Source organism: Lepus europaeus, chromosome 16 (genome assembly GCF_033115175.1).
Source record: "Lepus europaeus isolate LE1 chromosome 16, mLepTim1.pri, whole genome shotgun sequence".
Taxonomy (NCBI): Eukaryota; Metazoa; Chordata; class Mammalia; order Lagomorpha; family Leporidae; genus Lepus; species Lepus europaeus.
The window spans coordinates 60,402,245-60,518,429 of record NC_084842.1 but is presented as its reverse complement, the minus strand read 5'-3'; the positions used below and the strand labels follow the sequence as shown (position 1 = coordinate 60,518,429).

Below are 116,185 nucleotides of genomic sequence, written 5' to 3'. Positions count from 1 at the left end.
ATTTTTAACCCCACTGAAATAAATTGGGTTTCCTATCTTCCAAGACCCATGATCTGGGAATAACTTATATACCAATATAAACATGAACACACTTTGAAAATTAATTGTGGTATTTTCACTCCAGCATGCATCATCAGATTTTTCTGTATTTTTATGAGCTTCACCCCACCCTGGGGTGTCTGCTTGGCATCCAACTGATTTGTACAAAATGCAGATTACACTTTGTACAGACACGTGGAAAGCTTGGTTTCCGTGTACCAATGTGACAGGTTGTCTGACACTGATAAATATCAACAGTACCTCTGACTTTATCCCAACTTTTAACAGTTGAGGATAACTTGGGCTCCTGCATACTCAGGCTCAGAGCACTGGTTCCAAGACTAGAATATGTGTCACTTGTTAAAACATTTTTCAACCTTCCTGTCCCCCCACTATTTCTGAATCAGTATATCTGGGATGGAGCCCAAGAATATTCTTTTTTACCGAATTCCCTTAGAAGACACTAATTCTGCTGGTGTAGGACCACACTTTAGAACTCAAATACAAATCTTTTTTGGACAAAATAACCTAACTGATAAAGATACCAATATCCCATAGACATTAAAGTCTTGTCTAGAAATTGGACACAAGCTTCACTTAGGGCAACAAAAGGATTTTTTAAGATCAGAAAATGACATAAAATATATAACTTCCCTCGCATATCTACCATTTTATGTGGCACAAGCCGTGTGAAAGTAGCTGGCGTAACCAAAGGGTAGTGGGTCCACGTTCCAAAGCTTCCCGGTGCTGTGGTCTCTCCAAGTGCTGCTCTCTCAGCCCTCCCAGGATGAGCAGAGGGGAAAGGGAGAAGGGAAGCTAGGTGGCGCAGCGGATTAGCGCATCTCGCTAGCAAGTCCAGTAATTTGTTTTGGAGTGCAGTTGAAAAAGTCGTCCCAATAGCTGATGGTATTTTTCCAGACAGCCTGGATACTAGAAGGCTGGCAGTAACTACGGGTGGGGAGCTCAGCAGGTTGGATGGAGAGCTGCAGCCAAAGTCCTCTCACCCCAGCCAAAGACAGAGAAGGGGAGGGATGGATGGGGAACCACGGTTTCCCTGAACCCCGGCTCCTAAAGGCAGGAGACAGGGCGCGCAGCGGGTCCCAGCAGCTCAGTTCAATGCCGAGGGGGAAGTAGGAAAAACGCAAGTGCACAGGGAAGAGGCGCACAAACCCATTGGCCGGACGGTGCGTTTATTTCTCTCCCCCACTTAAGCCGCAATCCTGGGACACTGCCTTCTCCCTACAGCACAACAGGAAAAGCAGGTCCCCCACACATTTGCCAGCACGGCGGGCTCTCAGAGGTCGGTGCTCAGCGCGCCCCGGAGAGCCAGCGCCGCACGCTCCGCTGCGGGGCGCGCAGGTAAAGGGTTACGCGTGCCGCCGGGGCTCGCCCGCGGGCCGGCCACGTGATGCGCGGGCCCAATGACAGCGCCGGGGCGGCCCGGGCGAGCACCGCGGGCTCCGGGCGCCCCTCAGCCGCCCGCGTTTCCCCGCGCTGCCGTCCGACGTCGGCGAAGCCATGGGCGCCGCGACCCCGCCGCCGCCCGGCCCCAGGTAGGGACGGCCCCGCGCCGTGCGCGTGGTGCCCGCCGCGGGAGGAGAAGGGCGCGCCTGCCGCGGAACCGGGCGTTGGGGCACGACGACCCCGATTTCTCTCGCGGGTCGCTCTTACTTCTGCATGTCCCTTTGCTCTGCAGTAGTGCCAATTCATGACTAACACATAGGAGGGGAGAGGCGGTTCTGCCTGGTGAGTTGGACCACAGTCGCGCCATTCAACAAAGGCGCCGTCAGAGAAGGGAATTGGGGCGCGCGGGAGAGGAGACTTTTACAAATTCTCCAAACCAGAGAGCGAGACGTTCGGGAGGCTGGGCTCTAGCTGGTTGTGTGGGACTCTTACTGTTTTTCTTTTAAATCCCCCAACTAATGAACTTTGGGGGTACCTGAGAACTTAAACTGGAAAACAGAGATATTGTCTCGTGGGTAGACCCCTATGTCCGTCCCCCCCCCCCCCCCCCCCCCGCTCAAGCATCTGAGTGTTTTGGATAAAACGGAAATGGAAGGTGACCTCCGCAGTTTCTTTGAAATGTCCTTGGGTCCCAGGATTTGCCTCCCCAGCTCACACCGCCTGGTGCCTGCGCCCTCGGGGGCAGAGCTGGAGGGAGGAGAGGCTGCGCAGAGCGTGCCAGGTGCGCGCAGCTAGGCGGTCACTAAATATTTAGTAATTAGGCAAGCATCTCCCAGGTCGATTGACCTTCCTAACCCTGATGAGGTGAGATTTGCACAAAGGGCCACGGAAGAATTTTTCCAGTGACGGGAGGAAGAAATCAATTTTTTTTTCCCCTCTCGCACCATAATGGACCTTGAAAAGAAAACAGAAAACCCTTCCTGTGTGACTTAGCACGGTTTGTTTTCCATCACAGAGTAGGTGTTTATCCTGTGACTTTGGAGCAAGTCAGGTCTTCCATGAGGTGGCTCAAGTCATTTTTCAAAAATATATGGCGATTATTTTCTTCCTTGTCACTCTCTGGGGGGAGAGAATTCCTCGTGCTGCTTCTCACCCTAGCTGCTGGGAGTCCTCAGTGGTTGCAACCAAGCTGCTGTGAGGAGGACTCGCCGGGGCAGAGAACTGAATGAGAAAGTCAGTGAAAGTGGGCCCTGTTTTTACGGCTGTTACGTTCCTTACTGGCTGCTCCCCCTCTGTTGAATCCTGCAGTGAATGCTCATTTAACAGGACAACCCAGGTGTTACAGCCTTGTGACTCTTAAACACCAGTGCCTAGAGATCAGCTTTCTGGTTCCTTCTGTAAAAACACTGTCGTTGAAACAGTCATTCAAAGCTCTAACAGTAAAGTTCTTGGGTGACTCACTTTTCTCTGCAATGTGAAGATTTCCTTAAGAGCAAGCTGCTGTAGACACTGAGAAGTGAGACAGATGCTGCAGGCAGGCAGGGGTGTGCCTTACCTCTCTTCTCTTTCTGTTTGTCCCTCCTCTGACCCTGCCCTCCCTTGGCTCAGCAAGTCATGGCACGTGCCCCAGGGTGAGGTCCTGAAGACTGATAGTGAGTGGTCTCTTAAAAAAAAAAAAAAAAAAGCCCCCCCCCCCCCACCGTTAGTTGTCATTCATTCTGTTCTGCTCACTGGACTTGATTGGTCCCAGATAGACTTCCTAGGTATCTAGAAAAGAACAATTGGGAAGAGTTGATTGGTTCATCCTAGACCCATTTGTGAGTCAGATCGGTCACCCAATTGTAGCTTTTCTTAATGCCTGCTCTCACCTGGGTCATCCTGCCTCCCTAGTTGTAAACCTTTCTTACTCTGGTTATGCCTTGAATGCTTCTTAAGAGGATAAAGTGAGGATTAAATCTTTCATTTTCTCACACCCTTTTCACCGCTGAATGCCGTGGCCCAGCAAGGGTTGGGATCTTCAGAAGATGATCCTGTCCTAAAACCCCATACTGATGGGTGTGCACGATGCGAGCCAGATTGTGGAGAACAGCGTCGTCAGGCACGCTGCTGGGCTACAGTGACCACTGCTCACATAAGACGTTCTCAAACTATGCTGTGAGCACTGAACTCTGCTCAGTGTACAAGTGGCTCTCCAAAATTAAACCCCCATCTGGCCTTGGGAAGAAGGTATGTAGACCTAGAGTCAACAGGGAGTGTACATGCCAGGTGCTGGGGACATTGGCCCTGTCTTCAGGGATCTTACAGTCTCAGACAAGGCCGTTGAAGGATTTTAGCAGAGCACATCTTTGTTTTAGACAGTTCATTCTGCGCACGATGAGAATGGAATGAGGAAGATGCAAACAAAGCCAAAGGCAGCTGCTGCAAAAATCCATGTGAGAGGCAAACATTTGGCCTAGCAATTAAGATACTCACATCCCTTGGGGCGCACCCACTACATACTGTGGCATACGGGCTAAACCTCCACCTGCAGTGTTGGCATCCCATATGGTGCCAGTTCTAGTCTCAGCTGCTCTTCTTCTGATCCAGCTCTCTGCTATGGCCTAGGAGAGCAGTACAAGTAGGCCTAAGTTCTTGGGCCCCTGCACCTGCATAGGAGACCCAGAAGTCCTGGCTTGGATCAGCTCAACTCTGGCCATCGCAGCCATTTGGGGAGTGAATCAGAGGGTGGAAGACCTCTCTCTCTGCCTCTGTGACTAGCTCTCAAGTAAATAAATCTTAAAGAAAAAAAAGGCCAGAACCACAGCTACTAGGCTAATCCTCCACCTGCGGCACCAGTACCTCGGGTTCTAGTCCCGGTTGGGGCGCCAGATTCTATCCCGGTTGCTCCTCTTCCAGTCCAGCTCTCTGCTGTGGCCCAGGAGGGCAGCAGAGGATGACCCAAGTCCTTGGGTCCCTGCACCCGCATGGGAGACTGGGAAGAAGTACCCGGCTCCTGGCTTCAGATCAGCACAGCGCCGGCCATAGCGGCCATTAGGGGAATGAACCAATGGAAGGAAGACCTTTCTGTGTCTCTCTCTCACTGTCTATCTCTCTCTGTCTCTCACTGTCTGACTCTGCCTGGCATAAAATAAAAAAAAAAAAGAAATGGTTAGATGCTGAGTCTGTCTTAATCTGCATGACATTTCAAACTACATTTTTACCAGGTAGATAAACATAAGCCACGCTTCACTGCAATGCTCTTCCTGCTGGCTATTATAACTCTGGAGCCCCAGTTAGTTTTTCATCACAGAAAAGAGTTTTTTGGTAAAGAATGAGCCAGTTTTATTTGCATTATCAACAACCTTTCTGTAGGCTTAAATATACACATTTGAAGATACAGTTAAACTGTTGACTTCATATTGTGTGCACATTATCTGCTGTAACTTAACTCTTGGAAGTAAAAATACCCTGACCTTGGCTTGGTTAACATCACAAGTGGACAAAAGAACAGCCTTTTCCCCCACCAAAAGTTGACCAAAACCTGGCCTGTTGTATGTCTCAGAGGGCTAAATTGTGTTATTAGGAGATTTGGTGGTGTGTGAGAGGCGCATACGCCTGTGAGAGCAGATAGTTCACCCCAGTCGTTCACCTGTTGCCGTATCTAGCTTTTTAGTGTAGTGTGCATTTGGATACAGTTTTATATTTTTAATTATTCGTTAGACTTAGAGTGGATCTGTGCACACTAGAGTCTTGAATTCTCTTAATCTATGTTAATCCTCCCCCCCACTTTGAACTGAGTACTTATCTTGATCATTAATGTGCAATAAATGCACATTGATTCTTTATACCTGTAAAACCGTGGCCCTCCTGTATGGTGGTCAGATTGCTAGCAACCTCAGCCATCCTGCATATTTACTACAGCCTAGAAAGGATAAAAGATGCCTACCTGCACTTTCAAGTCATTATTAAGAGGTACTTATGTTCCCACTGGAACTTAGATGAGATTATTTCATACCTACTTCCTAGGAGAATGGCTCCTGGAGTTCCTGTTCCACAGCAAGGAGGTCCATCCTACAGCTTCAGTGTAGGATTATTGAGATAAGCTTACAAGTAGTCGCGGGGCCGCCCTGTGGCACAGTAGGCTAAGCCTCTGCCCATGGCACCACCATCCCATGTGGGCACTCGTTTATCTCCCAGCTGCTCGTTTTCCTATCCAGCTTTCTGCTTAAGGCCTGGGAAGGCAGTGGAGGATGGCCCAAGCCCTGGAAGAAGCTCCTGGATCCTGGCTTCGAATGGCCCAGCTCCAGCCATTGTGGCCACTTGGGGAGTGAACCAGCAGATGGAAGATCTCTCTTTCCCTGTGTCTACCTCTCTCTGTCTATAACTCTGCCTCTCAAATAAATAAATAAATCTGAAAAAAAAGTAGTCACAACCAATTACCTGGGCAGCAAAAACAATACAGTGAATTTTGTCTGTGATTATCCAAAGTCTGTAAGGAAAACATTAAATTGGGTTCGGAAATGTATGTTAACAAGGAAGTAAGACTGCATTTTGGAAAAATGGACCCTTGATGCTTCTTTAGATCTGGAAGAGAACTTTAAAGTCCCTTTGTCTAGTGACCTGAATTTGTAGAAGAGGAAACAGAGCCTCCAAGAAGTTAAATAACATGTCTGAGGTCACACAGCTGCCTGTTAGAAAAGCTACTAGGACTACACTCTGAGTCCCAATTTCCAGATCAGTCATCAATCACTGATTTATTATCTATTGAGTACCCTTTTCCCAAACTATAATAGCCAGTGTTTATTGAGAAATTATTTATTCAGTTATCCATTGCTACATAACCACCTCAAAACATAATGGATTAGACAACCGCTGTTTTCTCAGCTTGTGAGCCTGTGGCTCAACAATCTGGATGGGGCCATGAGGCTGAGGACAAGTGGAAGGATTCCAGAATTAGAGGAAGGGTGCATCTTTGGAGGGAAGCAATGTATGACTGATGAAATCTCCATGGATCCTGATGAGGGCTGTTTCCTGGGAGGACTAACAGGTAGCATTGAGGGTGGCCTGCAGAGGACAAGTACTGGTGGCAGCCACCCCAAGTGTGAGTTCTTGCTGTCGTCTGTGTGTGCTGTGAGGTGAGCTCAGACTCAGATGGAGATGGAGAAAATGGAGGAGATAGGTCCCATCTGGAGGGCAGCTCTCAGCGCGTCTTACAGAACTTGATTGCACAGTGGAATAAAAGGGAAGAAAGAGAGAAGGTGAAGGTGATTGTGGACTGCCGGGTTAAGAAAGGTGCTTCCCAACCCTCAGGTGGGGGTGGTATCTTTGCATTCTTCCCCACTGGCAAAGTAGGCTGTCTTTCAGAAGTGGTGGTTTGGGAGTTTTGCTTGTTCATGTATTTGAAGTCAGTTGCCCCATGCCTTGAATTACAGCAGTTTTTCAACTCTGCTAAGAAGCAGTTCACATGAAAATTCCAAATCTCTGTGCCCGTGTAAATAGAAAAAAATTTTTGGCAAGCAAGTGTTTATAATGAAGAAGTTCTTCAGTCTGTTAGACCTGCCCAGCTACCCTGAGACAACTGTACAGGTGGGGTTATTATAACCCTCTCACAGTTAAGAACACTAAGGCTTGGAGATGTGATTTAGCCAAGACTTGAACCAGGGCTACTGACTGCAAGCCCAACCTGCTATGTCCCCACTAAAGCACTCTGTCGGTTTTCTGGTTGGTGTTGAGAGGAGATTGTCAAACTGATCAGTCTTGGTTTGAGTTGGTTGGTTTCATACAAAAAATTTAGCAAGATGCTTTAAAGTTTATATTGGTGACTTTGAAGTAATTATTTGAAAGAGTGATAGGAAGAAGACATGGGGTGGGCAAAGAGAGAGGGATATCTTCTGTCTGCTGGCTCATTCCTCAAATACCCACAACAACCAGGACTGGACCAGACTAAAACCAGGAGCCTGGAACTTAATCCAGGTCTCCCAAATGGGTGACAGGGATCCAAGTACTTGAGCCATCATCTGTTCCCGCCCAGGTTGTTTATTAGCAGGAAGCTGGATCAGAAGCAGAATACCCAGGACATGGACCAGGCACTCTGTCCCAAGGTGTCCCAAGTGGAGCCTTAACTTCTGCCCTCCGATTTTATGGATAAGAAAAATGAGGCCTGAAGAGAAGAAGAGATCTTCAAGGATTGCCTGCACATCTGTTGGGGACAACCCTAGGCTAGGACCCAGGTCTGCAGTCCCCAGTTTTACAGTCTTTGACTAAACTCCCCATGGTGTTTCACAACTAATGACAAACAGTGTGGGAATGATGATTGAGCTCATATGCCAAAGTCAAGGTGACATGGGTTTGAATCCTGGTTTGCTAGCCACCTGGTATGAAACAAAGTCCATTGAGTGCTATAGTTGTTTCTAAAGAGAATTATAAAACAGAGGTAGTTGGCTAGACAGTCAAGATTTGGCTACAATTTCTATTGTCTTTGAAACTTGACAGGACAAGTTTTGTGATCCTTGCTAGGTTTTGGTTTTGGTGAAGGAAGCCAAGTGTTCTAGGAGTGGACACCCCCCCCCCCTCAGGTCCCTCTGCTGTAAGATGTGTTCAGCCCTCTGCTTGATGCCTCTCTTTCATTCTTCAAGGAAACAAGGCCAGTATTTGGTTCTGAAACACACAGCTAAGCTTGTGGCTTCAGGGAGGTGAGCATGAAAACAAAGGGAGGTAGAGAAGTCACAGCTCACTGATGTGGAGCGGGCTAAATTCAAGGATTTAATGGGGCAAAGGAGCATTACCTTTTTGTAGTCAAAAGAAAAAAAATACAAGAGGAAGTGGGAAAAAAAGCCAAACGAAGTAGCTTTAGAGAATAAAATTGCTGGAATTGCAGCTGGTGACAGTCAGTTGTCCTTTACGAGGTAACCAGACGAACAGAAAGCAAATGAGCAAACACAGCAAAACTCTAGAATTTGTTGCAAGCGCATAATGGCATACCTAATGGCAGGTGTGACCAGGCAGACACCCACGCCCATAAGTCAGAAACCATCAGAGTCACCCAAGTGAGACACAAGTGACAGCATCATATGCAAGCTTGTTATCATTAAATCCTCCTTCTCATGTCAGTAGGTGCACACCATTGATTTCCTTTATATGCGTCCTTTGAGAAGAAACTGGAGCAAGGCTATATTTTCTTTTATTGCATCCTGCAGTCAAAGATGGGACCCACTCAGACTCACACCTGGCTGTCCCAAAAGGGACTGGAATGAGGGCTGGGTTTGCATCAGGTTTGAACCTGGCCCATGCATAGGTTGGGGGATTTCAGGAACTTCACCTAATCTTCTTGGATTTCAGTTTCCTTATCTGTCCAGCTAGAAAGCTAACTCCTTCCCCTAACTTCTGTCTCCTTAGCAGAGTTTGCACATAAAGGTTTAAGAGTTCCGGTTCTCAGCCTATGTGACCTATGGTTTTCTTGAATGTCAAAGTGAGACGATTTTGAGCAGGGCAGTATCTTGAGATGCAGGCTGGAAGGAAAGAAGGCAGGGTGAGGCTCAAGGTACACACGTCTCCTCATAGCTCACCTCATGTTCACCCTAGATAAAAACCACCTGAAGTAACAGGAGTGCTCAAGCTTGAACACGTGGGATTTCCCCTGAATTTCTAACTAGATATATTTCCTTGTTGTGAAACTGTCTGCTTAAGTATATGCCCAGGGATAGTTTTTAATCTTCCAAAATATACCCCTATCCAAAGCATGTAGAGAACTTCGAGTAGTAATGATTTTGTGTTTTTATTAGTGTGAGGTAGGGAAGCTGCCAAAAACGTACGGGAAACAGGGTCCTAGTGGAATTCTTTAAGAAAGCAGAACTTACTTAGATGCTGCGATGATCACTGTGTTCATGTTCAGACAGGAAAACTACAGAACTTAGACAGGAGCTAAGGATGGGGATCTTTTCTTGGTCCTCATTTCCACAAAGAATTTTCAAAATAACTAAGTTGGTATTTACTGCACTTAAAAGAGAAGCCCATGGCCTCCCTTTTGGTTTTGATATATTCCACATCCTTCATTTTGTGAGTTTGGTCTGATTTCTACAGAAGTCTCATTGTACATTGTTCTCATTGTGGATGGCCCATGCTAGTCAGTGGACCCAGTGCTAGAAAACCTCCTTCTCTTTCTATTACCACTGTATAGAATGCAACCTCAATGGCCTTTTACTGAACAAGTGTCTGTGGAGGCCAAGCCCTGTGCCAAGTGGTGGGGATAAAAAGATGAACAAAACAGGCCTGGCCACAGACTCATCAGGATAGAGGTGCCAGTCCTGTAACCATGACAACATATGGCCACATGGGCCAATGTGGACTACAGGGAAGAAAGTACTGGGCACCAGCAGGCAAGAACAACTTCCCCAAGGATGGGGTATGCAGCTGAGGTCCGAAGGCTGAGTGGCATCTCACTGGGCAGAGGAAGTAGCAGGGGCAGGAGAGCAGACAGCATGTTCAGACTGCTTGAGATGGGGTAAGTTCCAAGAAGTATGCTGACCATGCAGAAGCCCAAGAGAAATAGAAGCTAGACCACATAGGACCTTGGAGGTCACGTACTGTCATCTGGTGTTTCCTACTTAGGAAGTGAATCTTGTGGATGTTGATGCTTTCAATATAGAGAGGTGAGGAAAATAGGTCTCCTTCCTCATTGCCTCAACACTTGGAGGTTCCTTTCAGCCTCACATGCCAAAGTTGATTAGTAAGCAACAATGAAAACACCTGTACATCCTGTTCTGTAAGGCTAATGAAGTCCTTCCTTCTATTTTAGTTTCTCCAACTGTATCTTTCATGGAAAGTTTAAGCAATTGTGACACTCTACTTGAAGAAGCCTTGAGCTCACCTGAGAGTCTAATTTAAGCAGTTAGAATCCTATGAGCTAGAAACAAGCACTAGAAGGCACTGTGAAGGGTGCAGACTCCCCATCACTACAATCCGCTGTGCTGATGCAAGAGTAGGAATGCCTCCTGCTACTTCTGGATCATTAAAAAAAAACAGTTTCACTGATGAAATATTATGTCTAACCTCTGTTTTGCTAACTCATGAAGTTCCTTGTGTTGATCGGAGATAAACAAGGGAATGTACCTGAGCAAGCCACCTCTGGATCGTAGCCTTTTGACGACATTCTTACAACCTTCTCCACAGGATGTCATTTAATCTACATCTTAGGGTATGGATTAAAAACACACTTGTAAATCACAGATTGTCTATGCTGGCGCATCTAAAAGGAAATTATGGACAATGCAACCATCACATCCGGTGATCTTTATCTTTTTTATTTTTTGCTTTTTATCATAGTTTATTCTTATAAATGACATAATTTATGCTTATAAGTGATTGGCATGGAAGATTCACATGGATGATCACGAAATTAGATTTTAATGTGTAACTTTTTATTATATATGTTTTTTATTTTGTTTGAGAAATACAACTTCATGCATTTAATATATACAGATTTGGGAAGCTGATGATTCTTCCCCGCCAATTCCATCTCACCCATACTCCTGCCTTTCTTCCTCCTCCCTATCTTAAGAACAGAGAAGCTATTGAAAGGGTTTTTGTTGTTGTTGTTGTTTGTGTTTTTTGTTTTAAAGATTTGTTTTATTTGAAAGGGAGTTATAGAGAGAGGGAGAGGCAGATCTTCCATCTGCTAATTCACTCCCCAAATGACTGCAACAGCTGGGGCTGGGTCAGGCTAACACCAGGAGCCTGGAACTCCTTCTGGGTCTCCCAAGTGGGTGGACAGGGCCAAAGCATTTGGGCAATCTTATACTGTTTTCCTACATGCATTAGCAGGGAGCTGCATTGGAAGTGGAACAGCAGGAACTCAAACGTGCTCATATGGGATGCCAGCAAGTGGTACCTTAACCCACTGCACCACAATGCCAGCCCAAGCTATTGAAATTTTTAAACTGAAAGTAGAAAATAAGAAGGCGAGACTTGAGGAGAGAGTAGAGCATGTAGAAACTGTTGCACAAGAGGACAGTGTTGACTCACCACTTGAATAAAGTAGAAGCAGTTCTATGACAGGAGTTAGATGGAGACCTGAGACATTAGGTAAGTGACCAGGACTTGGTGATGAATTAGAAATGAGAAATAAGGAGGTGTTAGGATGGAATTTTAGGACCTAGATATTCAAGGAGCTTTTATGCAGTGTTGTTCATGATCAGAAAAGAAAAGAATCACATGACTTCAATATGCATTGTTTCAATGCAACTTAAAGATATACTGTAATACTCTGCACTGATTTTAAAATGAGATGTAAAAAGTGAGATGTATATATAACAACATGACGGAAGGATGTCCTCAGTTTTTAAAATTTGTTGCAGAAAATTGTACTTCATGTTTCCTTTTAATAAAATAGTAATGATTATACTTAGGGCTTACTAGAAAGTATCTGGAAGAGGGGCCAGCACTGTGGCATAGTGGGTAAAGCCGCCACCGGCAGTGCTGGTGCCCCATATGGGCACTGGTTTGAGTCCCAGCTGCTCCGCTTCCGATCCAGCTCTCTGCTGTGGCCTGGGAAAGCTATACAAGATGGCCCAAGTCCTTGAGCCCCTACACCCATGTGTGAGACCTGGAGGAAGCTCCTGGATTCAAATTAGCACAGCTCTGGCTGTTGCGGCCAATTGGGGAGTGAACCAGCAGATGGATTCTCTCTCTTTCTCTCTCTCTCTGCCTCTCCCTCTCTCTGTATGACTCTGACTTTCAAATAAATAAATAAATAAATCTTTTTTAAAAGTATCTGGAAGAATAAATTCTGAACAGGTAACATTGGAGATTACAGGGACATTTGCTGTCTACATTTGACATTTTTGTACTCTGGACTTTGTGCAGTTTTCCTTTCGCAATCAGAGAAAGCAGACCTTGCAGAGAATGAGCAAACTACACTGTTTTTATCATGAAAACTTCTGATCATTCTATCCCCAAGTGATTGCTTCCTCTTCTGAACACACAGGCTGCATTCATTACAGAATGTTAGATCTGAAAGGGGTTTGAGAGATCATTTTAGTTCAACATACTCATTTTACAGAACAGGAAACAGATCCCAAGAGGTTAATGATTTGGCCAAAGTCACAGAACCCTAGATTAATAAACAATGCCCAAGAACCTGCTGTCGGGAATTTTTTATTCTACAAGGTATGTCTCTTCTACCACTCACGGTATCTGATAATGAGTTGGCTTTTATTGAATTGTCAAGTAAAAAAATTCACTGAAACTCAGAAAGTCGATGTCCAGTATCAGTGTAAAGCACTCATTAAAACAATCAACAGCCTTTACTTAGACTTCAGATCCAAGATACAAGATAAGGTTTCAGGAGGAGGAAGACACCTACACTCAGTTTGCACTCACACAGAGCTTCCATGATTCATGTTTCTCTCTCCCTCTCTCTCTAACACACACACACACACACCTGTAAGAATAGGTTAGGGGTACTTGCTTAACTCGCCATACACTGTGGAAGTGAACTGGATTCACAGGATTGTCAGTGGGTACCCTTCTCACTGCAGCAGTACACGAATATCCTGAACTTCCTAAAGACAGTGACATCACTGTGCAGGGCATACTATTGATGTATTGATCATTTCCATGATTTCCCAGAGCTGTCTTCTGAATTCTCTTCTACAGCTCTCACAGCTCTTATCTCTCAGAAACACAGCCAGCTGGCCTGGTTGTGTGTCCAGGGCAGTGTCTCTGATTGTCCACCCTCATGTTGTGGGACCCAACCAGATAGATGCTTCTGGATCACTGCTGAGAGAAACCTTGTCCTGTGACAGAAATGAGGGCTCTGAGCTTCCATGCTGGGAGACCCACAGGTAGCCAGGGAGGCTGGGAGTGGCCCCAGGCTGGTAAGGGCTGTGTTTGGCTCTCTCACCTCTGGCACCTGGTTCTTTTCTCCTCCTCCCTCAAAGCTAATCAGAAAGAGCACTTTTGTGTCTGCCCAGCTCTACTTGGCATCTGGTGTTCATCACCTAAATGAGTTTGTCTTTCGGAAACTATTCTCTCCCTGCCTCCCATTTTGCAAGTTTGGTGAGCTTGTTTCCAGTGTTTTATTAATTTATTTCAACTGAACATTTTCCATACCCTAAACATTCCCATTTGTTAAGTTACCATCTGTCTGATTTTTCAGACCCTGTCTACCCACATGCATTTAAATGTTTCTATCAAGTTTAGTTTTAAATTATTTAAAACAATTTTCTTCTATCACTAGTCTTGCACAGATTCACAGTGCTATAAGTCTTTAAGGTATCTGTATCATGCATTTTTTTTCAAGATTTATTTCATTTGAAAGAGTTGGAGAAGAGCAAGCAAGTGAGAGTGCTTCCGTCTGCTGGTTCACTCCCCAGGTGACCACAACAACCAGGGCTTCAGCCAGCCAGACCAAAGCCAGGAGCTTCATCCAGGTCTGCCACATGGGTGGCAGGGACCAAACACTTGGGCCACCCTCTGCTGCTTTTTCCCAGGCCATCAAAAGGGAGCTGGGTTGGAAGTGGAGCATCTGGGACACAAACCAATGCTCATATGGGAGACTATGTCACAGGCAGCAACTTTACCCTCTACATCACAACATCCCTTGTTTCATGCATTTTTGTCATAACGTTTGAGACACAAAAAACAGCTGAGTGGCAGAACTTTGACGTGACTTCCAATCTTATTAAGCAAGCTAGTATTTTTATATAACAAAATAAGGATAAATTTAAAGAACTGATCATTATTCTCTCCTTGGTCAGCTATTAAGTATGACTTTCAGTAAGATAATTGTGCTTTTCACAAATACAGAACTTCTCAATGAGCTTCTTGACTGCTAACCTCATACAGAAGCTGAGTGTGGTCAAGGGGAAAGTGAAAGAGAGTAGCCAGGGGGCCTTCGTTGCAAGTGGAGCAGAAAGCTATGTTATTGAACCACAACTCAACCGACCTCAGAACCAGAAAATTCCAAAATAACAGTAGAAAAATCCCAAGATGACAAGATTGCTGCACTCTGAAGGGGTCATTAAGTGAATGGGGATCTTCCCTGTATAATCCGGCACTGGACTCTGTGTGTATACACCTTCAGGAGTACCTGGACTGGTTCTTTTCAGCTAAACAAACTGATAGTAATCTTGGTATGAGATGTAGTGACTGAACTCTAGCAAAATGGGAAACATGTTGGATAGACAAGATAGACTGTCTGAATTAGTCTGCCTGAAACCCAAGGACTAATGCTCCCTGTGAATTGACCCTTCCTATCTGACCCATTATCAGATTTGCCACAAGGGTGGTGATTGTATTCTCTCCCAAAGGGATATGGCAATGCATTTTTACCTCAACACTGTGACACTCTGAAAGACATAGTTTGCATGCCTTTACATTATGACATTGTGGTTAATAGCAACAATAACTTGCATTGGAAATGGAAATTTCCATGAAGGAGTTAGAATGTGTCTATGTTTGTAATTAAGGGCTAAACCAAGTGGAGTTACTTATGTTCCTTAATACCTATAATCAACAAATATGTTATTAGAATCATCTAATTTTTTTTGCTGCATAATGTTTTGACAGTTAAAAAAGGCAAGAAATTAATCAGTTGGCCCACAATCAAAAGAACCAAAGTAACATTCCTGCTAGAAATTCCCATGTGAGACTAATTAAGAAATGTGTATTGCTGATAAGAGATGTACAGGGAGCCAAATGATAAGAGTGTGCTGTGTCTTTAAATTTGAAGATATTTTATAGTTGTTCTTGAAGTTTCTATTTTCATTTGTTTGCTTTGGGTGGGACATGGAATAATATTTGCCTACTGTATGATACTAATCATGCCTGTTTGCAAATTACCCTCCTAGCAAAAAGGCTGCAGGCAACTCACTGGTGATGCCTTTTCTTTTGAGAAGTTTGCAAAGGCATCGATTTCAGCACCAAAAATCTCTGCAATCCTTTTATATTTAGTGATCAGGCCCAGGAGAAGGTATCTCCCACAGTGTGAAATTTTAAGAATTAAACATTGGATTTTCTAGTTATATCACACCTCAGAAGCTACCCTTGGTTGTAGGATCAGTATTTTTCAGTATAAATCATTTACAATTTAGGTTCTAGTGAAGCCTAACACTTATTCTAAATAATGTTGTTTGATAAATCTTAGTTTGCTTATGTAAGTAGGTGTTTCTAATGTTTCGGTGTTATCTTTAAGTTATTTTCAGTGACCTGGAGGCAAAGTATGCTTTTATTTTCCTTAAAGAAACTAAAAGTGTAATAGTTCATAGATCATGTAAGGATACTTGTGAAAGTTCATGGTAAATGAAATTAAAAGATACATTTGGGATGGGTGTTTGGTCTAGCAGTTAAAAGGTACTGTGTCCCACATCAGAGAGCCTGGGTTCCACACCTGGCTGCAGCTCCTGACTCCAGCTTTCTGCCCGTGCAGACCCTGGGAGGTGGTGGTGATGCCTGGTAATTGGGTCTCTGCTACTCCCAAGGGAGACCTATACACAGTCCCTGGCTCCTGGCTTTGTCTTCACCCCACCCCCTGGCCAGGTGGCAGCCCCTGGTGAATGCTGGGAGTAAACTCTTCTCTCATGTGCTTGCTCTCCCTCCCTCTCAAATAAATAGAAGACAAGTTTATTTCATTGCAAAATCTTTTTGAAATCCATGCATACAAGAATCTTCAAAAAGCCCATAAAAATGAGCATTATAAAATAACTGTGTGGTTTCCAAATATTTTTTGCATCCGAATAAACCTATCTTAATTCCATTTTCCATGAATTGTGTGAAGTCCCCATATGCTAGAGAGAAAGTATGTTAGCCGTCCAGAACCCCTCAGTGTTCTTTTCCGAAATGCAGAATTTTAACTTGCAAATAAGATCCTTCACCACTATACTTCCACACCACACACTGGTATTTTTGAAAGGAAAACTTTAGACAAAATAAACAGTTTATTTGCCCACAGAATCATTCATGAGCTGAGCAGCACTTAAAACCAGAAGAGGATCAGAGAGCTCTACTGGGTGGCACTGTGAGCTTCAGTGGGCTGAACCCAGAAGTAAGGAGCAGAAATAACTTGATCCATCCCAGCTAGGTATGGGCCTTATTTGGGCGTGGTGTGACTGGTTGGCAGTCTGTGATTGGCTGAAACTCAGTTATTTGTTCCAAGAAATATACTCTTAAATTTCCATTTATTTACATACAGTCAAGCACTGCAAATCAGTGTGATAGTCTCCCTCAGACTACATGGACGATGGAGGTCCCTGTAGGAGAACAGACCCAAAAAATTGCTATTCCCTAGTGACCTCACAGCAGTCATAGCTCACAAGTTTATGGTGGTGCTGGTGTAGAGACACCTGCTCACTGCCAGTCATATAAAAATATAGGTCATACAATTTTTTACAGTGCATGCTACTTGATAATGATAGTAACATAATAATACTACTGGGTTTATGTGTTTACTACAGTATATTTTATCATTATTTTGGCGGGAACTCCTACTTATAAAAAAGTGCTCACTGGGAAACAGTGTACTGCAAGCTTATATATGTTCTGTTTCCCACAAGTCTTGATTGTACCATTTTCTCCTGTGCTTTATTTAATGTGGTAGTGTTTTGTTCCTCATGGCTCCAGGAACAACAAGCTATGCCATATTTGTCTGCCATATACCTGGGTGTGCTGCAGACTATGCCATCTAGATTTGTGTGAGCAAAACTATGTGATGTTTGCACAAAATTGAAATCACTTGACACAGTGCATAAGAATACTAAGTTAGGTTGCAGTTTGCTATGTAGGAACTCAGTATAGAGAAGGCCTCAGGCCACTGGCTTCCTGCTGACTCAACTTTAATAGCTGTACAAGCATTCATCTACATGCTGGGCATTGTGCTCTGTATGGCTTATGATATCTACTGGGAGAGAGGAACCTCAAATAATCTTCAGATAGAAATGAAATTTACATTGTGATAGAACAAAGGGGAACTTATCAAAGGGGTATCTTTCAGCCTCTATGAGATCTCACTTAAATGGGGAGGAGAGAGAGAAGATAGGGAAAGTTTTGCAAAGAAAGTGATGACACTAAGAGTAGAAGAAGGAAAAGTTGCCTAGGGAAAGAGATGGGGAAAATTTGCTGTGTATATTTAATTAAAAAAAAAAAATAGGGTCATGATTCTCTGGGGCCAAGAAACATGGTATCCAGTTTAAGAGGTGTTAGCAAGTGCCTGGAAGCCTGTCTTAAACTCTGGCCATGTTGTGTTTAAGAAATTGTTTGAATAGAAGCATCTAGAATTCCTACTTAAATTTGTGACTAATATGAACTGCTACCCTATAGGAAGCCCTCCTATGACTCCCTTTGGGCCATATCTGGAGCTGTCATCATGGTAGGCCAGATTCTGGCTGTTCCCGAAAGCTGTGACCTGGGTTCTTCCAGACGTTGGCTAAGGCCTGGCAAGTGCAGACAGTGAGGTTCAAGCAACCCTAACCTCCTGCCTGGTTCACACCCACTAATTTGTCTACATCTGTATCAATCCTTTCCTCATTCCCTCCATACCCAGAGGACAGAGTTCTTTTCCTGTAGGCTTTTTTACTTTCATCTTCTCTCCTTTGGAATGTTGCTTCACCAATTAATCTCTATCCTGTTGTGGAATTTTTAAAAATTGGCTCAATAGGCTAATCCTCCGCCTGCGGCGCTGGCACACAGGGTTCTAGTCCCAGTCAGGGTGCCGGATTCTGTCCCGGTTGCCCCTCTTCCAGTCCAGCTCTCTGCTGTGGCCCTGAAGTGCAGTGGAGGATGGCCCAAGTGCTTGGGCCCTGCACCCACATGGGAGACCAGGAGAAGCACCTGGCTCCTGGCTTCAGATCAGCACAGTGCGCCGGCCACAGCGTGCCGGCCGCAGCAGCCATTGTGGGGTGAACCAACGGAAAAGGAAGACCTTTCTCTGTCTCTCTCTCACTATCCACTCTGCCTGTCCAAAAAAAAAAAAAAAATTAAAATACAAAGTAACTGTCTTCTCCATTGAGCCTTTTGACTTCCACTTCACCACTCTTCGATCAGTTTGTTATATATGGTTAAAATATTGCAGTGTGTCCCATAAAAATTTACAAGTATTACATGTTAAAAAAATTTTAAAATAATAAAAGTAAAAATTAAATTTTAAAGAGTTCTTGAATTATTGCAGCTCTTTTTTTTTATTTGACAGGTAGAGTTATAGACAGTGAGAGAGAGAGAGAAAGGTCTTCCTTCCATTGGTTCATTCCCCAAATGGCCGCCACAGCCAGCGCTGCACTGATCCGAAGCCAGGAGCCAGGTGCTTCTTCCTGGTTTCCCATGCGGGTGCAGGGCACAAGGACCTGGGCCATCCTCCACTGCCTTCCCAGACCACAGCAGAGAGCTGGACTGGAAGAGGAGCAACCAGGACAGAATCCGGCGCCCATATGAGATGCCAGTGCCACAGGCAGAGGATTAACCAAATGAGCCACGGCACCGGCCCCCAAATTATTGTAGCTTTTAGCTACAATTCCCAAGCCCCTATGCCAGTTCATTCTAATATATGCTATTCAGCTTCTGTCTACACTGTGACTTGAAAATTTCCCTGCCTGTATTAGTCAGTATTTCAGTAAACTAAAACAACAGACGTAAGCTTCTTATGAAAGAAGGTTTATTTAAGCTAATAGTTTTGGAGGTTCACAGTCCAAGATCTTATGGCTCCATTAGTCTGGCAGCTGGTAAGGTTTGTGGATGGCAGAGTACTTGCAGAGGAAGGACTATGTGCTGAGGCAGGAAGTAGAGAAAGGAAGCACTGTTGTTCGTTTATGCCTGTGTGATCTCTCCTTACAGTCACCTGATCTGATCATGGGAACTCCACCTTAACAACCTAATCCAATCCGATCACATCCCAGACACCCCACTTTCCAGACACCATAATTGGATCAAGCCTCCACCCTGTTAGTACCACCAGTCCACAACTTTGGGATTTAAAGTCTGTATGAGATGGGGACTGAAATCCTATTTAGACCTTAGCATTGACCAAATGCAGTGGTCATATTTACCCCCTTTAACCCTTTAAACCTGCTGTCAACATTTCAAACTATTGATGATGCCTTCTCTTTGAAATTCCCTGTGACACCATTAAATTTCTCATTCCTGATTCTTTTCCCATTTTTGTGGCCAGTCTGTCTTCCTCCATCACCTATAATCAGATCTGACCCTGAGGTTTTCATGATCCTGAATCCAGTCTTTGGTCCTCTGAAGATCTAGGGTTTGTGACTCCATCCTCAGAAAAAAGGCGCATAATTTGAGAATTAGGTACTAAGTAATTTGAATCTTGGGGACATAGGTAAGAAAATTCAACTGTTTGTAATATCTAGATTAAATCCTGAATCCTGGGCCAATTCTTCAGTGAAAGTGTGCTAAGTAACCACAAATTTCTAAGGAAAATGAAATTGTTTTCCTTCAAGATAATGGTTTTTCTTTTAAATATTTTTTTATTTGAGAGTCACAGACAGAGAAGGAGAGACAGAGAGAGGTCTTCTATCCACTTGTTCACTCCCTAAAAATTTGCCGTAACAGCAGGATCTGGGCTGATCCAAAGCCAGGAGCCAGGAGTTTCTTCCAGGTCTCCCATGCACCTAGGCCATCCTTCACTGCTTTCCCAGGCCATTAACAGGGAGTTGGATCAGAAATGGAGCAGCCAAGACTCAAACTGGCACCCACTAGCGACGCTGGCACTGCAGGCAGAGGCTTAACTTACTGTGCCACAGTGTCAGCCCCCAAGATAATGTTTTAACCCTAGAAAAATTTAAATTAGATATAAATATGATGCACTAAATAAAATTAAGTTTGAGAAAAGTTTTTATTTTAAAATATTCATTTAAAATTTTTATATGATTTTAAAAAATTGTTCAAGACTAGGCTTGTAATTTCTAATTTAAAATATATCATTAGGGGTTGGACATCTAGCCTAGCAGTTAAGATGCCTGTCTCTCATATCAGAGATGCCCAACTCTGGCTCCTGACTCCAGGTTCCTGCTAATGTATGCTCTGTGAGGCAGCAGGTGATGGCTGTAGCTGCTGGGTCTCTGCTACCCACGTGGGAAATCTGGATTGAATTCCCAACCCAACGCAGGCCTTTGTGAACATTTTGGGGAGTGGACTAGTAGACAGGAGTTCTCTCTCTGCCTCTCAAATAAATAAATAAATATCACTAGATGATTGAGTTAGACTGAATTTTTAGGGAAAGATTTATTTGAGAGATAGAGTTACAGAGAGGCAGAGAGAGAGAGAGAGAGAGGTCTTCCATCCACTGGTTCACTCCTCAAATGGCCTCAACAGCAGGAGCTGAGCCGATCCAAACCCAGGATCCAGAACCCAGGAGCTTCCTCTGGGCCTCCTAAGGACTTGAGCCATCTTCTATTGCTCTCCCAGGCCATAGCAGAGAGCTGGATGGAAAGTGGAGCAGCTGGGAATTGAAACATCACACTTATGGGATGCTAGCACTGTAGGAGGCAGCTTTGCCTGCTATACCGTAGCACTGTCCCCTAGACTTTGGATTTTTAAGTTAAAAATTTTAAGAAAAACTTTTCCTGTGTTTAATACTATATTGAAATGTTTAAGAAAACTGAAGGTTTGCCTTATTTATTAGTTTATTTAATGTAACATTTTAGTGCTAGAGGAGGGTTTATTTATTGGTCATAAAACAGATTTTTTTAAAAATCAAATGTGTCACATTTGTAAGTGCAGAGTTTAAAATGTCTGTTATTTTAAGTAACCAAGTTAAATCATCATTCTTAAGATTGACAGTTTAGAAAATTTTAAATAGAATATAAGATTTGTAACTGATCAACGCAAGAGAAAAATGATGTTTCTGGATTTGTTATTTAAATGTTAATTTTAAAACCCAGGTAGCCACAAATCTTGTCTTTGGGTTCCCAGGGGATACCCAAAAACCCTTGTTGCTGCCTTGCACTCCCAGGCACTGGTGTGCCCCTGGTTTCCCTCCTTACCCTGTGCTTCTTCCCACCCTTCTAGCTCCCAACCCTCCCCACCCCTCCTGTGACAGTGCCCAAGTGTGTGCACCGCTCATCGCTCACATGCACTTGAGGCCCAAATGCCTGTCTCCAGCCCCATCCTCCCACGCAGCTCTAGATCCATTGGGAACAGCTGTCTGCGGCGTAGATGCACTCACAGGTCTCCAGCTCCCATTAGACTCTACTCACCTGAAACAATCCACCCTCGCCGCCTCTCTGGCCCCACCCATTGCCTCTCCCTCCTGTTGCTGTCTCAGTGGATGGCATCAACAAATGTCCCTTCCCCTCAAGGGCAAGGACTGTGGTGTAGGCACCTTGCACTCCTTGTTGCATGCTACCCGACGACAGGAGATACTCAAAAACTCAGTAGGTGAAGATGAAGCCCAAATAAAATAGGAGGTGACATGAAACATGATCAGTTTTGGAGGGGAAGGCTTCATATCATGTTGGTATTGGCCTTAACTTTAAGTCTTCTTTGTCAGGAGAGCAAGAATTGTTCTTGTTAATTGAACAACAGCTATGTGCCAGGTACTCTAGGTGTGTTGTATACATTAACTTAAAGGAGTAGGCTCAGGGAGGTTGAGCAAGCTGTTCCAGATAACAGAGCTAGTAAGTGACAGGTGGAACTCAAGATCTGTGACAGATTTGGCAATGTTCCCACCTGCACTCAGAGTGGCCACTTTCAGATGGCGCTAGATTTCCTCTGATGGCTTTCTATGCATTGGTATTGTTGCTGTGACTATGAAAAATAAGTGATATTTAGAAGCTCCAAAATTAGATTGTTTATAAAAAGTCAGTTTTCTTTTTCCCCAAGACCTTACTTCATTTTCAGGCAGATCCATATACCAAGGTCTAATCATATCAAAGATCAGTACTGTCACATATTGAAGGAACATGGCACTCTGACAGTTAACGGTCAGCTCTTTATTTATTTATTTATTTTTAAGAAAGAGGGAGAGATGGGAGAGAGAGAGTGAGCGAGCTCCCAGCTTCTGGTTCATTCCTCAGGTGGCCACAACACCCAGCCAAAGCCAGGAGCCAGGAGCTTCCTCCCAGTCACCCACATGGGTGACAGAGGTAGGCCCAAACACCTGGGCCATCTTCTACTGCTTTTCCCAGCCCACCCACCATCAGGCCGCTCTTCTAACTTCCCAGCTTGGTGGTTTCGGGGAAAGTCTGTCTTCTCACGAACGTCTAGTCCCAAAAGGTGTTTCAGTTGCTCTGGACCCCAAAGCTTCGATTTGGAGGAAAAGTAAACACAAGCGTGCCTTTCAAGAAATGAAATTGAGCAATCACCCTTCTAGCATTTCCTCCTTCCCACTCCTGTACAGAACCCCCAGAAACAATGCTGCTTTTCTCTGCTGAATGCTTCAACCCCAGCACAGAATTAACAAGAGCAGTAAAACTGGGCTGTTATCTTACTCCAAACCACTCACCTTCCCTCCACCCACCCCCACCCCACCCCACCACACACATCGGAGAATATGCCCTTTAAATATAGGCTGTCAGGTCCTAGCCAAAGATTGCAATATGAAGAGCCATTGCTCAAAATAAACATGTTTAGAAATAATGAGCATTCTGGTCTGTATTTCTCATTTCTGAATCAACTGTGTCCCGCTGAAAACTAGCCTATTTCTTTTAAGATTCTTAGTATTGGAGGAACTTGCTTTTTTTTGTTGTTGTTGTTTCTCTTCAGGAATTTACATGTAAATATATACCACTTTTGACAATGTTTATGAATTAGTTATGTAGAAGACATGTTCTTTGAGTCCTTTTTATTTGGGTCTGCATAAACAAATTTGGAAATCACAAGAGCCTAGATTGAAATATAAGGCTTACACGTGCAGCATCACAAAGTGAATTTCTAGGAAGGAATTCCGGTGATCAGGAACTTTTTACCAATAATGTTTAAATAGAGCACGAGGAATTTTAATTTCTGGAATTGCTTGTGATTGTGGCCAAAATTCAAAATAATGTTTTTATTATTGAGAAATAATTTTGCCTCCAGTACAAGGAGGAAAAGAAAGGAGCTCTTTTATGTAAGGTGGAAAATCATCACAAAACTGAAACTGCATATCCTGCTGCATAGAGAGAATGCAGTCATTCTAGAGAAACCGGCCTTGCTCTTGCAAGGGCCGGAACTAAAATGTAAATCATTTAAGCGCTTGTTTGGACTGTTTGTATCACCATGACCCTAGGACAATTAATGTTTTAATTTTCCAAATAGGTGGAAAAGAATAACTTACCCAAAGTGGCAAAGCAGAGATGGGACTGTTTACTCAAGTCTCCCTTTAAAAATTGCTCCATGGTCACAGAAATCACTGCTCTGCTCCTTCATCCCTCAACAGATCATGCATTGCCCGATTGCCTGTTGCAGTCACCTAAACACCGTTTCTCTTCAGCTTCCTAGCCATCTTTACTGAACACTTTCTATCCAACAAAATTATCCCTTTTTTTCACCCTATCATATACTCCTGTGTTTATATATGTAGGTGGTAGCCACTGAAAGAACAACACTGCAGCTCTAGGAATTCTTTTAAGATTTACTTATTTATTTGAAAGTTGGAGTTACACTGAGAAAAGGAGAGGCAGAGAGAAAGAGGTCATTCATCGGCTGGTTCACTCCCCAATTGGCCAGAGCTGCACCGATCTGAACCCAGGAGCCAGGAGCTTCTTCCAGGTTTCCCACATAGGTACAGGGTCCCAAGGACTTGGGCCATCTTCTACTGCTATCCCAGGCCACAGCAGAGAGCTAGATTGAAGTGGAGCAGCCAGGACTTGAACCAGCACCCATATGGGGTGCTGGCACTGCAGGTGGTGGCTTTACCAGCTACACCACAGGGCTGGCCCCTAGAAATTCTTAACTTCTGTGAGCCTCCATGTCTTTGTCTGAAGTTGGGAATAGTAATTGTGCTAACCCAAAGATGGGTTAGTTGTTGGCCTAGAAGTTAGGAATCATATCAGTACATACATGTGAATAAAATTTGTTAACTTCTATGACTTAGGTGATGAAACAGCTTTTTAAAGGCTATACCTGTTCAAAATGATGAAGTGTATCACTTCAGGACAGCAACTCACTAGAATGGCTATTATCCAAAAAAGGTGGACAATAACAAGTGTAGATGAGGAGACAGAAGTGAGAACCCTTGTACACTTCTGGGGAGAGGGAGGATTCACAATGGTGCATTGACTCTGGAAAACAATCTGATTAAACATAGAATTACTGTATTAACCAGCAGTTCTATTCCTAGGTCTGTACTCAAGAAAAAAATGTAAATGTCCACAAAAAAACTTGTATACAAGTGTTCATAGTAATATCATCCATAAAAGGTGGAAGCCACCCAGCAGTCCATTGACTGATGCATGGGTAGTTAGTATGTGTTCCATCCACACAGTGGGTTATTATCCATCCATCTAAGCTTACAAATGTTTAAATAAGAGTTCAATAGACATCTGTTAGTTATCCCTTCACAGGTGTACTCCCAAATCCCTAGACATTGATTTTCTAGCCTTTTTTTTTTTTTGAGATTCTTTCTTACCTACAACAGCAGTTTTCCCATGTGTAAAAAATAAAGAGCTTCAACTCTGACCTTTTTAAAAATATTTAGCTGGCAGAGAGACAGAGATCCATCTTCTGGTTCACTCCCCCAATGCCTAAAACAATTGGGGCTGGGCCAGGTTGAAGCCAGGAGCCCAGAACTCAGTCCAGGTCTCCCATGTTGGTGAGAAGGACCCAGATGGGTGAGCCATAACCTTTTGCCTCCCAAGGTATGTGTGAGCAGGAAGTTGGATCAGAAGTAGTATAGTCAAAATTCAAACCAGAGACTCCAATAGGGAATGTGAGAGTCCCAAGTGGTGCCTTAATCACACCAAATACCCACCCCTGGGATCTTTGAAAGTTTTATTGGATTTTTCCCCGATTGTAAAATTAATACATGCACATTGAGAAAAACTCAGAAGTATGAATTCAAAGCATAAACTAAACACAAGTAATCCTGTACACTCCCTCCCTGGATCCTTTCCAGGTTGGAAAATCTGACCTAGAAATAAAGTTTTAGAAAACCAAGTTCTCATGCCAAGTGTGTGTACATGTATATACGTGTGTGTGTGTGTGTGCGCATGTAAACTGCCTCCTTCCAGAACCTAATCTAAAGAGATCCTGTGGACCTGAAGAGCTCGTCTTTCTAAAGGCCATTTACAGTCTTGTATGGGTTGAATAGTGCCCCAAAGTAGTAATGGCTTTTATTATTTTAAAACACAGCCCCCCCCCCCCCCCACTACTTTGCACCATCTTTGGTGTCCTCCCCCACCCCACGCCTTCATTTACATGATGTTGTTTCTTTCTGTTAAGATTTGTACTAGGTTGTGAGCTCATCTACCATTTAGTTGGGATTTCTCTAGCCCAGATCACCCCTCTGAAAATCATGGGTTATGACGGAAGCCCTGCCCAGATCTCCAGGCCTGGGCCAGTCCCCTGGGAATGGTACTCACCCAAGGCAGGCTCTGAGTGTGGGTCTGACTTGATAGATCTGGTAAACATAGTAGCTTATTCTTTGTCAGGGGGAAAAAATGGATTAATAGTTTGGCTTTAGTCCACCAAACCAGGGTTGGCCCTTAAAGGAACAAAGACTTCCCCAGCTCTGGATTGTTCTTCCAGTAAGGAACTAAAATAACTGTAAATATAACTTAGATAAGGAAGCAGACTCTTTACGCTCATGTTTGTTTACAGTGGAAGTACTGATTTATAAATTGCCTTATAAGATTATTTTCCCAAGCTGGTCTTTTTGTTGCCGCTCTCATTGGTTGCTAATGAGATATGCTGCTTGGCTCAGGGAATCGATGCCCTGTGGGTACATGGCTAGAAGCAGTTTTATTGTCTTAACTCAGCATTGCACCCTCTCACTCAGCACATATGTGTGTTTTTAGCTGCTACTTATTTCATGCACAGGTGTCTTATTTTCTCAAATGCCTACTTTTTAAAAAAAAAACACATTGGTCCCACAAGGGTCTTATTATCCCCCATGGCAACTTAAGGTCAAGCCCTAAACATATCTTGATGAATTATTCGCCAGGCCAGGTATGGCTGGCATGGGCACTTGGGACATCTTCCCCTAGCCTTCTGTCTTTCGGAAGGTACAGAGTTGCCTTGTCCACAGTAAGGCAAAAGAGGTCAGACCTGCAGAGCAACTTTTTTCATTCCATGAGCAAAACATCAAACAGGTTCATTAAAGGCACGTGGCTGTTCATTGTATTGGTCTTTCAAGTTTTCTGTAGGTTTGAAAATTCCTATAATCAAAAGCTTTTTTTTTTTTTAAGTTAAACATACAAGCATATATCCAGGACTTAGATCCATTAGCATATTCATTCCAAAATTCACTTCTCAGATGGCTTATTTATTTCAAAAGATGCCAAATTACAGCAAATAGTTATGTCTCTAAGAAGTCAAAACTCCTTTAATGCTGCTCTTATTTCTTGTAAAAATTCTTGTGTGTTTCACATGTGCCCTCCCCAGAACTTAATAGATCAACTGAGTGTTGCATATAAGATATTCTTCAAAGTTGGATGTTATAGCCTAGAATAAATGGATTCAGGGATTAACCAAATAACCACACACGTGTCAGTTTTCAGTAGTGAAAGTACAGTGGTGGAAGGATGTGATCCAATAATGGAAGTAAAGGAAGGCTTCTCTGAGGAAGATAATAGGAGTTGAAGATTGATTGATTGATTGACTTATTTGAAAGGCATAGTGACAGATGGAGAGAAAGGTTCACCCCCAAATGGCTGCAACAGCTAGAGCTGGGCCAGGCTGAACGCCATCCTGGTCTCCCACATGGGTGGTAGGGACCCAAGTTCTTAGGCCATCTTCTGCTGCCTTCCCAGGTACATTACAGGAAGCTGACATTGGCACTCGGATATGGGAAACTGAAGTTGCTTAACAGCCTGCACCACAACGCCAGACCCACATAGTGAGAACTGACCAGGAAAAAGTTACAGCATGAGCAAAGACCCTGTGGCAGGTGGGAGCAAAATAATGTGTAGCCCAGTGAGGACGTTAGTTCAAGATAAGCTTGAATAAATGAGTAGGAATTTTGATCCTCTCATTTAGCAGAAGGAAGTTGCTAAAATGCCTTAAGAAATGGGAGCGGACATAATCGGACCTGTGTTTAAAAGAAGATTACTCTGTGTTGGGGAAACTTGTTTGGGGAACAGCCAGTGGGTGTTTTTGCAGTGGACTATGTGAGAGACATAGGTAATCTGGTCCAGGTTTTTATGGTGGTTCAATAGTGACAAGTGAGCTAATTTGAGGCATACTTAGAAGATAAAGTCACCAGGGCTGGCAATGCAGAGTGGGGGGAAGGAGAGTGTCAAGGAAGACCCCAGAGCATATGAATTGTCCTAACAATGTGTATAGCAGCACATTAAAGGCTCCAGGAATTCTACAGCAAAGAAATCTGGTAAACTATCTTTTCCAGCATTTCCCAATTTTATCTGAACCCCAGATTCACTGTTTTCTTTTTCTGGAAGTGGTTCCTTGCTGAGGGGAACATTACTCAGACAGCCCTTGAGGTCATCTGCCAGCTCTTTTATTTTCAACAGTTGCAAATGTTTACCACATTAGGGCTGAAACTCCTGCATTCATCTGCAAGTGCCTCCATGGCAAAGTATCATAGGCTTAAGCTGCCGCACTCAGTCTTCCTCATGGTTCTGGAGGCTGCAAGTCCAAAGGCAAGGGGCCAGCAGCTGCAGTGTCTGTTGAGGCCTCTCTCCTTGGCTTGAGGGCAGCTCTCTTTTTGCTGTTTTTCCAAGCTCTGGTCCATTGGTCTGGGTGTCCTGTGTGTTTCCTACTTTCTAATGACTCCACATTAGGACCTATTAAGCAGCAGCCTTAGGATTGCCCTTCATTTCCAAGTGAGCCACAGTGCCAGCCACGTGAACTGTTCTTCTAAAGCGGTGCTACCATTGTGCACCCACCCCTGGAACCACGTGCAGGTCTGGTGGTCCTATCTCAATGACTCATCCTAAAATGCCTCCATCTCTGGCATCTTCACAGCAAGTCCCAGTACATGTTGTGGCCAGATTTGTTACCTACTCAGGCTTATTACTAAACCTAAAACATAACCAGCAAGGATAAGAAAAAGGAGCCAATGGTATCCTGATAAATGCCATACCTAGGTATTGAAGATGGAGACAGTGTGGAGGAGAATGTCTCTTGGTTTTTGGATTTTGCTTCTAACCAAGAGAGGCAAGCATTTCACCTTGAAGCAACAGAACACCTGGGCTCAGGTGATCAGCAGTTTCCTTCCCTGCACTGTGCTAGCAGCCCAGGGGCATAGGAGCTGCACAGCCAGGCTCTCGGGGTCAGCATTTTGTGAGATGCTTGAGAACTAAGTTCAGATTCTTACTGCACTCCCTACTCAGAAATAAGTCACTCAACTTTTCTTTGTTTCTTATCCTGGGAGTATGATGTTGATACTTTATTGTATTTTTACGAACAAAAACAAAGCTCGGGTCATGTAAAGGATGATACTCATCCCAATATCATCTACTGGTAAAGTAGTGCTGTGGCTTGAATGTTTCTCCCTAAAATTCATATGTTGAAATCTTGACCCCCAAAGTGATGGTGTTGGGAAGTTGGGCCCTTGGGAGATGATTATGTCATGAATGGGATTACTGCCCTTATAAAAGATGCCTCAGAGAGCTTTCTAGTCCTCTTGCTGCCATGGGAGGATGTGGTGAGACGTGCTCTTTGTGAACCAGATGGCAGGACCTCAACAGGTACCAAGTCTGCCAGCACCCTGAACTTGACCTTCCCAGCCTCCAACTGAGAGAAGTAAATTCTGTTGGTTGTAACCTTCCAGGGTTTTGTTGTTTTTAGAGCAGTCCAGATGGACTAAGACAAGTATCAGGTAGTCAAAACAGTATGGATGTATTATAGCAACAACTCATAAGCCCACCCAGGAAGTGACCATTTTATTATGTTGTGTGCTATTTTATATCCTGTATTCATCATTCCCGAAGTCACCTTAGGTTTCCTGTGGTTCTAGTTTCAGCCAAGCTCTTAATTCCACTAAAGATGATGTGACGGCATTTAAGTCCCAAATGAGTCACAAACCAATGAAAACTGTTTATTTGCTGTTCATATGCTATTTATTTTAGGGACAGTGCCAGGTTTTTTTCTTGCTACTAAAAACAATTAAGTCACTCTTGTTTATGGTGTCAGTAATCTCCCTAGGATCTAGTCAAGAGTTGCCAAGGCTATGGAAGCCTTTTGAGTTTGCTGACTTCAATCTTATTCCAACAGGGTCATAGTCAAAGTGGAAGTTCTCTCCTCCCTTGATGGTCCCATTGTTTCCACTGGGATCTCACTCAGAGATCTTTCATTTAGGTCTTCCCCCCCCCCCCCCCCGAGTGTTTTGGCTTTCCATGCCTAAAATACTCTCATGGGCTCTTCAGCCAGATCCGAATGCCTTAAGGGCCGATTCTGAGGCTATTCTGAGGCTAGAGTACTATTTAGGACATCTGCCATTCTATGAGTCTGCTGTGTATCCCGCTTCCCATGTTGGATCATTCTCTCCCTTTTTGATTCTATCAGTTAGTATTAGCAGACACTAGTCTTGTTTGTGTGATCCCTTTGACTCTTAGACCTATCAGTGTGATCAATTGTGAACTGAAATTGATCACTTGGACTAGTGAGATGGCATTGGTACATGCCACCTTGATGGGATTGTATTGGAATCCCCTGGCACATTTCTAACTTCGCCATTTGGGGCAAGTCTGATTGAGCATGTCCCAAATTGTACATCTCCTCCCTCTCTTATTCCCACTCTTATATTTAACAGGGATCACTGTTCAGTTAAATTTAAACACCTAAGAATAAGTGTGTTAATTACAGAGTTCAACCAATAGTACTAAACAAAAAAATCTAAAATGGATAAAGTATTACATTGTTCATCAACAGTCAGGTCAAGAGCTGATCAAGTCACTGTTTCTCATAGTGTCCATTTCACTTCAACAGGTTTCCCCTTTGGTGCTCAGTTAGTTGTCGCCGATCAGGGAGAACATATATTTGTCCCTTTTGGACTGGCTTAATTCACTCAGCATAATGTTTTCCAGATTCCTCCATCTTGTTGCAAGTGACCAGATTTCATTGTTTTTGACTGCTGTATAGTATTCTGTAGAGTGCATGTCCCATAATTTCTTTATCCAGTCTACTGTTGATGGGCATTTGGGTTGGTTCCAGCTCTTAGCTATTGTGAATTGAGCTGCAATAAACATTAATGTGCAGACAGCGTTTTTGTTTGCCAATTTAATTTCCTTTGGGTAAATTCCAAGGAGTGGGATGGCTGGGTTGTATGGTAAGGTTATATTCAGGTTTCTGAGGAATCTCCAGACTGACTTCCATAGTGGCTTAACCAGTTTGCATTCCCACCAACAGTGGGTTAGTGTCCCTTTTTCCCCACATCCTCTCCAGCATCTGTTGTTGGTAGATTTCTGAATGTGAGCCATTCTAACCGGGGTAAGGTGGAAACCTCATTGTGGTTTTGATTTGCATTTCCCTGATTGCTAGTGATCTTGAACATTTTTTCATGTGTCTCTTGGCCATTTGGATTTTTCTTTTTGAAAAATGTCAAGAGATGGGCCAAGGACATCAATAAAGTGGGTTGTTTGTTTTGATGTTGTGGATTTTCTTGATCTCATTGTAGATTCTGGTTATTAGTCCTTTATCTGTAGCATAGTTTGAAAATATTTTTTCCCATTCTGTCGGTTGCCTCTTTACTTTCCTGACTGTTTCTTTTGAAGTACAGAAACTTCTCAATTTGATGCAACCCCAAGTGTTAATTTTTGCTTTGACTGCCTGTGCTTCCGGGGTCTTTTCCAAGAAGTCTTTGCTGGTACCTATATCTTGCAGGGTTTCTCCAATGCTCTCTAACAATTTGATGGTGTCGGGTCGTAGATTTAAGTCTTTAATCCATGTTGAGTGAATTTTTGTGTAAGGGGTCTTGCTTCATGATTCTGCATGTGGAAATCCAATTTTCCCAGCACCATTTATTGAGTCAACAACAGGAGTCACTGTGTACTTACTTCTCAGGTGGGATCTGTCCTTAATGTTTTGGCCAATGTGAAGTATGCTATAACTAGTACTGAAACAGTATTTTACACTTTGTGTTTCTGTGTGGGTGCAAACTGATGAGATCTTAATATATACTAAATCGATCTTCTGTATAAAAATAATTGAAAATGAATCTTGATGTGAATGGAATGGGAGAGGGAGTGAGAGATGGGAGGGGTGCAAGTGGGAGGGAAATTATGGGGGGGAGCCATTGTAATCCATAAACTGTACTTTGGAAATTTATATTTACTAAATAAAAAGATAGCTGTAAAAAAATAAAAAAATAAAAACAATTAAGTCTCAGGGTCTACCTACATTTTGGAACCTGGATGCAACCACTTAAGTCATTTTATGAAATGTGTCCACTCTCTTATTCCAACACAGAATAGTTATTATTTACATGGCATTAGTATTAGATATTTGAAGTAATTAAAACATGATTTAATACATACAAGGGGATGTATAAATGTAAAATGCAAATCTCATGCCATATTACACAAAGGACTTGGTGGCCATAGAGGTGCTAAAACCAATCCCCCAAAGATAGTGATGTTTATGTTATTCATATTCTTCCCAGCACAACCACATCTGCATCATGAGTCTTGAGATCTCTAGTTCAAATCCAGGTCCCGCCTCTTTAGCACCTTATATTTTATCAGTCTAACCTGAAATTCAAAGCGTCTGACTCCTGCTTATAGGTGAACACATTTTTTGCCCTGCCTTCTTCTCACATATGTGGCTCTGCAGCTTTGTGAGCCATGGGGAGTTACCAGCCTGGTAATTACATTATTCACTAGTTTCACACAAACCCACCCCAGGCAGGCCACCGCAGCCCTTGGGGAAATGTATTACAAAAGCCCTCACTCAAGCCACTTGTTTATTGGCATTCAGAGACATTTCATCATTCTTCTGAGCAAGAAATACTTAGACCAAACAGGAGCAGACCAACCTTCCAAACACCTAAGTTTTGTCAAAGGTTTATTGAGAAAGCAAAAGCCACAGAAGAGCTAGCGATGCCAGACGCAGGTAGCTTTGATCGCAGCCCTTTGCCAGGTGACAGTATCGTATGGCATTGGACATGCGCTCAAAACAGGAGAAGGGAATGAGCTGCCTTTACAGAGAAAGAAAATTAAAGCTACTGTTCAATTTTGTGACTTATCGTGTGTATCTTTCTAAAATACTGCTTGCTTTTCCCACTTCAGACCACCACCCCAGCACATCTGTATGCACATGTAACACATTGTCCCATACCTTCATAACAGGAATGTTCCATTCTGCTAAGAATACAATCGAAGATGGACATTTGCTTATTCTAGGTCTTGACTGGAAGTTCTGAAGATGTGTTAGAGATTACCGTTAAACACTAATGCATGCCGTTAACTTCTCTAATGAGAGTAACAAGTGTAAATTTATCAGTGAAGTGCCTGACATGACCCAAGTGATCCAAAAATGATGATGTCTACAGTGGGAATGATTGGTGGCTGTTATTGCAAGGATGGAAATGCTATGTGTGTCATTTTAAGGTCCATTTATTACTTATCAATTATTAAAGCATTTATGAGATGCTTGTTTTAAGTGAACTTTGTGCTACTTTACACCTTGCAAAGTGATTCCCACAATCAAGCAAATTAACATATTCATCACCTCACAGTCTCACACTTTTTGTATGATGAGAACACTTAAGATCTACTCTGCAAATTTCAAGTATATGATACACTATTTTTAAATATAGTTACCATGATATACATTATGCCTCTAGAACTTCTTTACTATATATCTACAAGTTTGTACCCTTGGATCAACATTTCCTCATTTCTCCAGCCCCCCACCCACCCAGCCCATGGCAACTTTATGTTTCTGCTCTGTTATTTTGACTTGTTTTAGAGTCCACATGTAAGTAATATGGAAAAATCTATCTTTTTCTCTGGCTTATTTTACTTAGCCTAATGGCTTTCCATGTTCACCCATGTTCACATGAATGACAGGAACTCCTTTTTTGAAGGTTGAATAACATTCCACTGCACACTTATACATCACAATTTCTTTATCCATTCATCCATCGATGGACATGTGTATTATTTCTGTATTTTGGCCATTGTGAATAGTGCTACAGTGAATGTGGGAGTGCAGATACATCTTCAAAATCCTGATTTTATTTCCAGAGTGAGTTTGCTGGATCACAGGATTGCGGTATTCAGTTTGTTGAGGAAGCGCCATCCTATTTTCAGTAATGGCAGTACTAGTTTATATTCCTGGCAGCAATGTCAAAGTGTTCCTCTTTTGCCACATCCTCACCAACATGTGTTATCACTTATTGTTTACATGATCACCAGCCTAACAGGTATGAAATGATCTCACTGTAGTTTTGAATTGCATTTCCCTGTTAGTGATGTTGAGTACATTTTCACATCCCTGTTGTCTGTCTTCTTTGAAAAATAAAATATATTGAAGTTTTTTTTTTACCTATTTTTCATCAAGTTATTTGTTTTCAGTTGTAGGCATCCCTTCTATATTTTGGATATTAAGCCCTGAGCAGATAATAGGGTGCTGAGGTTTGAGTCTGTGTCCTCCTCTCTCACTGCCCCAGCAGCTCATGTAGGAGTTAGGCTTATGTTGATGGTACCAAGAGGGTGGAAATTTAATACAATCATGGTTTTTAAAAAATGAGGACTTTGGAAAGTGAGTATATTGGATTAGAGTCTTAGTTTGGAGCTCCTGTGATTGAATCCTAGTAGCTCTACAAGGAAAGAGAGAGAACAGGTAGACCCAGAGACACATACACACTCTCTGTCCCTTGTCATGTGAGGCCTGTTTCAGCAAGAAAGCTGTCATCAGAGGTTGAACCTGTGGGGTCCACCTAATCTTGGACTGTGAAGCTCCAGAACAATGAGGCAAAATAAACCTTTTTCCTTTATACAGTTATCTTACCTAAGGTATTTATTAAAATTGGGAAAACTGACTATAGATATGGTTTACAAGTATTTCCCCCTGTTCCATAGGTTGCCTTTTCATTTTGTTGATTGTTTTCTTTGCTGTGCAGAAATGTTTAGTTTGATGTAGTCCCCTTTGTCTATTTCTGCTTTTGTTACCTGTTTTTGGTATCCTGTCCAAAAATTGCAAGTTCATAAGAGACTACTATAATCATATACCAACACATTAGAAAACCTAAAATAAATTGACAAGCTTTTAGAAATATACACTTTAGTTCTTAGTCCATTTAGGCTGCAAAAAAAAAAAAAAAACCTTAGAATAGGCAATTTATAAACAGCAGTTTATTGCTCATAATTCTGGAGACTGGAAAGTCCTAGATCAAGATGCCATCAGACTCACTGACGAGGGCTCTCAGCTTCACAATTGGTGCCTTCTGTATCCTTATATAGCAGAAGGGGCATACAGCCCCCTCTAGTCTCTTTAATAAAAGCACCGATTCCACTCATGAGAGTGGAGCCTTCATGACCTAATCACCTCCCGAAGGACCCAGCTGTCGCCACTCATATTGGCGGTTAGGGAGTGGAACAAGGCCTTCTAGGAGGGGGCAACATTTGGTGCAACATTTGGTGCCATGAGGGACATCCACATCCTATATTGGAGTGCCTGGGTTGGAGTCTTGCCTCCACTTCGCACTCAGGTTCTTGCTTATGTGCACCCTAGGAGGAACCAACTACTTGGGTCCCTGCCACCTACATGGGAGACCCAGATTAAGTTCTAGCCTTCTGGCTTCAGCCTGGCCCAACACCAACTTTTACAGTCATTTGGGTGTGAACTAGCAGAGATCTGTCTCTATGTGTCTCTGCCTTTCAAATAAATTTTCAAAAAACAATAAAATACATTACAGAGCTGCAGTAATTAAAATGGTATGATGGAAGCAGAAATAAAAGATGCAAAGGATCATGGAACCATATAGAGACCCCCAGAAATTAACCCAATCAACAATGAATTGATCCACGACAAGACTGTTAAAAATACACAATAGGAAAAGCTAGTCTCTCGACAAATGTTATTAGGGAAACTGGATACTTGGGTGCAAAAGAATAAACTTGAACCCTTATTTTATACCATACACAAAAATGAACTCAAAATGGATTAAATATTTAAATTTAAGACCTGAAACTATAAACAAAAGGAAGCTTCATGGGATTGGGCTTAGCAAGTATTTCTTGGATATGACACCAAAAGCATAAGCAAAAAAAATAGAGAAACAGGGATATAGCAAGCCAAAAAGCTTCTGCATACTGAAGTCAACAAGCAAAGCTAATAGGCAGCCTCTGGAAAGGTAGGAAATTTTGGAAGCCATATATCTGATAAAGATTATTACCTAAAATACACAAGGAACATCTATAATTCAATAGTTTTAAGGATGTTTAAGGATGTGCAGAAATGGGAGCCCTCATTAAGTAAAGGTTGTTGGGAGAGTAAAACAGTATAATCACAATGCTCAGTGGTATGGAGATTCCTCAAAAAATAGAACACATGAGCCAGCAAATGAACCTTGGAGTATGTATCCAAAATATTAAAAATCATAATCTGAAGATTTTACCACTCCTATGCTCACAGCACCATCATTCCCAATCACCAAGATGTGGAAACAATGTGCCAATCAGTATAAGAATGGATAAAGAAAATATGGTACAGAGCACATAAAGAAAATGTGATATAGAAATGTGGTATAATCAAATATAACTTATCCTTAAAAAGGAAATTCTGTAATATATATTGCCATGGATGAACCTGGACAGCATTATGGTAAATGAAATAAGCCAGTCACAAAAGGACAAATATTGTTTAACTCCACTTATATGTGCTATCTAAAAGGATCAAATCATAGATACAGAAAGTAGAATAGTGGTTTCCAGGGCCTAAGAGCAGGAGGAGCTTGGGAACAGCTGTTCAACAGATATAAAGTTTTAGTTAGGCAAGGTAAATTCTCCAGATGCCCTGTACCACATGGTATCTGAAGTTAACACTATTGGAGTGGACATTGTTGCATAGGGTGCCTGCATCCCATATGGGAGGGCACTGGTTCAAGTTCCAGCTGCTCCACTTCTGATCCAGCTCGCTGCTAATGGCCTGAGAAAGCAGCAAAAAATAGCCCAAGTGCTTGGGCCCCTGCACCCACATGGGAGACCTGGAAGAAGCTTCTGGCTCCTGGCTTAGGACTGGCCCAGCTCCAGCCATTGCAGCCATTTGGGGAGTGAACCAGTGGATGGAAGATACCTCTGTCTCTTCCTCTCTCCGTATAATTTTACCTTTCAAATAAATAAAGTTAACACTGCTTTGTAAAAATTTGTTGAGAGTTATCTTTTATTTTACTTTATTATGGTAAGAACACAATATAAGCAATATATTAAAATCTTTTATGACCTTGTCTAAATATGATCAGAGTCGGCAAACTTGGAAGGCTTCCATAGCCTTGGCAACTCATGACGACAGCCTAGGGTGGTTACTGGCACCATAAACTAGAGTGTCAATTTGTTGGGTCAACAACAGGAGCCACTGTGCACTTGCTCCTCATGTCCTTAATGTGCTGTACATTGTGATTTAATGCTATAACTAGTACTCAAACAGTATGTTTCACTTCGTGTTTCTATGTGGGTGCAAACTGTTGAAATCTTTATACTAAATTGATCTTCCGTATATAAAGAGAATTGAAAATGAATCTTGATGTGAATGGAAGGGGAGAGGGAGCGGGAGAGGGGAGGGTTGTGGGTGGGAGGGAAGTTATGGGAGGGGGAAGCCATTGTAATCCATAAGCTGTACACTGGAAATTTATATTCATTAAATAAAAGTTTAAAAAAAAAAGAAAAAAAATTATATTTTTCATATAGTAAATTCTTATATATACTATGATCTACTTTTTGAGGGCAAGAAAGAAATTTATTTTTTAAAAAGATTTATTTATTTGAAAGAGAGTTAGAGAGAGAGGTTGAGCAAGAGAGAGAGACCTTCATCTGCTGGTTCACTCCCCAAATGACTGCAACGGCCAGAGCTGAGCTGATCTGAAGCCAACAGCCAGGAGCTTCCTCCAGGTCTCCCGCTCAGATGCAGGGGCCCAAGAACTTGGGCCATCCTCCACCGCTTTCCCAGGCCACAGCAGAGAGCTGGATCAGAAGTGGAGCAGCTGGGACTAGAACTGGCACCCACATGGAATGCTGGTGCTGCAGGCCACAGCTTTAACCCACTGTGCCACATCACCGGCCCCAAAATATATTTTTCTTATGTCTTTGGGGTTTAGACCTTATCTTTTCAGAAGTTTTTGGGCAAAGATAGCCCACTACTTAAAAATACCACAATCTTAGGATAATAATTTTTATTATTAATTTTTTCAAATATAAATTACACAGAATAAAAAATTATATGATAACACTTAATATAGTGGGTTTTTTTTTTTTTTTGACACGCAGAGTTAGACAGAAAGGTATTCCTTTCGTTGGTTCACCCCCAAGTGGCCGCTACGGCCAGCACGCTACACCGCACCAATCTGAAGCCAGGAGCCAGGTGCTTCCTCCTGGTCTCCCATGCGGGTGGAGGGCCCAAGCACTTGGGCCATCCTCCGCTGCCTTGCCGGGCCACAGCAGAGAGCTGGACTGGAAGAGGAGCAACCAGGACAGAACCCAGCACCCTGACCGGGACTAGAACCCAGGTTACCAGTGCCGCAAGCGGAGGATTAGCCAAGTGAGCCATAGCCTTGGCCAATTTAGTGGTTTTTAAGAGTTTTCATATAAACAGAACAATGAATGAGAATTGGATGAGAGAATTATGGGTAACTGTGGTGTGTTTATGTAACTTTCAATTCAGCAAATGTTGAATTTTTTCTGCTTTTAAATCAAACATTGGTTGAGCACCTTCTCTGTGTGCCAGATTTCGTTGAAGACTTGATAACAAAAAAGCATGTCTTCCACCCAACCATTGGATTCCTTGACTTGGCATTAGCACAGGGCTTTTCCAGCACATTCAGAGTGCCAAAGAAATCTGGCAAGCAAAGGAAAGTCGTGTCAGATCCAAGATGTTAGTGCAAATGAATGTAACCTGAGATTGTACCAAACGGGATTACAGTAGTCAGTGCACAATATGTTCTTTGACCTTTTTAGATTGAACCAAATCTCTCATGGGAAATTCTCTCCTCTTAGGTATTCTATCATTCTTAACACCAAGTTGCATAACTTAAAAAAAAAAAAAAGTGTCATGAGTCAATCCAAGGCGGCTATGAATCCAATTACTCAGATTTGCCATATCTATTTATAGAGAAGGTGTATCATTTTCAGCGCTCTGCAGGCATTAACACACAAGGTTCTCATAACAGCCGTATGGTGGAGGTGTGATCCTCAATTCATGGTTGAAGAACCCTAGGCATGGGGAGATTGAGTGACTCAGCCAAAAATCACATAGGTAGTAGTAATGGAAGGTTCGAACAGGCAATTTTCAGTTTTCAATTCAGGGCTCCCCTACCCCTTGTTCCAGCGTTGGTGTTTTGGAAGGGCTAATCATGTTCTTATCTCATTCTTCCTCAGCATGTAGCAGAGACTTACACTACAAGTGACTTGGTACGTGCTACCAAGACTAGTATTGACTTTAGTGTAAACCTCTACCAGCATTTATACTACTTGTCTTTGTGTCCTCCATCAGCAAAGCTGAACTCACTGGGGTGGATAAATATTAACTTTCAGGTCAGCACCACCATGCGTCACAGGCCAGAGTCTGAACAGCAAGGAACTTTGGTCTCTTCCTACTCCTGCTGTGGACAGAGGAAGACAGAAATGCAGCCGCGGGTGTTTCTCTCCGAAGCAGTAGGTGGCTCTGTCACTTTGTTCTGTTCTACAGGACTGGCCTGTGTCTTTAAACATGTGTATATCATGAATGCTCAATGTTAGTGATCAAAATAATTCTGAGATTCGGTCCTCAGTGTTCGAAAGTATAGACACATGTATGAAGAAAGAAGAAACAGACATTTGGAAATCAAGAGACATTGGAAATTATCTAGTCCAAGTCTCTCGATGTATCAAAAAGGAAAATGAGTGCTCCAAAAATGTGTTTATGAAAAATCTCATAGATCCTATTTTTATAAAGCCTTTTAGTTGTATCTATACTATTGCTGTTTAAATCATTTCTTAAAATCTCATCAAATCAGCCAGCACCACAGCTCAATAGGCTAATCCTCTGCCTGCGGCGCCGGCACACCAGGTTCTAGTCCCGGTCGGGGCGCCAGATTCTGTCCCGGTTGCCCCTCTTCCAGGCCAGCTCTCTACTGTGGCCCGGGAGTGCAGTGGAGGATGGTCCACGTCCTTGGGCCCTGCACCCCATGGGAGACCAGGAGAAGCACCTGGCTCCTGCCTTCAGATCAGCGCAGTGCACCAGCTGCAGCGCACCAGCCACGGCAGCCATTGGAGGGTGAACCAACGGCAAATGAAAGACCTTTCTGTCTCACTGTCCACGCTGCCTGTCAAAAAAAAAAAATCTCATCAAATCTATATACTGTAGTTTAAGGAGTCTTAACAAAGTTAAGTTTCTTAAGGAAAACAGCCATCTCTCCCCTGCTTCCTGTTCCCAGCCTCTAAAGAAACTACTGGCACAGTGCTTTGCCTGATAATTACCTGGGATCCCTCAACGTCAAGTACGTATTGGCTATTCTTCTGTTTGAGTATTGTACATCGTGTCCCCCCAGTGAAATATGAAGACAACTTTTTAATTTTTTGATTTTTATATTTATTTAAAGGCAGAATGAGAGAGATGGAGAGACATGAGAGAGAGAGATCGATCTTCCATCTGCTGCTGGTTCACTCCCAATGGCTGCAGCAGCTGGGACTGGATCATGTCAAAGCCAGGAGACTAGAACTCCATCCGGGTCTTGCACCTGGCAGGTAGAGGCCTACATACTTGAGCCATCTTCCACTGCCTTCCCAGGGGCAATAGCAGGATGCTGAATATGAAGCAGAGTAGCAAGCGCTCTAACCAACACTGATATGGGATGCCTATATCAGAATAAAGGAGGGCTTTACCCACAGTGCCACAACACCCACCCCTAGGACTTTCTTCTCTCTATCCACACCTCATGCACTTTCCACCCTTGCAGTACACTTACTTCTCAGTTTCAAACAATATTCAATTCACATTGCTTGCATTATTATGACTGTTGGTGGTATGCAGAGTGAAGCATGTACTAAACTTTATGGTTTCTAATACAATTTAACATCTCTAGAATTAATGATACTCTATTTGTGTGTGTTTTTCATGTGTGTGTTTCTGCTATGTATGTACATTTTCCCATCACTACTAAGCTATTTGCAGGTATGTGAGTGTTCTCTCAGCTGTTCAATGAGCCTGACAGTTTCAACCAACATAGATCCTCAGAGGTCCAAGGGCATATAATTATTTATCCTAATTAAGGGTAACTTGTAGGATTCCAATCTATTTTCTAAATTGTTTTTTGGGAAAAAAACTAATGCACTTGTGACTGTATTTTTCTTAACTCATACTTCTTTGTATAGTTTAATGGTCATTTTATGCTTACTCCCTTACTCTGTTCTCTGCTGATAGAACAGCACACACTAGGTAATTAATAATAAAAAGAAATGAGTTTTTCACAGGTTTGGAAGCTAGGAAGTCCATGATGAGGGTGTCAGCATCTGGCAAGGACCTTCTTGCAGTGTCAAAACATGGCCATGAGCATCACATGGCAGAAGACACCAGAGTGTGCACCTAGGGAAGCTGAACACACTCCCAGGCTCACCAGCCTGCTCCTGTGGAGTCCTCTGGACCTAAATATCCCTTAAAGCCGCAGTCTTTCAATGTAAATTTCTGAAAGAACATTCCAACCATCACACTCCATAAGCACTTATTAGTGTCTGCATTGACCATGGCACCGCAGCAGGTGCTAGGGAGCTTACAATCCCCTTTTCCCTGGTACTCTACTAAGAGGAGCTAGCACTTAATTAATGGTCAAACTATAAGACTGTATTTCATTTTTTAAAAAAAAGATTTGAAAGACGGCAGAGTTACAAAGATGCAGAAGCAGAGACAGGTCTTCCACCCACTGAGTCACATTCTCCAAATGGCCCCAACAGCTGAGCTGAGTCCATCCAAAGCCAGGGCCAGGAGCTTCTTCCGGGTCTCCCACATAGTTGCAGGGGCCCAAGGACATGGGCCATTCTTTGCTGCTTTCCCAGGCACATTAGCAGGGAGCTGGATCAGAAGTGGAGCAACCAGGACTTGAACTGGTGCCCAAATGGGATGCTGGCACTACAGGCCAGGGATTTAACCCATTGTGTCACAGCACCAGCCCCGGAAACTCTGAAGGCTTTAACAGAGAAGGGACTATGAGAATATTCTCCTTAGGCTGGTACTAGTAATCAGCATTTATGCACTGAAAACACACCCCTGACAAGTCTCCACTGGCGTTTGCGGTGAGTGTGATGTCATACTCCTCGGAAAGACGGCAATAGTGTGAAGAAAAGGGACGTTTCACTCCCCCTTACTGTGCTCTCAGTTGTATACATCCCCACGATTTCTACCTTCACTGCTTAATTTCTCAATGAAACCACTAGGAAATAGAAAATGTTGGTAAGTGAACCAAATCACAAAATTTCCAAAGGAGGCTTTAATAAATAACTTCAAAATGAACATCCGTATGCTCTAGTATTACCAGAGTGCTTGGTCAGCATGGATTTGGTGACTTCTTTCCTTGAACTGTCACAAAAGTCTTGAAAACTTCAAGATATATTTCTCCAGAGCTTCAAAGTATTTCGTTTACTGAAGAATGGATCTCACTACTAACTCTTTCATATTCTGTTGGCCACTCTACCAATATAAATTCAGTCTTCATAAGTAAATATATTTCCATAGCAGCAGGTCTGTATCCATTACTGTGAAGTTTGCTTTCAAGGAAACTTCATGTTTCTTCATGAATTCAGTTATCTGCTCCCAAAGTAACTTCACTTGCAAAATGTCAGTCAAGTTCATAGCTCTCCATTAAAATTCGAGCCACTCTGTCATGTAAATACAATTAGATGGTGAAATCTCACCACCTTCATGGCAGTCATCAAAAACCGGGCAGAGGCCACAAGGTGCCTGGACCAAACCTGCGGGCAGGATGATTGCACTGACTGCCCGGTACAACTTCATGTGTCCGTCCATGCTGCCAACTGTGCCTTTTGCCACGATGATAGTCATCTCCACTTTCCCATCATAAATGAGGGTATTCAAGATGGTTTCAATGTCCTCATGGACAATTCTACCTTACGGATTCCCAGTTCGCAGATGTATTTCCACACTTCATGTGAAGAAGCAAATGAACTATTCCTTTGTATCATCGGATTCTGTTTGCTTTCTCGTGCTGTTCCTGCCTTGCTTTGTAGAAACTTAAAACACTGTTGGTTAAGCACCTCTACAAATTCAGATTCAAAATCCTGGTCACTGTACCAGGCTCCCCCAGTCACGGACTGGTCTGGTTGCAGGTTATAGAGCATGTACACCTTTTTTGAAGCTGCTACAGATTTAACAGCTTTGATTAGCTTTTTACTTTCCAAATTTTTAAGTATTTTATTGATTTCTGTTAATGGCAGGTTACTTTTATATCGGATATCTCTGCTCCATATTCCTTTATTTCCTGCATCCTCTGTGATTTGATATACTAGTTTTTCTTGGTTGTCCGATCCCTTCATCTTGCCAGCATTCTGAGAGTCCTTTATTCTATATAAAAGGCCTGTATTACTCCTTAAGAGATCCAATTGACCCATGGACAGGAGTCTATTGATGGCCACGGCCCGCTGCTGGGCTTCTATATGAGGCATTTCATTCTGAATCACCTGGTCTGTGATTCCATGAGGGAACTGCTGGCATAATTCTATAATCCCGTTTTCTATTTCGACGGGATCCGCGTCAGGCGGCTGCACCTTCACCTTCACTTCAGCCATGAGGGCGCAGTTCCTGTTCTGTCTGGGGAGAGGTGCACCGAGCCGCTGGAGAGCCACCAGGGGAACCCTGGAGCCGGCGGCAGACAGTGCAGGGCCGGGGCTAGCTATATTTCATTTATAAAATATTCTGCAATTTTTACAAGATGAGGAAATCATTTCTTAAACTCCCAATAATATCAACAAAGTGAATATTGGCATCTGTTGTCTGCCAGACAAACACTTCATAATTTTTTTCTGTTTCTCCTGGGGGCTACAACTGGCATTTTGAAGAAGAGAATCCTTTGTTGTGCTGGACAGACAGAAGCATCACAATTTGGATAGCACATAAGCAGTGAATGCCACTAGTGATCTCCTGTCATGGGGATACTACAAGTGAAGCCCCCTCCCATGTTTCCAAGTGTCCCTGATGGAGCAGGAGCTGCCCTCCCCCAGAAAAGCACTGCTTCCTAATACAATGCTTTGAAATCGATCTCATTTCCATTTTTGCAGCAACAAAAATGTAGGTGATGCCAATATCCGATTTCAAAATTAAGTTTAGGAGCAGGCTTCTAGTGCAGCAGTTGATACCACTTGCAGTATCTGTATCCCATACCAGAGTGCCTGGAGTCATGTCCAGGCTCCACTTCCAGTTTCAGCTTCTTGCTAATATGCATCCTGAAAAGTGATGCTCCAAGTATTGGGAGCTCTGCAACCCATGTGGGACTTGGGTTGAATTCCAGGCTCCTGACTTCAACCTAGATCAGCCCCAACTATTGCAGACATTTGGGGAGTGAATCAGCAGATGGAAGATATGTCTGCCTCTTTCTGTCTCTCTCCCTTTCTCTCACTCTTGTTCTATGTGTGTGTGCACATTTCAGAATTCAAAAATGTTTGAGTCTAACTCTGAAGCAGACTCAGTTATTCCCAGTTCGAAGAGATTGTATGACTAAGCTTGGGCTAGCATGACGGAATACCACAGACTATATGGTCTAGGTCCAAGGTTCTGGCAAGGTTTGGGTCTTTGTGAGGGCTCTCTTCATGGCTTCCAGATGGCCACCTTCTTGCCGTGTCCTCACATGGCCTTTCCTTGGTGTGCGCATGCATAGCCTTTCCTTCCTACTAGGACGCTAATCCCTCAGCCAAGCTTATGGCCTCATTGAACTTAATTACCTCCATAAACTCTTCACGTACAGATACGTAGCCACATTGGTGGTCAGGGCTGCAGTGTATCAATCTGAGCAAAACCCAAATATTCCGTCTGTAACAGAGGCTGAGAACTGATGACAAATCATTCGATTTGATGACTAAGAACACAGATTAACTTTGTACAGTTTTGATGCAGTAGCCAGAAGACATGTAGAGACTGTTTGAGGAGCGGATGCTTGAGTAAACTGTGGTGATCTTTTCAGTGGGCAGTGATGGAGGGAGGACATGGGAGGGTCCACTGAGCAACCATTCCCAGCTGAGTACCTGCTCATCGAGAAGTGGCACATTGACCAGCGAATAGTAGTTCATGCTATTCAGTTCCTATTCTAGTCCATTTTGTGCTGCCGTAACAGAATCCCTGAGACTGAGAAATTTATAATTAACAGAAATGCATTGGTTCACAGCCTCCGGAAGCTGGGAATTCTGAGATGGAAGGGACCAGCATATGACAAGGGCATTCTTGCTGCTTAATTTGATGGCAGAAAGCAGAAGGGCACAAGGGGACAAACTGGCCCTTTAGTAATGGCAGCACCCTCCCTACCCCCATGAGGCTAGAGACCTCATGGCCTAGTCACCTCTTAAAGGTATCACCTCTGAATACTGTGACAAAGGCAGTTTTTTTTTTTTTAAGATTTATTTGAAAGTCAGAGTTACACAGAGAGGCAGAGACAGAGAGAGAGAGACAGAGGTCTTCCATCCGCTAGTTCACTCCCCAATTGACTGCAACAGCCAGAGCTGCAGTGATCTGAAGCTAGGAGCTTCTTCCAGGTATTCCATGTGGGTGCAGGGGCCCAAAGACTTGGGCCATCTTCTACTGCTTTCCCAGGCCACAGCAGAGAGCCAGACTGGAAGTGGAGCAGCCGAGACTTTAACCAACACCCATATGGGATGCTGGCACTGCAGGCGGCAGCTTTACCACTACACCACAACGCCGGCCCTAGCAGTTATATTTCAACATGGGTTTGGAGAGACCTGCTATGATTTGAATATGGTTTTCTCCCCCCAAAGCTTGTGTTGAAATTTAATCTCCATTATGAGATATTAAGAGGTGGGACCAGGTGGAATCTTTAAGAGGTGTTTAGGACTCTGCCCTCATGAGTTTGTTAGTCCATTAATAGGATTAATGAGTTATCTTAAGACTAGGTCTGCTATAAAAGCTGATTTGATGGGTCTCTTGTACTTTCTCTGTCTTTCGTTTTGAGATTTGGCCTCTCGACCTTATGCCAGAACAATGAGCCAAAAATAAGCCTCTTCTTTTTATAGTTTACCCACTCTGTGGTATTCTGTTATTAGAAACAGATAACAGGCCGGCACCACAACTCACTTGGCTAATCCTCCGCCTGCGGTGCCAATACCCCGGGTTCTAGTCCTGGTTGGGGTACTGGGTTCTGTCCTGGTTGCCCCTCTTCCAGTCCAGCTCTCTGCTGTGGCCCGGGAAGGCAGTGAAGGATGGCTCAAGTGCTTGGGCCCTGCACCCGCATGGGAGACCAAGAGGAAGCACCTGGCTCCTGGCTTCGGATTGGCGCAGCACGCCAGCCATAGCAGCCATTTGAGGGGGTAAACCAATGGAAGGAAGACCTTTCTCTGTCTCTCACTAACTCTGCCTGTCAAAAAAAAAAAAAAAAAAAAGAAAACAGATAACAGACTAAGAGACATACATTCAAGCCATAGCATTCTATCCCCCAAAACTTGTCCTTCTCTTATACTAAACACATTACACATTCATTCCATCGCAATAGCCCAAAAAGTCTTAACTTATTCAGCATCAACTCAAAATCCAAAGTCCAGAGTCTGATCTAAATCAGATATGAGTGACACTCAAGGCACCATTCATCCTAAGATAAATTTCCCTCCAGCTATGAACCTGTGAAGTTAAACAACTTACAAGCTTCCAAAATACAGTGTTGGAACAGGCATAGGGTAGACATTTCCATTCTAAAAGTAAAGAAAGGGATAAAAGATCATAAGCAAGTCCAAACCTAACAGGGGAAACATGAAATCCTAACATTTGAGAATAATTGTATTTGACTTCATACTCAACCTTCCAGACACACTGGAATGAGAGCTGGGCCCCTAGGACCTCATGCAGCCCCACTCCTCTGGCTTTACTGGGCTCAACTCAGGTAGCAAATCCTCACTGGTTAGAGTCACATGCCTGCTGCTCTCCCACGCTGTGGTTGCACGGTGGTAGCTCTATAGTTATGTGGTCTTGGAGACACACAACTCCCACAGCTGCACTGAGCATTGCGGTAATACAAGACTCTCCCTTGTGGCTCTGCCCTGTGACAAGCCCCTATCTGGGCTTCCAGGTTGTCCACAACATCCTTTGAGTTCTACATGAAGAATGCTATGCCCCCACAGCTCTTGCATTCTGCATGCATACAGAGTTGGTACTAGGCAGACACCACTAGGGTTTATGGCTTATGCCTTTTGGAGCTGTTGGTTGAGGCAAACCTAGGCCCACCTGAGCTACTGCCAAGGCAGCTAACAAGCACTATATTGGAATGCAGGGAGCAGAGACTTGAGGCAGCTAGGCCTGTTCTTTTGACATATTTTCTTCCCCAGGGCCTTGGCACATCCAGCCTGTGATGGGAGGGATGGCACTAGTAATCTCTGCAGTGTGTTTGAGTCATCCTTCTGTTGTCCAGATAAATAGCTTCTGGCTTTATTCTATTCATACTGATCTCCTTAGCAAACGATTGTTTAACCCTATCCTTGGTTACCTCTCATGAAAACACTGATTTTCTAGCACACAGCCAGCCTGAGAATTGTTCACATCCCTACCTTGTTTCTCTTGTAATTATAGATTCATCTTGACATCATTGCTTTCTGCTCACATTTTACCAAATGTAGTTAAAATAAGCCATGCAGCACCCTGAATGCTTTGCTGCTTAGATACCCGAGTTCATCACTCTTGAGTTCTGCCTTGCACAAAGGCCTGAGGAATGGATGCAATTCAGCCACGTTTTTGCCACCTTACAACCAAGGTGGTGGCCCTGGCTCTAGTTCCCAATACCTTCTTCCTATTGCCGTCAGCCCTTGTCAGAGTGCCCTAACCACCCCCAGTTCTGCCAATGTTGTGACCGCGATGGCTTAAGTGATCTCTAAGAAGTTGTAGACTTTCCCTACAGTTCTCTTCCGAGCCCTTACCAGAGTCGCCTTTAAGTCTCCATTCGTGGACATGTAGGCTTTTCCTAGCTGGCTCCTCCACATCCTTATAGTATCTCTGCATTACCCCACTTCCAAAGCCACTGCTTCATTTTCACGTATTTGTTACAGCAACAGCTCTCCTCTCCATACCCATTTTCTGTGTATGGGAGTTTGTGCTGCTCTAACAGAACCCCTGAGACTGGGTGATTTATAATGGGCAGAAATGAACCAGTTCACAGTTCTGGAGGCTGGGAGATCCAAGATGGAGCCACTGGCATCTGCTGAGGGCCTTCCTACTGCCATCCCACGGCAGAAGAGAGAAGAACAAGAGGAGTCAAAGTCTTTAATAATGGCACCAGCCCCACCCATTAGGGTGGAGTCCCAGTGGCCTCATCACCTCTTACAGGTCCCTCCTCTTAATACTGTTACAGTGGCAACTGAATTTCAACATGAGTTTGAGGAAAAAACACACATTTCAAACCATGCAGTTTCTAACTCAAGGTTCATGAATTTATTTTAAGCTTAGATGTAGTAGTAAAGTAGCGTTCCCTGGATTTGGATACTGCAACAGCTCTGAAATATTTTCATTCTGTGATCCTCCTAATCCTATGATTTTGACTGAGGCCCATAACTTTTAAAAAACGCATTTTACATCAGTGCAGTAAGTAAATATACATAAATACACGTATCCACCAGGAACAGAATTTATAGAATTATACGTTCTAACTTCTACCAATTCATAATAATCCCTTGTAAGGCTTGATTACTTTAAAAGCACAAACAAAAATTGCACACAAATCTGCAGTTCAACAGGATTCTTGGGCAGTGGGGATGGCACATCTGGTATCTGTGCCATGTGTTATGAGTGGAGCAGCTCCACAGGGACTGGAGGAGCCATTTTTGGGATGGGTCACTCACATTGCTGGCAGTTTGTTTCTGGCTATCATCATTTGAGAGATCAGCCAGCACCATGGGCCAGGGTCCTTTCCAGGGACTACTTGGTTTCAAGATAAAATATCCAAGGAGGGGACGGTGGTAAGAGAGGGCATATTGATGAGCCTCTAACCCCAAAAAACACTTCATGTCACTTGTGTCGTTGTTACAGACTACATGTGTTCTCTCCGAAATTTCTTCTGTCGAAATCCTAACTCCCAACGTGACGGTGTCAGGAGGAATGGCTTTTGAAGGGTGATTAGGTCAAGAGTTGGAGGGAGCCCCCCAGGAATTAGTACCCTCATAAAAAGAATCTGTTATCTCACTCAATGTCTCTGCCATATGAGGACATGCCAAGAAGATGGCTGTCTAACTCAGAAATGACCCTCACAGCAGCACCCCAGCCTGGCACCCTGATCTCACACTCCAAGCTTCCAGAACTGTGAGATACAAATTTCTATTTTCTTATAAGCCTGCCAGTCTGGGTGCTTTGTTATAGCAACTCACACAGACGCGGAGGACCTTAATCTACTGGTTAAAGCAGTCACCACATTCTACCTAAGATTTGGGAGCAAGGAGGGGTGGGGACAACAACCCCACCACTCAGTGGATCAAGTGTCATGGTCACTTACCAAAAAGACTTTGTGGAATAAGTTATTTTGGGCACCTATAGAAAATGCCACACTATACTTAGCCTGTACTATACCAAGTAATACAGTACCACATTTGCACTTTACTGTAGTATATGCAGTTCATTCTGATATTTTCTAGTGACTACATCACAGTAACAAGTCCACCAATGGCTCACCCTCCTCAGTTTGAAAAGCACTATCATGTTCAATTTTAAAATAGAGTCAGCACTCAAAAAAATCCTCTTAAATATTGATATATTTCAATAAGCCATAAGTAAACTCTAACAGAAGTTTTCCTTTTTAACCTTTTAATAATTATTCATCAAAGCAAAATTTGGTGATCTCAGCTGAGTTCATTTTACAGCTAAATCAAAATCTTAACCTACAGCAGGAGCTCAGACAAAAATCAAACCTCTAATGACAATAGCTAACCATGGGAGTTCTTTAACATGAAATTTCTTTTTAAGTTTTGGTAGCAATGTACATAATCAATTATCACACAATCTTTTAATTTTTATTAATTCTTTGTCATAGAAGTCTTCAAGTATGGACCTTATATCCTTGTGACAAGATCTCTAGCTAAGTAAGCACCCAGTACTCTGCAGACCAGGGCGGTGGGGGGGGGTGGGTACTAAATTCTCATATCTCTAGACCAGTAACAGTACTATCACATGAGAGCTTGTGGAAAAGGTAGAATTTCATGCCAACTCCAAACCTACCAAATCCTAATCTTCATTTTAGAAAAATACCCCAGGAGATTCTTGAGCATATTCAAGTGTAATAGTACTGATGTCAATCAGGCTGCATGATGCAAACGCTGTGAATCACTATCAGTAAAACAGTTGGCAATGTATATGTGTATGTTTGTAATACACATCCCCTGCTATTTTATGCCCCAGATAGAAATGGCTTTAGTTTAGTTTTTAAACAAATATCAGCAGGAATCCTAATATTTTTCCCAATCCCCAGTTTTTCATCTTAATAACTTCCACAGGTACAAGCACCCCATTTGGAAGCCCACTAAACCTACATCACACCACAAGGTCAGGTAGTTCAGTCCTGAATAAGTGTTGTTGCCCAGACAGGCAGACACACACACACACGGGCATGCACTCAGGATGCACTGTAGAGGAACAAACACTCTGAACTGAAGGTGCTAGAAGTACCCCCTTCCTATGCAAATAACTGCGGTGAGGTTGAGAGGCCCAGGCAGGGATCACCCAGGGAGAGGCCAGGAAGTGTGAATGAGCTTGATGGGGCCCGGATGAAGGTGAGGAGAGGTGTAAAATCCAAAGGACTTCAGCTGCTCTGCTGATTCAAGGCATCCAGATTTAACATAGGATAATTCCAGGCACTGAATTTGCAATCTCAAGATTTGTTTAGTCCAAAGAAACTAAAATTGGAGAGTGGAGAGAAAGAAGTCATTGATTTTAGTTCTGCAAGGATTTGTATGTATCCTCTGGGATAGGGAAGGCACAGGAGCAAGACAGTAATGCAGAGAGGGAAAAATAATGGTGAAAGAGCAGGTGCCTGGGCTGTGAAGGACACATTATTTCTTGGGGTTTTTTTCATTTATTTATTTGAAAAGCAGAGAGCTCTCTCATCCATGAGTTCTCTCCCCAGATGCCATTAACAGCTGGAGCTGGACCAAGTGGACGCCAGGAGCCTGGGACTCAATCTGGGTTTCCCACATGGGTAGCAGGGACAGAAGCACTTTAACATGAAATTTCTTTAAGTTTTGGTAGCAGTGTACATAATCAATTATCATACAGTCTTTTAATTTTTATTAATTCTTTGTCATAGAAGTCTTCAAGTACGGACCTTATGCCCTTGTGACAAGATCTCTAGCTAAGTAAGCACCCAGTACTTGCAGACTGGGGGGAGGGTACTAAATTCTCATATCTCTAGACCAATAGCAGTACTATCACATGAGAGCTTGTGGAATGTGTATGTTAGCAGGAAGCTGGAATCAAGAGTGAGCCAGGACTAAAACCCAGCTACTCCAAAATGGGAATGTGGGCATTTCAAATGATATCATAGGCCGGCGCCGTAGCTTAACAGGCTAATCCTTCGCCTTGTGGCGCCGGCACACCCGGGTTCTAGTCCCGGTTGGGGTGCTGGATTCTGTCCTGGTTGCCCCTCTTCCAGGCCAGCTCTCTGCTATGGCCCGGGAAGGCAGTGGAGGATGGCCCAAGACCTTGGGCCCTGCACCCCATGGGAGACCAGGAGAAGCACCTGGCTTCTGGCTTCGGATCAGCACGATGCGCCAGCCGCAGCGGCCATTGGAGGGTGAACCAATGACAAAAGGAAGACCTTTCTGTCTCACTGTCCACTCTGCCTGTCAAAAAAAAAATCTTAACGACTGCACCAAATGCATGCCCCTGCTCTAGATTTTATAGAAACCTCAGTAGGTAGGTGGTGATGTTACCGGAGAAATTGCAGGGTTCTTGTCTTCGCGCAAGAAAGAATTCAGGCGTGAGACAGAGTAGTGGGAGGTTAAAGTAGCAAAGTTTATTAGGGTAGGGACATCCGTAAAAAACGGATGGGCACCTCTCCAGACAGGACCTGAGAGAGAGTGCCCAGTCTACATTTAGGCTGGGGTTTTTAAAGAAGTGGGTCTTTCTTTCCAGGAGGAAGCATGTGAAGACAAAGACTTAATAGATGTAGATGTTAAGAAGCTTCTTCCTGTGGAAGGTCTGAAACAAAGGACTTTATGGATGCAAAAGTTATCAGACAGGAGGAAGGGAGCAGGGTGTTTGAGATGCAGATACTGGGCTGCACCTGGGAGATTGTGGAAGATTGTCAGGCAGGAAGCAGGAGGGGTGGGGGCCTCCACCTGGCAGGTTATCAGGTAGAAGGGGGCAGGGCAGGCAGGATACGAACTCTGGGCTGCCCCTGAAACACTGTCAGGATGACTTTGAGATGCAGATGCATATGCTGGACATAGATGTCTTCTCCTTAGGCCTATCACACACACATAAGCTCATAACTGACTTCCTACCTAACAGTGATACCTTCATCTAATGGGAATAGAATTGAACCCAGAAGCTTTATGGTCAGCCACATAACCAGTTGGTGAGGCCAAAATGGCATTTAAGTTTAAAATGGGTCTTTACAACATCTAAAACCAAACTAAATTGGATCAAATGTTGATGACTGGAACCACAGGAGAACCTAAAGTCAGTGAGAAACAGCCACTCTCACACGGTCCTGCCAGGGTGTGATGAGAGCAAGCCTCAGACCAGATCGTCTACACACACATTTTTAAATTAGGAAGGCCCAAAGCAATGCACCAGTCTGTTCTGCTGGCTTTGTCCCATGCCTTTGTCCTTTTATGTTCTCCTGCTACCACCCTCAGTATCCACAAGGGATTAGTTCCAGGACTCCCTCAAGTACCAAAATCCTCAAATGCTTAAGTCCCTTTAATAAAATGACATCGTGTTTGCATATAACCAACACACATCCTCCTGTATACTTCAAGTCATCTCCTGGTTACTTAGAATTCCTAACACAGTGCAAATCCTGTGTAAATGGTGGCTACACTGTGTTATATAGGGAATAATGACCAAAAGACCTGTGCATGTTCAGCACAAACTCATTTTTCCCCCCAAAAGTATTTGATCTGCATGAGAACCAGCAGATACACACAGAAAACCAACTGCACTTGAGTTAGTTTGACAATATTCCTGGCATAGGTTTCAGTTATCCAGAGAGTGATCATTAGGCTCCAGAAGTCATCCTCCACTGGTGGGTCCTGGGAGCAAGAGTCCAGCCTCAGGCCACACACCTGAGTCCCATGAGTCCCTGCTCATACTGGGATACTGGGCCAGGGACACCCACCACACTTCCAATGCCCCCAGTGTTGTCTCTTTCGAATACTTATTTTCATGAGAAGCCCTTCATATCTTCCAACGTTAATCAGCAGATAGCTGGAGTCACATCCTGGAACCATTTCTTTGTACAGCCTTCCTGGTTAGATACTAGCTGTTGACTCCTGGAGTATTTTTTTTTTAATCTTTCACATTTAATAGAAACCTGCATTTGCCTCATATGGTTTGTGAAGAAATAAGTTATAGATGCTGACAAAAAGGACACCTGTCAACTCCTAGCCCAGACAGTTGATGCTGTGGGAGCCAAGTTGAAGCCTGTGTCACTGTCACACCAGGATCTAGTACCAGGAGGCTTGGGGCTTATTTGTCATCAGATTGCTTCAAGAGTTGGATTTGGTTTCTGAATCAGGTTATAAAATTCTTGGAGAGAGTGACTTACATTTTTTTATTCTTCCTCAGTGGCTATGATAGTGCTAGGTACATACAGATAAGTAGATATAGGCCTAGAAAAAAATATTTTAATTACTAAAATTTATAGCAGTATCTTCCATGATATTTTCTCTTTAAGATTCTGCTTTTGCTTTGAGATTCTATACAATACCTCAATGTATAAAAATCTAGTGTCATCAAAAAACTGCCAGACTTACTGGAAATGATTCAGTGAAATACAGGATTACAATGAGTGATGCAAATACGTAAGTCCCATTTCTACCAAATTTAATTATTTCAACCACCAACTCCAGACACTGGAACTGAAAGTTTGTTTTTATTCTAGATACTGCATTGAACATTAATGGGTTGAAAGTCACTGTGCTTTTATTTAAAAAATATATTTTTTAATTTATTTGAAATGCAAAGTGACAGAGATGAAGATGCAGAGAAAGATCTTCCATCTGCCGATTTGTTCCCAAAACTGGGTCTGGACATGGCCAAAGCCTAGAGCCCAGAACACCATCTGAGTCTCCCTCATGGGTGGGAGGGGCCCAAGCACTTGAACCATCATCCACTGCCTTCCTAGGCACATTAGCAAGAAGCTGGATGGGAAGTAGACAGGCACTCTGACATGGGATGCTGGCATCCCAAGCAGTAACTTGACCTGTGTCACAACACCTACATTAACCCCAAAGAAATTTGACCAAAGCAGTTGTGAATTGGCTTCTAGATCTAGTGTGTTGTCACACACCTTGCAGCAGTGAGTGGGGTTTGTTAAGCTGAGTATTGGATATTGTTAAGCAATAACAATCAGCCAGCCTTTTGCCACACCCCATCCAGGAGGAGCCAGCACTGTTTTTGGTTTTGTTTCTAATTGCACAACAGTGTGAAGTTCAAAGAATCTGTTGGGATCCTACCTTTGGGATGCAAGCTTTTGGGGGAAAAGAACTGGCTGAACAGCTCCAGTGACTGATGAGGTCAAAAGCCTGATGAAGATAAGAAAGACATTTAGAAAAAAAAAAAAATACAAACAAAAACCAGTTCCTCCTACAATCCCCCAGAGAGAAGAGGAGGAGGAGGCCCATATTGATTTACTGCAGATTCACAGGAGACTGGGAAGCAAAGGCTCAAGGGTTAAAATAAAAAGCATCCCGTAGATTTACATTGCTTTCCTCCCAAATTCACATATTTATAGCAGTGCATGTTCCCATTTAGTGATAGTATAGTTTAATGAACTGTGATCATGAACCGTTCTAGTCTTAGTATACATTGTAGAAATTCTACCGGAAGGGCAAAATCCATGCTTGTTCTAGCTTAATCTTGGCACAAATACCCATACCCATATCCACTTTTTACTATTACTTTTAAAACTTCAAATTAGGTAATATGATTCAATGCTCACGATTATGGATTTTAACTCCAACTCTGACAACATTTGGTTTATCATATTTTGCAGTTTTTCAATTTAGAATGTTTTCTATCTAGAAATCCAGCTTGAGTTTTTATGAAACATGATGACGTACCAGATAGAACTCAAATCTCTGGATTGGGGTGGTGCTTAACTTCACAGTATGTTACCTAAAGTCCTTGATTGAATTCTGTGATTTTACCGAAACACATACCAGATTGCCTTCAATAATGTTACACAAATATGTTTGTTATAGATCAGATACTTTCAGATACTTTAAAGAATGTTACGTATTTATTATACAGCAGATGCTTTTAACACTTCTGTCTTTAACATCCATCCATACTTGTATTTCTCCCTTTCTATTTTCTCCCCAGTGACTGTACTGTTCTTGCTAAGTGTCTTGTCTATGCTGCCTCCCAGTGGCCCTACTACCACTGTCAAAATTGTCTGTGGCTTATCAGTCAGTCCTTGGTGTCCCTCAAATCCAGAGTAAAGAATAGGTTTATAAATACATACAAAAGAACAAGTGAGGATTTAAAGTCACTTACATCCTTGAGATTTGGTCTGGATGGCAGTTATCATAAATGGGCCATTCTTTTCACTCTCAGAAGAGCATAATGTATTCCAGAGGGGAGAAATGTTATCAGGTCAGCCTAAACCCTGCCTGTCATGGCCTCTTCATTGGTGTCTTGTCCGTAGCACTCCAGTGAGTCGATTTGAAGGAAGGGACATATGCCACTGTGCTAGTTTCTCCCTACAGGAGTTGCACTTGGGAGTTGACCCCAGGTTACAGGCTACACACATTCCACGGCCAAATCTTTTATTTCATTTAATTTAGCAAACCCACACGTGCAGAAATGGTGTGTCGTAGCAATTCCGTCATTGGTATTCTTGATCCACATTGAGTGACTGAGCGGCTGCTGTGTTTTAGGCATTGTTCTAGGAGCTTTGCGTGCATTGGCTGTCATCCTTAGAACAGCCTTAAGGCAATCTCTTCTGCCCAACTACAGGGAGACAACTGAGTACTGCCCCAGAGTCCCACCACAGTGCCTGTCATTCTCCCCTGCATGCTGTTTACTAAATGTTAATACTCTACTGAGAACATCATCAGACCTCCCAGCCCCTTGAAACTGATTAACTCACAGGAGAAGCTGGGCTGGTAGGGTCCTGTTAATTGGAGGTCACTGATGTGTGGCTGAGGGAAAGTGACCTGGGAAATGCCTTTGTCCTTCAGGCTCAGAACCCTGAAAGCTGGTGCAGGAGCCAGCCACAACTGGCTGCAGGATTTGGGGGCTTCAAAGTGTTTCCAAAACTTTCATAATATTAAAATTTAAGCTATAGTTATATAAATTGTATTTTTTACATTAATGAGTATTCAGGACTTTTCACTTCCTACAGATTTTACTATGATCTCTGACCCTGAGGTTTTCCACATTTACTGTCTGTGTGGTGAAATGCTACACAATGGTGTGTGTGCAGTGATATAACATTGCTAGCTCAAAATCAGCCATGGTCAGAGCATGGAAATCAGCCAATTCTGTACATCAGGGCTAGATTTATTGAGTCATTGCCTGTCTTAAGAACATGATGTAGAAAATACTAAAGCAAAACAAAATTAAAAGTGGGCTGCTACGTGGGAATAACAAAAATTCTTTGAGGAACTTTTTCTTCTGGTACTTGAAAACCGTTACCCGATTTGCCAAAGAATTTGCTAGCATCATTAATAAACAAGTAAAATTCTACTTTATCTGCTCATTGTTTCACTTTTTTTTCTAAATTGTTAACATCAATGAAGATATCAGCCAACACTCATGTTGAACTAACCTATTGGTTCACTATGTATGGCAAAGTCTGGCAAAACCCATGGAAAGCATTGTGAAAATCAGCCTATATGAAATGTATTAATTTTTATCAAGTATTGGTTGGGATGCATCTTTGGCCCGTATGTGATATATGTATCCCATGTTCAAGGCCCTGGGTTCAATATTCAGCCACTGCCCCTGGCTCCAGTGATCATGGCTTCAGTAATTGGGTTTCTGCCAATCGTAAGGGAGCCCAGGATTGAGCTCCTGGGTCCCAGCTTCATTCCAACCTAGCTCTGCCCTCTGCAGGCATCTGGAGATCTGAGAAACAGTGGATGAAAGCATTCTTGCTCTGGTTCTCACTACCTCTGCCTCTCAAAAAAAAAGTATTGTTTATTATCTGTGACCTGTGGCCTATACATTCTTTATTTACAATAAATATAGCATGTTTTTTTCTGTAGAACCAGTTGTTAAACATCTGACAGGACACTACTGCCTGTCAGGTATGACAAGTCTGCAAACATTGCTCGCGCCTTTCCCGAACAATAGCACCATTTTGAACATAATTAAAATAGGAACAGGATTTTTTTTTTTTTGCCTATTGTTAGAGAAGCTACAAAATGTGCTGATTACTTCAGGTACTGAATTGTCCACGTTTGTCCACTAGCAAGAATAAATACTGTCAAGAAGTCTTCAAACTACCACCAAAACAATTCACAGATGGGTCTCCTAAAATGCAGTGCATTTTGCTGGGGGGCGTACGTGTGCCCGTCTTGCTGATGAAGATTACAGGATCTATTTCCAAATCCTTCTGGCTTGAGCAATAGGATTTGCTTTTCCCCTGAGAATAGTAAGTTGATGCACTTTATGCATTAGTCTATCAAACTAAGAAAACATTAAGGATTGAGAAATTGGGAATTTAAGCCAGTTTCATATTTACTTAGTTGAGTAAACTTATTTAAGTAGGGTAAGAGCTTTCCAATTTCTGGTTTTGTTTTACTTTTGCCCTAACTCACACTCCAGAAATATTCTTTGTGATCTGTGGATTGTCATGCATGTTTTTATGTGCTCTTACTTAAATCTGCACTAATTGATTTTGGGTTCTTTCCACAAACTGTTTCCGCATTACATTCCACACAGCAGAAGGTGGGGCCATGCTGTTGACTTTAGCTTTTAAACAAGCAAACTTTCTTTGACCTGCACAACTTTGAGAACTTCCCTCCTTCCCAGCTCACTCTTATGGAAATCTAATATTTGTTCATAAAAAAATGAATGAATGAAAAGTCAACTAGATATCCTTCCAGTATTTTCTAGAAACAGCTTCCCTTCTGTGGGAGTAGGGGAGCTTCAGTAACAAGGATAAAAAATACCTAGCAGATTATATTTGATTCAGGTTGGTTGGTTTAGTGACCTAACAGAGACAAACGATACCTGTGAAGTTTCTGGTCCCCTTAGAAAAGCACAAGAATTGCCAGATAATGGTGGGAAACAGTACAAGTTTTCCCGCTGATTCAGATTTTTTTGTTCCGGTTTGAATATTCATAATATGCCAGTTTATTTTCTTAAAGCATCTATTTTTACCTAACCCATCATAAATGATGCTGAAAGGAACCCTACTGAATTTTTTGGACTCTTTGTATTTTGCTGTTGCTTGAGGGGAAGAAATGTTCTTGCTGGCGCCGCAGCTCACTAGGCTAATCCTCCGCCTGCGGCGCCGGCACACCGGGTTCTAGTCCCGGTTGGGGTACCGGATTCTGTCCCGGTTGCTCCTCTTCCAGTCCAGCTGTCTGCTGTGGCCCGGAAAGGCAGTGGAGGATGGCCCAAGTGCTTGGGCCCTGCACCTGCATGGGAGACCAGGAGGAAGCGCCTTGCTCCTGGCTCAGATCGTTGCAGCGCCGGCCGTAGTGGCCATTTGGGGGGGCGGGGTGCGAACCAACGGAAAAGGAAGACCTTTCTCTCTGTCTCTCTCACACTGTCTAACTCTGCCTGTCAAAATAGTTAAAAGGCACTAAATTTAAAAAGTTTTTTCCCACGCACTTAAGAAATTAAGATGAAACAGGTAATCTGTGCAAAAAGAACGATCTTTTAAACTTTCAAAATCACACTCCAACAAAGATACAAAGACACTGGTTACAGGCTGATGTGAATAGAGATAATACTTTTCACAGTGGATGAACTCCTAAGAGTGATACCATGGCATGATGAAATCCGGGAATTTATGTCCCAAGAACCCAAGTTCAAGAAGATCATGGGAATCATTTCGGCTTGGCCATAGCTGGGGCCTTGTGAACTGTCCTCAAAACCTTGAAGTCATCCCTTAGACTGCTTCCCTTAATCTGACCAGACTATCCTGAATCTAATTGTATGAGCCCAGATAGTTAGGGCCATTGGTTGAGTATGTATTGAGCACCAACTGTGTCTTCAGTACCAGGTTAAACACTGGGCAGCTTCTTTATGGCATGTACATGTGTCTTAGTGCTTTCCAGCCTCTGTAACAAAGTGTCATAGACTGAGTACTTTATGAATAATAGAAATTCATTTCTCATAGTTCTGGAGTCTGGGATGTCTGAAATCCAGGCACTGGTAAAGGCTTGGTGCCCACTCCGTAGTTGGCACCTGATTCCTATGTCCTCACTCAGAGGAGAGGAACGGTCCTTTCAGCCTCCTATAAGAGCACTCAGCCCATTCACACGAGTGGGGGTCGAGTCTTCATGACTTAGTCATCTCCTAAAGGGCCCACACCTCTCAAGGTTGTCACCCAAAGGATTAAGTTCCAGCAAATGAATTTTGCAGGGATGCCAACACTCAGACCATTGCACCATCCTAGCACCAAATACCCTGGCAGTGAGTGAAAAATCTCCTTTATTCACCTACCATCTGTCAAAAGCCTGACGTACACCAGGTGCTCTTTTACAGACTGAGAATTCAGCTGTGAACCATTCCAACTCTTGTCTGAAAGGTGCAGAGGGCACTGTGGGAGTTCAGACCTGGGACAACTACTCCACCCCACATGGAAGAGGTCAAGATTGAGTGACAGTCCTTTAAAAAGTTACTGGGGAAAGAAATTAAAAGATAAGTTGGGGTCCGGTACTGTGGCATAGTGGGTTAAGCTACCACCTGCAATGCCAGCATCCCATCTGGGTGCAGTTCTGATCCAGCTTCCTGTTAATGCACCTGGGAAAGCAGCATAAAATGGCCCAAGTGCTTGGACCCCTGAACTCATGTGGGAGACCTGGAAGAAGCTCCTGCTCCTGGCTTGGATCTGGCCCAGCCCTAGCCATTGCAGCCATTTGGGGAGTGAGCCAGCAGCTGGAAGGTTGGTCTCTCTCTGTAACTACCTTCCAAATGAGTCTTAACAATTTTTTGCACAAATTTCTTTTAAGTCCATGCATACAAGGGATCTTCAAAGAGGTCATGGGAAATGAATATTATGAAAAAACTGTTCATAGAGCTGGAAATTACTTTGCATCAAAGTGAACTTACTCATTAATTCCATTGTCCACAAACTTCCTGAAGTACTCTTGTGTAAGGAGGGCTTTCCAGGAGAAAACACATGCATAGTTCCAGGGAAAATTCCCGAACTGTGAAAGTATGAGGTGTTTGTGAAAGAATTTAGGCTTTCTCCTCCTTATCCCAACAACTCCAGCCAATGTTGTTGTAGGAATTTTGCAGGTGGGCTGAGAGCCACAGTGATGCCAAGAGCAGAAGAGGGAGGAGCAGCAATTAGAAAAGGGTCTTGACTGGCAGGTCCCAGGGTCCCACCTCGCTCCACTTCTGCATAGTTTTCTACTCCAGGTCTGCCAGAGCTGTGAGGAATCTTCTCAGAAGGTCAGTAAGTCACTTTCATTCCACATTTACTGAGAACTGAAACTATTTCCAGACCTCTCCTTTTCTTGCAGTAATCACGAGACCTAGGCAAGGGCCATCAGCATCCCTGCTTTATGGGTGAGGAGCTCTGTTTATGCAGTGGGAGTGATATGGTTGGGTCCACCATCCACTGGGACAGCACCAAAACCAGTTTCATATTTCATGGGACTTGGGCCTCAAAAACTAACATGTGACTTTAAAGCTCTGACTTCAAGGTCTGTCAGGGCTCAAAACTCCTTATTGTCAAAAGATAAAGCAAGTTCCCTCACTTTAACCTTTGCTTTTTCCCATACCAAGTAGGTATGAAAATAGTACCTGCCTCTGAAGGTTATGAGGATTATATGAGATAATGCATATAAAGTGCTTGATACATAGTAAGCACTCAGTAAATATTTTCATTATTATTCCATTATGAAAGCTAGGAATTAACTCAGATTTTGTGGTGACAAAACTGAGTAGGACAGCCCTAGTCAAGGAGACAGACATCCATGTAACTGACTACGTGACCACGGACGGGCTCAGAGCAAATAACTGGCACAGTGATTTCATGATTCTATTGGAAGTTGGGGTACAGGGAACCAGAAGGTGCAGAGAGCAGGTTTCAGTAGGAGTTTGGCTTGGGAGGCAGAGTGTCACTCACCTTGTAAGAATCAGCACAGCTGGAGAAATGCAGCTGTTTTAGTCATCTATTGTTGCATAACAGATTACACCAGAATTTAGTTTTAAACAGCAAACCTTTGCTATCTTACAGTTTCTGTAAGTCAGGAATCTGCACACAGCTTCACAAGGTGCCTGTGGCTTGGGGTCTCTCATGAGCCTGCCAGGACTGTGGTCATCTCCAGGCTGGGCTGGGGATGGAGGATCTGTGTCCATGCTCACGTGAATGCTTAGAGAAAGGTCAACAGATCCACTTCTAAGCTCACTGGCATGGCTGTGGACTTACTTTGACTTTTCATCATGTTGCTTTGGAGACGCCAAACTTTTCCGTAGATGGCCATATAATAAATTTTAGACTCTGTGGGTCATGTGGTGACTGTTACAACTACTCAGCTGACATGTAGCTTGAAAGCAGCTATGGACAATACATGAGTGCATGGGCACAACTGTGTTCCTGTAAAACTATTTGCAAAGAAATGTGGCTTAGATACCTGATCTAAACATCTACAAGGAGAGAAGTATGATTTGGTCAAAATAATCCTGGCCATCCCTAAACATCACTTCAGTTCCTAATCTGTAAGCCATGTGCATTAGATTAATATTGTCTCAGGGCCTTCTCACCCCACAAATGCTGATTCTAACTTTAACCTTTATTCGCAGCCAGTTAATAGCCATCTGATTGTTCTTTTTAAAGTTGCTCTGATAAAACTAGTAGCTTAACCAATGCATCAAAACCCTTTACAAACCCCTGGATACGATGAGAGTAAAGCACAATTTAACCGATATGTACAAATCCCTCCTGTTAATTCATGTGGTCTCAATCACTTGGGCATGGCTGGCCAGCTTTAGGGCAGATAATGATGGGCTCATGGCAGTAAGACTCTGGCTGCTAATATGAGAGGGCCACAGGCTGGTGAACCAGAGACATCAGAATAGCTTCTAGTGTTTCATCCTTGCCTTGTGCCGATATAAATTATTTAACCCACAAGATCCCAGTTCTGAAGGTTCCTAAGCTAGAGATACTTAAGGATCAAACAGTAGAGTCACTGCAAAGGACATGAGAGTCACTCTGATCCCCATAACTTCCCCTAAATACTTGCATGTTTAAGTTGGAAAGGCCTGGATGACTGTTGTCGAGGTTCTCAGTATATTAAAGTAGTAAAATAGTGATGGAATAGGATTATAAAAGTTGGATATTTTAAGTGTTCACATGAACAAATTAGTAATATTGCACACATGCACAAAAATGTTAAAATATTCCTTTTCTTGAGATAAAAATTTTAGCACATGGGGCCAGCACTGTTGCAGAGTGGGTAAAGCCACCACCTGCAATGCTGGTATCCCATAGGGACACTGGTTCCAGTCCCAGCTGCTCAAATTTCAATCGAGCTCCCTGCTAGTATGCCTGAGAAAGCAGAAAAAGATGGCCCAAGTAGTTGGGCCCCTGCATCTCATAGGAGACCTGGAAGAAGCTCCTGGCTCCTGGCTTCAGATCAGCTCAGCTCCAGCCATTGTGGCCATTTGGGGAGTGAATCAGCAAATGAAGATCTGTCTCTTCCTCTCTTCCTCTTTATATAAATAAATCTTTAAAACAAAGTTTTAGCTCATAGTAACAGCAAGTGACTTCGTACAGAAAAATAGAGCTAAAGTCTAAAGGTGGATGAAGCGTGTCTTGCAGTTCTGTCCGTGTAGCTCCGAGCATGCATTTGGAGGTGCCAGTCAGCTTCTGCCTTTGAGGCCCTTCAGGGGTGAGAAGCATGAGTCAGCTGTCCTCCTGAATCCCAAATTTCCTGCCTGCCTCTGTCATAATAGTCTCAATCATACGAGTCTGTCATACAGAAGTCTACATGGTAAAAATGAAAGAGCTTAAATTCCTATTCCCTGCCTCACCATTTCTTGGTTGTATAACCTCACGCAAGTTAGTTAAGCTTACGCCAACCCTTCTGTGTAAAGTGGTGCTAGTAAGCTTTATCTCACCGTCCCTGGAAAGAAAATAAGGGAGTATAAAGTATCAAAACACACAATAGATGTTCAAACGTCAGATACCATCACTACCTTCACCACCATCACCACCCCCCACACACACACTCAGATCCAGGGCTTCCAATTTTGGTTTTGAAAATCCATTGAGTGTAACCAGATGAGCTTCCAGGGGCCCGTGAAGAGACTGGGGCCTGCAGTCTCCTTGAGCCCCGATGCGTTAGTGACTGACAGCTTCCCAGCTGCAGTGGCTTGGCCCCTGGTTCCACCTTGCTCTGGACTCTCCCATTCACACGTACTTGCTCTGGGTAAATGAACATGTGCATGACAGTGTGAATGTCTGAGCAAATCTCATGCCACACGTGTGGGAAAATTCAGACAGAATGAAGCCTTTATAAACAGAAAATATAATCTGCCGAGGGCACTGGAGCATCTGCAGGCTTACAGGAAGCTGTCAGCTGTTGCCCCTGCGGCCCTGCTGCTGCTGAAAGAACACACCTTGCTTCCTCCTGGGGTCTGTTGTGTGGGGTCTTTGACCATGTGAAGAAGCAGGGTTTTTCCAGGTAAAGGTAATTTCTGGGCGAGTTTTCCTTGTGTGGAATCTTGAATCTGAAGAGCAGTGATGGCTTCTGGGTGCAACAGTTCACGGCATGTGATGGGAGAATGCAAGTCTCCAGCTGCCAACGGCTGCAGGTCATCTTTATTTCTACTTCATGTCAGAAGATTAAGAAATGGCAAAGCAAGGAAACGCAGCATCCTCTTCCACACGAAAAATACAGTGTTTAGCATCAGCCTGTTGACAGTGAGCTTGGGAGCTACAAGGAGAATGGCCTTACCACTGGTTAAGAACCTGGCCAAGGAGGTCACTCTTGAGATAATTTGTGACCATTTAGAACATCCATTATGAAGATTATGCATGTTCATGGAAAAGGCCAGAGACTTAAGTGAAAAAAGCAGGACATAAGTTGTACGTATATGGTATAACATTGGTATGCAGTTAAACTCGGAAAAAGCGGAGCACATCACGCAGTCAGATTGCTTTGATCACGACTGATTTTTCCCCAACTCTGTTCCCAAACTTTGTATGGGATATGCATGTGTGCATAATTATATCTATTTTATATGCCTGTTGTATATAAGTTATATATTAGGTACAAATATAATGCATAACTTTTAATTAAAATAGGATCTTTAGCATTTGGAAAAGGTAGGAGATACTTGTAAGCAGAGTAGATGCAAAAAAAGTTTTAGGCTTAAAGTACTCAGAATTTGGCATATCCAACGGATCAAACTTTGCAATCCATCAACAGACCAGTGAATTTCGTACACCATGAATATACTGCAGATGGTTGTGCTTTACTGAAATAACTAGGAGCTTTCTTTTCTCTTTCGATGCTAGAGATAAATCACGGTTTTGTTTCCTTGGTTTAAATGGCATTCTTCTTTGATCGTGACTTCACACAATGAGGATATTTCCTTGTACGGAGCAGTGGTTAGCTTCTCATAACCTTGGACAACAAAGGCCCCTGTGTGGGGACACAGGGATTCCTCTTGGATGACATGGAAGGCCCCCAGCTGAATGAGATCCAAGGAAGATGTTGCAAAGCTTGAAAGCTTGTTCAGAGAAAGGAGCCCAGCATGAGAGCTTTGCCTTCTATTCAGATATTGGCCCTGCTCCGAGGTGCGGGTGGGGTGTTGGAGGAAACCCACCCGAGACCAACAGAAAACAATGCATTTACAAATTACAAATCGCAATCAGTGTTAGTGCCAACTCGGGCTGATCATCTTTAGAGTTAACTCCACTTGGAAAGAAACGGCTTTCCCTCTCATGGGAGTTAAAGAAGGCAGTAGAGATTGGCAGGCCGGGTTGTGAACTCTGGGTGAAACCCAGGATCACAGGCTCTTTTCAACCTCTGCTCTGACTCCCCGGGGAGTGCAGCGTATTGCCACCAGGTATTATTAGTTATTGCAGATGCCACAGTCAAGCCCTAGACATGGCATTCAAGGCCCCTCCCCACCTAACCCCAGCCCAACCCTGCAGATCTATCTCCCACCTGGCTTCCTTTTCTGCCACTCAAAACCTCCCCCTCCAGCCACTGTGTCTCACCCTTCAACTTGCACCCAGAACTTCTGGGGAGGCTTCATAGATGGGTCTGCCATGTCCCAGGCCTTTGGTAAATGTCAGTGCCCTGTCCCTTCACCCTTCTTTGAACAGACATGTCCTGGCTGCTGTAGGTCCTGAAGTGATCCCTGTGTTATCTGTACACCCGCAGGAAGGAACAAAGACACAGAGAGGCTGAGATGTGCTGGCAGCACCCAGCATAGAAGTACAGGAGCCAAGATCAACCCAGGAATTTTGGACTCCAAGGCCCATCCCCCTTTCCACTGCTGCAAAAATGCCCTCCCATACGCTCTGACTTCTGCTCACGGCAGCATTTGCTGTGCATGTTCAGACAGAATCGGAAGTGAGAAACAGCTCCAAGAGTGGCTCCACCTGAAAGCCGAATTGCTAACAAAGTAAAAATGCCATCTCATGGACAGTAACTTACTTGGTTAAATATCAAGTTCTACAAGACTATTTACTGATAAACCATGGAATGTGACCCCTTCAAGGGTTTAATCACTGTTGTTCCCGAATATGCTGTAAAAAATTGCCATTAAGTAATTCTAGGCCGGCGCTGGTGCTCACTAGGCTAATCCACCTATGGCACCGGCACCCCAGGTTCTAGTCCCAGCTGCCCCTCTTCCAGGCCAGCTCTCTGCTGTGGCCTGGGAGTGCAGTGGAGGATGGCCCAAGTGCTAGGGCCCTGCACCTGCGTGGGAGACCAGGAGGAGCACCTGGCTCCTGGCTTCGGATCGGCACAGCACCGGCCGTGGCAGCCATTAGAGGAATGAACCAACAGGAGGAAGACCTTTGTCTCTATCTCACTGTCTATAACTGTCTAACTCTGCCTGGCAAAAAATTAAGAAAATTCTAGATGTCACCCTCTAATAGGTCTATAGGCCGGCGCCACGGCTCACTAGGCTAATCCTCTGCCTGCGGCGCCAGCACCCTGGGTTCTAGTCCCAGTTGGGGTGCTGGTTCTGTCCCAGTTGCTCCTCTTCTAGTCCAGCTCTCTGCTGTGGCCCGGGAGTGCAGTGGACGATGGCCCAAGTGCTTGGGCCCTGCACCCACATGGGAAAGCAGGAGGAAGCACCTGGCTCCTGGCTTCGGATTGGCGCAGCCGATCTATTGACTTAGGTTGAAGTTTGAAAAGCTACGTGGTGCTAGTGGCTGCCTTGTTGGATTGGATTGACAGGTCTACATTGAGCCTAATTCTTTTCTTCAATGCTCTTCTTAGTGTTTGCCTATTCATTTATTTTATCCTCCTAATTACCCTAGGAGGTAGTCTTCCAGTGAGTATTTGCTTTGTAACAAATTACCCTGACTTTAAAGCTTAATGTTTTAAAAGAACAATAGCCATTCATTTCGCTAAGGGATCTACATTTGGGGCTGGGTTCATGGAGACAGCTCATCTTGGTTCAAAGCAACATCACCTGGAGCTTCAGCATCTGCCTCTAAGATGGCTCGGCCACTGGTTGGCAAGGTGATGCCTGCTCTTGGTTTCTTCCCACTGGAAAACTTAGGTTTCCTCACAGCATGGTGGCTCATTTTCAAAATCAAGAGTCCCAAGAGACAGGAAGTGGAAGCTGACCGCTTCCTAAGGCCTGGAGCCTGGAACCTGACAGAGTATCACTTCCAGGGGATCCCATTGGTCAGGCAAAGAACAGAGTATCTAGTGAAGAGGAGGAATACAGACCTCACCTGTGGGTGGGAGCAGTGCCAAAGAATTTTGGGATCATGTCTTAAATTTGTCACAGATGGGTGGATGTAGTGGCAAAGCATGTTAAGCTGGTACTTGGGATGCAGGCATTTTGTATCGGGGTGCCTCATGCGAATCCTGCCACTGCTTCCAATCCAGCTTCCTGCTGATATGCATCCTGGGAGGCACAGATGATGGCTGCAGTACCTGGGTCCTAGTCCCCACGTGGGAGACTCTGGTAGTCTGCCTGGCTTTGGCTGTGGCGAACATATGAGGTGGAAGCACTCCCTTTTCCTCCAAATCGAAGCTTTGGGGTCCAGCGCGACTGAAACACCTTTTGGGGCTAGACGTTCATGAGAAGACTGAGACTTTTCCCGAAACCACCAAGCTGGGAAGTAAGAGCGGCCTGATGGTGGGTGGGCTGGGAAAAGCAGAAGATGGCCCAGGTGTTTGGGCCCACCTCTGTCACCCATGTGGGTGACTGGGAGGAAGCGCCTGGCTCCTGGCTTTGGCTGGGTGTTGTGGCCACCTGAGGAATGAACCAGAAACTGGGAGCTCACTCTGTCTCTATCTCTCCCTCTCTTTCTTAAATATAAATAAATATGGGGGCGGGGGGCGGCACCGTGGTTCAGTTGGTTAATCCTCCGCCTGCCTTGCCGGCATCCCATATGGGCGGGTTCTAGTCCCGTCTGCTCCTCTTCCAGTCCAGCTCTCTGCTGTGGCCCAGGGGATGGCCCAAGTGCTTGGGCCCTGCACCCACATGGGAGACCGGGAACAATCACCTGGCTCCTGGCTTTGGATCGGTGCAGCGCGCCGGCCGTAGCGGCCATTTAGGGGGTGAACCAATGGAAGGAAGACCTTTCTATCTCTAACTCTGCCTGGCAAATTAAAAGCAAAAAAGAACTGTCTATAATGAGGAAGAATGTTCTATGTCTACACTGTCCAGTACAGTTGCCACTAGCCGCATGTGGTTAACCAGTGCAACCAAGAAATGGAACTTTCAATTGTGTTGGCTTGTAATTTAATTTTTTTTGACAGGTAGAGTTAGACAGTGAGAGAGGGACAGAGAAAAAGGTCTTCCTTCTGTTGGTTAACTCCCCAAATGGCCGCCACGGCCAGCACTACACTGATCAGCAGCCAGGAGCCAGGTGCCCCTTCCTGGTCTCCCATGCGAGTGCAGGGACCTACGCACTTGGGCCATCCTCCACTGCACTCCCGGGCCACAGCAGAGAACTGGACTGGAAGAGGAGCAACCGGGACTAGAACCCGGCGCCCATATTGGATGCAGGCACTGCAGGCGGAAGATTATCCAAGTGAGCCCTCGTGCACCGGCCCCAAGTAACTTAAATTTAAAAGCTCACATGTGGGGGCCAGCGCCCCAGGTTCTAGTCCCAGTTAGGGTGCCAGATTCTGTCCCCATTGCTCCTCTTCCAGTCCAGCTCTCTGCTGTGGCCCGAGAAGGCAGTGGAGGATGGTCCAAGTGCTTGGACCCTGCACCTGCATGGAAGACCAGGAGGGGGCACCTGGCTGCTGGCTTCGGATCGGCGCAGCGCTAGTCATGGCAGGCACTTAGGGGGTGAACCAACAGAAGGAAGACCTTTGTCTTTCACTGTCTAACTCTGCCTGTCCAAAAAAAAAAAAAGAGCCCACATGTGCCTGTTGTACTACCCACCTCTAGAATATTCTGAAGTCAGGACACCCCCTCCTCCATTGATAGTACTTTACCTTTAATCTCTATTATACCACCGAATCACAATAAGTTATGTTTTGCCGATCTTGCTAGATTGTAAGCTATGTCTTTTTAAGATTTATGTATATACTTATTTGAAACACAATCAACAGGGAGAGAAAGAGGGAGAGAGAGGTGGGGGTTGAGATAGAAAAAAAATCTTGTGTCTGCTGGTTCACTCCCCAAATGACCTCAACAGTTGGAGCTGGGCCAGGCAGAAGCCAGGAGCTCCATCCGGGTGTTCCATGTAGGTGGCAGGAGCCCAAGTAGTATTTGGGCCATCTTCTGGCACTGGAACTGAGGATGCTGACGTTGCAAGCTATGGTTTAACCTGCTGCACCACAACACTGGCACTAAGCTGTATGTTTCAGTCATTCTGTTATGATCTTCTGTGTGCACATGGCCTGGCCCACAGCTCTAAATGTTTAATCACTAATGTAGGTTAAATGAGTGGATGTGAAGCATCATTTATTGCTTGCTATCTTCCTGTCCACTTTTTCACAATTTTGGTGTTATGACTAGATTGACTCCCAAATCTTCAAGCCAAATCCAGACTGCTCACCTGTGAGCCCATTTCTCTTTTCTCAAAGGAAATCAATTTTTAGCTGATCATTTTGGCATTTGACTCTCACTAAATGCATACACATGTTACCATTTCTAGTTTTAGATACTGCCATCCACTGTGGAATAATCTAGCCCCACCACATATAAGGAAGCTTCCTTTTGCGTGTTGAACCTCTCCCTCTAATTTTGGTAGTTGAGTGTTTATTGTAACTGTGTAAATACTTTTAACTGCTAAACTAGGTAGAATATTACATTTCCTTTCCTGTACTACATTTTTCTGGAGGTAACAAGTGTCTCGTTTAACTTACGAATCTCTGTATACTTCCCCTGATCCCACCCCAATTCCCTTTCTAGTATGAGTCTGTCCCCTGGGGAACCCTTCATAAACTTCACCTCTGAAAAGAGCACTGTCCAGAGCCACTTTTATCTTCTCCAGTCTGGTGCTTTATAAAGAACAGAGGTTTATTAGTTCACAGTGGAAAGTCCAAGAGCAGACAGAGTGCCTAGTGGCCGATGGCAGCTTGGTGGGAGCACCACAGTGGGAGAGGGATCACATGGCAAGACAAGCCAGAGGGTGTTTCAGAGCTCATACTAGCCTTTTAAAACAGCTGCTCTCACAGAACAAACTGTGGTCCCTTGAAAACCACTCTAATCCCTTGCAAGGACCTCCCAGTAAGCTCTACCTCCTAATGGTCCCACCACCTCTTAATGTCACAAGTGTGCTTCCAACACAGGGACCCTTGGGAGATAAACCACAGCACCATCCTTTGTATTGTATACACTGCGGGCATTCTGAGATCTCCTGGGACCATCATCTTAGGCATACTCTTGTCTTTGTTAAATGTCCAATTGTATCCCTTGTCATTTTTTCTTGGTTTACTACCCTCATTTGTTTTTGACATCTTCCAATGGCCTCCTGGTAAAAGGTGCATGAATGATAAATTGGTTGAAATGTTCATATCTGAAGATCTTTATTCTACCCTCTCACCTCTCAGTTGGTAGTTTGTCCAGGTTTAGAATTTGTGTGTGTGTGTGTGTGTAAGAAGTACAAAACTATTCTGACTCCCAGATCTTTGACTGAGATGTTCTCATTCTAGAGCTTCACTTGTACCCTAGTTCTGAAATGTCACAATGATGTACCTTACTGTTAATTTTTAATCCATTGTGTAGGGAAGTTTGTGAGTTCTTTCATTCCAGAAACTCATGTCCTTCCATTATATAAATTCTCAAATTTTGTTGATGAGTTCCTATCTTCCTTTTGTTTACCCTTTCTTATTTGGATGTTGAACCTCCTGGATTTTGTGTCCTCTAATGTTTTTATCTTGATTCGATTTTCTTTGTCTTTATCTCTTTTGCTGCTTTATATAAAGTGTTGTCACTTCTAGATTCTCTATTGGGAAATATTTAATTTTGGTTACCTGTTTTTTCAAATATCCTGTTATTTTTGGATGTAAGTGACATGGTGAAAATATTAATGTCAGTTGTTTGGGTTTTGTTGTTTTAGTTTTCTTCTCCCTGCTATGTGTTTCATACTAGTGCTTTTTGTTGTTTGAGAGTTGGGCAATTTCAGTATTAGTCTTATATGAGACTTTACTTGGATGTCTGGAGGCAACTACATGGTGGCTGCCAGAATTCTCAGTGAGGAAAGGAAGGGAGCAAGCTTAAGGTTCCAGCATTCCATGTGCACACAGGGAACCCCTGCTCTCGACTGTGTTCCTAGTCCAGAAACCCACCACACATCAGGTTCTTTTCATCTCACAGAATTTAAAAGATCAACTCTTAGCAAGTCTTTCTGTAGTAACAAATCCTTTTAATTTTCTCCGCTTACTACTAGCAGATGATTCTAAGTATATTGCTTCAACCCTGTCATTTGCTGCTCAGCAACCTACTCCCTTTGCCAATCATGTCATGTTTACTCTTCTGTGTCTACAAGGATCCCACTAACCTGGCCATATATACTGTTATCTATTGTTACCACAAAATCTACGCATGAGTCTCTCCATTGTCTTTTGTACAAGCCACCTTCTTTCCTACCCTGTTGACTTTACCAAAATGGTCCTAGCTATCTAACTGATTTCTACCTATCTCACATATGGACTCCATTTCCCATGAAATCCTTTCCTGGCAGCGCAGCCACCTTGCAAGTGCTCTTCTCCTAAACTCCCATGATGATTGTACATACACGTGGCATGTACCATGACAATATAACAGTGATGGATTATACCAGGTATTAGGTCCTTGCTATATGCAAGCCAATGTAATGTCAGTGTTCGTTTTCCCAAAAAAGTTATTCATTCTTGTTTCCATGTATTAAAACATACATGTTTCTAAAGCTCCAGCAACAAAAACATTTTGAAATAATTATACAAGTTGTTCTTGAGAAAATTAGAACTTCTTTGAAGCATCTTATTTTATGATTTTTCAATTTTGATACATGATCTTTATAGAACATGGGGCTCATAGAATTCCTGTTCTTTCAGTGGATAGTGTTGGTTTCATCTTAGATTATTGGATGAATAGATCAGGACTCGCACTTCTTTCTACGATTGTGCACATTAAATAGACATCATTTAATATAATGTATTTTGTTAACTCAATGCATATCTGAGTTAAACTCTAGTATAGGATTTAAATGCCATACTTCATTGAATATTAGATGCCATCTATTGTAACATGTGCCATTATCTTATGGACCAGAAAATGGGAAAATAATATTGCCAATTAACCATGATATGACAATCATTGTAAGATGCATTCCAGTTCCAGGGATGTTAAAGGTAAATGGATACATGTGCAGCTTAGACTTCATAAAATATGAACATTGTTATACATTTGTATTGAGATCTTTAAATTCTCAAAGAAATTTTAAGTGAAATTTTTAAGACATGCAACGCACTACCTATGTCGAGCCACTGTGTCAGGAGACACAACATGGAGATAAATGACGAAGCATGATCCCACCCCACTAAGAATTTACAGTCTGATATATAAGAGAATTGCTTTAAGGCAGAAGGTGATTAGAACTTTTCAAGAGTTAAAAATTTTGTAGAATTTTTTAAATGAGGTAATTACCTTTAATTGAATTTAAGACTTCCTGGAGGAAGTGGTGTGTGAAATGAGTTTTGAAGAATGAAGAGTAGAACTTTGCAGAATATTGATGGTCATGGAAGCATGCCAGCTGGGAGAAATAATATTTCTAGAAGCATAGAAACAGGAAAGCATCGTCATGTTTACAGAACAGGGAGAAATCTGGGTTGACTGGAAAGACTGTAGAAGCATGAACTAGAAGACGGTGAGAGGAAGGCCATCAGTGCCAGGCTGTGGAAGGCCCGAGTGCATAGCTGGGGATCAGTGCAGGACCATTTAAGGGCTTTTAAACAGGAACGGCTGGCTTCTTTGCATGGCTGGCTCCATCTCATGTTCTGGATCCCAGTTTAAATGTCATTCTGTCTCCCCCTTACTGAGTGAATTCTCACCTTAACTCCAAATTGCCACATCCAGTTGGTTTCCTACAAAGGCTCTTATCACTAGCTGTGGTATCCCCTCAGTCAATGATGTGCTATTTCCATGGTGGGACAAGGAGAGCATTCTTTTGACCTTTCGTTCTGTCAGTGCTTAGCACCCTGTGTGGCACATCCTAGGTTCCCAGAAGCTTTTCACTAAAGTACAGACATGCAAGGGTAGCTTCTGGCAGACAGTAGGTACCTCACTCAAAGTAAAAACAAGGGTTGTGTGAAGTTATCAATTCATAGAAGAGAACTCTGAGATAGGGACAGGAACCAAGTCCTGGATCCTCACTGCTGACTGACCATGTGACCCCGGGGACACCACTAACATTCCTACCCTCTGTTTCTTCCTCTTTGAGAATTTGACTTTGGAGTAGCTAATTGCTAAGATCTTCTGTTCAGAAAAGCTGCAACACTCAAACACAAGATAGGGCCGGTGCCGCGGCTCACTAGGCTAATCCTCCGCCTTGCGGCGCCGGCACACCAGGTTCTAGTCCCGGTCGGGGCACTGGATTCTGTCCCTGTTGCCCCTCTTCCAGGCCAGCTCTCTGCTATGGCCAGGGAGTGCAGTGGAGGATGGCCCAAGTGCTTGGGCCCTGCACCCCATGGGAGACCAGGAGAAGCCCCTGGCTCCTGCCATCGGATTAGCGCGGTGCGCCGGCCACAGCGTGCCAACCGCGGCGGCCATTGGAGGGTGAACCAACGGCAAAAAGGAAGACCTTTCTCACTGTCCACTCTGCCTGTCAAAAAAAAAAACAAGATAGGGCTCTGATGCCTTGGAGACAAGGAGTAGAGGAGCAGGCTGGGGATTTGTTCTATAGGAAATAGAATATAGTTGAAGCCCTCCCTCTAAGAAAAAAGTATCCTATTTTAAGAATGATCTCAGTCCCCTGCACAGCATTTGATGCTCTTGGACTGCGGTTCTCTCAAGCTGTGACACTATAGGTCCTGGACCTCAAACTTGTTTCTTCTGTCCAGACCCTTTAACCGGATAATATAGATATTCAAACCCCGTGGTTCTGTCTTCTTCCTTCTTATCTCCCTCCTTGGAGTGAATTAGTGTTCTCCAAGTAAATCCTTATCCCTCCTAGTCTCCTCAGAGCTTTGCTCTTTGGGCACCGAGTAGTCCAGAACATTCACTCATCTCCACGTACGCTGTCATGCTGTGAGACGTGCCACATGGCACCCTAGTCACTGACTGCAGCTCCCTGGTACCTGGTGCAGGGCTTTCCATACATGAGGAGTTCAGAAGTGTTTGCTGACTACATAAACATTGCTCCGTCCTTCCCTGCCTTCTCTTTGTCACATTCCTGCTGCATAAAAGGCCTCCCACTGCACCTGGCCACCACTTATTTTCATCTGCTGCAATCCATTGTCATCTGATGCCCAGCTCAGGTGCCATCAACTTCTCAAAACTGCCCAGTTACATCTCTCCCAGCCCTGAACCTCCTCGGTATTTCACTGGTATTCCTTGCATGGCACTCTTTCTGTACTCTGAATAGTAGTCTTATTCATAAGTGCTCCTGGATTCCTGGCCTTCCCGACAAGGTGGTGAGTTCCCAGTGGGCATGGACTTTGCCTTTCTCACATCTTCCTTCCCAAGTAATATTTGAATGGAAGTATAAGTACTGTGGTAAAATTGAAAAATAACAGAACTATGTGACAATTAAGCAATTTACTAGATTAAGGAGTTATTGAATAGATGAAAAGAGATCGCTAAAAGAATATGAAATTGAATCAAAGGTTGAACTGTTCCTATATTGTGACAGATTTAAGGCAGAGTTTGTTATCACTATGTAGTTTACTTGGGCATAGAATAAGATCTGTATGTGATGAATTATTCTGATAATCAAAGAGAAGTTGGTAAAAATATGAATAGCTTTGAGTTCTATATATCATTTTCATTCTGAGCAAATTCTTTCTAAATTAAATATTATGAGAATATATGCATTTCTTCATTGATTTGTCATCACAGATCACATTAATTTTATTTTGCTTAGTAAAACTTCACCCACCAGTGAAGAAGCACGTTGCTATGCAGAGTTTATCAACTGAAACAACAGCCAGCCGTCTTAGTCTCCTCAGGCTGCTGCAACAAGTCACCATAAAGGGAGTGGTTTGCAGACGATGGAACTTCAGTGCTCAGTTCTATGGGCAGAGAAGAGATCAAGGCACTGGCAGAATCAGTGTTGGATGAGGGCTCACGGTCAAGTTGAGAGATGCTTCCTTCTGTGTTCACATGGCGGCAGGAGGCTAGCAGCCCTCACATGCCTCCTTGTAGGGGCACTAATCCCACTCATGAGCCATTGCCTCATGATCTGCTCACCTCCCAATGGCTACAGCTCCTAATACCATCACTTTGGGGATTAGACTTCAATAAGTGACTTTTAGGAGGACACCAACATTCAGACCATAGATTGCTGTGGGTTACTGAACAATTCTAGTGTGCCCAGTGTGTGACTAACAGCTTACATTTTTAAATGGAACACTTGGTTAACTGGATTGGTTTCTGAATATCAGGCAAGGCTGACAAATTTCAAACCTCTTGCCACCTGGGCTGACTCCGGTGTAGGAATTCCCTCCTTCACACTGCTGCCCAGCACCCCTCAGCAAACGCCATCCACTGTCAACGTGCACAGTCAACATGACTGAAAAGACAACGTGCTGACCCCAATTTTCAACGTTTTTGTTGTTGCAGGCAGAGAAATTAAACTTCTAAAGAAATCTAATGGCCAGTCTCCACCACAGGTAAGCTATTTTCTTTCCTATGCATTGGAGGGGAAAGTCTGTTCTTTCCATCTTCAGTGAAGTTTTCTATCACTTGGTCTTTCTTGTTGCAGTTTGTATTGTAGAAAACATTAAAGTTGCCGATGCTGCGGCTCAAAAGGCTGATCCTCTGCCTGTGGCATTGGCACACTGGGTTCTAGTCCCGGTCAAGGTGCCAGATTCTGTCCCGGTTGTTCCTCTTCCAGTCCAGCTCTCTGCTATGGCCCGGGAGTGCAGTGGAGGATGGCCCAAGTGCTTGGGCCCTGCACCCGCATGGGAGACCAGGAGAAAGCACCTGGCTCCTGGCTTTGGATCAGCACAGTGTGCTGGCTGCAGCGTGCTGGCCGCAGCGGTCATTGGAGGGTGAACCAACGGCAAAGGAAGACCTTTCTCTGTCTCTCACTGTCCACTCTGCCTGTCAAAAAAAAAAAAGGAAAACATTAAAGTCAGCAGACAGAGCAGTCCCAACATCTTGTTTATTCCTGGTGCATTTGGATTTGAGTAGAATCTGTGGCTTCCTTTACACTCTGGTTTGGGAAGACAGTTCTAAGACGTGTGTGTGTTGAGGCATGACCCAAGCAAGTCTTCATGCTGAAAAGATTTCTAACCTAATTGGACACCCCACAGGCAACCTGGGCTTTCTGCAGGAAAGACCATGCCCCCAGTAAGTGGCTGTCAGAGAAGGTCGCAGGGCCAGCATCACCCTGACCTGCGAGCTTAGTAGGAACGCAGTTTCTCACGCTCTGCTCCAGACCTGCTGAATCACAAGCTCAGCGACTGGTTCTCTCCAGCAGCTGCTGCACACTCCCAGCCCCAGCAGCTCCGAGGACCACAGACCTGCCTTCCCTTCACTTCTCCCTAGAGCTCCTCCCCAGCTCCTCGCCATTTCCATCTGTCCCACAACATATGATACACTTTTCTCTGTATCTTACTCCAGTGGAACCAGACCATTCCCTCCTGCTCCGACTCCTGAAAGCTGTGTATTATCCTGGCTCCCCTTCACAAAGGCTGGATCACCGAGCTGTGTCATTTGTGCAAAATCTTATCTCCCTTTGCAGTTCACAGCACCTGCCGCCTCTGCCCTTTCCCCCTTTGCTGCTGACATTTAGGGACGCCCCAGTGACCCCAGACCTTCCAAGGCGACAGGCTTGAAGCCCTCCTAGTTTCTAACAACTTGCTTCTCCCACTACATTTTTTTAAATTCAACAAATATTTATTGAGTGCCTGATACATGCAGATACTGTTCCAGGTCATTGGGACACATCAGAGGACAAAACTGAGCCCTGCCCTCATGGGGCTTACAGTCTAGCATCTGTTACCCCTCCACCTGCACGGTCTGTGACTCTTGGCAAAAAGCCACATATCCCTGCACCTCTGCTATCAGCTGCCCCAAGTGGACATAAGCAGTCCTGACTGAGACCGGGATGACGCCCACCCCAACCCAGCACCCAACAGTAGAGAGGGCTGAAAGTTGATTAATAATAAAGTACAGTGAGGAGCAGGCAGTGGTGCTAAGCGCACTGTATGGGGTGCAGTGGCAGCGCTGGGGAGGGCCTGAGTCACAGCGGGACCAAACTGGCTACATGAACTGCTGCTGTTGCTGCTCCTTCTTGGGGCCGACTTGTTAGCCAGGTCCTTGGCCTTCTCTGCAGCTGCCAGTGCCGATTTCTTTGCCTTCTCCGTGGCTTTCTTGGCTGTCAACAAGTGTCTTGGAAGGGGCCTCACCTTGCAGCTTGGCCAAGACGTACTTAAAACTCTTCATAGTCTCGGTCACATCGCTTTTGAACCAGGCAAGACCAAACCCCTGAACAGCTCTGAAGACCCAGGCTCCTGGGCGAATTTCAGTCCAGCCAGTGTTGTCCGAGTTCCCATAGTAAACACATGGCTCCTCTACCATGTCAGCTGGGTGTGGTTGATGTTCCAACGGAAGGTGGGCATGGTCGGATTCTGTGGGTCCACAGTAGAGTCCTCCAGGATGTACAATGAGTGAGCAGCATTGACAGGAAACAGTCGCTCTGCCCAGGGCATCCTGTAAGTCTTGGTCAGGATTCGATGAACAGGAGCTTCTGGTCAGGGGTCACCTCCCTGTGTACTACGTCCCTAGACTTTTTTGCTACAGGCATTCAGATAACGCTGCCCAAGGGCAGTGAGTATTTGGTCCCAGGAACTTCGGAGCGTGCTCTGGCTCAGGAAATACTTCATCATCCAGACCCTGGCAGACACAGAGTCCGCACAGCTTCAGGGGTGCATGCTGGGGGCATGCGGAGGCCGGGCCGGGGCTGGGCACATGCTCGCCAGTCTCGCAGCTCAGGTCGGTCACCTCCGCACCACCCCCACGCCCACGCTGCTGCCACACTATAAGAAACTGGCCAGCTGTGCCTCACTTCTACATGTAAACCAACTCGCATGGTCACATCCTGGGCCGTGTCAGTATCAATGTCAAGACACCATCTCTTATTCCAGATATCTTGTGCTAAGAACCCTGCTCTTTGCTTTTTAATCTCATCAGGATCTGACAGCCCCCTCCCTCCATTTTCCCTTAGCCAAACTCTTGGCCACAGTGCCCTACCTACCCAATGTAGACCCTGGGGTCCATGGTTTCAGCCACCCAGGCCAGCCCCTCAGCATCCAAGCCCTGTTATCTTGTACCTCCTCCAGGACAGTGTAGTAATCCTGTTTTCCTGGACTGCTGGGGGAGGGGAAGCCTGCTGGAGCTGAACATAATGACGTCACTCACGCCTTTGGTAGCTGACGGCAGCCAGCCCTCAGCGCTCCTCCGCCGACTTTCAGGGTTGCCTTTCTCCACCACACTCCATTCCAGATCTTCTGCGCTTTGAGTCTTCAGTCACAGCCCCTCCCGCAGGCAAGCTCGGCCACGCATCGAGAAGACTCTCAAGCCCTACACCCTTTGCTGTGCCCCCCACTCCTGCTCACGTCTTTTCCTCCAGGCCCCAAGAGGAGAGGTGTCTCCCTGCTTCATTCACGCCAAGCAGTAGCCCCTTTATCAGTGATCTTAATTTGCTATGTTTTCCCCGCATTCTGTTATCTTTAATTACCTTCAACTATCTTCTCCCTCCACTTAGTATTTTTCACCTCTGTGGTAGCAGCCTGCCACTCTACGCCTTCTCCACTGGGGCTCCCCATCCAGCCAGGCTCAGTGAGAGCTCTCTACCCTTCCTTTGTGTGTGCCATTCCTTCCTCCCTTCTCCCCAGTAACCTCCATGTCACCAAAACCAGTGTGCACTTTCACATCCTCCCCCACATCCAGGGCTCCTGACACTAGTTAGCAGTGATTCCCTCCTGTGGAACCCCCTTCTCTTGCTGCTTCTTAGTAACCATGCCCGATTTCCCTCCACCTCCCCACACACATTTCCCACTCTTCCTCCTGGGTTCTTCTTCATCCATCTGCTGAGAGCAGATGTTCAGAGAATGAGAGTGGACATAAAATTCACAGGGTTAGGCTGGCACCATGGCTCACTTGGTTAATCCTCCGCCTGTGGCGCCGGCATCCCATGTGGGCACCGGGTTCTTATTCCAGTTGCTCCTCTTCCAGTCCAGCTCTCTGCTGTGGCCTGGGAAGGCAGTGGAGGATGGCCCTGCACCTGCATGGGAGACCAGGAAGAGGCACCTGGCTCCAGGCTTCGGACTGGCACAGCACCAGCTGTAGTGGCCATTTGGGCAGGGAACCAATGGAAGGAAGACCTTTGTCTCTACCTGTCAAGTTTAAGATTCACAGGGTCTATCTATGCTCATGGACAGTTAATTGTTTGACTTTCTTGCCTTCTTCAGTAAACTATTATATTAATCATCTGTGCAATCCAGCAAAGCAGACCGCTATATGAAATCTCTAGATTCCTGGACTCGGGTTCAGTTCTTGTCTTTGTTGCATGAAGGGTTGATGAGACCTTTAGCAAACAGAGATCCTCTACTGTTGGACCCTCGCCAGCGAGGGTCCAACGTAGTCACAACACGGTCACTGTTCATCGGTTCTCAAGGAACTTTTACTTGTGGGGGCAGAAGGAAAGTGGGGAGAGGAGAAAAGAGGGGCCGCGGCGGCGGCTGCTGCCAGTGGCGGCTGTACCGGCCCACCCAGATCCCAATGTCCCTTTATGCTGATATCGTCCAATCAGATGAAAGGGCGCGTATAGTCTCAGGTCGAAAGTTCACCTGTTTCACCTGGTTCTTCCTAGTTTATGCAGAGTCCATTCTGTTTCATCCGTTTCACCTGGCTGTTTTCGTGGGCCTTGTGGTCGACCGATTGCTGCAAGCTATGCAGATGAGGAGGTTCACAGGTGGCCAGCCTGCGGTTCCCCACAGCTCCCCCTTTGTTATTTATGGCGCGTAGTTGTGCTGGTCTTAGGTTCCCAGCAACGCGCCACCTGCTTCTTAGGTTGCTAGGGGCACTCAGTGATTACCAGTCTTTGGCTACCACTTCATCATGCTAAGCCATATCTGTTGCTGAGGGTCAGAGCGATACATAGCAAGCATAGCCTGTCGGACCACTACAGATATTTATGATTTTTGTATGAAAAGTGTAAGGAAATTTGAATTTCAAGTCCTCAGGACAACAAAAGTGATTAAGCAAGACCTCAAGTAACAATGTTAATGCCATTTACAAATGAAAAAAACTGATACAAAAACATTCTTATTTACATCACACAAAGCTTAGGTGTTAGCCTTGAGCGTAACTTTCAAAATACCTTCAAAATATATCCAACTCAGGTCACTTTGCCGATTTGCTGCAGTACAAGTCATGTGCAACATTTTTCTTAAAACAATTCTTCAAACAATACAGCAAGTACATTACTAAACATCATGAATTCAGGGGTTTTGCCACATTTTCCTATTCAAAAAACTTACAGTATATAGAGCTATAGCCAATGCATCGCAATTAGCTACTGCATATTCTATTCCCCCTTTTTATTAAAGTTTAAGTACAGGTGAGTGTTCAATTATTGCCTGCCCTTGGGGATTGTAGGGCACACCTGTAATGTGCTTTATGCCGAATTCTTTTAAGAATGTAGCAAAACAGGTCAAAGTGTACGCTAGCCCATTATCTGTTTTGATAATTTTGGGCACCCCCCCAAGCGGCAAAGGACTGTAGACAATGTTGAATAACCTGTTGAGTTCTTTTAGAGCCGTGGGTGACAATTCCAGAGAACGTGTCCACTGACATGTGCAAACAGCTCTGGCATCTTTGCATCTGCGTGATTTTAAGGCGTTCTTCAACCTTCTGTAAGATTGCAGCTGCCTCTGGGGTCAGCGTACGAGGTTAGGCGAGCTGTGAATCGCCTTCCAAGATGTTTTACAATAAGGCCGTATCCAGTTTAAGTTACCACATAGTTTTTGTAAATCATTTAAGGTTTTAAGTCCTGCGGTGAATATAACAAAATCTAAAGGAGTGGTTGGTGATAACCTACTGGACCACGGTGCCCTTTTGAATCTTCTCTGGTGCAATTTGTAACCCCGCCGTCTGCAAGCATGAGGTTAGCATGGTAAACGCTCTTTCTAGGGTGTCTTCTCTCGCAGCTGCTAACAACAGGTCTGCAAATGAAGTTGCTCTAAGACATCCCTCTCCCATAAAGTTACAGGGATAGCACACACGTAAGGTTGTACTTTGCCTGTGGTGCCTTCTTGATCTTTGCAATCTAGCACTTGCGTGCTTCGGGATTGGACAACAGCGGTGCCCAATCCTACCAAGGTGTTATCCCCTTCCTGGAGGGGCCAGGAAGGAGGCCAGCCTTGTTTGGAGATAATACTAACATCTGCGCCCGTATCCAACAGCCCCTTGATTGCCTTTTTTTGATAAGTCCATAGTGGGCACTCGCCAAGAGTCATAGTGAGGGCTGCAAAATGCTTTCCTTGATTACCTCTAGTATCCTTTACAAGGCCTATTATTAGCAGCTGAGCAATGGGCTGCAATGGCAACAGCTGCACTATCTCCTTCGTAGATTGGAACATTACTTTGAGCTGTGAGCAAGGCAACTGAATAAGCCCTGTTAATGAATTTGTAGCCCTTCCTATAGTAAGGATATCACCCATGGGCTCCCGAGGTTCCACATCTATTGCCTGGATTCCCATTTAAAGTGTTAATACTAAATAGTTGGTGGCTCGCAGCTCTGCAGTAAACGCTTGCCGGTCCTTTTGAGACAGTCCTACTCCCATGGTTTGTCCTCTCACCCATTGAGTTTTCGGGCCCCTGGGTGTGGGGGCCTGCCACTCCTTTGGCATGTACTATTCTGGCCACTTAATCTGGTGGGCGATAGGAGCGGATTGCCTGCCTTATCTTGCTTGGAATAGCACTCATTTGCCCAATGGTTGCCTTTACCGCAGAGGGCACAGTCCTGATAGGCATCCCAGTTGTCTGTTCTGTACATTCCCTTTTCATGTGACCTTTTCCACACTTAAAACATTTTCGTCCTAGCCAGTTCCTTGGAATGGCCTTCCATGCCCTCCGGGCTAGTTCTCTCACTTGCATCAAAACCTCATTAGGGCAACCAGCCTGAGCCTGTTCGTCATTAAAAGCTCCTTCCCCATTTAGCAGATTCTCGTTCCAGGCTGGCTGACCATTCCTAGCATTAGCATGGGTCTGAGCCCTTGTGAGCTCTCTCTAAGCCACGGACCAGAGGAGGAAGTCTTCCCCCACCAAGCACTGCCTTAGCTAGATTCCTCCAGTCCTCTGGGACTAGTCTATTGGTGCCTATGTTATCTAGGACCGCTTTAGTAAAGTTAGCATGTGGTCCATAGTTGTACTCATTGTTACAATTCCTTCGACAGTTTATGGTCCAGGGGGGTTCATCCCCGGTTGCCCTGCGCGTCCACTATCACAGGGAAAGCCTGATTTATGTGGTGATAGTCTTTCCACTTAGGGGGAGTGCCTCGTCCTCCTGCCCGTTTTTCTCGGGGTTCCGGGGAGAAGCCCCTGCCTTTTGTTTCTCTCGTGGAGGAGTCCTCCGGAGGGGGGGAAAAAAGAGTCTTGGTTCGAATAGGGGGGTGCAGAAGGAAGGGGTCTCTCATCCTCCCTATCGCTCTGTCCCGACCCACGTTGGTCCTGTCTCCATCCTCTTTGTCTCCGTCCAGGCTCCCAGATTGAGATTCTCTCTGCGTCTCCTCTAGTCAATCAGCCCCTTCATCTAAGAGGGTTGCCATTTCCTAGCTTGGTCGATCAGTTGCCATAACCTAAGGACTTCAGACGATTTCTCTGCTGCCCTCAATTGTCTTCCGACCCCACGCCATTGTTCCTGTTCTAGCTCACCACTTTACAGCGGCCGCTTTCATGGGCGTCCCCGCTTTTTTTTTTTTTAGAAGACTACTTGGTTGTCGAGGAATTCCTTTTTTCCGCGGTACCAACCCTAGACTTTACCGCCTAGATTCCCATGTTTTCCACACGTTCTAGTTTTTTTTTTTTTTTCCCCCAGTACCAACCTTAGACTTTACCGCGTAGATTCCCATGTTTTCCACACGTTCTAGTTTTTTTTTTTTCCCAGTACCAACCCTAGACTTTACCGCCTGGATTCCCATGTTTTCCACACATTCTAACTTTTTCCCGGTACCAATCCTAGACTTTACCGCCTAGATTCCCGTGTTTTCTACACGTTCTAGTTTTTTTTTCCCTGCTTCCAGTGACTGGTCCGACTACCCGAGTCAAGGCACCATTTGTCGGACCCTCGCCAGCGAGGGTCCAACGTAGTCATGACACGGTCACTGTTCATCGGTTCTCAAGGAACTCTTACTTGTGGGGGCAAAAGGAAAGTGGGGAGAGGAGAAAAGAAGAGGAGAGACCGCGGTGGTGGCCGGCAGTAGCGGCTGCGCCGGCCCGCCCAGATCCCAATGTCCCTTTATGCTGATATCGTCCAATCAGATGAAAGGGCGCGTATAGTCTCAGGTCGAAAGTTCACCTGTTTCACCTGGTTCTTCCTAGTTGTTTATGTAGAGTCCGTCCTGCCTCAGCTTCATCTGTTTCACCGGGTTCCTCCTAGTTGTTTATGCAGAGTCCATTCTGTTTCATCCGTTTCACCTGGCTGTTTTCGTGGGCCTTGTGGTCGACCGATTGCTGCAAGCTATGCAGATGAGGAGGTTCTCACAGGTGGCCAGCCTGCGGTTCCCCACACTCTACTCTCTGTCCCTGTAATTAGCACTGTGGCTCCTAGAAGATGCAGAGGGCTATCTGACACCTCTCTACCATGCTGTCTTTCCAAGTGCAAAACTGTTTTTACTACAGTTCAAAGACACAAAGGGTCCCAACTCTGCACACTTAGGGTAGTCTACAACTACAGAACAATTTGTAATTTTTTCTTGTTCTCTGGCTGGTTCATGATTCCAGCATTCGGTCCAGGAGCACATTTATAAGCTAAGGTAGCTGGGCTCCGTGTTCTATGACATTCTTTTGGGTCTGGGCACTGTGTTATGTCAGCTCAGGCTCAATAGCAAAATGCCATAGACGGGTGACTTAAAGAACAGAAATTCACCCTTCCATGGTTCTGGTGGCTGGGAAGTCCAAGATCAAGTCAGGAAGAACTCTGACACGTGGGAAAAGTTAAATTCTGAAAATGATAAGGAAGTTTCAGAGATCACATGGAGAGGACTTTATGTGATATGGTCTTGTCAGGCTACAAATAATGAGAACCTTTAAGGCAAGCAAAGCTCAGGTCCACATGCTTAGAATACAATATGTCAGGAAAATCTCCAGAACCTTGTAGTGCCTGCTGTGGACTGAAGTGTGTCCCTCAAAATTCACATGTTGAAGCCCCAACCCCAATGTGACTGCATTTGGAGACAGGGCTTTTTGGAATTAGGTTAACTGAGGTCATAAGGGTGGGGTCCTAGTCTGATAGGACTGGTGGCCCTATGAGGAGAGCAAGAGCGAGAGCAAGAGAAAGTTAGGCCTGGCTTCATGTGCAACTACTGAATAAAGGCCCTGTGAGTACACGGCAGGAGGTGGCCACCTGCAAGCCAGGAGGAGAGCCCTCACAAGGAACTGAATCAGTTGGCAACTTGATCTTGGACTTCCCAGCCGCCAGAACTATGGGGGGATGAATTTCTGTTCTTTGAGTCACAAGTCTATGGCATTTTGCTATGTGAGCCTGAGCTGACATAATACAGTGCCCAGACCCAGAAGAATGTCATACATGTTATCTGTCTCAGGCACATTCCAGCTAGGAATGGGAACCCCCTCTTTCAAAGACAGAGAACCACATAGAGTCATTTGGTTATCCTGGTATTAGAAGAGCTGAGAAACCAAATGAGATTGTGAGGCATTGCAGAGATAGCCAAAGCAGGAAGACATTTCCACCCTACAGTAAGTGACAGCGCTTGATGTCAGACAGAGCTGGGCCCGGGGGGCTGAGCTGGCACCAGGGAGCAAGGAGCTGCTGGGTGTGCAGGGCCAGGATGGATGGGAGACTTCTGGGAATACCTTGTTTCTGTCAACTTCCACCCCAGGATTCCACCATCGCCTTCAGTCCCTAGAACCTGCCCCGGGCAAGGGAGCCCCAACAATAGGGTGCCCTAATAAACTGAATTGAGCAAACAAGCAGTGACCAGCATGTGTTCCAAAGATCCCTCAGCCCTGAAGCCATTAGGCTGTTCAAATTGATTTCATTTAATTTGTATTAGTCAAAGTTCTCTAGAGATACAGAATTGATAGGATATGCCTATAAGTCTGTGTAGGAGCCTTTATTAGCAGGGCTGGTTCACTACTGTGGCAGCTGAGAAATCCCACAAGAGGTCATGTGCAGGTGGGAGAGTCTGGGCTACCTGGAGGGTGGCTCCATCCAAGCCCAAGGGCCTCAGTCCCAGAGACGCCAGTGAGTGGCGTGGGTCTCAGTTCAAGGCAGAAAGGCCTGTGTGCCAGCAAGGAAGGGGGCCACAGGCATTGTCCTGGAGTCCACAGGCCAGCAACTGACAACCCAGACAGGAGTTGAGTGTGTCCCAGCTCTCTCTGCATGACAGCTTCTCGTTGACACTCTCCAGACCCCCAGCCCACATCAAGGCCAGGTCTTCCCACCGTGTGGACACAGACTCACTGGCTCCTGTCATTTGGAAACACCCTCACAGCTGCACCCAGTGTAGTGCTTTGCCAGGTTTCCAGGTGGTTCTTCATCCAGTCAAGTCGATCCCATAAAATGAACCATCTCATGACTAGACTCTTGGCTTATCCCCACTTTCCCCTATTGCAACACCCACAGAGGAGGATACGAGGCTAGTGTGAATTAGAAGGTGTTACAAAGCACACTCTGCAACACAGATAAAAGTTTGAGATGCGTAAGAGAGCTGTAAAACTGCATCAGAAGATGAGAGTGGTAACGGCGACCACAGGTGTTGCCTTCTCACCAAATGACGTTCTAACCAAGTGCTAGTGTTGGCCAGCTTGTCACCAAAGGAGCCTGCGGTGATGGAGCAGCCTCACTGCTTGCCAGGGCTCACTGCAGCCCAAGGACTTGCTCCTGTCCCTTTATAGAAAGGTCAGCTAAACCGCTCGGCAACATAGAGACAAAGAGGGCCCTACGGACAGCAGTGGTTCTCAGAGTGTGGTCCCCAGGCAGCAGCCTCAGCATCACCTGGACGCTGATTAGGAATGCAGGTTCCCAGGGCCCCATTTGGAGCCAGGTGCCCTCTCCTCCTCCATGTGTCTGCCAGAACCCCCACACACACACACCTGTGGGGTGGGTTAAAAGGGCTTGGCAGCTGTGTGGATAGTTAGGAGTGCCTTCCAGATGTTAGCTGATGGAAAGAACATCCAAACATGCTTATTCTGCATGTTGGATGTTTCTGAAAGTCACAAGAAGGTCCTTTTGCCCCTTTCCTTTCTCAAGGGGCAGTTTGGGATGTCTATGTATCGGGCGTTAGGAGCTTGGAGAGGAAGCCAGGAGACCTGTCCCGAAGTGACAGCACACAGCAAGCAGACTGTTTGGGGTGGGAAAGGGAGGAGAACCTGCCGGCCATGAGGGAGGCGCTCCAGCCACCCTGAGCATTCCCCAGCCCCGCGCCGCTCTGGGCTGCCCCCAGAGTGGCAGGCTGTGATTCCCGCCCTTCGTTTGGCAGTGACCTGCGTCTCACCAACTCCACACAGGAGCCTGCTCCCGAGAATGTGTAGCCCAGACAAGAGGGGCATCGCTTCTCCACGCCTGTCCCTAAAACGCTCCCCGTAAAGGCACAGGAGGATGTGGGAGGCCAGGGAGTGTCCAGAGGGCTGACCACAAGCTCCCAGCAGAAGTGGGCATTTCCATGTGCCTGCTGTGTTATTCCAAGAACTGGTGCATGTCTTGCCTCTTCACACGCAGTGCTCCGAATTGGCTTTAGGAGCACCTACTAGGCTGTTTCCCCAAGTCCTTCAGATTGGGCGGTGTTCATTAAGCGTATCTTGGCCTCCTGGTTTGTGGCCACCAGCCCTCAAACAGATCAGCCCAAGCTCAGGCAGCACACAGGCTCTGGGAGAGGCTCAAGGTAAAGCACAGGAGAGGAGCAGCCTCACAAGGTGGCCCGGCTGCATCGTCCGTCACCCTCGGGGGAGGGACTGTGCCCCACTAGTCCAGGCACTGCGGCCTCCCCCAGCCCCTTCCACGGAACTATGCCCCAAGCACACAGTGCCAGACAGCAGCCCAGACGCTCCCACTGGGGCCTTTGTTGGGCAGTTACTGTGAAAAGAAAGGTCCCTACAGAGTTGCAAGCCCTACCAGTAGTAGAGGAGGCCCTGCTATATGATGCCATCATTGCCACCGGGACTTCACGGTGACAATAACTGAAATATTTCCAGTGTCACTTTCCCCCTTAATTTTCCACGAGGCAAAGCATCTACACTATTTGTGCCATTGCTCTAAGGCCTTTCCTACAAGCAGGACCCTCCCTTGAAATGAGAAGAAAATAACCACTAGGTACTGCCCCCTGGTGGTGAGTCAGCAAAATCGCGCCTCTAAAACTTGGCCGGCTCACATCTGGAGGGCCCAGGTCCCTTCTGCAAAAGCTACTGGGACAGCTGCTGCCTGTGTAACCCAGTGGACTCAGAGGAACACAGAACCCACCAAGACAGGTGCCAGGAAACCTTAGCAACAGTGGGAACACTGACAGAAGCTGTCAGCTACACCATCCCACTTTTCTAACTCACTCATGGGACCTTGGACATGTCACAGAATTTCTGTGTATCCATTTAGTTCTCCATAAAATACAGGTTATCAGAGCATTTTTTTATAAAGTTCAAGTAAATTTAATATATCAAGTCCCTAAAAGAGTACTTGGGAGCACAATAAGCCCTACAATGCAAACTCTGTGTTCATCGTCATTGTTAGTAGGGGCAGGCAGGATGCCAGACATTGGAGTAAATGTTTTACCTACTTTTATCTCATTTAAACTCAGTACAGTCCCGGTAAGCAGGAACTGTCATCAGTCCTGTTTTGTAGGTCACACAAAACAGAGTGAAGGAACTTACCTAGAAGTCACAGAGATAATCAGTGGGCGTGGGGGGATTAGAACCCACAGCTCAGAGCCTAGCTCGCTCACTGAAACACGATGCCGAGCTGCTGGTTCCAGGTGATAATATAAATCCCACTGTGCTCCACACAACACACACACACACACACACACAGAGTGTCAACATTCTCAGGGGAAGCTTGGGATGCCATTGTATCCCCAGAACCTAGCACAGTGCCTGGTACGTACCAAAGGTTCAGGGAAGACCTGTGAAGTCAAGATATTGCGTGATGACTGCCAGGCACCCATCAAACATCCGACTTACAGATTAGTAGACTAATACTACATCAGAAAAGGGGATAAAAATGATACCAGATCTGGAAGAGAGGAAAGGGCCCTATGAAATGTTTTTCAGATCCATCAAAGTGACTGTGATATGCTAGTCTAAGAACCATGGCATTAACATGAAGTTGCCAAAAAAAATGTGTTTCTGCTTGTGGCACAGAAATCAAAGATTGGGTGGGTGGGCCCAGCAGTGCAGCAATAATAAAGTCAGGGGACCAGGACCCCAGAGGCCATGCAGTGGAAATGCCACGGGAATAGAATAGGCAGCCTGAAGCAGCTCTAGCTGCCTGAGCCTTGGAAGACCCGCATGGCATGGTAGCCCTCAGGTAGCATTCCTGTAGCTCCGGCAGCCGCTCATTGGGAAATGTGGATTCCAGCCAAGACATCGCACCCTCTAAGTGTGTGGGCTCCTGACACCAATCTTCCATATGGTTTCATATTACAATGCATATACAATGGGGTCCTGTCTCTAGCAAACCCACTGGGAGTCCTCCTGCCCAGAGGGGTCCACCTCTCCTCTTCCGTTCTCCATAGAGAAGGGGTCCAGCAGGGCTCACCTCCACCTCCGGGGGTCTCCTCAGTCTGAGACCCTCATCCATCCCTCCCAGAGGCTTTGCTGCCACACACATGCTGTCCCCAGCTTGTCAGCCATTCCTCCTGGCAAACAGGCCAGAGCACCTTAAGCCCTGAGAGAAAGAGGCCAAGAACTTGGGGATGGAAGGGAGGAGAAGCTTTTCCTGGTCAGTCGGGATCCTGCCTTGGTGTGAGTGTGGACTTGGGGCCCAGCGGACACCAGTAGAACCCCTCCCTACAGGCTGGTTTACGAACCACCAAGTGAGCGGGCTTCCCTGCCTGCCATCACTGGCATGCCCACGTCCAGTAGCGGGCCCATGATTGGAAGTCCCCTATCTTTCCCACTTCACCATTTAGATTGCTCAGTTCAGAAGGCAACTTCAATGTCCCAGGCTCATCTGGCAGATAAAGAAACCAGGGGCTCAAGAGATGAAGTGAGCTTCCCACATCCATGCCATTAGTTGTAACTTGGTCGTGAACTCCTTAGGAAGAGCCGATACTTGGGTTGTCTCTGCTCACCTAAACGCCATCCTACAGCACTTGTGTGGGGCTTGAGACTCCCCTTGTCATGAGGACTGCCATCTTGAAAGTAGGTTTACCTAAGGACTCCACAAAACCCAAGTTCTGTTGGTTGTTAATAAGTTGGTTAAAAAAAAGCTCGGTGGGCAAATAATTTTGAGAACTATTGGGTTAAACAAAGTGACAGTTCTTTTCCATAACCATGAATGTGCTTACTAGAATACCTGGTGTTCTCAAATTTACTTGACCATGGAATCCTTTTTAATGTGATTCTCTGCACATAAATATTCCATCAAACCCAGTTCTGAGTGATGCTAATACTTACATCAGAGCACCCCAACTACTGAGAATGCATAAAATGGGTTAAGTGATGGTGCTGATAATAAAAATCTTCACATAAACTTCCAAGTCCTCCAAAATCGCAGAAGCACAGCCCCTTTATAGAAAAGTAAACACACCTGGAAAGTGGGTCCCAGAGAGTTTTCAAAGCCTGCCCAGAAAGGAGGAAATGGCTCAGCTCTGGAAATAGAGTAGTCGAGTTCAAGTCCTTCTCCAGCTATAGATTCAGTGCTGGCTAGGAAGTGAGGCAGGAATTCTCTCATTTCTTCTCCAAGGGGAGCTCCAGACCTGCAGTTATTTTACGCACTCGTCTGCGTCAGGAGCTCAGCACCCAGTAGTGGCTCACGACATCTTTGTGGATCCACCTGCTGGCCAGGTTACATGAAATGCTGGACTGTGTTTTCTACACATCAGCAAATCAGTTTTTCACCAAGGGGTTAAAATTTAAAAGTGTTTCATTTTATTGAGTCTCTCTTGCAAAGGCTCCAACTCCCATAAACTCAAACCACTTGCCAGCACCTACTTTCAAACTCGTTAAATAGAACCCTTGACGCAGGATGTCCTTGACTCTTGAAATTGCAATGGAAGTCTGGCTGTCTCCCAAGCTGGGAAGGACAACTACAGTCTCTCCCATCTCTCTCAGTTCATGTTCTTGGCTTCTGGTTTTGGACCTCTGGGTGATGTGAGATCTGACCATCAAAAGGGGAAGAGGCCCTAGGAGACTAATGTATAAAATCTCAGACCCACCATTCATTCATTCCCACCTGCCATTCACCAGTCCTTCCTGCATGTGAACCACAGGTTTGGAGTGCTCCCGTGAGCTGGCTGCTGGCTGGGCGAGCGAAGCCTTGCCTATGCAGAGCTTGTTTGTAGTTTCAAAGGGAGACTGCTTACAAACACCACAGCCGTCAAGTGGGAGCTGTTCTGTAAGACAGAGCAGTGGCAGGGGACTAAAACCATTGTCTGTATTTGCCTCCAGAGTTCTGGTGCCTGGAGCAGACTGAGCAAGCGTCCTGGGTGCAGACACAGAGGACGTCTGTGTGAACCCCAAAAGGGTGCCTTCTGAGCTCTCTCCCGGGACCTTCCTGCATGGGCTTCTTTCTAGAGGATGTCTTTTATAGCAACAATTTCCCGCAGTGTTGGGTCCCAGCCCAGAGATAAGAAGAATTAGAACTGACAGTAGGTTAACAGTTTTGTTTTTCTAACTTCACACCTTTTTTTCTTTTAACTTTTTAGTTTGTTATCACTTCAGACAGCAGAAAATTCACAAGAAAATAAAAAGAATCACCAAATATCCTCTACTCAGAACCCATACATGTTAACATTTACCATATTGATTTTATTGTCTTCTTTTTCTCTCTGTACGTGTGTGCACACACACACACAGGATTTTTTCTGAATCATTTCAATAAGTTAGAAATTCAACTTTCCCTTCCTCTAAATAGTTCGCTGTGTATTTCCTAAGAACAAGGGCATTGTCTCATGTAACCCCAGTTTGCGATCAGAATCAGGAAATTAACACTGTTTTATTACGATTCCCTAATTACAGGTTGTAGTCCAATCTCAACAACCGTGCCAAGAACAGCCTTTTAGCAGACACATGCAGAGTGTTGGGTGCTCATGGCTCTTTGGTCTTCTTTAATCGAGAATAGTTCCTCAGTCTTTTTCCCTGCCATGGCATTGTTGAAGAGCCCAGAGCAGTTGCTTTTCAGAACACCCCTTGTGTTCTGGTCAGAAACATCACAGAAGTGGCACTGAATTCTCAGTGCATCCTGGCGGGAGCCACGTGCTGTCGATTGGTCTCATTATGCTAACATCAGCTTTGGTTGCTTGGTGAAGGTACTGTGTGCCAGGATCCTCCACTGTCGAGATGCAGTTTCAGCCTCCACTGTATGCTGGGCAAAGACTTAGAACAAGCACCCTGTGTCTGCACTTCCTCCCACTAGGCTCGGCAGTCACTGATGATTCTCCCTTGAATCCGCAGTGGTCATGATGCTCGTCAAATGGCGATGTTTGAGTTCCGGGACCCCTCCTGTGTCTTAGCTGGCTTCCTGTGTACAAAGCAAGAGTACTCTCTTTCCCTTTTCTCATTTGTCTCAGTGCAGTCACACAGTCCTTGTTTTATCCAATGGGCTCTAACTCTCCGTGTTAGTGATATTTTGCTGATGCTCCAATGGCTCCACGGTTCCAGATTTAGCCAGAAAAGTTCCCAAAGCAGCCTCCTGTGTCCTTGTGACCTCTGCCAGTTGATGGGCAACGTTCTCGCTGTTTAAAGGCAGCTCTTTCCGCAAAGGGTGAGCCTTTTTCTATATGCGCTTGACTTCCTGGTGACTACTCAGTCAATTTCTCTGCCTGGTTAGACAACTCCTGGCTCTCTCCCCGTTCTGCCCTTCCCCAACCTCCACCACTGCCCCCTCTTATGAAACAGGATTTCTCAGCAAGGAGACTTCCCTGGTGACAGAGAGGACATTAGCACAGCCATCGGCCATCTTCAAACACAGGGCTATTTAATTTCAACACAAAACAGAGGACAGAGGCAGCCTCCAACCCGGGGTTGCAGCAGCAGGCGGGCGCCAGCCGTGGAGGGACACAGCCATCCTAATGGTGTTTGCTTTTCCCCTGTGTAAACCAAGCAGTGGTGGCGAGGGATTTGCCCTTTGCTTCCCTGGTGCTTTTGAATGCTGCAAAGAGAAAGCGCATTTTCCTTCTGCTTAGTAGAAAGGGCACCCGAATGCCAAGTCCTCACCTTGGAGCTAGCTGAAGTCAAAAGGAAGCAGGGGAGAAAGTGTGTGGAGTGCTCGTTTGGAACTCACTCTTACTTGGAAAGTGCATGGATTTTTTTTTTTCCCACAGACATGGAGCACCTGGACCTAGGGGAACTCTGGGCTAAAAGCAAGATGGGGGTGTGGGAGTGGCATAGGAGAAGAGAAAGCGCTTGGGTTTGATGTGCCACCTCCTCCAAGGAAGTCATTGCAGAAAGGGGTGTACTGGGAGGAAACACATCAGTCCCCGCCCTTGGCTTCAGCGAGTCACACAACCTTGGACGTTAGAGCCTGTCTGGTGGAGAGAAGGAATGTGGCTGGGGAAGGGAAATGCTGGAAGGGAGAGAGGGCAGAACCTGGGACCAGGAAGAGGCAGTCGGCACGGAGCTCCAGCGAGGCGAGAGGCATGGCTGTCAGGTATGGGACCTGGACTGCAGCAAGCCCGTGTGGCGTGCCCTGAAGGGAGGCAGTGGGAGGAGAACCCGAGCCAGAAACACTGGCGAGAGGGGAGAAATCACCTACACATCCTTCATGATTGCCCGGCCCTGGAGGGCACCATGGAGCCTGTGGCTTTGCAGGAAAGGGGGCGGCCTGGAAGCCACACTTGCCATCTGGTTTGTTTCAGGGGCAGGCGGGTGCTGGTTGTCAAGCGGGGCAGGTTGCTCTCCCGGCCTTGGCCACATAGCACAAGGTGGGCGCCCGGCAGGGAGTTCCCTAAGGTGGGTGTTGGTCAGCCTCTGAGATGCTGGGGAGGCAGAGTGTGCTCAAGGCGTTGCTCAGGACCAGCCCCCCTCCATCCCTCTCCTTCCCTCCCTCCCTACTTCCCTCCTTTCCTTATCCACATACAACCCCTGAACCCCCCATCATAAAGCAGACCTAATGGAGGTGGTCAGTGACTAGTATTTTGTGATGGCTTCAGCTACATGATTCCCATCCACTCTGCCTTCTGCTTCTTAGACTCTCCTAAGCCCTCTTTGCCTTGTCTTTCAATTTTTTTTGTTGTTGTTGTTGTTTTGGCCACCTGTGCTCCTGTTTTTTAAAAAACATAATCCAAGATAAACAGTATTATTGCAGGCATGGAAAGGGCCAGGATTTCAGGGCAGGCTGTGGTGGGGACACAAGGCTAAGAGAGGCACTGAGGGAGAGAAGCAGGTGCACATGCTACTTTTAATTCTCTCATTCATCTAGTGACTTATGAATTATTAGCAGAAAATGGACATAGGTGGGGACTGGAGGCTGGGAACACAACCATGGGGTTTTGGTTTAGGGTCATTTAGTTAAGACAGCCTTGTGAAAGTCAAAAGTTATCGATACTTATTACTGGCTAAGTCTCTCTCTCTCTCTCCAGGGCACTGTTGTTACATTTGGAGGTCCATATCTATCCATTGGCATTGCAGTTGATAGACATATGACCATCCTATTTCAGAAGCAAGTGCTGTTTGGTGTTGCTAATGCTCTAGTTCCTATGGTTACATCTTTTCTTGGGTGTAAAGCCTCCATTTTTTTAAATATGCTATCTTCAAACAGAGCTAGGTCACATAGTGTTCTGTGCTCATTCTGAATATTAACTCATATAATCCCCAGCAACGCCATATGGTAGGTGTGTTATTATCCCTGCTCACTGTCTACTGTGTGCCAAGTACTGTACTCAGTGCTAAGGAAACAAACTTGAAGACAGGTCCTGCACTCCCAGAGCTCACTTCCTAGAGGGATCGTAAACAAGTAAGTGACAGCGTGTCCAGTAGTAACACGTGTGAGGAAGAGACCCGAGGCACAGCCAAGGGGCCAGTGTTGCAGCACAGCAGGTTAAGCCACCGCTTGCAACACCAGCATCTCATATCGGAGCACCAGCTCATGTCCCAACTGCTCTGCTTCCCATTCAGGTCCCTGCTAATATGCTTGGGAAACCAGGGGAGGATGGCCCAAGTCCTGCGGCCCCTGCCACTCTTGTGGGAGACCTGGAAGAAGCTCCTGGCTCCTGGCTTCAGTCTGGACCGCCACCAGCTGCTGTGACCATTTGGGGAATTAACCAGTGGATGGAAGGACTCTCTCAGTGTGTCTCTTCCTCCCTCTCCCTCTCCCTCTCCCTCTCCCTCTCCCTCTCCCTCTCCCTCTCTCTCTCTCTCTCTCTCTCTCTCTCTCAGTGTCTCTCTTCCCCTCTCTCTGTCTCTCTCTCCTTGTGTCTCCCTCCCTCCCTCCCTTCCTCTCTCTCCCTTTCAAATAAATAAATAAATATTTGAGAGACAGAATGAAGCATAGCCAGGAGAGAAGTAATAACAAGAGATGAATGGGTGCCCCATAGACTCTTCTGCAGAGTCCTTGATACTACCAAGAAGAGTTTGACCTACAAAGGATCTTGTGCTCAAGAAGGAAGTGATCTGGGGATGCATTTATTTCCTGTGCTGCTGGGAAAAACAAATCCCACAAAATTGGGGCAGTAAAACAATAGAGTTTATATTCTCACAGTTCTAGAGGCCAAAAACCTTGAACTTGGTATCACCGAGCTGCAGTGCAGGTGTCGCGTTGCCAGACCCACACTCCTTCCAGGGCCATGGGGTGGAGCCACTCCTATTTCCTCCAGCTTTGTTCCTTGGTTTGGGGCCACCCAGTCTCTGCCTTGTGGTTATGTTGCCTCCTCGTCTTGTCTGTCATCAGCTCTCCCTTCACCAACCTCTGACAAGCATACATGTGGTTATATGTAGGGTTGACTCACATAATCTGGGCAGATGGCCCATCTCAGAATCCTTAACTTAATCACACCTTTGAAGAAGTGTTTCTGTGTTTTCTTTGCCCATGTCAGGTGACATTCACAGATTCCAAGGTTTAGGACATGGATGGATGTCTTCTGGGAGCCATTTTCTAACCTGCTGCAAGGGGCTATTGGTGGGTCTTGGTCATACATTGTTTAACAGTGGGAATCCATCGTGAGAAATGCATCAGTAGGAGACTTTCTTGTGTGAATGTTGGAGAGTGCCCCTGCACAAACCCAGGTGGTGTATAGGTCAATCACTTGATGTAGCTTCTTACAATCAATGATTTAGTTAACATAAAATGTATGATTGTTGCTGGCATTAGATGAGTACTATTGTTGTTTGAAAGAGAAAGAGAAGGAGAGACGGTCTGACAGGCAGCTTCCATCTGCTGGTTTACTCCCCAAATGCCCACAACAGCCAGGGCTGGGGCAGGCCAAAACTGAGAGCCAGGATCTCCATCCAGATCTCCCCTGTGGGTGGTAGGACCCAAGTGCTTGAGCTATCACATGCTGCTGCCTTCCCAGAGCGCGCATTAGCAGGAAGTTGAATCAGAAGCAGAGCCAGGACTCAAACCAGGTGCTCCAATATAGGATGCAGGCAAACCAGGCACACCAATATGGGGTCTTAACTACTCAAACCAGATCCCCCAAAGGCATCTTAAACACTGTGCCAAATACCTGCCCCCATACTATTTTATAATAAGCTTTTCTAAATAAATAGGAGTAAATTCTAAAATTAAATGTTAAACAGAATAGTAAATACATAAGCCAGCAACATATTCATTCATTATCCTTGTCAAATAATATGTGCCATACTTCTAAAAATTCATGGGAAAAAAATGGATTTTTTTAAAGGTTTTTTGTTTATTTATTTGAAAGTTGAGTTACACAGAGAGAGAATGAGAGGCAGAGAGAGAGAGAGGTCTTCCATCCACTGGTTCACTCCCTAACTGGCCTCAACGGCCGGAGCTGTGCTGATCTGAAGCCAGGAGCCAGGAGCTCCTTCTGGGTCTCCCATGTGGGTGCAGGGGCCCAAGGACTTGGGCCACCTCCCACTGCTTTCCCAGGCCATAGCAGAGAGCTGAATTGGAAGTGGAGCAGCTGGGACCCGAACCAGCACTCATATGGGATACTGGCACTGCAGGCGGCAGCCCTACCCACTACGCCACAGCACCAGCCCTGGAAAAACGAATTAAAAGATATTTATTTTGGCACAAAACATGAAATTCATTTGAAGTTTATTCATAATATGCATTTTCCAAAAACTTTTTGAAGACCTCTTACATGGATTTCATTTTTCATTGCATCTTCAGGAATGTGTGAAAGTGCCCGGTATGTGCAGTACTTTTTGCCCCACTGGCAACACAGTAGATTTGTTTACAGCGGCAGCATCACAAGCACAAGAGAAATGGCTGCACTGGGACAGTTTTACAGTGGCTGTAATATCACTAACTGACAAGGATTGCTCAGCTCCATTATAATCTTTTTAAAGATTATTTATTTATTTGAAAGGCACAGCAACAGAGGTAGGGGAAGGGGTAGAAGTAAAGAAAACACACACTGTTGGGGCTAGCACTGTGGCGTAGCAGGTAAAGCTGCTGCCTGCAGTGCCAGCATCCCATATGGGCGCTGGTTCAAGTCCTGGCTACTCCACTTCTGATCCAGCTCTCTGCTATGGCCTGGGAAAGCAGTAGAAGATGATCTGGGTCCTGCACTCACATGGGAGACCCTGAAGAAGCTCCTGGCTCCTGGCTTAAGATCAGCCCAGCTCCAGCCATCGCGGCCATTTGGTTCACATTTATGTGAACCAGTGATTGGAAGACTTTCTCTCTCTCTCTCTCTCTCTCTCTCTCTCTTTCTCTCAGCTTCTGTAACTCTGCCTTTCAAGTAAATAAATAAATCTTAAAAGAAAAGAACACCCACTCTTCCAGCTGCTTCACTGCCCACATGGTGGTAACGGCAAGGTGTGGACCTGGCCAAAGGAGCCTGGAACTCCATCCCAGGTTCCCACATGGGTAGCAGGGGCCCAAGCACTTGGGCCACCACCCACTGCCTTCCCAGGTGCATTAACATGGAACTGGATTGGAAGCAGAGCAGCCAGGACTCAAACCATTGCTCCAGTACGTTGTACTGGCATCAAAGGCGGGCTTCACCTGCTGCACCGCAACACCAGCCCCTCCACTATAACCTTATGGGACCACTTTGGTATATGTGGCCCATCATTGGCAAAAAGCTTATGAAGCAGCACCGTGAGAAGTTCATGCCCAAAGAAAGATAGAGGGTGCAGGGGCAGACAGGCAGGGATGCAGTCATCAGAAAACAGCTCTCTTTCTTCCTAGTGCATGCATTTTTTGGATAAAAAGGGACTGGGGCCTTAGATATTGTTGCTGGCTTGTCTTTATAAAAGACTGTAGATATTAGAAATAGAGATGACTTGGAGATTCTTCCACACTAATTTTTAGCACTTCCTGAGAAAAGAGCAGACCAGCATGATCAATTTTGCACCAAGAGAAGACTTTGTTCTGAGGGCAATCATTGGGAGAAATCAACCTGGGAAGGAATGGGCAATGGTGGGCAGGTGGGAAGTGAGTCCACTTTCCTCCAGGCAGCCCACAGAGGTGTGTCTTCGAGTTTGAGAGGACGGGAGCCTTGAATCACATCTGGAATGGGTCCTGCCATAAGGAAAGACGGGAGCCCCTTCAGTGTGGGGAAGGCCTGCACTAATGTCATCACTGAGGCTGCGGTGTCTGTAGGGTCTGTACTGTCAGCTGCCTGGCTGAAATGTCCTGTCATCCTAACCCCTGCCCAGGAGTGCTTTCACAGGCGCTTCCATCTCCAGGGGACTGTGCTCTGGTAAGGTCGCTGGAACTTCATGAAAGGCAATGGTTTGGCAAAAAAAAAAAAAAAAAAAGACATAAATGAAAGATCTCTGTGAGTGAGATCCTGGTGGAAAAAGGGGCCATCAAAGAAGGAGGTACCTTTCTCTGAAGGGAGGAGAGAGGAGAGAAATTCCACTTTGACTATGGCCTTGTCTAAATAAGATTGGAGTTGTTGAACTCAAGAGCTTCCATAGCCTTGGTAACTCATGACAAGAGCCTAGGGAGATTACTGATGCCATGAACAAGAGTGTCAATTGTTAAATCAGGGGCCAGTACTGTGGCACAATGGGTTAAAGCCCTGGTCTGAAGCACCAGCATCCCGTATGGGTGGCAGTTCCAGTCCCGGCTGCTCCTCTTCTGATCCAGCTCTCTGCTATGGCCTGGGAAAGCAGTAGAAGATGGCCCAAGTGCTTGGGCCCCTGCACCCACATGGGAGACCCGGAAGAAGCTCCTGGCTCTCGGCTTCGGATCAGTGCAGCTCCAGCCATTGCAGCCATTTGGGGAGTGAATAAGCAGATGGAAGACGTTTCTTTCTGCCTCTACCTCTCTCTGTAACTCTGTCTTTCAAATAAATAAAATAAATCTAAAAAAAAAAAATTTGTTAAATCAGCAACAGGAGTCACTGTGCACTTGCTCCCCATGTAGGACCTCTATCCTTAATGTGTTGTACTATGAGAATTAATGGTAAAACTAATCTTCAAACAGTACTTTATACTTTGTGTGTCTATGTGGGTGCAAACTGTTGAAATCTTTATTTAGTATAGAGTTGATCTTCTGTATATAAAGATAATTAAAAATGAATCTTGGCCGGCGCCGTGGCTCAATAGGCTAATCGTCCACCTGTGGCACTGGCACACCGGGTTCTAGTCCCGGTCGGGGCACTGGATTCTGTCCTGGTTGCCCCTCTTCCAGGCCAGCTCTCTACTATGGCCCGGGAGTGCAGTGGAGGATGGCCCAAGTGCTTGGGCCCTGCACCCCATGGGAGACCAGGAGAAGCACCTGGCTCCTGGCTTCGGATCAGCGCAGTGCGCCAGCCACAGCACGCCAGCCGCAGCGGCCATTGGAGGGTGAACCAATGGAAAAGGAAGACCTTTCTCTCTGTCTCTCTCTCACTATCCACTCTGCCTGTCAAAAAATAAAATAAAATAAATTTAATTTAAAAAGTCTTAATGAAGAATGGGATGGGAGAAGGAGATGCGATGGTTTGCAGGTGGGAGGGTGGTTACTGGGGGAAGAACCGCTATAATCCAAAAGTTGTACTTACGAAGTTTATATTTATTAAATAAAATTTTTCTATTAAAAAAAAAAAAAGCAATCAGTTGGAGCCAGTGTGGTGGTGTAATGGGTAAAGCCACCATCTACAATGCCGGCATCCCATATGGACACTGGTTCAAATCCCAGCTGCTCCACTTCTGATTCAGCTCCCAGCTAACATGCCTGGGAAAGCAGCAGAAAATCGCCCAAGTGTTTGAGTCCCTGCCACCCATATAGGGAGACAGACAGTGGCTCAGCCTGGCTGAGCCCCAGCCATTATGGCCATCTGAGGAGTAAACCAGCAGACAGAAGATCTCTTTCTGTTTTCTTCTTCCTCTCTCTGTTATATTGACTTTCAAATAAATAAATCTTAAAAACAGAAGGTTGTTATTTTTAAAAAGGCGATGGATTAGGAAATGGCACATGTCCTTGCTTTCTCTCCCATTCTCCCAGCTGTGTTTTCCTCATCTGTACAATGGGCATGAAGTACAGGACTCCCAGGATGGGAAGGGGTCTGGCACAGGGTGAGCATTAGTGATGGAGACCGGTGACTTGGTGCAGTGCCTCCCCTGGTCTTGCCAAGACTTTAACCTCCTTTCATTTAGAGTATCTGGGGAAGAAATAGCAAACTGTATCCTTATTATAGTATCACTCACTGTGTTCTCTCTTTTTTACACTTTCTTTTCCAGATGGTAACAATAAATAATCCAGATGGGGTGCAAGTGCTGTAAAATGATACAAAGGTAAAGTTGAAAGAATGTGTCATCCAGTGGGGACTAATGGAGGAATGGGGGATTATCACGCAGTCACTTTTGGACTCAACACAGTGATCCAGCTTGGGGTACCATCAGTATTGCCAGTAAATGAGTTGTGAGAACCGTTTAGATGTCATTTAAGGGGACCTGCAACCAGTATTTTTTTTATCATTTTTCCCTTACTGCTCAGACATACGGGGATCACCCTCATTCTCTGAGACTGAACCTAGTTTGGGTGGAATTTACATTTGCCCAGAGAGCTGCAGGGCCTGGGAAAGCTTGGCTTCAGAGGGTGCTGACATGGCATCATAGCCAACGAATCACGCCCGCCTAGCAGTGCCTCCAGTTTTGTTCATACCATGTGCCATGAAAACATCTGAGTCCCAGGAATCAACCTCTATATAAGATAAAGGGGGAAGTATTAACATGCTTCTTTAACAAATAAAACCATCTTTTTCATACTCAGTCTAGTCTAGTCTAGATACACACACACACACACACACACAGGTTTTATTCTCCTGTATTCATAATGTGATTCTTAGATTGATTCAGAAGCTACATATCATAAGAGCAGTAGGCCACCATACCCACAGCTTCCACATCTACAGATTCACCAACTACCAGATGGAAAACACTGTTTAATTGCATTTGTCTTGGACATGTATGGACATTTTCTTTGTCATTATTCCCAAAGCAATACAGTATAACAACTATTTTCCTGGCATTTATACAGATTACCTGTATAAATTTATACAAGTTATCTGTGGATGATTCTAAGTGTATGGGACGATGAGTGTAGCTACAATGCAAATCCTGTGCCATGGTACCTAATGGGACTTATGCATCTGCAGACTTGGGTACCCCCAAGAGGTCCTAGACCCCACCACCCACGGATACAGAGACACAACTGTGTCTTCCACACTCCTCTTGGCTTCATATTTGTCATTTGATCAACCGTATACTATTCCTCTGAAGGGGTGCCCCATGAGTCTTTCACCCCTTACTTCAGGGAGTATTTGTCTTATTTGCCTTCTTTAATTTTAAAATTCCACAATGCACTTTGAACTTTACCTTCTCTCTCCACCCCTTTTTGGGTCTTTTTTTAAGGTCTCTTTCTAGCGGTGGGATATTTTTATACCCACTGCATGTATTTGATGTAGACACATGTAAAAGGCTTAAACAAGGAAGTAACCACAGAAATCAGCAGGAAGGGAGAAGCAGAGCCCGCAGCCGTGGTGGGATGGGCTTAAAGGGTGCGGCCCTGGCTGATTGTCCTTATTCTCACCCCCAGCTATCTCTTTGATCCAGTTCAAGTGCCCTCCCATGGCTATGTCAACGAAGTAAGCAGCTGCAAGTTAGACGAAGACAACACTGTTAAATTAAAAGGCAAACAGAACAGCAAGGTCCTGGTGCATAAAAGTGACCTTCAGATTGAGGGCTTGAAGTGGACTGAGAGCAGAGGCAGGCAAGATGGCTTCCAGGAGCCCTGCTGGTCTCAGCAAGGACCACACCCTCAGGGGACCCCAGGAGGGGGACAGTGTGCAGAGAAGCTTTGTGGCACCGCCAATGGCATTAGCCCCACGGGGAACTCCAGGCCCCATGAGGGTGACCAGGGCTCCTGGGCCAGTACTGCAGACAACGGTCACCCGACTCAACCCTTCCTTGAAGGCGGGGACGCCGGGAGAGAGGACTGCGTGCTGCCGGCCTCGGAGCAGGAGCAGACCCAGGTTCCCCAAAATGCAGACTCCGGAGCTCCTTCTCAGACAGAACACATTGCCCTGGAAGAACAAGGCCATGTCCTGCAGATGCCAGCCCCAGATTACCCTCCGCTTTGGGGCCCCAACGCGGATGGCGTTGACCAGGAAGACAGAGATGGTCTTTTCCAGAACCCTCCCGAGCATGAGCGGCTGCAGGGAAGTGGAGTGCAGGGACTGGGCGCGCCCTTCTCCATGAAGAGAAGCCGGGACTCGATCAGCAAAGGCGTGGCCGTGGAAGGCCGGAGCGTGGCTCCTGCAGACGAGGGCCCCGCCCTTCTCGTGCCGGTGGCTGACTCTGTAAGCGAGCCGGAGGATGCGCTTGGCTTGGATGGAGACGGGCGCGGGGAGATGCCGGATGAGGACGCGGCCGTGGCGGAAGCCCTGGCCGCTTTGGAAGCTGCTACTGCGGGGGAAGATGTGGGCGAGGCCGATTAGGGAAGGCAGTTGGTGCAGGCAAGTCAGCGACTGTCATGCCGAGCGCTGGGAGGTGCGTTGGCTCCTTAGGTGCATGGCGGATGACCCTGACAGCCCGTGCTGGGCCAGCCTCACCTGTTTACATCCAGCACCTGGTCTGCTGGTCAGGACCTGTGCCATTCCATGTGGCCAATAGGTGGCACGCCGCTCTGCGTACTGGGCTGTCGGTCGTGACCCTAGAGTAACAGTCGGAGTGGACCGCCATGCCTGTGTCCGCTCCAGAGGTGGAAATTCAGCAGCCTGCTCGCCCAGCCTGAAAGGTCTCCAGAGGGGATGCTCTGAGACCCCACCCCTCAATGCCAAGGGCATACAATCCTAGAGCGTTCTGTCTCACTGTAAATTCTGCACCTTGCTTTCGAGAGCCAAATATTGGACCCCACCTAAAATGATGACCACCCCCACTTAAATAAGTGCCTCATGTGTCCCCAGAACATGGCTTAACTTCAGGGACAGTCACCCAGGGAATAAGTAACTAGCCACCTGCTAGACAGAAAGTTAAGCCCAGCAGCCTGCAGGATGGGACAGGAGTCAGTCGCCAAGAGACAAATGGTGGCTACTCATTAGCTATGATGTGATATTAACACACCTTGACCTTAACTTTTTTTACATTATTACTTTTTAATCTACTTTGGGATTGGGGAGGCCAACCAAAAATAATGCTTGTATCATATTTGGGTTTTAGGGTCATGAATTTGGGGACAGCAAAGCCATATATGAAGTGTTTCATGCCATTAAATGTCTGATGCTGATTAAAATATAATAGCCTAGGGGCTGGCACTGTGGTGTAGCAGGTAAAGCCGCCACCTGCAGTGTGGCCATCCCGTATGGGCACGGGTTCAAGTCCCGGCCGCTCTACTTCCAATCCAACTCTCTGCTATGGCCTGAGAGAGCAGTGGAAGATGGCCCAAGTGCTTGGGCCCCTGCACCCACATGGGAGACCTGGAAGAAACTCCTGGCTCTTGGCTTCAGATCGGTGCAGCTCCAGCCATTGCAGCCATCTGGGGAGTGAACCAGTGGATGGAAGAATTCTCTCTCTCTCTCTCTCTCTCTCTCTCTCTCTCTCTCTCTCATTCTCTCCCTCTACTCTGTAACTCTGCCTTTCAAATACATGAATAAATCTTAAAATACCAGCCTATGTGTGTCTCTGTCATAACTCAGAGGTGGTCCTAATTTTCTCAGGATGTTAGTGATGCTTGATGTTTTTTTCGATGTAAAGAGCAACTTGACAAAATAACAGGGAAGGGACAGGGTGGATGCATGGAGCATGGCTCTGGCTGGCTGTCCCTGGAGTTCAAGCTCCAGATGCCACGACTGCATGTGCCAATCTTACTCAAAGAAGTACGCAGAGCAGGCATTGCAGCATCGCAGGTTAAGCTGCCATTTGGGATACTCCCATCCCACATCAGAGTGTCTACGCTCGAGTCCTGCTTCTGCTTCCCATCCAACTTCCTGCTAATGCACACCGTGGGGAGGCAGAAGATTGGAGGTCACACACATGGGTCCCTGCCATCCACATGGGAGACTTGGATGGAGTTCCTGGCTCCTGGCCTCAGCCTGGCCCAGCCGCAGCTGTTGCAGACATTTGGGGAGTGAATCAGTGAATGGAAGCATTCTTATTTCTCTCTCTCTCTCTCTCTCTCTTTCCTGCTCTACATTTCAAATAAATAAAAATACAAATATGCATTTAAAAATATGAGCAAATAGCTGGCGCCGCGGCTCAATAGGCTAATCTTCCGCCTTGCGGCACCGGCACACCAGGTTCTAGTCCCGGTTGGGGCGCTGGATTCTGTCCCGGTTGCCCCTCTTCCAGGCCAGCTCTCTGCTGTGGCCCGGGAGTGCAGTGGAGGATGGCCCAAGTGCTTGGGCCCTGCACCCCATAGGAGACCAGGATAAGCACCTGGCTCCTGCCTTCGGATCGGCGCGGTGCACCGGCCGCAGCGCGCCGACTGTGGCGGCCATTGGAGGGTGAACCAACAGAAAAGGAAGACCTTTCTCTCTGTCTCTCTCACTGTCCACTCTGCCTGTCAAAAAATAAAAATAAATAAATAAAAATATAAGCAAACCTCTGGATCTCAGCCTTCTAATTTATAAAAACATAGCTCATTTGAGATACGAGTGAAGGATGCTCAGAACCACTTGGAAAAACCTAAATGTGGCTGATGCTTTTGCATGGTATTCTACAATACAGGCCCTGAGAGCTGACCTTAGTGTTAGTGCCAACTCTGTCACGTGACCCTGGGCAAGTAACATATCCCTTCTTGGCAATCTGTTAAGCGAGGATGACTTAATCATAGTATATAATTGTAAGGATTGGGAGTGTGCAAAGGTATAGCACAGTCCCTGTCACAGTAGGCATTCAAAAAAATGATGTCTTATAAGTGTAAAAAAAAAAATCCTTAAATTTTTTTTGCATCCTCACAACTGAAAATGTGAACACAATAAAGTCTTTAAAATGTCATCTTTGCAATTAATCAACAGCAAATAGGCCTCCCTGTGTCTGCAGGATGGCTCCCTGACAAATGCCTAACACCTTTCCCTGCATTGGTTTGCCATGGTAACAGTAAGCTACATTTACATACAGGTAACTCAGCCCTTAGAAAACAAATGAATGGAATTGGTAATTGCATTGCGCACTGTGTTTAGTGCACTAGGACACCAAGTGCTTACTATTTTACAGTGTGCATTCCTTCAACAGTTTCCCAGAGGTATCCATTGGGACTGTGTGCAGCTGCATATGGCAAATGGCTTATAGAAAGAGTGGTTGATTTGCCTCCAAGGTTAAAAAAGTCTGGGGGTGGAGCTGGCACTGTGGCATAGTGGGTAAAGCTGCTGCCTGCAGTGCTAGCATCCCATATGGGCACCAGTTCAAGTCCTGGCTTCTCCACTTCTGATCCAGCTCCCTGCTAATGCACCTGAGAAAGCAGAAATGGCCCAAGTGCTTGGGCCCCTGCACCCATGTGGGAGACCTGGAGAAGCTCCTGACTCCCTCCTAGCTTCAGCTCAGTTCAGCTCCAGCCATTGTGGCCATTTGGAGAGTGAACCAGCAGATGGAAGACCTCTCTCTCTCTCTCTCTCTCTCTCTCTCTCTCTCTCTCTCTCTGCCTCTCTGTAATTCTGCCTTTCAAATAAATCTTAAAAAGTCTTGGGGCAGCAATCCAGAGCACTGGGCATTCCATGTATCAGTGACCCATGCCTTCTATCACTTTGGTCTTCTTCTGGTCCAAAATAGCTGCTCAGGATCCAAACTGGCCCAGGGTCATGTTTTCCTCATGGACCAAAACAGCTGCTGTGAGTCCTGTTATTCCACTTGCTTTCTCAGCAGGAAAAGTGATAGAGTCAAAGGCCACGCTTCCTCTCCTGTAAGGTCCTCCCAGAGGTGTATCCACTTATATCTCACTGGTGAACATTTGGTCACGGCTACATCTAGCTGCAATGGAGGGGAGGAAAGGCTGTCTCTCTATCTATGTGCATGGCTTTCTCACATGAATTTGGGACAAATGAGAAGGGGAAGAATGGGCATGGAGCTTTGAGGTGGTCAGCTTGTGGCTGCTGCTGTACCACACGCTTAAAATTTAACAGCTTGGACACTTGTGGTGCCAGCATCCCATATCATAGAAATGGTTCGAATCCCAGTTGCTCTGCTTCCAATTCAGCTAACTGCTAATGCGCCTGGGAAGGCAGCAAAGGATGGCCCAAGTCCTTGGGACCCTGACACCCATGTTGGGGACTGGGATGGAATTCCAGACTCCTGGCTTCTGCCTGGACCAACTGTGACTATTGAAGCCACAAAACAGGTGGAAGAAGAAAACTCAGGTGTGAGTCGGGGTAAGGGAAGGAATTTGTGCCTGCAGGTCTCTTTCTCTCGCCCAGGAAAACACCTGCATAGCTACACATGCAGTAACTTCACATTTTAGAACTGCGGCGGCAATCTCTCTAAAGATCCCTGTTTGTGAACAACTGCTTCAGGAGATTCAACAGATGACCAAGAATTTCAAGATGTTGTTTAAGCAATCCTGGCCCCCTTCCTCTTGTCCCCAGTGTCCCCAGACTCCACCAGAGGATGTCAAAGGTAAGTCAGAATTTTGAGGGAGGAGCAACTCCAGGTTTTAGTTTTGTCCACTGGGCTGTCTGGCAGCTGACTGAACCTGCTGCTGTGTGTAGTATCTTCTGCACTTGGTGCCAGACCTCGTCGGAGTGGTGATGTTGATAAGACAGACCCTTCGCAAACCTTCCAGGCAATCTGAAAGCGCAGGAACCCTCTGATTGTAAGGCGCCATGGTTAAACACAGACACGGCCCAGCCCTGTCGCCACCAACGCATCTGGGCACACCCTGATCCTGGAAGAGATGAACACTTCCCTGGTTCATTCTCAGTGGCATGCCAACTACAGATCTGGGAGGAATCTGCGTTCAGGGCGCGCCCTGGGACAGGCCGTGGTGGCACACCGAAGTAGCGACTTCAGGCAAATCTCAACTTAGGGCACCATCTAGTGCTGAAGTGGTGTAAGTGTCACAGGCTCAGAGAAGAGCAGATGCTTAGAATTTCCAGGACAGCCACAAACTAAACTGATGAATACTGGAAAAAAGTAACCTTTCAGTACACAGACAATATGACAGGCCAACAATCACCAAGCACGCTCAGGGATCCATGGCCTCACCTAACAAAAAAATAAGGTTCTAGAAGCCAGCCACCTAGGATCTGACACATCCAAATGCTTGGATAAAGAATTTTAATTTGGGGGGCCAGCGCTGTGACATCCCATGTGGGTGCTAGTTTGAGTTCTGGCTGCTCCACTTCTACTCCAGATCCCTACTAATGTGCCTGGGAAAGCAGTGGAGGATGGCCCAGGTCCTTGGGCCCCTGCACTTTTGTGGGAGACCTGGAAGAGGCTCCTGCTCCTGGCTTTGGTTTGGCCCAGCTCTGCCATTGCAGCCATTTGGGGAGTGAACCAGGAGAAGGAGGACTGATCTCTCTCTCTCCCTCTTCCTTTCCCTCTCCCTCTCCCTCTTCCTCTCCCTCTGTCTCTTTCTCCCTATAACTCTGCCTTTTGAATAAATAAATTTTTAAAAAGCATTTTAATTTGTTTTAAAAAGTATTGTTTGAGAGAAAGAGAGATCCTATCTACTGGCTTACTCCCCAAATGCCCATACCAGGTGGGCATTGCAAAGCAGGGAGCTGAGAACTCAACCCAGTTCCATGTGGATGGCAGGGACCCAATTACTTGAGTCATCACCATTGCCTCCCAGAGCCCACGGTAACAGGAAGGTAGAATCAGGAGCCAGATCCAGGAATCCAGCACAGGTACCCCCGTGTGGGACATGGGCATCCTAACTGGCATCTGAACTCCCAGACCAAATGCCACCCCTGATTTTTGTTTTTCTTCCATCTCTCTGTCAAGTCTGTTGCAGTATTAAATGCATCTTAGGGCACTGCAGTTCAAGTTCCAGGTGAAGTTCTTGGGTCACTGCCACCCAAGTGACAGACACAGATGAAGATTCTCATTCTGCCTCTGTGTGTGTGTGTGTGTGCCTCCCTCTCTGTCACCCTACCTTTCAATAGGTAAATCATAAAGGATGAAAAAATAAGGGGCCAGCATTGTGGTATAACAAGTTAAGCCACCTCCTGGATGTCAACATCTCATATGGGCACCAGTTCAAGTCCTGGCTGCTCCACTTCCCATCCAGCTCCCTGCAAATGCACCTGGGAAAGCAGCAGAAATTGGCCCAACTCCTTGGAGCCTCTGCACCTATGTGGGAGACCTAGGTGAAGCTCCTGGCTCCTGACTTTGGCCTGGCCCAGCCCCAGCTGTTGCAGCCATTTGGGGAGTGAACTGGAGGATGCAAGATCTCTCTCTGTGTGTCTCTTCCTCTCTGTCTGTAAGTCTGCCTTTCAAGTAAATAAATCTGTTTTAAAAAATAAAAAAGAGTGGTTATGAAAGGCAGAGGAGGGGCAGAGGGAGGGATAGGGAAAGGTTGACTAATTGATACTAAGTCACAGTTAAATCACAGGTGCTCTGTTGCACAGTAGGGTGTGTATAGTTAATGAGATTTGTATTGCATACTTCTCTTAAAAAAAAAAAAAACAGGAAATGGTTTTGAAAGTCTTCACCATAAAGAAATGTGAAATGGCTGAGGAGATATTTTGCCCTGATTGGACCTTACATGGCATATACATGTAGGGAAGCATGACATAAATATGTACAACTTTTATGTGTCCATTAAACATGAATGAATAAATAAAAGCACATGGTCCAACATAAACAACAAAACCCTTGAGCCTGCCAGAGGAGACCTCCTATGGTTGGCTAGGATTTCTGAATGCTAAGCATGAGACAGATGGTGTGAGACAGGTAGGGACACACGCAGGGCTGGGGAGCACAGGCTCTGGGGACTGAGAGACTCACAGGCACACCTGTCCCTCGGGCTCGTCACTCTCAGGCCACCCTTCCCCATGTGGAGGGTGAGGCGGTCTGTGGACAGGTGACAGAGGAGAATGTGGGCAGCTGGGGAAGGTTGGGTCTTGGAGCTGCGACAGAGCAAGCGACCCCAAACTGAGAAAAAAAACCTTAAGGAAACCAATATTTGAGGCCAAGTAGCAGGGAGCTTGGTGGACCTCAGTTTTCCATCACGTTGAACTCAATCTTTAAAGTCCCTGGGGGAGAAAGGGGACAGGAGGTGCCCTTGGGTGCACAGGTCTTGCTCTCCTCTTGGCTCCTGTGGTGGCAACAGGTGCACCAGGGCTGGCTCTTCAGTGACACTTGTGGCCATGTTTTGTGGCCTCCAGGTTTTCAGGGGTCTTGACCACACAGCACACCCCTGGCCCTTCACACACATGTGCTGTATGAGTTCCAGTAAAACTCGCTGGCATCGGGCCTCTCGCTGGCTTGCTCGATGAGCTAGGATTTCAGTTTTTCAACTTTCCTGACCTCGTTTCCTCACCCGTAAAATAGGAACCATTCTTACTTCCCGGGGTTGAAACCAGACCTTCTCAAACTGCAGGGCGCCCCTTAGAGGAGTGGTGTGCTTGCTGGGCAAGCAGGCGGGTGGGCCTTCCCCTCAGACGTGCAGACTCAGTCGCACCTACACAAACACAAAGGTCAGGGATGGCCACAGCTTTCTGATCTTGCATTAGATATCAACAAACATGCTGCACGCTCATCCCTGAAGTCAGTTCCTTTACAAATAAATGCACCGTCTTCTTGTGCTAATAGCACCTGCCTTGCAGAGCCCTACTAAGAAAGGAACAAACATCAATCAGGATTTGAATATGCCTAGGGTGTGTGAAACCTGCTTTGGAGGTCATGGGCCCGGAAGGTCAAGTGCAAGCCTCTGTAAAGAAATAAAACCGGGCGCGTGTTTCTGGCAGTGTGCACAGCACACAGGCGCGTGTGAGCTGTACATTCAGACACAAGTGCACTTGGAAATGTGCGTCCCAGTCCCTCACCTGCAGCTGTCCACGCTCCCCTCTGCTGCTCTCTGAGCCTGCTTTTTGAGAGACATTTGCATATACTGCTTTTAGGCATTTTTGCAATAGTTAATATAGAACTAGGGTAAAACACACTCAGAGAACAGAAGGTAGGCAAGGAATTTACTCCCCCCCCCCCGCCCCCCCACTTATCAGATCGACACATTCCAGCCTAAGATAAGGGAGAGATAGGCAGGTGAGAATATTTGCTTAGTCAGAATTCTACTTAAACAGGAAAATTGCTCTTGAGATAAATTACCAACCTAAAGAAAAAATCCCAGAAAAGTCATTGCAAATTTCCAGGCTCTGCTCTTCCTATTCCATTCTCCAACATATTCCTAAAGCCATGGAGAAGGATGTGGTGGGAATCTCGGGGCATCCACACATAAGGGAGCTCTCGAAGCCCCTGAGGATCCATGGCTCTGCCGCGCGTACTCCCTGCCTCAAACGCTGATGCATAAGAACACCAAGTTCTCAGTTCCCGGTTTATGAAGCCACAAGCCGTCAGCCAGGTGACAGGTCAGCAAGGAGTTTTACAGTATTTAAGTTAAAAGCTTATAGGAGAGGCCAGTGCTGTGGCACAGCAGGTTAAATCCCTGGCCTGAAGCGCCCGCATCCCATATGGGCGCTGGTTCTAGTCCCAGCTGCTCCTCTTCCGATCCAGCTCTCTGCTATGGCCTGGGAAAGCCGTGGAAGATGACCCGGGTCCTTGAGCCCCTGCACCCACGTGGGAGACCCAGAAGAAGCTCCTGGCTCCTGGCTTCAGATCGGCGCAGCTCCAGCCATTGCAGCCAACCCAGGAGTGACTCAGTGATTGGAAGACTCTCTCTCTCTCTCTCTCTCTCTGCCTATCCTTCTCTCTGTGTAACTCTTTCAAATAAATAAATAAATCTTTAAAAAAAAAGCTGATAGGAAATAAAACATTGAAGATGAGAGGAAAATATCTGTGAAGACACTATTTGATAATAATTTTCCAAAGTATACAAGTATCATTGGGGAAATGTTACCTAGTAGTAATCTCTGGGAGCCAGCAAGCTATGGTTTGTGGTATTTGTACAGGAGCAAATATAACTTAACCTTTTTAAACAGTGCCTATGGCAAGCATTCAGCCTGGCCGGGTTTTGTCCTAAGTCCTACACATGCATTATCTCAACTAAGTCTATCAGGACCATGGGAGCTGTGGGTATGATTGTACCCATTTCACAGATGGTGCAGTGGAGGCTCCAAAAGCTACCTACATCATCCAATTTTTTTTTCATCATCAAAACATTTATTAAACCAAAACAGGAGAGAACAGGGCTGTCAGGAAACAAGTGCAGATTAGAGGGGGGACAGAGCAGTCAGTGGCTGGGGCACTTCAAAGACCAAACAAGGGGCCCATGTAGTCTGGGCTGGAGAGGTCCTCCACTCACCCCTCCTGCCCATCCTCAGTGAAGGGCTCCCTCTCACCTCTCCCAGATCACGGCCAACCTGGGGGACTGCTGGGGACCTGCAGGGACTCTGGAGAGGAACCCACCCCTCCTCCAACCACTCATGGCTGGCTGGCAGTCAGTCTGCCTCCCTCCCTTTCCTGATAAATATGTCGATCAGGCCTCAGCTCCTCTGGGATGGGGTGAGAACAGCTCAGAGCTCTTTAGCTCTGCAGAGAGTGGGGTGGGTTGAGAAGAACAGCTCAGAGCGCCCTAACTCTGCTGAGAGTAGGGCGGGATGAGAACAGCTCAGAGCCCCCCAACTCTGCTGAGAATGGGGTGTGGTGGGAAGAACAGCTCAGAGCTCCCTAACTCTGTCAAGAGACACGGAGTCAGGCGTGCAATCCTTCCTGCCTCCTACCCTTTGTTCATTCCCAGGCTGCCCAGGAGGCCTCGATAATGCTCCATTAAAGCTCTGGCCAGTGGTAGATGCTGCCGGTCAGCGGTAGAATCCCGAGTGCACTCAGACTGAGTACGCAGCACAGCCTCTCTGCAGATGTACCCAATGCCATGGTTTCACTCTGTCCCCCAAATTTCACGGGTTGGACATTCAGTCCTCAAAGTCCTATGTTAATGGTATTTGGAGGTGATGGAGATCCCATAAGGTCACACCGGTAGGGCCCCTGGGATGGGGCTGGGGGCGGTGCCATATTGCGCCCGCCGCCATATAGACGCGCCCCCTGCCATATTGACGCACCTGCTGCCATATTGACGCATCTGCTGCCATACTGCGATGCAGCCCCTTGTTCCTGAACTTATCAGCCTCTGTACCGATGAGCAAAATCAAACTATCCTGGACTGAGTACCCGAGTGTCGTGTTCTGTTACAGCAACAGAGATGAACTAAGATCTACACGGCCATTAAACGAAAAGAAGAGCTCAATGAAACCATGAGATTTCTCCACAGACCTGAAGTTTCTAAGCAGAGAAAGCCTTGGTCACCGTTGTTTCAGGGGCTGCACAGATTCATTCATAGGGCCAGGGTCGTGGCATACCAGGTAAAGCTGCTGCCTACAACACCAGTATCCCATGTGGGTACCAGTTTGAGTCCTGGCTGCTCCACTTCCCATCCAGCTCCCTGCTAATGAGCCTGGGAAAGCATCCAAAGATGAGCCAAACGCTTGGGTCCCTGCCACGTGGGAGACCAGATGAAGCTCTTGGTTCCTGGCTTCTGCCTAACCCAGGCCTGGGCATTGCAGCCATTTGGGGAGTGAACCAGAGGATAGAGAATGGAGGATCTCTCTCTCTGTCTCTCTGTGTGTCCACACCCCCCATCTCTGACTTTCAAATAATTAAATCTCAAAAAAAAAAAAAAAAGAAAATGTATTCATCCACAATATACAAACCCACAAATTTTGGATTTGGATATAACATTATGAGTTCTGAGATCATTTTGTTTCTTATTTCTCAGCTGGGTTAACTTGGAAATAAAAATGAGTTGACTTCCTTTTAAACTCTCGGAGATGGTGAACTGTATGCACGTCTTAAGAGTGATAAAGCCAAATTTTAGCCTGAACAGAAAAAGAATGTGCTCTTTTTTTTTCCTTTGAAAGGCAGAGAGAGAGGTAGACAGACAGACAGACAGACAGAGATCTCCCACTCACAGGTTCACTCTCCAAATGCCCACAGGGACCAGGATCAGGTCACGTCAAAACCAGGAGCCAGGAACACAATCCAGATCTCCCACATAGGTGGCGAGGACCCAACTGCATGAGCCATTGTCACCTGCTGCCTTCCAGGGTATGAATGAGCAGGAAGCAGAACTGGGACTCGGACCCAGACACTGAGACACTGGAAGTGGGCGTGCCAAGTGGCAGCTTAACCACTACTCTGAATACCCGCCCTGTGCTCCTTATCTTCTGGATCTGGGATCCATTCAACATCAGGGCAAGAAAACCCTTCTCTCAAATAACACGGCTGACCTCCCACCAGGATCTCTCGGGCCTGGTAGGTGGTATAGTTGGGTCTTGCACCTGGTCCCCCTGGGTCCATCTTTGAATGTTGAGCCATGTGAATGTGCAGAAACACCAGGAACTGACTGTCAAACTCCTATCATGTAGTTCCCCAAGGAGGGCTGGCACCCAGCAGTGCCGAGGCCAACAGATCGTCCCATGCAGTCTTCGTGATGACGGGGTGAGTGCTGAGTGTACATAGCTCTGTACAAGGTACATCTCATGCCTGAGCTCCTGGAAGCCTGACCACCACACCAGCGGCACTCGTCTTTACTGTTAGAAGATCAAGTTCCCAAGGATTTAAGGTCATCCGAATCCCAAATCAGTGCTCTCACCGGGAGCTATAACAATGGGCTCTGTGCTGAATCCAGGGAGGATGATGGAAGAGATTCTCCCGGGGCATCAAAGGCAAGGGGGTGGGCAAGAGCATGTCAGAGCAGAATGGCACTGTGGCCAGGCCTCCCGGTGATGGAGCCAAGGAAGCTCTGGGCGGTCTCAGCTGTGGCGCTGGATGCCAGGGTCTCACTACCTACGTGGTCTCTAACGCCTCATCGGTCCACTTTGCTGTGAATAACTGCAGTAGTCGTGGGTTCTTTGTTATTTTATTGTCTTTAATTTTATTGCAAGAGACAGAAACCCAGACTAGGGAAGACAGAAGGGGAATTCAGCTGGGCCTCAGGGGCCACTGAACCTGGGGTGTGAACACAGCCAGGACTCTCTGCCTGCTCCTGCGCTTTCCCATCCTCCACACGGCAGGAAACAGGGTCTCCATAGCGTTCCGGCTGTTCCTCTTCCCATCCAGCTCTCTGCTGCCAGGGAGAGCAGTGCAAGATGTCCCTGCGTGCTTGGACCCCTGCACCAGCATGGGAGACCCGGAGGAAGCTCCTGGATCCTAGCTTCAGGAAATTCAGCTCAGCTCTGGCCGTTGCAGGCATTTGGGGAGTGAACCAGTGGATGGAAGACCTCTCTGTCTGTCTCTCCCTCTCTGTGTCTGTCACTCTGTCTCTCAGATAAATAAAATCTTTAAAAACAAAAACCTGGGGCTGTGACGCAGCGGGTTAAAGCTCCAGCATGCAATGCCAGCATCCCATATGGGCTCCACTTCCGATCTAGCTCTCTGCTGATGGCCTGGGAAAGCAGTAGAAGATGGCCCAGGTGCTTGGGTCCCTGCACCCACGTGGGAGACCCAGAAGAAGCTCCTGGCTCCTGACTTTAGATCGGCACAGCTCTGGCCAATGCAGCCATTTGGGGAGTGAACCAGCAGATGGAAGACCTCTCTTTCTGTCTCCACATCTCTTTGTAACTCTGTCTTTCAAAGAAACAAAAATATATATATCTTTAAAAATCTCTTTGCAAAATGCTCCCTGTGAGATAAGTCGTCTTTCAGGTGAGGACGCTGAGGCTCAGGACAATGGCTGACGGCTGAGTTTCACACAGCACGAACGGCAGAGCTGAGGTTCACATTCAAAAGCAAAGGTGGCCCCTTCTCTGAGACCATATCCTTCCAACGGCCGGCCCACTTCCAGGACAGCATTTGGGGCGGGGCGTTTCCTCCAAAGCGGAATTTCAATCTTCCCTACCAGTGTCCAAGGTAACACCTGCAGAGTCTCAAGCCCCCAATTATGAAACGAGCATCTGGTGAGAAAGGCAAGACCGACACCTGGCAGGCTCAGAAAATGGGTAAGGAAGAGCCCGCATTTGAGCTTACGGCATGTAATAGCTAAGGATAGTCTTTAATGTGTAACCAGACTTTGGTTTATTCCTTCGTCAAAATGGCAGGCGCTCTGCGCACCAGAGCCTTACCTGAACAAGGTAAGGCATCACCACCACTAATCGGTCACCCTCCTTGCAGTTCTCAGGTCCGGCCAGCAGAGGGGGCAGAGAACCGGCTCTGCCCAAGGTAGATGACGGGCCCGTCTGGAGCCCCGCGGGCGCGGGAGACAGCGCCACCATCTGGGCAGCCACGGAATGCCGGGGACAAAGTGGGATCTGAGCAGAGTCCTGCGGAAGGGCCCTGGAAGATGAGAGCAGATCCAGGGGATCTTGCCCGAAGGGGTCAGAGGATCCAAAAGCTGGCAAGTCGGACCTCGGGTGCAAAGCAGCCACAGCCACCGACCGCACTTGCAAGCCCCTCCATTCCGCGGGCCTGTGCTGTTTCCTGGTCTCAGCTTGGGGTGGCGGGGCCCAGGTGGCAGGAGAGGTCTGAGAGGGGAGGGAGGCATTCGCACTTGCTGGGGCCCGCCTTGTGCGCGCCGTGACGCGTTTGCGCTGGATGATAAGCCCGCGCCCCTCGAGGGGTGTCAGAGAGGCAGAGGCCACAGGGACAAAACCTGCCTCCCCCAGAGACCCCTTCCAGCCATAGCCTGAGGGGCTGGAGACTCCCCACACTCCCTGGGTTTCTGTTTTCGTGGGCGACCGCTGTCCCACTGCCTCAACTTAAGCTGTTATTTGGCCCCCTTGTCCAAATTCAAGGAGACACTGCATGGTGAGGTTTGCCACATGTACACGCTCACATTTGTAGCCAGCACAAGGAGGAGGAGGGATGGTGTGCAGGTGGTACCATGGGATTCTGTGCAGGCAGCCAGCAGCTGGCCTGCGCAGTTTCCAGGGAATGTGGTAAGGCTGGAAGCAAACAGAAAACCTGCACACACACACACACACACTCCTCTATAGTCCTGTATGCTAGGAGGAAAATAAAGTCACGGGTAAGGCCAGAAGGAAGGCTGGAGAGTGCTGTGGAGCTGCAGAAAGGGGTGTGTGTGTGTCAGTGTGCGCGCTTGTGTGTGTTAGTGTGC

The 116,185-nt window shown here is 45.7% G+C and overlaps 2 protein-coding genes and 1 pseudogene across 4 annotated transcripts; 1 reads left to right on the top strand and 2 right to left on the bottom strand.

Moving 5' to 3' along the window:
• Positions 1-1,474: 1,474 nt before the first annotated feature.
• C16H4orf19 (chromosome 16 C4orf19 homolog) lies at positions 1,475-103,636 on the top strand. 3 transcript variants are annotated; one of them, XM_062213533.1, is made up of 5 exons: positions 1,475-1,592; positions 75,625-75,674; positions 92,727-93,052; positions 100,210-100,263; positions 101,567-103,636. In XM_062213533.1, the coding sequence occupies exons 4-5, from the start codon at positions 100,232-100,234 to the stop codon at positions 102,465-102,467; spliced, it is 933 nt and encodes a 310-aa protein (XP_062069517.1). In that variant the 5' UTR covers positions 1,475-1,592; positions 75,625-75,674; positions 92,727-93,052; positions 100,210-100,231; the 3' UTR covers positions 102,468-103,636. The 3 variants fall into 3 exon arrangements, with proteins under 3 accessions (XP_062069517.1, XP_062069518.1, XP_062069516.1); XM_062213534.1 differs by lacking the exon at positions 92,727-93,052 and adding an exon at positions 16,370-16,498; XM_062213532.1 differs by lacking the exon at positions 92,727-93,052.
• Positions 42,388-43,466, bottom strand: LOC133775209 (DNA-directed RNA polymerase III subunit RPC6-like). The gene is given in 2 exon segments (XM_062213376.1): positions 42,388-42,755; positions 42,758-43,466. Coding segments are annotated over 2 exon segments (942 nt in total). The 5' UTR covers positions 43,446-43,466; the 3' UTR covers positions 42,388-42,501.
• LOC133775403 (PRELI domain-containing protein 1, mitochondrial-like) lies at positions 77,272-77,897 on the bottom strand (annotated as a pseudogene).
• Positions 103,637-116,185: the final 12,549 nt, after the last annotated feature.

What these genes read in the sequence shown, in the direction of transcription:
- C16H4orf19 (XM_062213532.1), top strand. Translation starts at nt 100,232, where the DNA reads ATGGGGTGCAAGTGCTGTAAAATGATACAAAG. An exon ending in TGCTGTAAAATGATACAAAG is followed by an intron (nt 100,264 to 101,566) that starts GTAAAGTTGAAA and finishes TCTCACCCCCAG; the next exon opens with CTATCTCTTTGATCCAGTTC.